Source organism: Eutrigla gurnardus (assembly GCF_963514095.1).
Source record: "Eutrigla gurnardus genome assembly, chromosome: 16".
Classification (NCBI taxonomy): domain Eukaryota; kingdom Metazoa; phylum Chordata; class Actinopteri; order Perciformes; family Triglidae; genus Eutrigla; species Eutrigla gurnardus.
Window position 1 is genome coordinate 10,218,159 of NC_139927.1, and position 117,949 is coordinate 10,336,107.

Below are 117,949 nucleotides of genomic sequence, written 5' to 3' on the forward strand. Positions count from 1 at the left end.
GTCATTCAGTTTGTAATCTCCGAAGCTTGATGCTAAAGCACTCAGCGTTCCAGCTAAGGGTCTGTTGAAAATAAGGCGTTCTCCTCATTCATCCCCTTACTTCCCCCTATTCACAAAGGTCTTATGACAAGTCAGCTGTTGGTGACATCACAGCTGCTGGATCATATGTCAGAAACCTACGCCGGCTGACTTACATCCCTTGTGGCTCACTAGCAACTGAGGCCACTTGAGGCCAAAAGAGCGGTGAGGGGCACCAGGGGGCGAGGGCGAGCATTAAGGCTGCCAACAGGCAGGGAGGGTAGGGGGGCACTCCTCAGGGCAGGAACATCTGACCCATGTGTGGATTCGATTGTGTCGGCGCTCAGAGTGCCCATCTTGCCATCAGCTTGAGAAGACATTTATCATTTGTGTTTGTTTCATGGATTTCTGTTTTTGAACAGCCTTCAGAGAGAGAGAGAGAGAGAGAGAGAGAGAGAGAGAGAGAGAGACAAGGCTGTTAAGTCTGCATGGGTAATATTAAATGTTTCAAGGATATACTACAATTTTGATGACAAGACAGTAGCGCCACCTCCAGTCAGCTTTTGACTATAACATTTAAGGTACAGCTCATAAACATATCAATTTATTTTCTTCAAATGTAAGAGTATCCATTTTTCCCCCTATGTGAGCATTAAAGCCGGCAATGCATTAATGTCTAATATTTGATTATACTTTTTCCCTACTTCAAACCTTGCAATCTAATATTGGGCCATTTTTATTGCTTGCAAATTAACACTATTTATAAACCAATTTTAATGCACTGTGCATCTATTATGCGCCTGTTTCCTTTGATTTTTGTTTTTCCTTGTTTGAGAAAAGTTGTGATTTTTGCAGACACTAAGGGCCTCTTGAAATCTTTTTTATTTATTTATTTATTTATTTTTACAGATATTTTGGTTTTTGAAATGGCATGGTTCCTTAAAAGTAGACTGGCAGTAGAAGTAGAGTGTGAAACAGTAGTGTAGTAATTGTGATAAAGTTAGTTGGAGTAGGTTCACAGTACGCTGTGTTAATGTGACTTCTAAGATTAATGGTCAACAAACAAAATAATTATGGAGAAAACAGACAATATAAGTCCAGTGCAGACAGTCCAAAAGGGCCTTGAGGTATACAATTTATAATATCCAACCAGAAGTTTGGAAACAGGATGCTGCCACTAGATGGCAGCAACAAGCCATATATGCTATATCTATGACCCAGACTAAGTGGTTTACTCTCTCTGGATTGCCACTACACTATTAACCTTTTAATCTATATATTGCTGTTTATTAGTAATAGCCCAAGATGTAATCAATGTGATGTTCTGTGTTGTTTTAAAAAGCATACTACATTTGCGTTTAAGATAGCCAAAAAAAGTTTTGACAGTAGAACGTTTGTAGATAAAACCCATCCTTGCACTAATATGCTGTATTAAAACCTGCGAGGGTCAGAGTCTGAGAGCACTGACACATAAAGAAAACAACATCTAATAATTACTTGCACATTAATTTGAAGTTTCGAGCTTACGAGGGGCCCCTGAAGGCAGCACCCGTCACTCTGGTGGCTTTGTCGCCATGGCAACGTTTAGACCGCTTGTGAAACAGGCTCACTTGTCGCTTTCTTCGTGGCCACAGTATTTAAGCGTTTCTAATAATAACTTTTACATAACATAGGCTGCTCTCAACATGGAAGACGTTGACGAAGCTGCAAAGGAGGCGTCTGAACCCTTTGTGTTGCTCCAAAGTCCAGATGCGACGAACATGTACGGGTCTGCTCGTTAGCTAGCTTAAAGTTACCGGAAATACTGTGAAATGTTTGCTTAGATATACCTAATATATGTATCAAGAAGAATAGACTATTTGCAATAACAATAGCTTAATAATACTGGTAACAACACACGGGTTCATACAGTTAGTCACTAGTTTCTATATTTTTATTATTATTTTGTTAAATCGTGTTTAGTTTTAGTTTTCGCTAACTGCTAATTGAAACTTCCGCTTCAGGGTCTCCGCACAGGAGGGCGAAGAAGAGCCTGATAAGGAGGCCGATGAGGAGTTCAATGAGGACCACTGGGAGAGCCAGAATAACGAGGAGGAGGAAAGTGAAAAGGTTCGTTTAGTTTCCAATGTCCCCCACACTATGAAATATACAAATGGTTATTTATGACATAACATCATACTATCCAAGACTAACACAACATGGGCAATAGGTAATATTAAGTTATGTATTATCATTGTGACCTACTATTTTAATTGACTGCAATTTCCTGATTTGTATTCAGAAAGAAACCTCTTTTATGTTTGCTGATCACTCCTCAGAGGATGATCAACCTGCAGAGACATTTGAAGACATTAGTGACCGACATCCAAACTGCAGCTGATGCCAAAGAGTCGACGCGAAGGACGGAGCTGGAGGAAGCTCGCAGAATTAGGTAATTAAAAAGGAAATCACCATTATCTCCTTTACGACTACCTTACCATTGTCCTAAACCAACACCCCAACCGTACAGATTACTTAAACAAAAAAGCAAACTAAGGAACAATTACTTCTACATCCTCCACACCACTCTTACCCTTTTGTCTTTCTTCCCTCCTATTAACCACGAAATGTGTCCTTCTTGGTCCAGATTTGAGCGGCTGGAGGATGATATAAAATCCAGCCAGGAACTATTAGAGGAGAATGCCCGAGGTTGGTCGATAGCCAAGGAAAAGGTGATCCCTCAGGATCTCCAGGAGGTCCTGAACAACCAGCAGCAGTTATGTGCTACTATCATAGAGGACAAGAAAAAACGAATTAATGACCTGCAACAGGTAAATCTACCTACCATCCATCCATCCATCATCCATCCATCCATCCATCCATCCATCCACCCATCCATTCAGCCTTTTCCGTTCATGTCATAACTTCCTGTGTGTTGTGTGAACAGGAGCTGAAAGTTGGCGATGACCGCTATGTTAAGGACTTAAGGAAGCACGCAGAGGAGCTGGACCTGATGATGGAGCGCATGGAGGAACAGATTAAAACCCTGGCAAAGGCCTACAGGGAGGAATTGGCCCAGATTGCGGTAGGACCTACATCACGATGAAAAAACAGCTTTTAATCATTTGCAGTCGTTTTAAATCTACAAAGGGGGATTCGACGGATAGGGCTTATTGCATCAGCAAGCATTAGGGAATGTATTTATTGTACTTGATTAAATTAACACCATTGTCTTAACTAAGGCTCTATTGGTGGCAGATAAAGAAAACGGAATGAAAGAATAGATGCCAGGACAGTATGGGAGAAATGCCTCGACAGTCACAGATACCGGATCTTTTTCTGTTTTTGTCAGTTTGTCATCTGAGTCATTGATTGCTGTCGGGATGTAATGAGTTTCCAAAAATATAACAAAAAATACCAGGCCTGCTGATGCCTGCTTAACGTCAACTTAGCATTGTGATCCTGTTGTCATTAGCAGCACCACGGTGCCACCATCATGGTTGTACGACTCTTTTTAGTCTTGTTTTGTCATCTCAATTAACAGTTACACCTGTGTTGTTCACAGAGAGTTTATCAGCAGGAAAATGAAGTCTTACTCACAGGAGACAAGACTGAATGGGAACGACGCATGAAGGAACTTTGGGATGAAGAGGTCAGGAAAACTGAAACAAATAACACACGTACAGCCACATACGGAGACTAAAACTTTCACCTTGACTCATCTCTCTAATCTTACATTCATCACCTCTGTATCTAATAATATCTAATGAACTTCTAGCTGAGGAGGCTGACGCAGAGGAAGAAGAAAGTGGAGGAGTATGAAGAGATAATTCACAATCTGATTTTAGAGACTACTGTCAGTCAGGCCCAGGCAGAACACAAGCCGGGGTTTCAGGTTTGTATGAATATCAATATGCCCCATACTGGTTTATCCTTTGACTTAAGCTTTTATGTTATGATCCCTATTGAATAAAAATTGCTCCTGATGAACCCATGATTTCCCTTTGGCGTTAATTTAAACTGGAATTAGCCGTAGCAACCAATAATATAGTAGGTGATTGTGATTATACTGCAAAGAATAAAGACAAATGTTTGACACAATTTGATGAGAGGCCTTAAATCCTGTTCTTGCCTCTGCAGGTTCTGGAGATAGAGCATCAGCGGAAAAAAGCCACCACCATGGTCACTAAGCTAAACCAAATAACGCAGCAGGGGGAGATAGCAGCCAGCAAATTCAGCCTGAGCCGTATTAAGAGCAGGAATGCCAGGTAGGACAGATTTTCTCACACACACAACCACACTGTTATACTGAATTAATTTTCTGTTTCTCTTTGTGTTTCAGTCTGCAGACTGAGATTAACAAAATACAAGATAAGACTTCCAGTCATGACAAACAGTTTACAAAGAAGGAGCAGTATTTGTCTAAGGACCACAAACGCAACCAACAGCAGTTTGAACACATGCAGAAGAAAATCAAGTGAGTCGTAATCCTTTCCTGGCAGTCTATTTTTCAATTTTTCAAATTTACATTTTTAATTTCCCACAATACAGACAATACAATCAAACATGGCAAACACAAATAAATACAATTAATGGAAAGAGGGGGGGTTGCAGAATGTCTCAGTCTGTAATACATTTTACATTATTGCTATTACTATTATTAACATTGTAATAATGCTGGAGGTATTTGTGACCTCTATTTACTAATTAGTTTGTTTTACAACCAGACTATAATAAAGACTAGAAAATAAAGTAATTTTAAAGTAACACTGAAAACTGTATCACTAAATCTTTTTCTTCTTCTTCACTTTTATCTACGCCTCCACCCCCCTTCACTTCACGCAGGCACTTTGCCGTCGCCGATGCCAGACAGTTTGAGGAGATGTGGCTTATGATCGATGAAGAGGTGAAGCAGCTAGTGGAGAGGGTTTTGCTCATCGACTGGCTGATCTGCAAGAGGCATCTTGGTCTACCCTGGGAGCAACCTCCTATGGACTTCATGGAGCTCTCTGGTCCCACGCAGCCTCAGAAACAGACCTGGAAGCCTCCCTGCGAGGCTGTCTGCCAGCTGTTTCACACCAGGCAGGCTTCACAGAGTGGTCAGAAGGTGACGGACCTCTCAAGTGTGCCGAGGCTGGAGACTGGCACTGAGAGTATGGACATGGAATGGTACAAGGAAGGGACAGCGGCGCAGAGTGACAGCGGTGCAGAGATGGAGGAGGGGAAGCTGACGAGTGAGACACTTAAAAAATTGATGGAGCTGCTGAGTGCTGAGGTGGTGAGTAACAAGTTCATTCTTTAATATCATAACAAACGGTATAAACAGTCCATATATGTCACTGTAATTTATTTGATATTTGATTATTATTATGATTTTACTGTTTTCAAACTTGGATTTGTGTATTGATAAGACAAACAAGATGTAAGGTATTAATTTCAGAGCTTATCAGGTGCTGTTTGGTGGGTTTTGTTACCTTTGGAGTCTTGATGGTAAGCTAACATAGTACATGTAGCTTCACATTTACCATACATGTGAAGTTTGTCTTCAAATAATAGGGGCCCATATGAATGTTAAAACAGTTAACGGTTGCTCTAATATTTCTATTCAATCATCTATGGCATTATGTGACAAGCTTTTCCAACCAAAAGTTTCCCTTCCTTCAACCCCAGGACTTCCTGATGGAGGATAAACTCCTGAACCTGCTGGCTCCCCTGGAGAAGGAAGAACAGACCGTTGTCAAGCTGGGCTCTCTCTTTAGTGTGAGTTCCTGTAGTGTAATACACCAGTGCACTGTTGGACAAAAATGAATTATGGAGCAAATACTGAACAACGAGCCCATATTGCTTTCTCTTCCAGTCTTTTGGCTTCGAAGAGGAGGATGTGCCCAAGTTGGCTGATTTCTTATTGAAATACAAACATGAGCAGAAAGAGCAGACGGAGGTGAGGAGATGAGGATCGCAGTGGATGGATGCTTGTGGCCTTCAAGATGACTGTGATTAGATTACTATTTGTGGTGGTCTGCCTGCAGGATGCTTGTGTTGAATCGGGTGAATCTAGTGACAAGGGAGAGGAAGTGGAGACCAAGTCTACGACCTCTGAACTCATCAATCCTAACTCTGTTTTGCCTGCTCTAAAAAGTTTCCTGGAGCAGCACAGGAGATCCCGGTAAGACCACATCAACAGTCATTTAAACCACATGTTCATGTCAACAGAGACTCTTTTATGATTGTTAATTGAGCTGTCTGTGAGAGTTGACCCAGTCTTTCACTATGGATTTGTGATGCTAATGTCTTTCTGGTGCTTTCAAAGGGAGCGCTCAGCCCGCCGACATCACAGTTTGGGTGTAGAAAAGCGGGATAGTTCTGAGGATAAAGCCTACTGGGAGAATATTGGCAATATTATCTCTGAGGACAGAGTGAAAGTCTGGGACGCTGCAGAGGACACACTAAATGAGCACCTGTGAGTAACACACACACACACACACACACACACACACACACACACACACACACAAAGCGAACACTGTCTGTCCTCAGATGTTTTGACTTTTTGTCTGTTTCCAGGGCAGTCCTAACAGAGATCTCTGAGCTCATCCCTGAGACTGAGAGTCTGAAGCAGCAGAATGCAGAGCTGCGGATGTTGCTGCAAACGTCCCTCAACTCGGGAGTATGGTTGTTTTTGTGTTCATGCATCTGGCATTTTATAGACCAAAAATTAAACAATAAGGAGAATAATATAAATAGGTCTGAAATGAATGTGCTTCTTCTCTGGGATCATCCTTCTGACATCTTTGATTCTCTGATAGGTCACCACGTAGCTGGAGATGCTGTAATACAAACGGGACTTGGAAGCAGCAGAGTCAGGACGGTGTGTGGAAAGTATTTGTGACAGGATTGATATTCACGTTAAAATAAAGCCTCTAATGAATCACTTTATGGTTGCAGTTTTTATTTTTTACAGACACATAGGTAGCATAACTAACTGCACCAGCTTGTGTGGTGATACAAAGTGACTGCAACATAGTAGAATCCAGAGGTTTTATCCAACGGTTTGAAACAGCGTGTGGCTGAGCTCTGAGGGGAACGAGTAGAAGAGCAGAGCCAGGAAGAGCAGAGCCAGTACAGCAGCCAGCAGCCCCACACAGCGCAGCCTGTAGTGCCTCCAGGCCAGGATACACGCCGTCCTCACCGGGCTCAGCAGCCACGACATGCTGGTACTGGGACGACTGCAGACAAGTTCAGAGATTAGACAGCAACGTCACCAAACATCACCAACCTGACTTTTAAATGACTTTTTTTCCACATGCTATACTATGCCTTTTTATGACTTAGTATAGTATGTCAAAGAAAGTAATAAAAGAAGTCATAGTATAGTATGTCGAAAAAAGTCGTAAAGTCATAGTATACTCTAGTATGTCGAAAAAAAGTAATAAAAATAGTCATAGTATAGCATGTCGTAAAAGTTCATAAAAAAGTGTAGTATCCTGCCGAAAAAATTATCATATAGCATGTCCAAAAAAATCAGCAAGCATGTCAAAAAATGAATTGAAAAAAAAAGTCATAATTTAAAAAAAAAAAAATACTGGTATATAATGTCAGAAAAATAATTAAAAAAAAGTCATAGTATGTCGAAAAAAGTCGTAAAAAATCATATTATAATGTCGAAAAAAGTTATTCATTGGCCGCTATACATGCTTCTGTAGGCTGCCATTGACCTGCGTGCTGAAACTTTCACCAAAGGAAGTTTTTTCAAACATAATTTTTCTGTTTTATAAGAGAAAATAATTAACGGATGAAGTCTAATTGGTCGGTATTACAAATGCATATCTGGTTAACCATGTTTTACAGTTGTGTAACTGAGTCAACAGTAAATTCATCATCAAGAGGGTTCACATACAACTAGTCGTGTGATCCTTTGTTAATAATATATTGATTATAGATGCTTTAACAATCTCAAACATGATTTCCATGGGTTTCAGTTTATTTCAAATTGCCAAAAGAGACAAAAAATAAATACTGCACACATTTCACCATGTATAAACACAAATTCATTGTAAAAACAGGCAAGTTCAGTGCAAACAATAACTCAACAAACAAACACTGCAACACAGACGAGGTCAGGCGCAGGCAAAATAGAAAACACTGCAAACAACATCATCTGGTATGCAGACAGAGCCAGACTTTAGAGAACCAACGGCAGACCCCCTGTTGCCACTCCACTCAAGTGCACTTAATTATTATTTCCCATGAAACCATCTTTACATGACCTGCAACGTTGACGATAGCGAGGTTGGTGATTTGGAGAGACAGTCATGCCGACTTACACGACCTCAGTTATCACAATGAACCATGCACATTGACAATACAAGTCTACAGTAATGACCTTGAAGTGTTGGAAGATGTTTCAATCAGACTTCGCTGAATGATATTTGCAAATAATTTGTTTTATTCTCCTATTCTCTCTTTTTTTAAATAATTATTTGCAAATACTGTTTGGCCCAAGTCTGCCTGGGTTGCTTTGAGTTCACTTTTTTAACATCGCAGTTGAACTGAACCCCGTAGAACGCTTATTCATTATTTCATTAATTTTGGAGTCATCTTGTTCTATGTCTCATTGGATTTCAATAGGAAAATAGACATCTATATATTTGTTTCTTCATTATTATTCGTGAAGTGTGCAAAGACTGCAAGAGCTATAATATAAAATGCTAATTGTTTGTTTTAATCCTCCCTACTCAGCTATATAAGCAGTATATAAACATTGAATAAATGGAATTCAAAGCATCTGTTGTTGTTTATTTATGTACCTGCCAACAACTATAACTCATCCTATGGGCACTCATAAGTGGAAGCTGGTGTTTAAACAAATAAAACACAATCATACAGTAAAATACAGGTGTAATAATATGCAACATGTCTTCACAGGAGAAGTTATAGCTGCTGAAAAATACTGTACATTAATAAACACTTAAAAGGTCCTTATTTGTGGTAAGAGTGTGTTATATGAACCCTTTATTAAATATTTATACAGTTATTAATGCTAAGGGTTCAGAGCAAAGTGTTTTCAAACATATTGTTCATTTGTTCCCTATTAATTGACTCAACAGCAGACACTGTAGCAGTAAAGGGAGGTATTAATATATAATGTCCATGCAGTCTGTCTGGACACTAACCCAACTCTCCAAATTAACTTCATAAATACATAAATACATAAATAAATAAAAAGAACAGTTGAGGAACATCAGGGGTTAAACTTGGTGGCAAAGGAATGTGTTTTAGTCAGTTCCAGGAGGAAGTCCAGATACTGATGATTAGATTTGTTAAGCTTGCTGCAGATTGGATGGAGGATTAGACCGTTAGTGTTTCATGACTTGAGGGTTAAGGTCAGTTTGTGTGGTTTCTGCCCGTCTCTGCAGGGCGAAGGTGGAAGGTGGCGAGCTGTTTGTGACAATCCGGATGAATTCGAGAGGAGAAAATAATGTAATCGTACTCCCAAAGCGCTTTCCCCTCCCCTCCCTTCCTGTGGGTGAGACTCCTCCAACCCTCCTTCTGGTTTGCGCTTCACGAGCCGGCATCTACCCCCCCCTGTACTCCCAGAAGCCCCTCAGGCCCCAAGCAGCTTCTTGACAAGGTAGCCCGGCATGCTGTAGAGGAAGAGGCCCAGCATGATGAGCAGCAGCATGGCCAGCACAATCTTGATGATCAGCCACTTGTAGCGGTTGCACACCAGGTAGCGGATGGCTTTCAGCGGGCTCAGGAACCACAGGAAGGTAGTGTCTGGCCGACTGGAGCGGGGTGGAGGGTTTAGGAAGAGGACAGTAAATGCAGATGGATGGAGGAATGAGTTAATGAAGGTGAGTGATGGGAGAGAGAGAGAGAGAGACAGAGAGAGAGAGTGAGGGGCATTAGTGGTTAGTAAGCCATGTTATTATTTCACTACAGCATGCTCACATTTCTATTAATGATGATTCAGAGGACCAACACGTCACATCACAGAGTAAAAGCCTACAGTACACTAAAAAACATAATGCACAATGAAAATGTGGATAAAAATGGATGACTGCCCAACAGCTACTAACAGATGTTTCTCCAGGGTAGTTTGTTTCTTTAACCAGTCAACCAGCGGTACCTCCGAGGGGACTGATGCATTCATCAATCATTTGATTGTATTTCAGTTTAATTTAACATTTAGTTTTATTCATATTCAGGATATTATAGTGGACACAAGGGTATTTATTCATATCCCTGTATGATTATTACATTATTACGTTTTTAGGGATGGGCAGTTGTCCTGACCATGATGTTTAATTAAATATTTGTTTATATGTTTAATTTGTAATGTTTCACTTACAATGCAAATTAATAAAGCAATTAAGTTATGTGACTTACAGTTCATTTTTTTAAATGTATGACGGTTTCCCACCTCCACCATCCAGCCTGTACGATGTGAATGATGCATTTGGTGGCTGCCTGGCTCTGATGCAGTAAAACAGCTACTTATAAGATGTGGAATGGCACTTTGTGGCAAAAGAGAAGATACAGCAACAAAAAAAAAAGAAAACAAAGAAACTGAGTTTTGGCGGGATAGGAGAGGAGGAGCTACATGTAGGACAGGAGAATCCAGGACGGAAAGGGGTTAAATAGAGAAGCAAGCGAGGAGGGGGCAGAGGCTACCAGCGCGTCAGGCCCCCAGCATCTTCTTGACCAGGTAGCCAGGGAGGGAGTAGAGGAAGACGCCCAGCATGAGCAGCAGCAGCAGCAGACCCAGGAGCTTGAGGATCAGCCAGCGGTAGTTGTGCCAGAGGAAGTAACGAATGGACTTCAGAGGGGTCAGAAACCACATAAGACTGGTGTCCGGGCGACTTGGCGGAAGGAGGGAGAGCGAAGGAGGGAAGGTGGAAGGAATGCAGATGGAGGCAAAAACAGGGAGAGAGGGTAAGGAGAAAGGGGGGAGTCACACGCACAAAGGAGGGGAGAGACAGAGGGAGACAGTTGAAGAGATGGTAGGAGGAGAAACGAGTGTGAAAGTGTAACAGTGGCCTTTAGACAGTGCAAAAAACAGTGCTCGGGGTCAAACAAGACTAAATCACATCGCTATGAAATGTTAAGTCCTGATTGGTGGTGACTATGGATTCACTGCTGTTTGCACTGCGAGAGAATGATGTAAGGGCCTTCACCACACAAGGATCCTAACATTGTGTGCGTGTGTGTGTGTTTGCGAGACATTTATTCTGAATAGACGTCAATATCTTACTTTGGTTTCTCTAGCGGATCGGGCTCATTTCGTCCCAGCCCCACAGGACTTTTCTCCGCCTCCTCTGCTGTCACCAGATGAAGCTCTGCTTCTACTTTACCCTGCAACGACAACATGACACATGTGACACATCCCCTCTCTCACTGAAAACTAGAGGTAACCAAGCTTTTTCTGTCACTGCTCCCATCCCACATGAAGTCCCGTCCCACCACTGACCATTTTAAATCAAGATTTAAGACTGATTGACTAACCGTTAGCTCCATCTCATCGTTCTCGTCGCGGGCTACAAACGGCCACCAGCCTTTGACCCTCTTCTGCTTGAAGATGGAAATGGTGGGCAGCTCGTGCTCATTTCGGATCATGTTGAGGGAACACTGCTTGGCCGTCTTGGCACCACGAGGGAACCGGTTGAGGTCCAACTCAATCGCACCTGCGAATGGTGATAATGAGATAATGAGAACGGTGTTACTTTGGATTGTTTGCTGTGGTGTGTTTGTTGCGGCCCTCACCCAGGAAGTCATCCGCAGAGAAGTGGTCGGCGTCCCAGACCTGCAGAGTGAGGCGAGGAGGGATCTTATATTCAGTCTCATCCCAGGAGAACATGGACTCTTTCTTAGAGATGACGATCTTCTCCTCGGCCATGAGGTAATCGAAGGGGAAGACGAAGCGCCAGTTGAAGTTGCCCTCACCGGTCAGGGAGTGGTAGTGCACATCTGTGTCCTGCTTGTCCTCCTGCTGCCCTTTCAGCCATCTGCAGCAATAACCATAGAGAGCAGCGTTAGGTTGACCTTTAGGACCATGCTTCGGATGAGTGGATAGGTTGTATTGTTTGATTTAGTCAGTCATGCACTTCTATGGGTGTAACACATAGGAAATCACAGTTGTCTGTCAGTTACTGAATGTTAATTTGGGTGATTTAAACAAGAGCATAGGACATGTTAAATGTACCAGGCTGCCAACAAGAGAGATGATGCTCATAGGTCAAAAGCAAAACACATAATGTGGCTCCCCAACAGAGAATCAGATCGATACATGTTTGTGAGAGGATACATAAAAATCAGATTTTATGTTGGAGCTTCACACCATTTTCAAAGCCATGCACACACAGAACTTGCAAAGATGCCATCAGATACATTTTTATCAACAAAACAACAAAAACAGGGTTCATCTTTAGTGTCTGGATGCAGAGAGCAGAGGGGCGAGGGCTATGAGGTGGGTCTGTGCCGACTGGAGCTCTTTCATTAGCAGCACAGGGATCCTGCTTCATTAGTGAGGAGGAGTGCCTGGGGAAGCTGTACTCTCAGTTCTCAAAACGCAACACTGAAAACATGAAAAAGGAAGCCGAGAAAGGATCGTCAGCCTAAGTGAATAGTGGAAAACTTTCGAGGAAATGTGCTATGAATTTTTACTGAGCTACACTGGCATGAATTAGGTGATGAAGCATTGGGTTTCCTTTTGGCTACAAGGGACACAAAGTAAGATGGATCTGAAACAACCCCGTCCTACTTTCATTACCGTCAATGCAGATCGTTGGATCAGGAGGTAAAATATTTTTAATTAACCTCCAATTATTGAGGGTTGTTTGAGGATGGCTGTATGATACAGTGCATCCCTGAGGTGACAGACACTTCATGTGACACCTAATGGAACCAGACTTGATTAATGTTGTTCGTTACAACAGTGCTATTTCTATCTCCAGTGCACGGTCACATGTCACGTCAAGCCTGTGTCACCTTTCACTTTAATTGGAGTTGATATGGTAAATTAATTCCCTGTTCAAATGATTTATTGGGGATTCATTGTGAGGCAACTTAATTGGACAGAAGGCTAATGTACAAAAGTCAAAATGTCTGCCACGAAAAAGGTCCAGTATTGGGACCAATCTGCAACGTGACAATGTGGCGACGTCTGTATCATACGGCCATGCATATTCTTTACTCATATGCATGCAAGAAACTCCAAATACCTTCAAATAGGAAGTACAATTATCTTTAAAGTCGTCATGTAAAGTGATTTCAAATAAAACTCTACAATACAGGACCAAACCACAAACCATATCTCAACAAATAGCCAATGTAAAGGTTTGCTCTTGACTTTGGAAATAGTAGATTGTGAAATAAAAAATAATAGTTTGACAAAATAAATAATGAAAATGGTAGTTTTAAAAAAATAAAAGGTTACTTTAGCTAAATAAAATATATATTTGACAAGAAAAAGTGGAAACAGTAGTTTGACGTTCAAAAACTATCTCTTTCTCTAAGCACGTGAATGAATTCATGTATTTGTTTATGGAAGATATTTCTGTGGCTTCCAAGGTAATGGACAAACTTTCAATCTCTCAATACACAATTATAAGAATGATTATTATTGTATTTTTCATTTGGTTGTAGTTTTCAGCGTGCTATTTGGAGAGTTCAAGTCAAGCGAGGTTACGTGCTGGATGGAGATCTGAGACAGGAAGTGCGGAAGGGGGGAGAAACAAATGAGCTTCGGGAGGAAGGAAAGGGAGGTAGTTGTACGAGCCATGCGATGGAATCGTGTGTTTACCCCCTGACATAGATGTCAGACATCTTCTCTCCTGTCATGAAAGCATCGTCCTCTAGAATTACGTCATCAGTGTTCCAAATAACAACACGAAGCTCAAAGCTAGACAGCAGCAGAGCATTGACCCAAAGAGAGAGAGAGGACGACAGACAGACAGACAGGAGACACACCACAAACACAAAAACGCACACAGAAAAGAAAAAATGGAAACAAAAACAAAAAAATAATGGTTAACTGCAACAAAAAAGAAAAGTCCACACACAGCTCACACCCACGGGACGAGGCTTGGCCACCGCGTCCCACTGTACCTACCCCCTGACAAATATGTCACTGGACTTTTCCCCAGTGAAGTAATCATCGTCCTCCAGTATTACTTCGTCTGTATTCCAAATAATCACCCTGAGCTCATATCTGGTAAGGGGGGGAGGAAGGAACACACAGTTGGACTTGTATTTGACAGTAAATGGAGTGCTAACTAGCCAAACACTCACCATAACTTAAGCTGGGGATAAAACTATGTATTCTGTTGGAAAAACCAAACACCAGAGACTTCAAATGCAATTAATAAGTATCTTTCCCGTGAAACCGGCATTGAATTGACAGTTTTTCAGAATCAGAAAAACATCTTGTTCATTGTGATGTTTGTCTTATCTGCTCCAGTCCCAGGGCTACCTCTTTGGTTTCCGTGGCGACGTGTCAAGCGCAGGTCCGGGAGCGGGCATGTCCATAGGAAACATATCCACCCACATCTCGATACGGCCCTTTGAACGGACAGGGGAAAAGGTTACGGTTTGATTGTGACTTCCGCAGTCATGACTCCAGACGAGCGGGGCTCCTTCCTACCTGTTCGATGCCGGGTTTGTCGGGGTTCAGCAGGGGTCTGGTCTCCACGTGTTCAGGGACGAGCTTACAGCCCATTCTCGGGATCTCCTCCCAGTGGTTCAGCACTGTCAGGGCCAAATGCTCCTCAGTCTGCTTCTTCAGACCTGGGATATCCACCCAAACAAAAGGGAAAACACTTGAATCGGAACACTTCACAGGAAACATATCATTCCTAGGATTAACAACATCTGATGACGTCACATCGTTTGTAGGATCAATACATCCTCAATAGTAGCAAAATCTAGAGCTTTATGCAGAGTTACAGCCTTTTCTAATCTACCGTGATTATAGCAGTGAGTCGGCCCTCAAGGGAAATTTGTTTGATAATGAAAGGGATATTTTTATTTTCTAGTACACAACAAGGAAGAAGAAAAGAAGAAGGATGGGGGAAGAGCATCAAAGTAGGAACAGAAAACAAGACAAATTACAGTAAATGTACTAATAATTTGGAAAATCACCATCACTACTATGAAATCAGATCCTACTAATCACTTGTATATGGTATCACATTAGTATTGCAATTAATTGGATGACTGAAGTAGTTGAATCCAATATTTTCACTTTGATATGATCTCACAGTTTTAGGAGAGAAATGCAGCTGTACCATTTTCATCTTCAATCTCTGTGGATCCCAGAAAGATTCGATTGGCCACCTTGACTTTGCCTCCCGGCCCATAATGAGGTCCATTGATCTTGCCGTCCTTACAGAGCTTCGCCAAGATCTGACTGGGCTTCATAGGATCCCGCCAAACATTGTATCCATGGCTGATATCAATAGATAAAGAGGTAATTAAACTTCTGAACTCTTATGGTGTGTGAGCCACTCAAGTTATTTAATGTAAGAGTGACTATTTTGGTTGACAGATGTTGTGTTTCATATGTTGCCACAGTGACTAAACCAATAACTACTATGATAAGGATGGAAAACACTTGGATGCTCACACAGAATAGTTGGATGAAATCCCACAGGTGGCTCTGTATTTGCTGTAGAAACGATTCTCCAAGTCGATCTTTGTCTCTCCGATCAGGTCGTCGGTGCCGACCAGGTCCCAGTCGTACACCGACACTGTTAGCATGGACTCCATGGGGAACGTGGCCTCGATGTCAAATGATCTGAGCACAGACAAGCGGAGGATGAACAGAACAATGTGAAAACAAGAATTAAGAATTAAAAGCAACTTGAGAATATCATTGCAGAAAAAATGGGAACTTGGGAACTACAGAAACTAAAGGAAGAGCGTCTTTCTCTCAACTTACTTTCCAAATACAGGATTGAGCTGTTTGGAGATGTAGTTCTCTTTGTCCTTGACCTCTGACTTGCCCAGCTTGATGACAACATACGGGTCAGCCTTCCCATTGATATCAGCAGGATGAAGCTCTGTGGCCTGAGGTTGAGGGAACAGAACAAGTTTGTTTCTGATTATTATCATGTTGTTTCTGATTATTATGATTATTATCATGAACTGAAATGATGAGGAGGTCACTCACTCTAACCACATAGACACGGACGAGAACGTTAATTGGATCGTTATGTGGGATGCTCTGGAACATGCCCATGTTAGGATCGAACCCCGCCTCTCTCGTGATTTCCTCAGACAGAGGTAGCTTGTACATACATAAGGAGCCCTGGGTCACAAAGAAAAATAACAAGTGTATTTTTGCTCTATAACTTATGTCAGTTAGTAGGCGTGACGTACTTGTTATTACTCAGTATTTCCCCCACCTTGAATCTGCCAACAATGCGGTCATCATCCAGAGCGTGTTCGTCGTCGTCCCCGGCCTTTCCTCTGTACAAGTTGAACGTGTGGAGCCAGTCTTCAAAGTTTCCGTACTCACTCTCCAGCTCCTTGTTGTACACCTGCACAGGTCAACACACACATTGGTTGTCTCTGCGTGTGCGCTTTTATGGTGTGCAGGTTATTGTTCCTCTGAGTGTGAATGACACGCTCACCATCAGCTCGTCCACTTTTGTTTTAAGCGGTCGTTTATCAGATCCATCCGCAACCTGACCCTTCTTCTTGTCCTTGGAGCTCTTCTTGTCTTTGCCCTTCTCCTTTGCTTTGGACCCTTTCAGAAGAAGGTCATCGGGTTTGATATCTGATTGGAAGGGTGAGTGGAGGTGGAGGTGGACAAGGTCGGAGTCATGAAGAGGGGTGGCAGGGTTGCACGCTACAGATGTCATCGAACATGAAAGCTGACAGATGTGCTTATCACGAGAGGAAGTTCCCTGAACTCTTAATCCAAATGTAGTCAACGGTTCTTGTGCTGTCAAAAGGCACTCGAAGAACCAAAAACAACACAAAATCTGTATAATCACAAATTCTCACCTTTCTGCAGAGATTTACAGGTGCAAAACAACGTACACTGATGATCATGCCAACTAAATCCATCAGCAACACTGAGAAACAATGTGTTCCTGTTATTAAAAGAAAGTACCACTATGTTACAAACAATTTCTCATTTTCTCAATTCTCTACAGTTTATATCAAAGCTTGATGGTAATTTTGGACAATATGTATTCTCATGCTACACCAAACACCTTTTGTTTATGCTGCAGGCATGGCAGTCTAATGGTAAACAATGTATGTAACTACGTGAGAAACATGTTCGTGTGAATGTAGTTTAATTCAGTGAGTCTGTATCAGCCAGCTTCCATGTGTGCAGCAGAGCTGGGATGTCATGCTGATGTAGGAAATGGTCATGAATATGATAATGTTCAACTCATGGATGAAGCGTGGATAAAGGATGAATCCGCAGGAGCAAAGACTGGAAGAGCATGAAGCACAAAATAATGCTTTTACGTGCTTTATGCTTGAAATAACATCTCAGAAAAAAGCTGTGGAAATCACTCAAGTGCACGATAGTGTCAAATTTGAAGGAATTCCCTGAAGGCGTTTTTGAGAATCTAATCCAAATATAAAATCCGTTCTTCCTTGAGTCCAGGTGGACAGGGAAAGTATGGTTCAAGCTAATTTCTCACCACCATCTCAGGCAGTGTAGTGGAGAAAACAGCATTTTCTTAATTCTGATGGCTTTCAATTAAAAACAAATAAACAACAGAGAATTCTTCTTAAATCCTCGACAAATATGTGAAAATAGTGTAGTCTACAATTATAGAATCTCAACTTTTAAAATAAATCAAAGCGTCAGTCATGTGAACGCTGGAAGGCAGCCTGGCTTGATGTGGCGTTCAATACCTGCTCCCTCTGCAGCTATCTCCAGGTCCTCCCTCTCCTCAGCCTCTGCCTGAGCCGCCTCCTGCGCTCTGAGGGTCTTGAAAACCAGCCAAGGAAATGTCGTCAGTCTATCATCACTTCACTTCTGAGGGCAACAACAAACACTTAGAGTAGATGAATATACTCGAATAGAATAGACAAACCTCCTTCAGTGTCTCTATTGAAGCAAAATATTTCGACCACCAGTCCAGCACTCTCTCATCCGTCTCATCCTCTTCCTCTGCTCCTCCCTTCTTTTTCTTCTTCTTCTTCTTCTTGTCTTTGTCACTCTCCTCCTCGGTCTGTTGAAAAAGTTAACTTAAAGCGATTCTCAGCAGCTGTTTTTGTTCACAACGACGCACCAGGTAACTTCATATAGTTTCACTTCTTTCTTTAGGAACGCTAACTTACCATGTCAACTTTTACAACAGCGTCAGACGTCTATGACAGGGGGCGTTACATAAAACAACACAAGGTTAATACACACAGTGGTGATGCAGGTAGGAAAAGCACATGTACAGACTTAAGCAGGAGATGACATAAAGCAGCGCATACATATAAACAACAACCTGGCATAATAGAACGAAGGAAGGAAAGAAAAGCTTACGGCATCTAACTTCACAACCGTGTCCATCTTTCGGACCGAAGTCTCTGCATCCATGTTGACGATGATGTCACCTGCGGGGCGAGACAGGGTGCGGGAGGAAAGGCTGGGTGAGGAGCGAGGCTGGGAGCCACCGTTGGTAAGGACCATGTAGCCATTCATGAGCTTAGCTGGAGTAAGGCCGAAGGGCAGTGACAGCAGGTGGCCGGAGGACAGGTCAGTCAAGGACATGCGAGAGAGGGAAAATAAAGATGACAGATGGAGGGAGGAGACGGGTGGGAAAAGAGGTCAGGCAGAAAGCAAGCGGAGAAATCAGCAAAGTTAATAAAGAATGAACGTTCATTCTTTAGTCACCAGAGAGAAGTATTTTAATGTAATTCTTAAGGTTTGTTTTAACCGTTCTTGATGTTTTAACCTAAAACTTCCAGGACCCTTGTCCAACAGGCATTTTAAAAAATGGTTAAAACAAAGTCTAAAAATGATTGGTTAACATTTCAGCACCTTTTCAAGAAATAAAGGAAACCCAGAAATGATAAATAAGTGAACAAAAGAATGTCCTCTACATGTTTCAAATGAATGTTCTCCTCATTGCTGTTTCTATTTGAAACATGTTAAGATTAGAACTGTAAAAATGTATGAAAGGAAATGAAACCTGACAATCACATCCCAAAGTCAATAGGCTGTTCTCCAAAAATAACTATGATTTTATATCACAGTAATAGAAACATAATCCTTCACTTGAGTGTTAGCACCTGCGGTGGCCCAGTTGTTGGAGGTCTTGTCTGGGGCGCTGTAGATGAAACGTCTGAGACTGGTTACAGCATGAGACCCCACCAGGATGTAACGGCCAAATGCCCGGCAGTCCACCACCCGGATGTTGAGAGGAGGGTGGAGGAGCTCGTTCTCCGGAAGGTCCTGTGGAGAAAATAAAGATGCTGAGGTGACATAAAGGGAAGAAGATACATTTCCATTGTTCCTACAATTAGTGACAATTGTAAGGATTTCAGTAAAGTGAACGCAACAAGACCAATTTAAAGTCAAGTTTCATGTTTACTGAAAGGAACTGGATTCAATATCCAAAGTCCAACTTTATAACTAAAGTCTAAAGTCTAAATATTGAATCCACAGCTGTACTCACCACCTCAAACCATTTAACCAGGGTGCTGAAGTTTGGGTTTTTCTTGTAGTTCTGGATGAGGACAGATTGCACACCTCTGCCTGCACACTCTATGTCCACACGGGGCCGATCCACCTGAGCCAGGTTTATCCTCTTCAGGTCCCTTAAGCCCCAGAACAAAACCTGAACCAGAGAAAAAACAGCATCAGGTCAGGGGAAAAAAGGATCTAAAAAAATAAATCTGATGGTTAAAATATCACCTCTATGCGGTAGCGACTCAGGATGGGTCGGATGCCCAACGGCACAGGCAGAATCGGTCCTCTCTCTGAGTCAGTCGGCCCTTCAAGGGGAGGAAGATCAGCCCTTCCTCCTTGGCCGATCTAATAAAGGAGGAGAGAGGGGAAGATACATGACAGTAACGGACATCAATACTGTGATTTCTGTATTCAGATACAGTATGAGCACCATACCAGATGTCTTTTGTACTGTCCTAATATTTGTATTAATTCTTTCTTTTCTTTGTGTGAAAACATTGAGGAAGTACAGAGCAGGCCAAAGTTAATGTCATGCTGGTAGGTATTGCCACATAAAGGCCAACACTGACAGAGAAACCAAAGAGTAAGACAGAGTGGGATGAAAGGAGAGAATGCAAGAGAAGAAAGAGCACCTTTATTTGAGGAACAGCAAAGTTATGGACAGCGATCAGAGCTCGCCTAATCGCCTCCACATCGAAAGGTATCTGCAGCGGCAGGAGGAGGCACAGGAAGGAGAAAGAGGCAAAATGGATATTTCCCAGGAGAAACAAATTAATATTTTAGTGGATGGGAGGGTGGTGACATAGTAGCAGAGGAAACAAGTGAGAGAATGGAGATACAGGAAAAGGGATAAAGGAGTAAAGGGTACGAAGTAATGTATAGTGAGTAGAAGTATGTTTTCTTGCATTATCACCTGAAAATAAGAATTGTTCTGTTTTAATTACCTTAGAATGAGCTATTTACATCTACATAGGAGCAGTTTCTTCCAGTAATGTTCAGGAATTTATCAGAAATGTACTAACCCTGTAACCCTAGAGGGTTAGAGGGCTACTGCTTAGTGTAAATTGTCGAGCATGCAGAGAAACATTTACCCTTTCTCTCTCAAGAAGGACGATTGCATGTAGAAGCATATATTAATGTGTGTTCTTGCAGACGTTACCTGAAGCAGCTCAAAGGCAGCCAGCAGTTCACCAGCAGTGCAGTTCCCTCTGTAAATCTGGTAGTACTCCAGCTGTGGTGGGAACCTCGGGGGGCCGTAGTGCTCGTCACACATCTTGATGGTTGGCTTCGCAAACGTCCGACCTATGAACTCTGCCTTGCCCTGAACACCAAATCGTGACAGCAGGCGGACGTGACAGTCAGGGGACAAGGGAGGGGAGTTAGACAGGAGGTGGGAGGTGCCATTACCAGGGCAGCCACTGGGTATCAGTATTGGTCAAAGTGGAGATAAGTTACAAAAATGTGGAATTTGAGAGGGAAAGCTTGTACAGCAAAAATCTCTGTGTTATATAACACAAACAAACACACCGACTACAGATTGCAGTGCAATAGAGGTGTGGTTGACAGCTACTGCTGTTAAAATACTGTGAGAGGGGAAAGAGAGGCCACCGGCAGCTATTATAACATCTAATTAAACACAGTCTGTACAGTACAAATGCTTTCACACTCTATTTAGCCAGCACAGCATGAGCAAGGCCACAGATCAGGGGGGAGACGGGGTGGAGTGAAACAAGGGTAAACAGACAGAAGCAGAGCACTTTTAGATTTCTTTCTCTAGCGCAAAATAAATGCTTTAAAATTGTTTTCCAGGCACTGACGTAATTATTAGTGCCTCGATGATGCATCCATTCATTCACACAGAGTAATATCCTACCACAGTATCCTGGTCATAGAGTTCAACTACAATAATTGGAGGGTCGTCTCTCAGCTCGCTGGCCTCCCCGAACAGCTCCACGTCGTCAAAGACCAGCAGCTGGTCCCACGTCGGGCAAAGAGTCTCGTTCAGGATCTGCAGCACACACACACATACACACACACACGTCACCCCATTTCACACGTAATGATGATGTATGTATGTTTGTATACACAGACATGAATTCATGGTCCTACCTCAGTAACCTGGCTGTGCGTGGAGAAGAAGACCCGAGCGAAGGGATCTGAAAGGCCACTGCTGTCAGCAGCAAACAGACTGCGGGCCTGGTACATGTGCGCTCTCAGCTGAAACACCTGCTTCACTGTTGGACGGACACACACACACACACACACACACATACACACACACACACAAACACACACACAAACACACACACAAACACACACACAAACACAAGAAAATCATTAGCTGACAAGCTGTTCCACTTATTAGCAATCTTATATAGAAGTTAGCAAAGTGATCGATGCATTTTGCCTCAGATTGATTTTAGATTTTAGAGTTTAAGCCTAATGTTTAATCAAGACCCTTCCAGTGAATGAAAAGTAAAAAAGGTCTGTATTCAAGAGCTTACTGTTGTAGACAAGGCTGACGGGGGGGACAGATTGAAGACCGGGGCCCATTTTAGCAGATTTGATCTCTTCGAAGCCATTAGGCAGGCCACTGAGAAAGTCCTTCTTCTGCTTGTTGAGGCCGAGCCACAAATACAACTCCAGCTTAGCCTGAACTGTCCAGCCTGCAGGACCGAACCCCTTCTTACCAGGCAGCTGTGAGGACGGATTACAACAACAGTGAAGTGAATAAACACAGGAAACTACATATTACACTCTCCCTTTGGTATCATTACAGCGAATCAATCATAAGCAGTGTGCAGACAACGTTGCAACATGACACAGTCCATAAATATTAAGCAGCCACCTCATTGATTTTCGACTTTTAATTTTAATAGCTGCCATGATTCTACCTTAAGGAAGACAGCTTTGACTTTGCCGCAGTCTTTTCCTGTTTCCTCGTCCACGATCGAGTAGAGAATGTCTTTGGAAGGAATCCGGGCATAGGCGACGCGCTTGTTGTTGCTCATCATCCAGATGAAAACATCTGGGATACTGTGCTGAGGCTGGACAAGATGAATAGAATCATTTGATAGGTGTTCATCCCTACTGTATAATGATTGCTGCATTAATAGTTCCACAGAGTTCACTAATAGTTGATCCCGTGTCAGTTCAGTACCTCGTCGGCGAGGAAGCGGAGCTTGTGCAGGAAGTTCTGCACCAGTTTGAGTTTGTCTCTGACCGTGTGTTTCTTCACCTGAGTTCGGATCTGCTTGGCCTGTTGGCCCATGCTGTCCTGCAGGAGGAGAGGGGATGAGTGACGATGACGCATACATAGCATTTCAAATTATATAACAGTTTCTGTTGCAAAAAACTATACAGAAATAACAGACACTAGCCCATCTTGATGATTTCTAATTGCTATATGATTGTTTCCCTCGCAGTAAGTACACAGGCACATTCCTATTCACACACTGGATTTCGTTCACAGCATAACCTCTGCAGTCACCGATAAAACCCTGCATGCAACGCTTATGTTTCCACAGAATTCTTTTCATTACGTTGCATTTCCTCTCAAAGCAAATCAAAAGTCTACTTGTAATCGAATACAAAGTTAAACTATAATACGTGACGGGTCGGTGCATATGCCAGTTTTGCAAATGCATGCAAATGTAGTCAAAGAATTATTGGAGGGAGTGAAAGTGTATCGCAAAAATGAATTTCACTGTGTGGCCTTTACAGGGACTGCATAATATTTACTCACTGAGGCGCTGGGATTAGAAACTGAACCGGCAGCCAAATTGATTAATCACAGCTTCATCATCTCCTCTATCACTCACGCCGCTGCTTTTGCTTCTCTATTTGAAAAACATAAATAATACCATCTCTCTCATGCAGGACTTCAGCCGCTCTCGATCCAGTTTGGTTCGGCCTGCCTGGTTCACGTCCTTGTTCGCCAGAGTCACAAACCGACTGGAAATAACCAGAAGACACAGAGGATGAAACATGAAAGGCTCGACTTTATACATATAATTCTTCTGTGATAGTCACCATGGCAATCTTAATTACTGTGGAGTAGAGATTTCTCAGTGCAGCGAGCTGCTGTCTTCAGTAGTTTCTGGGTCATTGATGAAGCGTCTAGTAGTCTTTAATGTGCAGAGGTTTTAGACATAATTAAATGAAGAACCAGCTAATGAGCACTATATAGTTGAAGCTCTTACAGTTGAGCTTTCAGCACTAGAAGAAACGCTGCGTATCTGTTCTGACCACTGAGTCACAATGGCAGTTTTAACACAAGGCCATGAAAAATGATTATCATTATGTATCTTGCCTGCAGCCGATGCTGAGCTCCTCGAGCACTCCCCTGAGTCTGCGCTCTGGAAAAGCCTTCTCTGTCTTAATGATCTCCTGGACATCATTCAAACCCTCTTCCTGTCGGGACACAAGCACAACGGGAGCTTAGGACAAAACAAGTTGTTAGTACTCATAGGTTTAAATACAATTGTCTTCTCTTTCTTTACAAATGCCCCGTATCTACATACACATAGTACTGCATTCTAGAGAGTACTTCCAATGATACTGATGATGTTAGCAACATAGTTCTGGTGATTACTATATAGGTCAGTCTGAAACATCTCAACAACCGTTTTTAGAGGTATTCATGGTCCCCAGATGATGCACTTAAATGATCCTTTGACTTTTCCTCTAGCGCCACCTATGTGAAATATCTCAACAGCCCAGATCAGCTCAATCAGGTGGATCGCCGTGCAATTTACATTTATATTGACTTTGGTTATTCCGTACATTCATATTGACTTTTCATTTAGCACCATCATTAGGAAATAATTAAGGGCTTAAGGGCTTAATGTAAGGGCTAATTAACACATGTTAGCATGCTAACATGCTAAACTTTACCTGCTAAGCCTCACGTAAGCATGTTGATGTTAGCATTTAGACCATTTAGCCTGAGTATTGCCTCACAAAGCTGCTACTTGAGCAAGACTACAGATGTTTTGTCATTAACTGACTGCTACTGAGCCGATCTGGCCGACCTCTGCACATTGGGAAGAAAGGTGTGTACTGACCAGCTTGTCAGCGATCTTGTCCATCATGTTGGAGTTGTAAAGTCGTCTTCTCTGATCCTGCCACCAGCTTTTGATGTAGACACAGGGCTTCTTTTCAAAGTAAGGGAGATGGAAGTAATTCCTATAAAGTACAAAAAATGACTTGGTCCACAATCTAAAGCCTTGAAATTGTTACATACTAAATGTTTAGTTCATAACCTGAATGTGTAATGGAATGTGCAGATACTCTCTAAATACATCTTTGCCAGCAGTTTGCTACCGGCGTCGCTGCTAATTGTAAAGCACTTTACAATCAATTCAAACACTTAAGTTAACAATCAGGCTAATCTTAGGTTTTATTACACCGACACTAATTCAGAAACATTTCAGAAACTGCTTTCTAAACATCCTTGATCTTCCCCCTGCGACCCTCAACCCCTGACCTGTCAGTGATGACTGGCTTCATTGGTGGAGTGGTGGAGACAGAGACCAGGTCCCCGTCTTCGTCCGCCTCGTCTTCACTGGAGTTCTGTATGAGCTCGCTCTCCTCTTCTTCATTCTCGCCATCTTTCTTCTTCTTCTTCACTGAGGAAGGCTTACTTACACCATCTATCTGGTTGCCATAGTTACCTGTTAGCGGGCAGAAAATTCTGCGTTGTTATGGATTGTGCTTACGGGAGATATTGGTTTTTGTATATTGTTTTATCTCTCTAATATGTGTGGGGGTAGGTCAATAGTAACAAGATGAAGAAAAGGTTTATTTATTTACCTATTGTGATTTCAAAACTTAGCGCTTTGTCACCGATCTTCCTATCGACCATGGTGGCCTCCAGGAAGGAACCGAAGAGGAAGAACTCATCTATTTTCCCAGTGGCGCTCTGATGGAGTGGGAAAGTGCAATAAACAAACAGGGATACATGTTACTGGACTGAAGGGCATTTATGTAGAATTGGTGGGTGTTAGCTCAGGAGGTAGAGCGGGTTGGCTGGCAACCGCAAGATTGCCGGTTCGATCCCCGGCTCCTCCTAGCTGAGTGCCTGGTGTCCCTGAGCAGGACACCTCACCCCAATTGCTCCTGACGAGCTGGCTGTCGCCCTGCGTGGTTGACTCTGCCGTCGGTGCGTGAATGTGTGAGTGAATGGGTGAATGTCAGTCATTACTGTAAAGCGCTTTGGAGAAAAGCACTATATAAATGGGGCCACAATAACTGCACCTGCCTGTGATGCCTTTAACTTATCATATGGTTGTTATTAAAAATAACTTCATAACAATGCTACTGTAAAGCTTGGCCCAGAGCAGCCTTAAACCAGCTCGAGCCAGTTTGACCGAGCATTGAATATTATCGGGGTTTTTTTACAATTAGAGCAAGTATTTACAAACATGAAAAAAGAAAAAGACTAAACAGAACTAAAACAAAACAGAAAAGGTTGGCATCTCCAGTATCCTTAGCCACCGTCTCACAATCTGGGGATGTACATCAAGCCACACTTACATAAATAAATAAACATACACTACTGTGAATGATCCATAACCATTGATGGACACAAAAACCGATCTCAAGTTTAATTCTTAGAGGTTAAATAAAGTAGTTAATTTACAGCATTTCTTTGATTAAATAAGTAATCTGTCTCTCCTTCAAAGCAAAGTACTTGACAACTGGAACAGACTCATGCTGGCTCCCAGGGGACACATTTACACCAACAGACAAGAGGTAAAATAGCTGGCAAGCCTTCTGCTGAGCAGAGTATTGAATGTTCCTGATTTCCCTGGTGAGCAGTTAACTGCACGTGTCAGTATGGTGGTGTATTGTAGCATTATACTCTTATTGTGGACCATGAGGTCAGGAGATGTCAAACATGTTGTTCTTACAGGTCAGGATAACTGTTTTTCTTCAACTGTTTTGTCAGAAAATGTTTTTTTCAGTGTTAAAGTTGGAGGGACATTTCTAGGTATCCTTATATATCGTACTAAAAGTTATTTTGTTACAAAGAATTTGATTATTTGGGTTATATACGACCAAACAGACTATCCAAAGACCACTCAGCTGTGTCTGCTGTCAGGTCCACTCACCTCTGAGATGTTGGAAACACTCTCCACCTGCACCTCAGTGGAGCTCATGAGCTCGGGTGAAGTGGTGTCTAGGATCTCCACGGCGATAGAGAGCAGGAGACGGGCCCTGAAGGACACTCCCTCTCCTAGACCCTCATTCAGGTCCTGGTGCTCGTCCATCAGCGTGTACTGACGAGTGGAACCGTACATGTTGGCCCAAGCTGGACCCAAGGTGGGCAGGAACCCTGGAGAAGGTAAAGAGAAAATAAAGAAGAGCACAATTATATTTAAGGTCTTACAGAGTATCTACACACAGATCATCAACACCTAGATATTCCCACCCCAGCCAAACAAAACAGAAACAGTCCCAAAAACAAAGAAATAAAAAGCTCAAGCTCTATGACAGTTTCAAGATCACTGGCATGTGGGGATTTCCCCCAGTAAATTCTTCATTATGGATCTTGAACTTTGATTTAATATATGCTAATGTATGTATTGATTGCAAGTCAATTTGAATGTCTTCCACTAAATTCCTACAGCCATTAGCAAAGGGTCAGGTGGTTCATGAGGTAGCACTGCTAATTACCACGTATAGTAAAGAATGACCTAATTAACACTGACTGATTGATGTACGCACAGCTCATCAATGCTTATGAGACGAAGGGTGCGAGTTAACCTACCTTTGTCACCATCGTTTGATATCTTGCGTAGGTCAACAAAGTGGGTTCCTATGGCGACATCGTTGACCTTGTCGGAGTCTCGTATCTGGACCTTCATGCGTTTGCAGAGTGGAGGGAAAAGCTCAGTGAAGACGACCTGCTCGTTCCAGATCGGCTCATAGCTGCTCTTCTGGACTGAAGTCTTCCCCTGGTGACACATGAAGGAGCAACACTCAAGTACAAGGTATAAAGCACATTAGTCCTTATGTTATAGTAGCCGCTAGTATTGTTTCAATACTATCATCTGACCGGAAACTTTTTTTTTAGGGTTAAATGCAAATTGCTTAAATTACAGGTTCAAATTACTGTAACTGCTCACAGTGGTACAAAAAGTGGGTTTGCACTATATGGGGCGCCCCTATGCGCCGCACCAAGGGGGGGCGCCAAAAGCAATGGTAAAAAATATATACTTTTGGTATTTTCTATATTAAGCAGCTGTTTCCATATCATTTCTGTACTCCCTTAATGTTACATAGACACCTCTGACACTGGGGAGTTGAGCCCCTGCCAAAGCGATGGTAAAAAAGAGTTGGAGGTATGGGGGACAGGGGTGCGCAACAGTGGCTGATATCCATTATCCAGACCCATTAAGACATAATGGGGGGGCTTTAGCTCAGGAGGTAGAGTGGGTTGGCTGGCAAGATTGCCGGTTCGATCCCTGGCTCCTCCTAGCTGAGTGCCTGGTGTCCCTGAGCAAGACACCTCACCCTAATTGCTCCTGACGAGCTGGCTGTCACCCTGCGTGGTTGAATCCGCCGTCGGTGTGTGAATGTGTGTATGAATGGTGAATGTCAGTCATTACTGTAAAGCGCTTTGGATATAAATGAGGCCATTTACATAAACATTTCATAATAAAAAGACTGTAAAACTTAATCAACACCTGATAAAAGCTGTCTGGAGGACATACACCTCAAACTTATTTCCTATCTTCTCTTTGATTTCCCCTTACATTTACATTTACATTGATTTCCCCTTGATATTGTAGGGGTTTTATGTAGGAGAGACGTAGGCTCATGTTAATGTTTGTATGTGTGATCATTGGATCCCTGAGAATGGCTGGATTGAATAAAGGTAGTTAAAACTTTGGATACCCAATGGCCATAAATATTTCAAGCAGGAATAAAATCTTAATGATTTCCTATCAAAATAAACTATACATGCTGCTCTCTTAATATCTACAGCTATTAGTTAAACTCAGTGCCTTTGAGCTTTGAAAACCCAACCGATAGATATATGGATTAATTACAAAGCCAAAGTGTCTTCTGGGGCAGCAAGAATGATGTGGGAGTTATAACCTCAGCTATAATAATGGATAGTAGGATGTGAAGGGAGTTACTTTCTGCCCAGCAAACTGCACTTGAACGTAGGGGTCCACCAGGTCTCTGTTCTCTCCTATGAAGGCCTTCTTCACATTCGCCATAATGCTGGTGTTCATTTTAGGAAGTCCCTCAGCACGGTAGATCTTCACATAAAACCTGGCCCACTGCCTCTCTGCCGGGATGCCCTCTGGGAGCAGGAGGTTCCTGAAAACAAATAGCAGCACAAAAACCCATTCAGAGGCAGGGTTGTGGAGTTACTGATTCCATTCAAGAGAAGTGCAGTTTGTGGAATAAGCTTTCTAAAGATGCTGGGTTAAACTGTACAACACAGTTTGGGTATAAACATATGCCTTTTTCACCACTGTGTATTTCAATATTTTCTTTTACCTTTGGCTTCTTATCCTGTCATGATACCCTGTTGTATGACTGTTATATGTGTATATGTAACCCTTATTATACCACTTTCTACTAAGATGAAACATATCAGTCATTATTACCCCTCTATGTCGTCTTCATCGGTCTCGTTGGCCTTGTGTGGGGTCTTGATGTTGTCACCCTTCCCAACCACGGCGATGTCACACTTTACATATCCTTTACAGCCCGCCGTTATGTCATCAGGATCAGACATGATGGCCCACTTGTGGTAAAACTGATGCTCTATGAGAGATGTCAATCAATTAGTCAATACATAACAGGATTTAGTAAATCCAGCTCCAATTCACAATGAACAAGACATAATGTATTTAAATGTTCTAGTGGACTGAGCATGTACTTTATGACCAGTTATTAGATTCATATCTGAGCGTGTGGTTTACCAGGCTGAGAGTAAACCGTCCCTACATCCATCTTGAACGTTCCCACCAATGTGCCGCTTCGTAGAAGATTTTTAGAGTGAATAACCTACGCAGACAGAATTGAAAATAAAACATTAACACAAAGAGCACTGTTGTATTGGAAATGTCGATGAATAATTAAAAAGTGTAGAGAGTGTTATAGGGAAACAAATGGCTAACATGGAGCTGCATAATGTCTCCACTGTTCGTTTACTCTCTCAGACCCTCAATTAACCAAATTAAGGCAGATTCAAATTCCTTCTTTACTGTCCTCTGTGGAAATAATTTGTTTACACAGTCCGTACACAGAAATAACACTAAAAACAAGGAATCAACAAAGCAAGAACATAATAACAACATGAGTCCATTACAGTGAGCCCAGGCTATTTTAAGCAGTTATGGCTGATGGCACAAACCGCCCCCTAAAGCGTGTTATTTTTGCAGATTGGTTGTATCGGCAGCCAGAGGGAAGGAGGGGAAGCATACGTTGATGGGGTTGGCAGGGGCAGTGAGAGGGGAGACCAATTAGTGGAAAATATTTTTTCTGGATTTTCAGGAACTTTTATTGTTATTGCTGAGGGTGAGCATGGGGGTGCAATAATCAGTAATATCTTTGCTTCTCTTCGCACTTATTTATACATTACAAAGGGCAGTAAAATCTATCCTTCTCTATACCTTTAAGTATTTCAATAACGTCACCCAGAAAATGACTATTTGTATATCAATTATTCACAGCATGAATTATTGAATGCACATACTCGTAGTGCACATGTGAAATTATTGAACGGAGGTGGCAGAAGAGTTTGAGAAAGTACAGTTTCACTGAAGATGCATGTTTGGGAAGTACTGAGAATGCTCCTGGATAAATGAGACTTTGATTATACTGCATGAGGTGTGTGAGAGTTTGTAAATGGATGGTTTGATACTGTTTTATTGCTGTAAGACTTGGCCTCAATTCATCCCGATTTTCCTCTGTTTTCAGATTATTAAATTAAGGTTTTCTTCAAGGTAATACACGGTGAGTAGGCTTAGGATGATGTATTCCGTTAAGGAGTTATATTATCTTCAAAACATTACATTTTTTGTCTTTAAACGCATCAAATATTTTTGTGTTATGTGCTTAAACCTCAAGGGTTAGGATGAAATAAATAATGTAATGTTCACCATCCATTTACTAAAACAAACACCAAAGTGGGAAAAACAGGTAACAGTTTGTTTATCTGTACTGCAGTGTGTAATTTTGGGGTATGGATTACTTACTGAGAGTTTGATGATCTTATCAAACATGACGTCAGGAGGCACATGGAAGTCAAAGACGAAATACTGCAGAGAGTAGATAATAAAAAAAGGTTTGCCCATTAAAAACCTTTCCTTTATACGACTGAATAACATTCTTTTTTTCAGATTTGCTCTGGGAGGAAAATGTGGCAGGTAACTTTGAAGTTCAGAGTGCAACAACGGAAGTGAGGGATTGAACAGAAACATTTTGTCAGCCTCGCAGGAGAGCAGCTCATATTGTAGCCACATCACAGCTCCATCCCCTCAAGCTTTAAGTTATTTACAGGCAAAGAACAGGGCTTGAAAAGAAATGTGTGATATAAAATTCCATATCAAAATTGTGTCGTAACTTTGCTGTCTTCAGATGTCAGTGTATTGGTACAGCTCTACTGCAGCCTATATGTGCAACTCTACTACAGGCAGGAGGTACTCTGGGTACTCAGGGCCCACAAGGACTTTTTTAACTTTATTCTGAGACAAAGAATGAGCCAATCCCCATCTTCCAATGTGGTATTTTGCAGGTTATTCTAAATGCATGTTGTAAAATCAGGATCCATATATTATGCTAAATAAAAAACTAGAGCGACGAGGAAAATGTGATGCAATTGGGTGACATTGTAGTTCTCATGATGATGTAATTTTTGCAATATCATCCATGAAGATGATTGTAGTTTTCAGTGTCAGCTAATTTTGGATGATTATTCTCGAGAGGTATGAAGCTATTTGAAACAGCACAGACTGAATAAACTGGAAGGTCTGGATACGAGGAGAGAAAGCGTGAAGGACTACTATCTGGAGCACTCAGTCTGTCGGTCCACAGGGGACCTTCAGACAAACAGAAGGAATCGATAGACAAACTGCCACTACCTCTCCCTGCAGGCGGCTGAGCTCTGCGTGACCCTCGCCACTACTGACACATTCCTACCAAGAGAGATTATCTGCTGTTCAGGAACACTCACAGCTGGCAAGAACTCTCGAGTTAAGAGCTTTACATGTCGTATTTTAAGTCAGAAAGAGAGACAGAGATCACTGACAGCATTACATGGCATTTGACATCGTGCACATCGAGGTTCCATGTTCCCAGAAATCTGTTTGGTTGTTGGAGAATGGGAAACATTTAACTGATGTCTTCACATTGAGAGAAAAACACAACTCTAATAATACCACTGTGATAAGACACATTCACTGTATTACACCAAATTATTATATAAACAATTGTCTTATTTAATGCAACTGAGGTTTTGCAATTTATTCAACATTATTCAAAGTATCATAATGCTAGTCAAGGCATGCAATAAATCTATTTTGATTACTGTGGGAGTAAAAACACAGTTCTTGTTTTATTGGCTTTAGGTAACATGCCTTGTAGTGTTGTTGCGTTTAGTTAATATACAGGAGAAACACTGTAGTAGTGTTTCTAGCTTTTTACAGTTACGTCAAATTTTACTGACACTATTTTGAATTTAATTTCAACCTGAAACAATAAATCTCTGCCCAACCTTAAAGGTTGTATCAGTGATTCTGGGCTGAAACATAAATCATCTGTTTTTACCTCACGATCCGCTAGCTGCCCGCCCCATAAGCAGGCCGTCAAAAAAACGCGTCTCTCTAGGCAGCCTAGGCTCCGAGATCGCACACAAAAACAAATGGTAATACCAACACCTCAAAAGAAAAATAAACAGTGTTCCAACCAATCACAGACAAGGGGTGGGTGGCACGTTCATGAAAATGCGCGTCCATGATCATTTTCAAAACACGGGAGGGAGGGGCTAGCTGGCTCTGTTTGTTTTGGATCTCGCAACGGAAGTGAGGGCAACCAGAATCGCTGATACAACCTTTAATGTTGGCCTGAATGAGATTTAAGCTACTTATGTCAACCTTAAAGCATGATTAGCATACCAAATGGATTCAAACTCAGAAATACAGTTGTTTGTATGAGGTAAAAAATACAGTTTATGTTTAGTTGAATTCTTGCAGTGTGGAATTTTAAAGCTTACAAAGTCTCACCTCATTGTAGTACGGACAGTTGGTGGACTCCTTCATAGACGTGTACTTCCTGTCATCGCCAATCTCCACGCACACCACAGGATCCATGTTGAGGCCTATCAGCTGCCGGGCCTCGATCACTGTGATGCTGATCTGATGATGGACATGAGCGAAAGATGCTGAAAGCTAAAACAAGCTGAATTTCCTCCACCAGCGCGTTAAGCAGCAGAGGTACTGTCGCCATAAATCATGCAACCATGCAGTAATTACCCTCTGGACAATGCAAAGGCAAATAAACAAACAAATTGCTCCTTCATGAACTAATGATTCTGATTCCAGGCAGTGAGGGCTTTTTTTCTCCCATGGTTTAAGTAGCACTGGGTGGACAAACTAAATCTGAGCTAAAGGTTTCTACAACCGAGTCAACCCACTGGTTTGGTTGTCGTTGGATAATGAAGTGGAACAAAGAGAGGAAGAGTCTGCTTCATCCTTCAAACAACCAGACACACATACGCACCTGATAATCTACTGGCCGTCCGGAGCTTGGCTCCATCTTGATATCTGGCTTTGACCTTAAAAAACACAACACAATCAGTGATTACACTCTCCTGTGCTCCCACAATGAAAACAGGGGTGGCACATCATTAAAAATTTAAAGTTTCAATCTTTAATTGTGAATACTCTAATTTTTTCATCTTGAACTAGTTAGAAATATATGTCATTAAATGAAATGTCAAATTAAATTAAATAAAATACCATCACTGTGCAACCTGCTTCAAATTATCCTGCAGCATCAGCAGTTTGCGTTGTGCAGTGCTGGCTGAGACCTTTGAGGGTGTGTGTGCATGTGAGTGGATTCCTCTAACGTGTGTGTGCGTGCATGCATCAGTGCGTGAACAACAATGAGACCTCTTATTAGAGACGTTGGTGGTGACGGCGGTGACAGAGGCCAGAGAGATTGTGTCAGGGTCCATTGCTCCGGCAAGACGCATCGCCTTCCTGTCCAGGTCCTCCATGTCCAGGACCGCCGGCTCATCTGAATGACAATATCACAAGCGTGGCATCACCATGACCAACAGAATATTTATTGTTGGAAGGACCACTGATGTCATGTCTGCTCTATTTTCTGTGAAAGTAAGGTGGAATTTGCATTTCGTCATTTTATCCTATCAGACTCAACTTCGAGTCCATTTGTACCAAATTTGAAGAAATTCCTTCCAGCCACAACTGTTGCCGGCAGGGAGATATTTCATAGGCTCATTCCAATACTTTTTATATCCTGTGTTTATATATTCCTACTACTATATTGTTTTTGTCGAGGACACATTTTCTCCGGAGGAGGGGGCTCTCCCTCTCCCTCTGGAGCTTAGTAATTCCTGGCTATGACCCTATAGGACAGGCCATTTCTAGGGTTGCTTGTTGTCTACATGTACTGCTGTATACATTTAATAACTTCATGGGCTTTAACATGTATTTTCATTCAAGCTAACTTAAAAGATAAAAAAAAATCCTGGGCTTTGTCTTGAGCGTTGTTTTACCTCCTTTCTTGTGATCCTCCTTAGAGCTCTTGATCTTGCCGAGCTTCATGGCTGAGAAAACTCCCTTCCCTGCTCTGGTGGAGGAGATGGAGAAAGAAAGGAGAGGGGAATTTACTCTGTATCATTTTTTCCATTCTTGTCTCATTAAGTTCACTCTCCATCAGTAGACTCCCACAGGAGAAATTGATCAGTACTCAACTTGACTTGAGCAGAAAACCCCACGGCCCACGCATGTACATAATCAAACTGCAACCCAACACCATAACGTATATCATGGACATCTTTGTAACTCGGCTAGACACTTAATTCCAGTTGATTCAATCCCCCACGCTCCCCACCACCAATTCTCCAAACCCTCAATCACAAGAGTATCCAGTGTCTCCACAATGATATTATCGGGATCACATGTCACCACAACAACAAAGGGCTGGTGATGTCATTAGCGGGACGACAAATGAGGGGCGTTAATAATTAAAAATGAGTGTGACCGTGCAATTTGCTGCGGATATGGATACATGTCTGAATAGGAAGGTTTTCCTTTTGTTTCCTCAAGCATTCAGAGTCGAGTGTATCAGAGTTCGATTTCTGCTTTGATCTTTCCCCCCCGTCCCGTTACTCAAAAGGCAACCTTCAACCTTCAAACTGGAATATGCACAGCTGGATGGCTTTACATCTTAGTTGATGGGTTTGTGGCCGAGTGCCAAGAGTGATTTGAAAGTAAAAGCCTGATGGTATGTGACTGGGAATTAAAAAATAAGGCAGAAGAATCGCTCAACAAAATAAAAGTTGAAAAGCTTTTCCAGGCAAATCAAATCAAGGCCAAACACACATGAAAATGTGTCCTTTGGTTCTCAGCCTGTGTCTGGTCTATAGTATAATGCACAGTGTGCTTCCAGCTGATGTGCAAGTTTATTGAATTATCAGTGCATGCATGAAAAACTTTGAAAATACCTTTAGATGTTAACTGAAATGGTTAGATAAGTAGTCAATCCACAGAAAGTTAAAGCAATTAAAAAGTCACAATGAACTCTTGAGATTTTATCGACAAGACAATTAAATCAACGTATTGGAAAACAACCAAGTTCAATTATTGTGAGTTGCAGCCCTGGTTAATTGCAAAAGCAGGTGTTCCCGTAATCCAGTCCATGTCGTTGCCTCAATCAATCTCTGATTAAAAAAAAAATAAGCTACCAAAATAAAAGACATACTCGCCAAAATGTGTAAAAAGAATTCATACATACCACATAAAAAACACCACTGATCCTACTCAACTCCACAAAGGGCACCATAAACCTGCACCAACAAAAAAAATCCTTCCAGAGATACCTTCTATTTCAACCTATATTTCCATATTCTTCACCTGTCAGGTGCAGATCCTCCAGACCAGCCAGGCAAAATAACAGTTGGCCAGATGAGTGGATGATGCAGGACGGAGGAGGGCAGGGAGAGGGAAAGAGGTGGAGGTGCTTGGCTGGAGATAGGAGGAGGAAGAGGATAGAGTGGGTTGGGCTCTACTCCAGCAAAGAAGATAAGTGAATCCGGGGTAACCAGCAAACTGGTGAATGTAATTTAATATTTAACACAGATAACCAAAACAGGGAGAGGAGATCAAATGTTTTACTCGCTTGTCTTTGCTCCCTTCACTCTCTTTTCCTTGCCTTTGCTGAGCCAAATTAAGAGTGAGTATGAGGACAAACACAAAGCGTGAATACAAGGACAAATATGAGACGTTCTACTTTAAAGAGATGTTGAACACCCCCCCCCCTTTCCCTTCATCCCACTATGGTGATTTAATGACAAAGTGTAACCTTCAAAGATGTCAGTGAAGAAGGCAAAGAAAGTTCACAAGTGGGGTTTCCAATTACAGTACTGGAAATGTGCAAATTCAAATTTTACCTAGAAGTTAGCAGGTAAATGTCACAAAATAACCTTTAAAAAAAACACAGAGTAAAGTAAAATTGTTGAGAAGTTAAAGTGATGGTTCGGAGTGAAATGCACCCGAGGTCATTTCCACCATGACATCCAGCCAAACACCCCCTCGGAAGCATTTTTAGCGATGGTCAGCATTGGTCAAGATAGCCGCTATCAGCCGAATGGCTTAGTACTAGCGCTACGGTACAGAGGGTATATCTCGTAAATTACCCCACTAATAATGCATGGGATGTTACCAAACCTCTGCAGTAGTACACATAGGGTCTGTACTCACAAAACGAGGTGTTTGAAAGTTTGTAAGTACACCAGGAGTTTATTTAAAAGAACACTTGCCTGATAGCTTCTATCCTCGGCTGCTATGCTACCGCAGCATAGACGCCACTTCCATGTTTACCCAGCCGAGTTTCACGTGAGAGTATGAAAAAGTTTCACTAAATGTTTATAAATGCTTGTCAACACTTGTTGACCTGATAATACAAGCATTTATAAAAATGTGTTGACCTGATAATACAAGCATTTATAAAAACTCAGCGAAACTTTTTCATACTCTCGCGTGAAACTCGCGTCACGGCATCGGCTGGGTAAACACGGAAGTAGCGTCTACGCTGCGGTAGCGTTAGTTAGCGTTAGTAGCCGAAAACAGGCAAGTGTTCTTTTAAATAAACTCCTGGTGTACTTACACACTTTCAAATGCCTCGTTTTGTGAGTACAGACCCTATGTGTACTACTGCAGAGGTTTGGTAACATCCCATGCATTATTAGTGGGTAATTTACGAGATATACCCCCTGTACCATAGCGCTAGTACTAAGCCATTCGGCTGATAGGGGCTATCTTGACCAATGCTGACCATCGCTAAAAATGCTTCCGAAGGGGTATTTGGCTGGATGTCATGGTGGAAATTACCTCGGGTGCATTTTACTCCGAACCATCACTTTAAAGAGGATGATATACCTCGTGAAACTGTTACATCCAAGTCCTTCAAAACAAACTGACACACAAATACCTTGAATGAAATCTCATTCAAGCTTTGTGCTGCAGATATAGAGGTAATAACATTACTATATGCAAAGCCAGCTATTGCATAATTTAAAAGCAGAGATCTCAGGCAACATATGCACATGTGTACTTAAAGCCGACAATGAACTGTACTGTATGTGTAGGGGTGAATGTGCGAGAATCAATAATGAATGAGAGCATGAATAAATTGCCTCATTACATGTGTAAATTGCGGTAAAATTTATGATCTAACTGAAGCAGATTTACTCCCAAGGTTATGCGCCTTGTACCTGGCAGCTTGATTTCCATCTCCTCCATAAAACAAGGGCTTCCAACTGTTCACGGTACATTTTCCCGACAGTTATGAATGCGTCTTTAATGTGTTGTTGTAACTCCAGATACATGGCTTTGAACTTGCTGCAAGCAGATGAACAAATATGGACACGTGTATATATATGTAAAGAAGTGGTGGATATGCACTTTTTGTGTTTCCATATTGGTTTTGCCAACGTTAGTTAGTTTCAGTTTAACATCATGTTGCTAGTAGCAACACCTGCCATTTAGCTGGCATGGTAACATCCACCATTTTTGTCGCTGCTGTATGAAAGAATGGGGAAACCTCCCGTTCTTCCGACTTTGGGATATTCCCTCATTATGCCATACAATTACCCCACTGCTTGCCTGGGAACCACAACATTTAATTAGCCGAAATGATTTACTTGAGCAGTTACGTATTTGGAGTGGTACATTAACAAGTGAACAAAAAGCAAAAAGCTCTTTAGATTTTTAATTAGCAGAATCGATTCTGTTAGTTAAAATGTGATTTTATTCAACTGCCAGTGAAGGTGGGCTTTCCCAATGGTTTGCTGACACTCCTGTAGTTTTCTTTCTCCAATAGTGACTTCAGGAATTCCAAATGTCTCAGACTCAGAACAACTCGGTGTACTCTGCATGATGCAATACTCTAGGTAAGCTTTTATTGTAGGCGTACACATTGTGCTCTTTTTTAACTCTCGTGGAAGGTGTATGTTCACTAAATTAATTAACGTGTTGTACTATCTTTGGAGAATTTATGTTGTTCTTTCACAGGTGATTCCTTGTTTCTTTTTAAGAGGTACAATACATCTCGGGGGTCTTGTTTCTTATACAACTGCTTGTCCCTTTGCAAGTTTGGAAGATAAAAAAACGATCAATAATTCATTGACCTATACGGTCTCTGCATTCTGCTCTGGGGGCTTTGCTGAATAGCCCACACACCTGTTCATTCTCTCTCACAGACATAGCCTGGATGCACATATTTCAGTGCATCCAGGATCTGCTGGACTGCAGCCTGACAAAGCAGTTGGAGGTTGAAAAACTCTCACTAAACCAGGACTCTCTGTTCCGAAACCTCATCCAATTCTGTGTAGTCCCTCTGTCTCTCTCAATACTCTCTTTTGTTGGCAGATTTCTTCCTCTGCTGCACAGGGCATCAAGGAATGCGTTTCCATCTTTCCACTTCGACTGCAGTGGGACCTCTACTTCTACGTGGCTACAAAAGACGAACTGGAGATTCATTACTTACGTTACCCTATTGTATTGGCATCTCTTCTCCAGAGCTTTTGTGCAGCTGCTTTATTTGCTTCCCAATGTTTGCTCATAACCAGCCCATTAGTCTTACATACTGTAGCTAGAAGCTAATGCAAGTTTAATGCTCTCACACCTTGAAAAGAGTGATGTGAGCCTTCACAGTAAAAATGTATATTTGAATGATTCTGTGAGCATTTATGTGTAGTATTATAAACCTATAAATGCTCATCTATGCAGACTAAGGGAGCAAGAACAAAAGAAAAGGATTGTGGAGGAAAAAGGGAGGAAGAACACTTGCCGTTTTTACTCTGTTATTGCATCAGCTGGGCTGCAAAGTACACGTTCTATGTTGTCATTATTCTCTGTGTCTGTGATGATTTTCTAAAGGTTTCCAAAGACATTTCTCTTTACGTAATCTTGTCAACATTCATTTTTAAGGAGAAGGTCAGCTTCTAGATCCTGACTCCTATCCAGGACTATCACACAGGTAATGCAGAAACTAGGCTCTACCGCAAGAGGCATGTCGTCATCGTCTGCTCTCACATCAGGACTTGAGAGAGAGAAAAATTACAGAGAGGAGCTATGCACTTGCATTCTGTGTTCAAATTTACACGGCGTACTATCACACGAGCTGAGAATAAGAACCGCTGCAAACCACAGCAAAACATGAGAGCAGAGCTGACTAACACGGAGCAGTCCCTCGAGAGAATGCAGCTACAGAAACAATGAATGTCAAAAATTCAAAAGGCAATCCAGCATCAGTCTCTGCACAAGGAAACGAGGAACAAGAACCGATGAATAATACATCCTTTGGATAATTCAAATTCTAGCATGAAGGATATATAATTTAATGGTATAGATAAAAAAAAATGAAAGTTTGCTTTTTTTCATTTTATGCCACATAAATCTTGAGCAGAAATGAACTCTATGAAGCCTAATCTGTGATTGCAGTGTCGACTGATCTGAAGATTTTTCATTAGCCGACAGGGGTTATACTGTACTGTACATTTGAAAGCCAAGGCAAAAAAAATCAATATCCATGCTGTTTAAGAATGGCTTGTTTCTGTATTAACAGAGACATCCTTTGTTATGAATGTTTCCACAGAAAGTCAGCGCTGCAGTGAGCAGACCCACTAAAATAAAGATAGAGAGAAAAGTAACATGTGGCAACATGTGTGTGACATGTGGCTTTATCAGCATGTGATGCCAAATGATCCTTTCAACAGAAGCTTTGCCAGGGCTCAATGTCTCCTTTGAGTTCTTACTTAATTGGTATGCAAATTAATCATGCATATTAAAATGGTTTGAATAAACACAAGCATTATTTACAACAATGTGTCTGTGTGAGAATATATTAAATCATTCATGAATTATTTTTACAAGAAAAGAAATCCTGTCAGCTCGTTGCACCAGTGTTAATGTATGATGTAACCCATCTCATTATTCGTCCCCCCCCCCCCCCCCCCCCCCAGTATTTGATGTCCACAGATCAAATGACAACTGGAGCCATAATAATATAATTCCATTCTCCGCGTCGGGCACGTGCTCTTCTGCATGCACTATTCAGCAGATCTGCTTCACTGACAGTACAAACCACATAGAGGGTGATTTATTTATTAGGAATAACAAAACCCCTGCAAAGCCAGCTCATTGTGGTGTTGCTGATAACACAAAATGGTTTATGGGCACCTCCATAAATCATCCTGCAGAACCAGACACGATGTATAATCTGCAGAAAGGAGAGGTGGAATCTATGGGATGGTCAACTTTTGGTGGAATTTCATTCAATTAAGTGGATGGAATAAAACCCTACACTCTCTTGCTGTCATACTTGTATAGTTTTAATGAAATTCAATTCCCACTGAAAACGGCATAGAGCACAAACTTGTGGAAGCAGAATGCATGACCTTCATGATGCAAGTAATATAACAGGAGTAGACAGCAGTTGTTGGAGCTCCATGAACTCAGAACAGTTCTGATCCTGCGTGGGAATATTTAATTATGGAGGAGTTTGTGTTTGCATGTCTCCAAAGAGTTGTTCAAATATGACTTCTGTTCTTTCAAAGTTTAAATTCAAAGACTTCTGACACCTGATGGAAACACTTTTAGAAGTTCTAAGACTGTGATAACACCTGGGAGGGACACATCATTCTCCAAGACGTTGTCAGATGTATTTGGCTTAAAGAATATTAAATAATAATAATGAGGGGAAGTATTGCATCTGCATGAAAGACGAGGTAAAAGGTGTGAAGGATTTAGATGATATAGCTTGAGACTTAACGGTTTATAACATTCTCCGTCTCTTTTTCCTCCTCCTCCTCCCCCAAGAGGAAAGAGAATCATACGTGGTTATCATCTCCTGCACATTAATACTTCATTACCAGAAGAGGAACTGTTAACATCGGCCGCAGAGTTCAGAATTCAGGACACAATGAAACATCTTCAGAAAGTGTAATTCTGAAAACGTCTGAACCAGAAATAATCTGATCTGCTGGTTATATCGGATATAAATTGGTTTGGATGAGAAGTGGCAAGGCTATTAAAATCTTCCCACAAGCCAATCAGTCTGGCCAACACAAGTGTGAGGTAGATTAGAGGTGGATTTGTTGGCAGGGCTGGAAGCTAGTTAGTATTTTACTCAGCAGCTCTCAACTCTTTTTCAGACTAAAGCTTTATTGAACCCTTTCACACCATTTCTCCACAGCTGTACTTCCACTTTTCTTTGGTGTTCAAACCCAAACACTGTATTTGTTATATAACACACGTGGTATGCTCTAAAACTTTTAGTCAAATCTTCCTCGGGGTGCTTAACATTGGCGGAGCGTGAACAATTTTTGCTGTTAGACAGTACAACTTTGCTGTTCAGAAAGCAAAAAAAAAACGTGCACCCGACAGCATTCAGTCAAATACACAACAGGTCTGGCTGTGCAGATACTCTCAGTGGAAATCAATACCACCCACGAATAATTTCACATTCTATTCAGCAAAAACACGACGAGCAAACTGCAGAGGAGGAAGACAAACAGTGCAGTGCAGCGCTGCGGGGCAGACCACCTTACAGTTTTTTATAATAAGGTTGCACTGCTTGGGATTACTTGTCTATTATTATGAATTATACTTATTAGAAAGTATATAATGAGACCATTTGACTTAAGCCACATTGTGTTTCCTTTTACATTTCAATTTGAATGTTGAAATAGTTGTAAGTGACGCACAGTGCCAGCAGAATCCATCTAAAACAAAACATTAGATTTGTTGAAATTCTCTTTACATCCCGACACCGATTTCGGTGTTGCAATCCTATATTATTACTATTATTTTTTGCAATGCAGGTACAGGTATATTGATCTTTCATTCCACACAATCTTGTTCCCTCTTTAAATCTGCTGCCTACAATACCCACAATGTAGCATTTCATTTATTTATTTTTGCAAATGTAATTAAATTGCATCTAAAACATCTTCTAGATCAAACACAATCTGTTTTATTCATAACTTGCAGCCTCCATTCCAACTGCACTGCACTGCTTACTTTTGACTCCAGCCACATCTGCATAATATACTAACTATGTTGACGGAATATACAGTGTCATTTTGATTCCACATTTTTTGGTATCAGTTTCCGGCCACTACATTCTTAGGTGGGTATTCCCATTGTAATTAAGCAAAAGGGCCCCTACATGTTCCCCCATAAAAGTGACAGATCTTAGATCAGCTGGATAACATGAAGCCTCATCAATATGAATGCTGGATCCATCTGTCAACATATTTTGTTACCCATGTGTGCTCCAGTGGTACTGTTACTGTTAATGACCTCTTAAAAACTACAGTACGTAATTAAAACCATACATCTTGTTCGCTGTTGTGGAGAGTCATCGCATATGCAGAGGCAAACCTGCAGCCCGACTCACTGTGAGGTAAGGTAATCCAGTTATCGTGGAGTCAGTTTGTGTGTTCGACTCACTTCCTGAAGGTCGGTATGGATCCCTGCAGGGATCGTCCAGGAGACGTCCCCGATCCGTGGCTTTGTCCTGACAGCAAGCTGTCGGTTTCAAAGGCGAACATCCCATCACGGTCGTCGGGAACATCTAGGAACTCCCCATCGTTCCACACTCCCACTGTGCCATCCATGGACTGGTATCTGAGCTCTATGGTAACGCTGGTCTGGAGACAAAATGACAGCAGACTGAAACATCCCAACAACATTTGGACTCTGGTGGTGCTCAGGGTAGAAGCACTAAACAATGTCTTTGTCATAAAATATCATCTGTTATAATAAACAATGATCTTTTCTTCATTCACTTGTTTCCTGATGGAACTTTGTTTTTAGCAGATGTTACCATGCTAACACGCAGAGATGGTAAACATTATACCCACTAAACATCAACATGCTGGCATTCTCATTGTGAGCATATTAGCATTCTGATGTTAGCATTTAGTTCAACTCTCAGTATAGACAACAAACTTGGACCTCTTATTTTCTCAGGGAATTAAGACTGACAACGAGTGTTTAATTCAGGCCAAAAACATCTGTCACACTGAAGTTTGTCTTGGCATTTTCTGGGGGGGTGTTTGGATATTATCCTCCTGACAATGACTGCATCTTTATTATGGCATGGCCAATTTATTCTCCTGACAAAGATGGATGAGGAGCTATCTTTACCTTTTCCTCTCCGAGTCGCTCTGCCTTTCTTACATGCTGGCAGGACAATCACCGTAGTCCAGGAGGAGTAGATTTGTCACTATGGCAACCACACCAATGGCATTGTAGGTAAATGTGTCTTCTCTCAGCTTACATTATTGAAATTCACTTGTGTGTATTCTTTGTTGTGTAATTTCAGATGAAACCCCTCACACAAGTGTCAGTGTGTGTGTGTGTGTGTGTGTGTGTGTGTGTGTGTGTGTGTGTGTGTGTGTGTGTGTGTGTGTGTGTGTGTGCGTGTGTGTAAGCCATAAAGCACTCCCATGCTGTTTTACATCATCTCAGAAACATCACACCAGCTTTGTCAGCCCCACTAACACAATTCCGCACCCAGGGGTGCTATCAAGTCATCCTCACACACACTTCTCCACCACTGAGCTGCTCCCAGTTTAGCGGTTCGAAACATGATTTCCAATCATTAGAGGATCTCTGGATTCATGTTAATGGCAATGTCCTATTGTGCTGACGCTGTTGCTAAGATACTGTTGTATTTCCATCAGATCCTTGTTGATGCGCCGGTCTGAAATGCCGGTGCCTTTACAGGCCAGAAGACAGCTGAAGTTACTTTGTTGTGTTGTGTTTTGTATATTCTTAGGTTGTTGTGTTTGATTTGATCATTTTAGGTGTGTAAAGGTTTTTCTAGAATCATGTAAAGCACTCTCTACATGGCAGTTGTAAACCAGCATTTAATTGATTTCTGTTTGCCCGCCAGCTCAACTCCCAAAAAGCTCTCCAGAAATGTTAAACATCCGTCGGGGGACCCCCTGTAGATTGCTGACACTCCAATGCGAGAGCATAGTTTAGCTTTACCTTTATTGACGTGTTGTTATCGTCGATAAGGGTGTCGGTCAGCTCTAGATGTCCCTCCAGAGCCACCTTCTGAAGTACCATACAGAAAGTTCCCACCAGTCTGCAAGGAAACACCAACAAAGAGTCACACATCATAAACAGAAATGAGTGAGATCAATACAAGACAATACATCAATACACGGTGTCCTTCGTTTCTCCTCTGCTGCCCATCCGTTTACCTCTGTTAAAATCTATAGTCTTTTTTAGCCATCGTTACACCGCTAGTTTATCAACCTGTTCAGTTACACTAATAAATTCCTACTAATAGTACAGTGTGCAGGTGAATGTGTGTCAGTGAGTCATGAAGAGACTGCTGTGTGGTGGAGAGTGATGGATATGTGCTGTGACAGACACTGAGAGCATTACTGTATGTCACTCCTCGGAGCAATTTGAAGGAAGTCAATAGCAGCTCAAATAGGCCTTGGGAAGAAAAGGGAATATGATCTACTATCATATCAGCACATAACATAATACACTGCTTATTATGGGGCAGGAAAATGTTTTCTTTAAATATTATGACTTGACTCATTATTTCACAACTTTTCCCTCAAAATATACATTTAATTTGAATGTGAAGAAAGTTTTGAACAAGAGTACAGTTTGGAGAAACACATTTGGGCTAATAAAACAGGGATTTATAAATTAATTAAAATGAATTCATGGATGAAGGACTAACTTGGTGCATAAAACCTACCAGAATGCAGGAAATTAAATCTTGGGCGGAGGGGAGGACACCTGCTAAAATAATGGTATTCCAACTGTTCTATTTAATAAAATCTGCAGCTTTGCATTTAATTACATGCATTTTTATTGATATAATAAACAACATCAATATTCAGAGGAAAGAATTAAGAATTAGCCTGTTTTTATTGATGGGGGCGGGGAAGCAACCTGTAAACGGAGAGAGGGGGTGCTGAACCACTGATTGAGACTGCAGCAACCTTCCTGTATAAAACCAAAGGCAGCTGCACCCAGAACAACAGATTGTGAAGTGTTGTTTGCCTCATAATACAATAAGCACCACATTTGGTGTAACACTTAACTAAATTGTTATTGTATCTAATTATCTTGATTTGTAGATGCCACCTATCTGGTAGCACTTTAAAGCAAATGCTAGAACACATATTTTATTCCAAAACCATCAACTGTGGGACTCGGGTGTGCAATGGTTTCGGACATCTAACTCTCCAAAGCTTTAAACACATTTCACCACCAGGCTTATCAACGCCCCCAAGGACAAGTTAATAAATCGATGAAGACTTGCACACCATTCATTCACCCAGCAGACCGAGTGAAACAGCTATCCTTTGCTTTTATTTTCCATGTGTAGAGTCCTTAGAGCCAACTCTATCACGTGCACCGCATTCCTGCATTCTACTGTCACATTAAAGGAAAACAACAAAATGTATTTCTGAAAAAGGTAAATGGACAGTCTAACCATGCATGCTATAGAGCATGTTTATGCATGCGAGTCCTCCCCACTGGCTAGCTCACAGTCGCTTCTCTACACTCCTGTCATGTGTTTGTAGCAGCTGATAACCCCGTCCCAACTGACAGCTACCTTCCAGTTCCCTTCAGGTAGCACATTTAGCTCTGTCAGCACTTTTGCCATCGGCTCGGTACTCCATTGAGAAGGGCCATTGAGAAGCAATCAAAATGCCAACAATCTCACATCGTGCACCTTTACTTCCCACATAACAAATTCTGCAATTGCGAAACATCAATGTTTGGGTTAAGATAAGGACTTTGGTTGATTGCTGTTATTACATATAAGACCATTAAGACCATTAGACCTATGCAGCCTTAAGGATGCTGGATCACAGAAAATAGTGGGGAGAAACCCAGCACAGTCCCCATTCAGCTAGCCAATTAGAGCTGGTTAATAATTTAAAGAGTTTCCCCCAAAACAGTGTGTCGTTTGCAGAGCAATCTGCCACACACAAAGAACATGCAGGGACAGCCATATGTCAACTCCACTAGCTCACACACACACACACACACACACACACACACACACACACACACACACACACACACACAATACATATGTAACAGCCAGGATAACAGATACAAAATCCTTTGTCTTGTGAATGAAACGTAGCATCAAGTGAGTCATTACTAAGATACACAATCACTAGGCTGGAAATGAGTCTGCAGGGACAGATGATATCATAAAACAAGGGCATACAATCAATAGTTTACCATTTGGCATGCGCCCACGTACACACACACACACACACACACACACACAAACAAACATCCACAGGGATGGCTGATAATGATGTGAGCCTCCCAACAGGATGATAGACATCGACAGTCAAACAACAGTGAATGAGCACAGGACACACAAACTGCACCTCAGTATGTAAAATGAACAAATACTATCGGATTAGATTTATAACCACAAGAACAAATTGTCAGAACATCATTATCAGTGGTCATCTGCTATTATTCAATCCCTCTCCCTGGATTAACTGTACAGAAAGGAAATGTCTTGCCACAACTTATTGGGGATTAATTTCTCCTCAGGAAAAAGTCAGATCACAGTGATCACAGTGTCGAGTGCCGGTCTCCTCATCAGAATCCTGCGTCAAGAGTCCACATTGCTCTGATGAATAAATTATTTTTCTGTGCAGTTGAAAGCGAGGCCACATTTGTCAGAATAGCTTTAAAACGTAATATTGCGGTACATTTGGAATTCAAGAATTTGACTTCACTTTGAATCCCAGCTACAAAAAAAAGAAAATAATACATGCTTCCCTCAAGGCGCTGGCAGATGCTTTCTCTGTGAAGGTTCTGCCAGGCTCCCCATTGAATCACACTGCAGTGCATGCTCGACTTTACAGGCTTGACATAAATCAAACAGAGAGCCTGTTTGGATATTAATGTTTTGTGCAACTTTTTCCGAGTAGAAACTTCTGCACCTCTGAGACGCATCACTGAAGATACTCACCCAACACAGTATATCCCTCTTTTTCCTTCCCTAGGCAATGGTGATCAATATGTCCAGCAAATGATCCGTCATTTCCTTTCAGCCATTGTCAAGCGCTGAATTATTGAACTGAGCAGGGCCTATCATGTTCTGGCTCACTTTTTAGCACTTCAAAAGGTGGCATTCATTATTGATTGAGGTTCTGCAAACAATTTACTTTCATCTGCTTTATAATTCAGCCCTCCCTTCCCTTTCAATTTGTATTATTTTGCGTTGTGTTTCCCCAGGTTTCTTCTGCAAATCGAAGCGTGACTATGACGAAATCGAGCTCAGGTGAACTCGAGGAGAGGAGAGCACAGCTTTGAAATGAAAAATACTTTCCCAGTCAAACAGCAAAGTTCCATTCCAATGCTTCAGGAATAAGATAGGCAAGATCAAATTCAGTAACAGGTTTATGTCTGTAAGCTTGCATTTCAAGACTAAGCAATACATTGTTGAGTCTCAGCATATACAGCATTGAAGGATACATTTTGAAGCCTGTTACAATTCTTCCATGTCCTTCGGCTATTGCTGAATGAAAAATATATTAACAGAAACTCAAGAAGGGAATAAATTGCATGCTTTGATTTATTGCTGAAATCTGGAGAAGAAAAAGACAGGGGAAGGTTAATGGTTGATCAAAGAGCACCCATGTGAACTGTGAACAGTCATATCTCCCTCCAGAGGAAACTGGTTGCTGTACAATTCACAGTCAATTTTAAAGATAAATTAGGGAAAATGTCAAAAGATCTAACATATTGAAATTGTAAACTCACGTAACACGACAAAGGAAGAAGTAGTGTTTTTGTGAATACAGAGCACACACACACACACACACACACACACACACACACACACACACACACACACACACACACACACACACACACACACATTATCAAATGCACAGGACCAAAGCAGTGTAGAGCTCTTAAAGCTCTGAAATATTCCATCTCACTGGGGAATACATCACAGAACAGAAGATAAAGATGCTCTAACTTCCATTTCAGTGGGACTTTAAGTCACTAAAGCACCGAAGGAGATAACACAATGGTGATCGAGCCAATGGCCCACTGAAGTATTGCAATATTTATACTTGCAGTATTACAAACTGGGTGCCAGTAGCGATATGCCCAGAAAAAAAACAGTTTTTCTCCATTGTATATACAGAAAAATTGATTTACCGGTATGCATACATTATTGAAAACAAGGAGGCCACTTGTTTATCTGTCACTGGGACAACTGCAAAGAAAATAGCAAATTGGTACACAGGGGCTTTGCTAATCATGCACTGAGCTTGCTGCACCACGTTTGATTGAAACAAATAACATTAAAAATCCAATTCTGATTCCAAGGACCACTTGATATTCCTCCACAGACCTGGGAAACCCTGGCATCAGGTTGAAGACCTTGAATATGCTAACTCCTCATTACTCAGTAACTCACTCACAACGTACTCCACAGACTGCAAAAATATAAAAGTATATCCTTTAACCACATGGGGAAACAGATCATAAAACATGGTCAATATGCCAATACAGCACAGAGTTCATCCTGCATCATCGCTTTCCCGATGTGTTGTGGTAATGTGATTGTTCTTATTGTCACACAGTGTGACAGACTGGCCTTATAGTGTATTGGTGCAGACAGTGATGAAGCAGATCGGTTACCGTGGTAATGATGCTGCTTGTGGACATATGGAGCAGGTGTAAGAACAACACGAGCTATGACTCATCTTGAATTATTTAACCACTTCAACGAGCGCCAGCCTGTGTTGTGCATGTGTATGTTTGTGCGGTAAATGTCTTTGCATTGTGTGTGGTGAATATTTTGCTTGTGTAAGTGCACGCGAAGATTGTTATCAAGCAGTGATTTATCATGTGTGACATAGTGACAGTTAAGTGCTGCCTTGACGTAGAACTGATACAACATCGGTCTGCACACCTGACACCAGCTTTTAGCGCTGAGAGAAATGTGAGACACATTGAGAAATGTGTCTCCACCTACAGTACACACACCCACACACAACTACATTCACACATGGACTAGGTAAACACACACACACACACACACACACAGTTCACAACCACCCGCACATACACAGACAACCATGCTAAGTTTTAATGACTGTGTGGGCAACATAATGTGTCCTCAGCCTGGACACATCAATCAGTCAGCCAGTTACTTAAATGCAGCAGCTGTAACGAGAGACAAGAGACGGACAGACATCCTGGCACAACCAGCCTACGTCTCATCTGATCTGGATACACCAGAGCAGAACACACTTCAATGGCAACTAAAATGAAGAAAAGGAGGAAGATGAGGAGGCGGAGTAAAGGGAAATACGCAATTTGTCAGTTTCCACCATTGCATGCACATGCACAGATGATTTCTGTGGGGCAATTGGGAGGGCTCTGCAGATCATCCGAAGTAGGTTTGAGTATCAGTGAACTACTCAAGAGCATTTTGGTGGTAAATGTAAGAACCAATGTTTCATAACCGTTCATATTTATGCAGCAATGTGCTTACGATTAAATTTTCAAAACATATTTAAAGCACCAAAAGTAAAAGTATACTCATTTTATGCTGAGTGGCCCATTTCAAATCATATATTCATGTGAGTGTACACCATTGGAATACAATTATTCATGCATTTACAGTAAGTGTTCATCACTTTAAAGTAGTACAATTATCTCAAAATTAGTGTAGTACCTGAGTAGCCTAAATGTACTTATAGTAACATTCCACCACAGCACAAAATTGTTTACAAGAGCACACAGTTCTTCATAGATCTAGCCTCTTAATTTTGCTCTCAAAGTGCACCAGATTGAAGCATTTCACTTTGAAAATTTCCTCTGGGGTAGCATAACCCTCGACCCCCCCTAGAGGGTCTAGGGTCCACCCACTATGGTCTCACAAAATCCGGTGGGAAACACTGAGACCTGTAAATGTCTCATAATTGGAACATATCCTACTCAGCTTTGGATTTTTTAGTAAAAGCATACAAACCGAATTTGCCTGAATTGCAAACATTCAATAAGCCAGTATTATATTAAAGACACAATGCAATTACAGCATAAGACACATTTAACACGTGAGCCCATTTCTACTAAATCTCCCTGTGTGTGTTTCATGATCTGATTGTTTAGAGTGTGTAACAAGTGACAAATGGGCCCATTACTGAGGAGCTAATGCAGCTTCATTCCCTCCTGATGTGAAACTCATTCATGGCCAGCTCTGTGGTTTGCAGTCCGTTACACACACAGTTGAGTCAATTTAAAACAAGCTCTCTGGGAATACAAGCTTGGTCTACTTCATCCCTGAAACATCCACCATGTGTCTGTCTAAATTGGTCATAGGTTGTGACAAGAAGATGGGAAGGGCACTGAAGTCACCAACTGTTTACTTTGAAATGGTGGTAAAAGTGATTTAAGGACAAGCCGGGAGAAGCAGTTCAACCTTACCTGTTGGAAAAGACTTTGCTGTAATTGTATACTTGGATCTCCAGCATCTCGTTTCCATCCAGCCTGCTGGCAATGGGCCATCGGAAAATCTGGGGGGAAGAAAAAAGGTGGGTTGAGAAGATGATAGGGCTGCAACTAAAAGGTTATATGTGTATTATAGATTAATCCATAAATTATCATCTAATTTAAAGGATTGGTAAGTCTGTAAACTGAAAGAAATACTGAAAATTGTTGTCCACCGTGACATTTTCAAATGATGTTTCCTCCGACCTACAGTCCAACACTAAAAGATGTTCAATTTAAAAAGATACATAACAGCCGTGTATATATATATATATATATATATATATATATATATACATATATATATATATATACAGACACACACACTTTTATTTATCACCATAAACATATCCAGGTTCTAACAGACCCTAGCTACAAGGTAAAATTGGGGGAATAGCAGCAAAACTGTGTGGTAATGAATGTCTTGAAAATGTCTTTGATAGCCCAGGTTGTGAGAAGTGTGAGAACAGCTTTGAAAGATAAAACCCTTTTTTTTTTTTACTTTAATTAGCTCTGAAATTACAGTTTAACGAGATTTCAGATGTCCCATTTCAATCTTTAGCTGAGAAAAATTGTTTTAAATCCATTTCACTACAAATCTCCTCAGTGATGTCTTTCCTAATTGGCTTTGTCAGGATACTCAGACACTCAGTATGGTCCTTGATTGCATTTTTCACACCAGTAAGCACGCAATACGTCTCTCTTGAATAGCCTGTCATGTAAAACTGACATGGACCCTGAAGGCTGTTCGTTAGCAGAGTTAGCACTTTCTTTCTTTACTACTTATTTACTTTCTTCATCAAGTGTGTATAACAGTAAAAAAACGACTTCAGATGGCAGGTTTAATCAGCCAGAACACATCACACAGGTTTTTCCATGGTCTCCTCTTTTTTGGTCTAGATTTCTGAGCGACCAATAGGATCCAACTTGAAGATTTGAGATCTGTTGTATTAGATAAACTCGGTATCTGCCGAAACCAACCCAGGCTTTGTGAGGGAATTGTAAATCGAATTGATCAAATATGTTCCTGTGAGAATCCTTGTATTATCTAATAGTTAATTACTTTGTCTGCATCATGAATAGATTAATATGTACGGTATAGTGGATTTGTGGAAAATCAAGAATGCTTTTATGTATGAAAATAACTAAATATTTTATACATTTCAGCTTCAATATTTCTGGAAATGTAAACAGTGAAGACGAAAATGAACACAAGCAGGAACAACCCTCTTAAATGTCGAATTAAAGCTCAAATTAGCAAGGACACGCATCCAGAACTCCCTTCAGGTTTGTTGCTGACATTGACAGACAGAATTATTCATATGCCAAAAAAGGAAAGCCTTTGGAATATGCTTCTGATATAGAAAATTCTGAAATATCAATCAGCTAATAAAGATATGTGATAGATGTCTAAAAAACATCAAAGCGATTCCTATAAACAAGTTCCACTACGGGCTACATACATAGCAGTGAAGTGCTAGGAATGTACTGTGATGTACTACTCAGCCCTCCTGGGTTCATGGACTTTGACAAAGCAGCAAAATTAAGCGTAGAATAAAAAAATTCATAGAAGGTAGAAGCATGATGAATTAAAATGTTGATTCACTTTCAGTAAAATATCCTCTGAGCCTTCTCCTCTGTACTTTAAAACTTTGGGAAAGAGGCTGAATGAGGGCAGTGGGGGTTGCACAGGTGATTTAAACCTCATTCAACCCCTGCTGGTGTTGGCCTCTCCTTCAGGAAAACACAGCGGGCTGTCAGGCAAGCGATTCATCAGGATTGTTCCATAACCAAATCCTGGGGTTCCCACCTGCTCTGAGCACATCTGCCTTCAAGGAACTGTGGACGTGTGTGTACGTGTGTGTAGGTGTGTGTGCGCGCACACTGCATTAATATAGTCTGAGCTGCCCCGGGGCCCTGCAGGATCTGGTGTGTCTCTTCCCAGGCTTCAACCAGGCATGACCAGTACTGCTGGTGCTTTCCTGAGCTGCGTTTCACCGGCAACATCCAACCTGCAAAGACCATCAAAGTGAAGGATGTTGGCTGAGACGATGGCTTACACAGCCACATCTCATTTACAACTAAATCTCCTCCAGTGGGTTTGAACAGCAACGAGAGGGATGAGAAAGAGGCCCCAGCATGGTGTTAATGTTGCACGGATGATAGCGCACACTGCAAATGGAGCAAAGGATGCAATGTACACATACCAGAGAATAAAACACTAAAATAATACACACACACACACACCACTGCAAACATGATTGTGATTTCAATCACTGCAACATTTAATTTCCCTAGAGTAAGAAAAACACAAATTTTAATCATTTCTGCGTCACCTGTTGGTGCAGGTACACATTTCCCGATTTTCTAGACGCACAAAACAGCAACTTTAAGGTTCCACTCACAGCCACGACGACTTCATTAGGCGTCTCTCAGCACTATGCTTGTCTTCATTCTCTACTAAACACATACAGGAGTACACAACATGGAGTAAGCTGTTTATGTTGCCTAATGGCTTCACCGCTACTATGACGGACAAAAGTGCTTGCACTGGTTTAAATACCCACACTCTGCAGACACAACATGAGAGCGGAGAATCCATTGAGGTGGGACTGTGGGAAGGCTAAGCGCGGTCAGCTGTGCACAAGTTAAAAACAATCAATTGGGATTTGACTACAGCACTCATTTTCAAAAAGACCCAGAAGAAAGCAATTTTAGATAGTGCTATGCAACATTAAGCTGCAAAATATTCACATTTGTCAAGCTATGTTCTCCAATACAATTTATTTTCTTACTTTATGAAAAGAGGTATCTAAAGATTTTTAAAAAATCACACTGTTCTGTTATTCTGAGAAAGATTTGATTGTTTTTATTGATTATTTCTTTTGATGATGGCAGTAATTTAGCCAAATGTCCTCTCTTAATCCGCTGTCCCTGAGCAATATTGCCACACTATATCAGTCTGCTGAATGGATGGAGCCACTTGAATAACACAGGGTGAAATTTATGGACAGTCATTTGATTCAGCGTTGCCATGGTTACCCCCAATAAACCTTTACAGGATAGCTTTATTGCTGGTCAGGACAATCATGGACAAATACATCTCTCAACAGGCTATGAGGATATTATCTCAGTATGTAAACATGAGTGCTCTCAATCACTTCAAGTCTTACTCAATACAGCATTTAGTAAATGATGGTCCCATTTAGAGTCAAATAGATAATAAATCAGGGAATGCTTTGGGGCGTGGCTAAATTGTGATTGACAGGTTGCTACCACAGCCTTGCTACCCTCTCTACCAATGCAATAAGCTACTAAGATTATCTCAACACTTAGCTGTAAAGTGTATCTGGAATAATGGAAGCTAACTTTGTTAACTGCTTCACATCAGAAGCCAGATGGAGTAAGTCTGCCACTTGGGGTGCCGCTCTGTCGCTTGTGTTCGTCAAGATCCAAATATACAAGGTGCTTCATGACATGAAGGCTGCAGACAAACACCAGCGAGGGTGTGCAGGGCTTTAAATAAAAAACACAAATATGTTGTGTTCTTGTTCTGGTTCGTACAGTTTGTAACTCTGCACAGATCAGACTTGAAGCAGTCAACACTGTGCCTCGAGCTTCGAGTGATGTAAAATTGCTGCAATGCGCTTACTGTGGTCTAACATTCAGTGTGGCTCGATTCATCAAAATGTGGATAAAGAAATGTGCAATAATCACCAACTCCACAGATATCAAAACAAACACAAAAACGCTGGTCTTATTTTAGATTCTCCTCTCTAGATTGTGAGCCTGCCTGAGAACCCTCTAACCCTCTGTGCTGTATGATACACAGACTAAATGGCGGAGTGAGATCGCTCATTAAAAGTGACAGGTATGATCTCGCTAACCGGAAGCCTTGAGGCAAGTGTGGCCAATCAGAGGGGCTAAATGCTCAACTGAAGAGAAGCCATTATGCCGAGATCCCACATTGGAGCACTGACTGGGCCGTTTCACCCGCTGTCTTTCCTTTGATGTCTCATAGCTGTTGCTATGGACACAGGGGACTTAACACATTGATGATGATAAATTATGAACAATATTGTCAATGTTTCATATTCACTCACAGCGAGGGAGAAATGCAGTCCACTGTACTGAGTTGACAGACTTGTTGTGATGGTATATGATGATGCAGGCTTCTACACTTTGGACTGCATTGGACTGTGCAGGCTTAGATGTATTCTTAAAGGATCAAAGAGATAAGGGTAGACTGCAGGAAGAGGGCGTATAAGCCATCTTTTCATTACAGCTGGCAGCACTCAGTGTGCTCTGCAATATTCAGGATAGTGAGAAAAGAGTGTCTCTGTATATCTAAATATGAAGTGATGTATGAAACAACAGTGAATCCATCTGTGTGACAGTAAATTATTGAATGCTGGAACTTCACTCACCTACATACAGTAACCTTTCAGTATTGTGCTTCTTTACAATCATATTTTATCTCTTTTTTGTATAGATTTTGTGCAACTTTTGTTCTTCTTTCTTCTTTTTTGTCGTCTCTTTGTACAGCATTCACATCCAGTAAGTCACTGGAGAATAACATTTTTAAAACATAACTTTGTGCATTGGCGTGATCCACCTCTGGAGATCATATTTCAGCTGACACTTTATTGACCACAAGTAAAAAGAAGAGGAGTAGCAGTTGCCTGTGGACAAGACACAAGCTGGAATACTGCTGCTGCTAAAAATAGTTTGTGAACTTCACCAGTTTTTAAGATTCAGGGTTGCTCCAGGGAGGTGATTTCCCATCTCTCAGTATGTTGAATAAATGATGATCCGAGCAGAATATTTTCTTTGCCCACTTAAGAGTTGGGGGGAAGCTGCAAGCTGAATTTAGAGCAACCCCAAATTAGCACGGTAGAATCTACAGTTGACATATTTAGTGTATAGAAACTCATTTAATGACATATTTGTGTTGTGGCTTCAGAATGTCAAACCAGCAGGATTAAAGAAGTGTTGGTATTCTTATAATGCCACTTTTACTTCCACCATGGCATCAATGTCTGAAAATCGGGATGAAACAGCATATCTAATAAGCTGAGAAACACTCTCTTGTCCAATTTACTGACATTTCTGCCTGCCCACCCCATCCTCCGCCCACCACCACCCCAACCCAGTCTCAATTTATTTTCTCCAATTGGACCGTCTGTCCCCGTTTTCATTTCCCATTCTGTTTCCTCGGGTGTCTTTATCTAGGCGACATGTTTTTGAATTCGTCTCAGTCTCATTTGTGTCACATAAAATGTCATAGGTGCAGAATAGGAGAGTCACAATTTTCATTAAATCGAAAATTGATGGAAATAAGTTTTGGACTTCGACCTTAGAAGTCAAAAGTTCACTGAATAAGTTTAAAAAGTACACACAACACACATTTTGTGTTGTTTTTTTGCTCCTTTTGTTGATATTATTACTATTGAGATGGCGGTAATGATAATAATTATATGAGTATAATAACTATTTAGCTAGTTAATTGAACTAACTCGTCAGTGTTATTATAATGACCATCTACTGTATACTACTCTCTCTCTCTCTCTCTCTCTCTCTCTCTCTCTCTATCTATACATGCATACATTATCATAAGCATATAAGCACATTTTTATTATCCTGAATGTGCATGTATGCTGCATTACTGATTATTATAGTAGCCAAATATGTCTCTATATAACACATAAATAAAGAGCAGAGAGATATGTGGTGATTGAGTGAATTGAGACAGCCCTCTCACTTTCTCTCTCGATCAACCACATATTCCGTTAGGCCAGGGCAGGCTTGCAATACACTGGCAGAAACCCTGACAGATATATTAAAAGGTAATACTTTAGATAATACTATTTGGAATTTCACGATGATTTATCGTGAAACCAATAACCATTACATCCTCTCTGACAACGTTTGGGAAACTACCACATAAAGTTGAATCCATAAAAAGGCGAGTTTTACTCTTATATAACAGCAGGGTAGCAGTTAAACCAAATGGTAGATGGATCAATTTGGAACTAAACTCCTCCTCTCTTGAAATTGAGAGGCAGTGCGAACAAGTACAAGACTTTTTATCCACTTAATTCAATGAAATCTCATTTTGGTTCAAGCTGGACTCGATAGTAAAACTGCAGTTTGTGCTGTGGAAGACCAGATGGTGCAGAGATGAAGAACAACACATTTGTCAAGTAAGCTGCTTCTCAACACCATGAAAATAGAAAACTATGAACAAAACTCTGTTTATCCTGTGCCTTGATGTTCAACTATGATGAAGTTACAGATGGCAAAGCAATAGCCCAAGCTGGGGGTGAATTTATTGTGTTTATTGATTATAAAGCATATATTTGTGGAGAACAAGAGCATCTTTGAACAAGGATGATAACAGAGACTGTTAAGGCTGAGCTGCCTTAAAGCAAAGCTTCTCACAAACTATTCAGAGTAGGAGTGTCCTCTTATCATACCGTAGGTCACAGGTTGGTTTACTTCGCTCTCTAGGTGAAATAATATGTATACATTTTCAACTCTATGTGGGGACCTTTCTATACCCTTCTGGCAGTGAGAGTCATTACAAAAACACTGTACGAGACATCACAAAGTCATTGAAAATGTCCTCAGATGTGATTTCAGGCCATTTTCATCAGGCATCCTCTCGGTCACTGTTGAAATCACTAATGAAACCATCCCATCGCCACATATCAATCATCGTTTCAAAACCTTACTTGGGCTTAACTCCAAGGATGTTATATAATGTGTTTAAACACGAAATAGGGGGGGAAATTAAATACAATTCCTCACCTGCTGCTCACAAAAAATGAGGCTATCACACTGTGTCCATATATAACATCCCATGGTCTCATGTATTTGAAGAATTGGACATCTAAATCTACCGTATGTTGATCCAGGCTGGTTTCTAACCAGGATGTTTCCAACTATCCATCCATCCATCGATCCATCCATCCACACAGTGTCACTCTTGAGAACGACTCATTAAGAACGGGGAGTTACAAGCTGATGCACATGGGTACACACAGAAACAGCCTTACATATTGTCTTATCCTACAGGCTTACATAACAAAGTAAAAATACAGCGTTCCCTACAGATATGTTTTAGTTATCTCTGTGTGCACAATAGCACACTTGTTTAATTCTGCTGTTTTGTCGTTCTAAATCCACAACGCTATTGCGTAACCCAGTCTAAAAACAGAAAGCCATTAAATGTGTATGGTTGTAGATGCTACTGTGTTCATTTTGGTCTTTGAATTTCGGCTTTCAGCTTCCCTCCAACTCTAAGCGGGCAAAGAAAATATTCTGCTCAGATCATCATTTATTTAGTTTACTCAGAGAGGGGAAAGCACCTCCCTGGAGCAGCCCCGAATCTTCAAAACAGGTGAAGTTCATCAAAAATAGTTTTAGCACCAACAAGCTTGTGTCTTATCCAGAGGCAACTGCTACTCCTCTTCTTGTTACTTGTGGAGAATGAAGTATCCACTGAAATATGACCTCCAGAGGTGGATCATCCTAATGCATTATGTTGTGTTTTTCCTAGTGGCTTACTGGATGTGAATCCTGTCCTACTGGGAATGCTCAATATTAGTTTAAAAACCTCACACTGGTGGTGGTATGTTCTCGTATAACAGACACACCCTGCTGGAGCCCAATAACTTCCTGTGCTACCTCACTGTGGTCTCTTCCTACTCTCTTTGGTCCGCCACAGAATGGCACCGAGTTCAGAGTCCTGATCAAGCTAATGATGTCTTGGGTGAAGTGTACTGCAAGAGCATTAGCAGCAACACAGCATCTCCTAAAGCAGCAACCCTAGATCCCCCAGAAAGTGGCTTTTATACACTATTAATCTTTTTTTGCAAATTAGGTTTAGTCAATTAATTGGCAATGTTACTTGGCAAGGAAATTCAACATTTCTGTACCTTGTGCAAGTCATATGGAGCCTGTTTGGAGTGGATGGTTAGTGGTTTCTAAATACACATAACATGTTATCACGTGTTTTATGAGCCAAGCAATTCATGAAATCCCTAAAACCTAATGGTCAGGAAGATGTGTTCACTAGTTCCCCTGTAGTAAGAGAAACCTCAGAAACATCCCCCATGTAATTGTATTTTCCTACCTCATTTATTAGGCTATAGGATTTCCCTCAAAAGCTGTCACCTTGCCAAATTCTGAGATCCATTCCTGGAATAATGGGCCTTCTACAGCTTTCCACTCTCTCATCTGTTTATGGTCGACGGGTTAACGTTTCCAGATAACTATACTATGTGCAACTTTTTTAAAAAAAAACAATGTTTGCCAAAAAACATTTCCTCATTATGGCAATAAGTCTGGGAATCCAGTGGCCCTGAGCTGCAAACATAATTTATAGGAGGTACACAATGGCATGAAAAAACAAAAGCTTAACTAAAAAAGTATAGTCATGTGATACATAAGTTGGCATTACGTAATCACAACTCTCATTAAAAAGTCAGACTATGCACTTAGTACACTATAGGGATGTAACAGCTGGAGGATAGTGGAGGAAGAATATTCCTGCCCTCATTATGTTTGCATAATAATTCCCCTTTCCTCGTATGCATTGTTCAAATCTCTTGCCATCTTGTTTGCAAACAAAACTACAGTCCTAATAAAAAAATCTTCATGTGCCCTGTTTCTCTTACACTCACACACACACACACACACACACACACACACACACACACACACACACACACACACACACACACAGTAGTTACATCTACAGGCCCATTCTGTATGAGCCCCGTGGTCACATACAGTACTTGCAGAGCTTTCTGTTCTTTGCTCCAGTTATGTCTAACGAGTGAGGGGGAAGCCCTGGTGTACTGCAGCTAAAAGCCAAGTCCCACCAAGGAATGAATAATGAATACAGAATCCCCATCCAGTCTATCCGCATCCTAGTTCAAAGGCGTTCTGCTAGTCCATGCATGAAGCAACAAGACACACAACTCTATGCTAATGGCCCTCAACTCCAGAGGCTGGACTGGGCTTACTGAGCCATGCAAACGCTCCAGTGCTGAGGATGAAGATGTCAGATGAGGAGGATGTGATAAGGAATTGCTCCGGAGTTTGTGAGGTGGGGCTCGGGGGGTGAAAACAGTACATGAATGTTCGGGCATGGGCAGCATGTAATACGCCCACGCATTCACGAACACACACACACACACACACACACGTCATCCCAAGGGAGGCCTGAGCGTTATTATTGATGCTGAGTGGTGCTAACGACCTCCCCAGCACTACAGGACCACGACAAGAGCATCGGTTGAGGCTGTCACAAGAGATCACACATCAGTGCCAGCCACCCAGTTCCATACCAGTTACTGTAGTCAGGCCTCAGGAATAAGACAATGCTCCACCAGAGATATTCTTGCTACATTTCTCCCTTTTGTCTACCGTGTGTGTGTGTGTGTGTGTCTGTGTGTGTGTGATTATGCAAGTTACCAAATATGTCCAGTCATTAAGCCATTTTCCTGATTAGACGGAAAACAAAAGCCCTGGTTATCAGCAAAGGAAGCAGCCTTCTGCCTGTGAGCCCATCAAAGGAAAAAAAAAAAAACATTCTCTGTAAAAGCAAGTTACTCAGAGAGAAAAACAACTTCCCTGGAAATGTATGCGCATGAGGCTCGATGACTTTTAATTCCCCCGACTCTATTCCCTACTTCTGTTCTGTCTCTGCTGCTTTCACTCTGTGAGGACTTCCTCCAGCGCTTCTCTCTTAATCCCCCCAAACCTCATCTCACATATGATTCTTTGCAATTCAGTCCATCACACCGCTGATTTCTCAGTGTGACAGGACCTTGCAGGAATCCCACTGGGAACGTTTCCCAGAATCTCACAAGAAGCATGAACCAGATGGGCTGCGGTGAATTGCTTAAGGTGCTGAAAGGCTTCCTCAGGTCTGTGTTCACATCCATTAAACTTTGCGTTAAGTTCTGGCAGAAGAGCCATTTAGGGAACCACTTCTTCCTCTATACAGTAGTAGAGTGTATGTTTTAATTACAACAGAGCAAGCGTTTAATTCTGCTTCGCCTCTCACACCCTGACAGTCCATCAGCGAAGGCCATCAGGAGACACTTGGAAGGCCACTGCCCATTCACAAGTGAGAATAGGTAGTAGGTTCCAACGTTAAGGTGATAAGACGAGATGCTTGGCTGGCTTATTGGTTGGCACTGTCCCCTGACACCAAGGTTTGTGTGGAGTTAATACTGTATGTTTCCTCCAGAGTCTACGTTCACACAGGCATTCTGGTCATTTCATCCATTTTGGAGGATTTTGCATGTCATTATTTATGTGCCAATGCAAATGTTAACTGCCAACGCAGGATATAGTGTGTCCTAGATGTAGCAAGCCAGAGGTTAAGAGAGTGGAAGTTAGGCTGGAGAACTAGCATGAGAAGCTTTGTAATATTGAAAATAAACATTTTTAGTTTGTTAAATATAGGTTTTCATGCTCCAACTTTCACCCCTTGCTACTGAATAACATAAAAGGAATTAAATGTTCATCTAAGTCGTAAAAACTATGTTATTACTATTAAAATTAATAACACAATGAAGGTAACAGAGGAGACTATAGAGACACCAAATTTAAAGAAGAATAGCAATTGGTCTTTCACTGTCAGTAGGCGTCAAATCTGATTTGACATTAATAATCCACATCTGATGTTCTTTATTCTTAATGTAAGAAGAACTGAAGCTTGGTGGAAATTTGTTAAGCAAACCCCAATCAAATTAACTGATTAGTCAATAGCAATCAAATTATGCAATCCTTCCTTTATAGCAGTTACAGTAATTGCATCCTGATTGTGTAGGTGTAAATGTCAAATGTTCCTGTTCTCACTTACCTCTAATGACACAGTTTGAATTGTATTAATGTCATCACTTACATCTAAGAACAGACATCCCTTTTAAACACTAGCCTGTGGAAATATGTTTGTATTTATAAATGATGATGCTGATGATGAAAAGTAAGTACGTTTTTACTACCATTCCAGAACACATTATGACCAAGTTCCCATGGATAATGATGCACCTGGGTGTATCCTCCTACTCTTTACTACAACTGTGGTGAAAGTGCTTCAACACAGCCACCAGGTGGGCATGAACACCAGGAAAAGTCCCGTAGGTAACTAAAATCAACCATTTTCAGTGATCGGAACATATGCCTTGGCGAAACACTTGACATATGTGTCGGTGCTCCATGCTCTGTAGCATGGAGGAAGACTGGGCGCCATTTATCTGCATGTAGCACCCGGTGCATGTGCTCCAGTGTGTTATCAGGATGTATGCTGCACTGTGCAAAAATGGGGAAAATTGCTGCATTCTACAATACACAGTTAGCCAAAATAAAATCAATTTTATTTTATTTTTTTTAGGGAAAATGTAATTATTTAGTTTAATTGAATAATCAGTAAAATAGTGGACAGACATATTGACTTGCCACCTGTTTTCTTAACCAGTGAAATCAGCTTATTGTTACCTGATGTGGAGCTTGGAAGTTTGTGGACGGTTTCCATTAAGTTTTGATATAATTGCTTATGAGTCATTATCGAGTCGGGTTAGTGTATGACAGGAAAAATGCAGACACTGACCTGATTGAAGTTGGCCAACTCCTCACAGTTCTCTGCCACGCGGCTGTAGACCGACAGATCTGTAAAGTGAGGAGGAGATAAATGGTTCAATAATAGCATTCCATTTATTATCCTTTCAGTTTGAGACAGCACACACAGCATGCAAAATGTATACAGAACAAGCAAAAACCATTAATCTTGGTTTATTTATTTTCTGTCTGCCTGCATTATGAGACCGTGTCAGGTAGGTTGTCCACCACAGTGGAATAAATAATATCAAGATTTTGCCGGAAAAACAGTTTTAAGGAAATTGTGCTTTAAGCAAGTATTTCCATTTGTGCTACCTGATTTAAATATTTATTCTGTGTCCCTTTTCCTACTGTTCTTTGTAAAAAAGTTGGATTTTGAATGCAGGATTATCACTTGTAATAAAAGTATTTTTACATTGTAGTGTTGGTACTTTTACTAAAGTAAAGGATCAATTTGCCGAGAGACATATCGACGCTACTGTCTAATATCTGTTTACATAAATCACCATTAAAGACCAGGGAAAAGAAAAATGAATGACTTAAGTACCTGATAAACACACAAATGAGACCGGCTGTGTGGAGCCACAGGAGACACAAAAGAAAAGCAGACAAATTAATGGCTAAAATACGACTCATTATGTGACAGAACAACAGCGTGAGGAGAGAAATTCAGAATAGAAAGAAGTGAGATAATTATCATGAAAACTATAGTCTTGGGGCGGTGTAGATTCAACGTTATACACATGGCAGAGAGCCATTGGATGTACAGTAACCTGACCCACTCATGCGTGCTGCTGCCTCTCCACCTGTCGCTTTGTGATGCTCGTGAATGGCGCCTGACTGTTGAGCGTATTCTGCTTTGTTGCAGTTGTTTGCTTTGTGTGGGTGTCGATATTTGTTTGGGTGCATGTGGACAGCTGATGCGTAATTATATACATATATCTACGCACAGTCCCTTTCCGGTTGTCTGTAATTATAAGTTTGAATAGAAATAAATAGATTCTGCCTGGCTCTGGAGTGTTATCGGAGATTATTATTAGTGCTGAATGTATCTTTTCACACATTCACAGAGCAAACAACCTCTGAGTTCACAAAGAGAAAAAGACACATTAATATTATGCTTCATGCAACCTCATTAGTATCGTTTTACCAATTCAATTTGCCAATTTTGAAACGAGATCAAAAAGCAAAAGTGTTACCAACACTCTCTTTTCCATCACTCCCCGCTCTCTTACAACCTTACAAATCAACATGCTTTGAAATATTTTTTGGGATAAAACAAACACCGCTAAGTCAGAGAGGGAAAGAGGCCATATTCCTCCTACATTATTCAAAACAGGGGCATTGCTGTTATACCGAGTCTTTTCATCTAACCGAAACGTGGGTTTAGAAAAGTAGATCATGTGAAGCTTACGTAAGGTGCTCCACACCAAACTAAAGCAGCATTCTGCTAATCAGGTTGTCTTTTGGCCTTGGTGGAGACGGTGGTAAATAGAAACAGTAGCACTGAGAGAACAGTGTGGCATTGCCTGTGGTGGAAGAGAGAAAAGAAATCGAGAGTATCTTTTCATTTTCCAGCAGACTGAGATGAAAAGAGTAAAGGGAGGAGGATGGAGGCTTTAGTTAATACAAAAGAAAGCTGCTCAGGGGTGCTTTTTGGCTTTTCTTCAGCCTTGGCTGGATGTATAGGGCGAAACAGAACAGAAACAGAAGTGAGTGGAGATTAGAAAAGGGGAAGGCATTTCATGTTTGGAAGGTAATGACTCTGATCACCCCATCTTTTTGGTTCCATACTGTGATTGGAGACGGTGTACATACTAAATATCACAAATCAAACTCAACACATAGCAAACATCTGCTGCAGCAGAGGTTTCAGTGTGCTATGGGGAAAAAGGGGAATTCAAACGGTGAGTGTAGGACACAACAGATTGCACAAAGCCGTCTCAACCCAGAAGATATTGAAGATTGAAAGTAAAGCTTGTCAAAGAAATCAGAGGGTTGGGCTGAAATAAGCCGGATATCTTTAGAGCGTAAATAATGCTTTACTTAAAATGATGAATTAACGGGTGTACAGTGTGTGTGTGTGTGTGTGTGTGTGTGTGTGTGTGTGTGTGTGTGTGTGTGTGTGTGTGTGTGTGATCCTGCAGGCTACTGTGTAGAGGCCCGGCCTATAAGAAGTGTCATTCTTTGATAAATCCAAGAGCTACAGATAACAGCGAGGATTCATCAAAGACTTAGAAAATCACTTAAGTTTTGATGAGCTTGTAGTCTTCTTCAAAGCTTCTCCCCTTTGAAGAAGACTACATTGCCCATGGTAACAGATATAAATGAACCAGTTTTAGCCTGACCGGACAGGGAAGCCTACACTCTTCTTTATTGCCTTTTTTTATATTACACCTATTTATGGCTTTCTCAAAATATTGATGTTGTTTTATCTTGTACTACGTGTGCACAGGTCTCTTTCCCCATGGAGGTCGGTCTTGCATAAATAACATCATACCACCAGCCTCTAAAGGGGTCATATGCAGTTTCCTTGGAGGGGGTGGGTAGGGGCTGGGTCTTCCTGCCAGACCCCTTCCTCACCAGACAGGAAGTTGTTTGACCTGAAAGCCTGCAGGAAGCACTACTGACAGGTCGCATGGAAAAGCATGACTCCAAAGCCAACAGATATTAAAGACGGATAAAATACTGTGAGTAGAAGAAGATCTGACAAACATGTATTAATCGGGATACAATATTTAAAACCATCTATTATGTCTTCAATATATGGATGACTTTAAATCCAACTGAGGGAAAAGGAAAAAGAGATGGAGAGAGAAGCAAGGGGTACATTTAAATTGTATTACAGGGTTGCCAACTCTCACGCTCCTGGCGTGACACTCACGCTTTTACCATCAATCTCACGCTGTCACACACATGAAGGAAATGGGAGTGTCAGGCCAGGAGCGTGATAGTTGGCAACCCTGGTATTAGTACATTTTGTAGCACAAATACTCAGCATTTATTCAATAAATAAATAAATCAGTATGCTTTTAAATGAAACTAATGGTATGGTGGGCGCCGTGGTGATTCAGTGTACGATGCGTTTGACCCCAGCTTGTATCTGTTGTGGCACTGCTCTCGCTCGCCCACCTTTCCTGTGATTCTCTGCTCTCGGTTATCTAATGACCCACAGTTGTCCAAATGAATGCCACACACTTTACATCCGGACACTCAGATGAAGTGATTTCTTTCTTTCTCTCTCTTTGATCCAATCGCATGCCCTCCATCAAAAGGTTTTTACCTACAGTCTCTGGTTAAATAATGAAGTGCTTCCGTTACGCCTGAAAATATGATGTTAACGTCGATATCACAGTCAGACTAACATGGAGCCCCTGCATTGCAGACGTGGACAGGGCAATGCCTAAAGATAACAAAGACAAAGCAGTAAAATGGTGTATGGATACAAAGATTTATGACACCCTATAGGAACCTGTGAGCCGAGGAGAGGGGCCCATGCTAGGAAAACAAAATAAGGACATACATGTGTGTATGACATGTAATAATGGGGCAGATGGAGTCAGATGGAGTGCTTTCAGGTAAATTAACATTAAGTGACTTAAAGAATGACGTTCCCCATATTGTCACATGCAGTATTTAACACCAATATGACAATGTGAAAGCTCATAGTGATGACACCTGAAGTTACAGAGAATCATAAATGCTGCCTGACTCTGCAGCTCCCCTCGGCTTTATGGAGCTTTGACAGTTCATTGTTGAGCTGTCCCGGTCTACCACATCACATCCATCTCTATAATATCGGCTCTAAAAACACACACTGTTGTCCCGAGGCTGGTTCAACTATTCCAAAGACTCTTCTAACCATTTTGAAAAGGATTCATTCAGCTGAATGAGGGGAAAAAACGTTTAACCCGTTTGACCGTTTATCAAAACAAAGATGGAGGCCCACCGGCATTACAGGAGAAACAAACAGGGAACTTGGGGAAATATTTTTTTGTATCAAAATATATATTTTTTTATCTGAGGGTCGTTGATGAAGCGGTAAGTGCTTTTAACTAAAACCTTCCGGTTCACTGTTACCTCTATGAACCGGATGTAACTTAATGTTAGCTAGTTAGTTATGCTAATACGCCAGAAAGTAGTAGCAACCAACTAGCTAACGTTACCTAGCGGTATCATTTGGTAGCTAAACAGCCAGATATTTCCCTCGGAAGTTGGTAGTTAAAAGACTAAAACAGCTAAAAAAAGAGAGATGTGACTTACATTCCTCCAAAATGAACGATAATGTAGCTCCATACGTGTCGGATGTGTAAACAAACAAGCGGCTGTTTGCTAACGCGATATGTCACCGTTGTTTCTGCTGCCCCCTACTGGCCAAAACCAGCAGCTACACCATATTCAGTGACCCATCAGATTCTGTCATCTGGTTGGGAATTTCAGCTATTTTTGCTACTTGTAACGATTTTATCATACTTTATTTCGATAGCTGCTGCCAAACAACGTTGATATAGTATTTAAACATGGTCACACATTCTGATAGCTGCTATTTCAGTGTTTCTGGAGGATGGACAAGACCAAAGTGTCTAAGCTATCAATGTTTATGACCCCGTCCTGTTTAATTAAACAGTGCAGCCAGTGAATCTAGTAGGTATTAACATGCATTTTATGGTAATTACTCTTTGCAAAGGAGATTACATTAGCCACTATGCAAGTGGAAATCAGTGAAGGCCATTTTTGGCTCATACCATGTAGGTTTTGAATTAACACTGACTGAAGACAGGCTACTGTAGGAGAGAAATGGGGTTAAAAAATGACACACACACACACACACATTGTTGCTTTGGCTAACAACTTAAACAGATGAACTGCAGCTACTGTGTTGACAGTTGGCCCGCGGGGAAAAGAGCCAGACGATCTAATCCTTGACTCGGATGACACGGTTCATGTAATATCAAGACCCTGGTGAGTTCCCTGCAGCGTAACACTGGAAGCCATTCTCTCTGCAGTTCACACACACACACACACACACACACGCACACGCACACACACACACACACACACACACACACACACACACACACACAGAGCAGTGGAGAGAGGAAAACGGGCTGGTGGTAAAATCCCTCTCAATGCTGATGCCGACAGCAGGAGTCTGATCAGAGATCAGGTGGTACTGAGCTCCTGTCATCTCCCAGAGAGCCGACTGATCGCTGTCCAAGGTGCTGAAACGTACACACGCCTCTCTCTTCCTGTCATGTTTCACTCTCACGCGCATGTATGATGTTGATGAACCTCTTCCAAATGTCCCTCTGATCCTACTGATCCCCGTTTCCTCTGGACAGCAGGAGGGGCAGAGCAGGCCAGGCGTTGGGATAATAACCCAGGAGCTATAGAACACCAAAAGACTAGTAGATTGGCAATTACCCCGAAGGTATGATAAAAAAAAAGACCCCCAGAAATCAATATCTTCAGCTTAGTCAATTAGAGCCTACAGTACCAGCTTCTCACCCCCTTGCTTTATGAGAAAAGTGACCCATCAAGTGAAAACACATTAGAAATCACTGTAATGTCACTAAGGGATGTGGCCAGTTACACGTTGCTCTTTTAGTGGGCTATCATGAATAATTCATACTCCCAAACAAGCTAAGAGAATTCCATGTCCTGAGAAATACTGGATATAACAGTTTATATGTACAGCGATGATGAAATAAACTCGCATTAGGAGTTGGATTTTTGTCGCATAGGATGTTTAGTTTTTCGGAGTGCATACTCTCTTTCTCTCTTTTATTTGAAGAATACTGGTCCAGTGTGCGCGTCTCCGATCCAGGAGGGGATTCCCCAACTTTTTTACGCAAAGGGACTAATTATCTCCCATCTCCCATCGCCTTGTCCGACATAAATCTCACCGGGGCGCAAACACAGGCTGATTTAAATTTCACAACGTGCAGGCTACGGCAGAGAAAACGTTGTCCTACCTCTGAATGTAACTTTGGCGATCCTGTCACCTTTCCCCCGGAGGTGAGCGACCGTCTTCAGGTGAACCATCAGAGCCATCATCGGTCCGCGCTGGTCAGGGGGAGTAGTTTTTTACTCCAAACGGGATAAAACTTGAACCGGTTTGGTGCAATCTGGTGTTAATGATCCTTTAGGCGAGCCTCTCCTTGCGTCTGGATACAACAGTCATTTTCCACACGGGCAGCATGAAGAATATTTAGGTTGGCTGTTTGTTTTGTTTTTTTAAAGCAAAAATTGTGAATGAATTATCGGCTCCGGTTAACATTTCCTCTCCGCGGCCGCTGGATGTGTCGCGCATCTCCGGGCTGGCACTTGGTTTTACGCTGCTCGTCGTGCAGGGAGGGCGGGGGGCGGGGGGTGGTCTCTCATTGTAAAACATCAACCCAGCTCTGGGAGTCGAGGGGAATTCACCGCGTGTGAAAATCTTCATGAGCCTATATTTCTATTCTTTATCAGTTATAAAGTCAAACATATTCAGATATGTGTGCAGTTTATTCATAAAGGACAGCTATTACAATAAGTCACAAGTGTGTAATGTTCATCTTCTTGTAGAATTGAGATTTAAATCTTATAACTTGTAGAGTTTGAATAGTAATGGAATTAGTGCTCCTCATAAATCACAGCATGCATGCTTTAATATTGTTATAATAACGTACAATTTACCCCGACCTTGAGAGAGGTTTCTAAAACTAACTGTATTGTAGGATTTAATCTTATTTCTTAGGACAGATGCTGAGTGAAATACAGTTGCCAGGCAACCCCCCCACCCCCCACTCCCCCCCCAAAAAACCCTTTACTCTGGATAATTTAAGGTCAGGGATCAAATGAGCATTTGCCAGTCGGTCCCTCTTTGATGCCGGGCAGCCATACTTCCTTCTGTTCAACAGAAACCATGTTTTACACCTGCTGACTGTACTCCATGTGTTGCAAGGAAAGACCAGCAGGTAAGCAGCTGTGAGGGGGTTCTACGGGAGGAACATGGAGAATAAGTCACCAGATGTCGGTACAAGTAGAAAAAACCATAACATAGCCTAATATAATGCATTAGCCTTTTTGAAACACCCAAAATGTTTAGCTCAAGAAAGAAAACAGCATGAAAATCCGCAGACAATACTGAATCCACCTCCTCACAGATAACAAGTAGATTAGGAGCACCGCAGTTGCACAAAATGATCATATAGTTGAATCAACACCTCTCAACAAAAACCTTTCATGAAGACGCACAGACTGATGTGTGGGACTGCATTCGTTTTAGCTGGGTTTACCAAATAAACTGGCAACATCAAAAGAGCGTTAAGCACCAGTGTTCCCTCGAAGCTCGGCGTTACTGAACCGCCCTATTTTTAGTTACTCTAAGAACGTTAATTGGATGTTTTTTTTTTCTCTTTCCCTCGACTCTCCCAGGAAATAAGAAAAACATTTTTAAAAAATGGAAATGAAAGCACTGGTTCAGTCATTCATCATCTCTGTATACTGTATATGAGATACCCCGAAGGAGCAGCGCCAACAGACGCAACACAAAGAAGAATAACTTGCATCATAAACATGGTTAGCTTAACAGCTTAATGTAATATAACAAAACCGCTGATAGCACTGGAATGTGGCATGAGCTCAGCTGGACATGCAGCCCAACCGGATATATCAGCAGAAATGGCCTATTTCATCACAATCATTCTGTCACCTCACTTGGGGGTAATGAAAGCAGGACCTGACACAAATAACCTCAGGCATACATATAAAAGAAATGGGACGCCTTGTGCTTAGTATACTGAGCTGGCTGCCTGAGGAGCAAACCAACCCTCTCTTCCTCTGTGTGTGTGTGTGTGTGTGTGTCCAGCGGAGGAGAGGGCAATCAAGAGACACTTGGAAGGCCACTGACCATTCACAAGTAAGAATAAGCCTGTGGGTTCCAACATTAAGGTGATAAAACAAGATGCTTGGCTGGCTTATTGGTTGGCACTGTCCCCTGACACCAAGGTTTGTGTGAAGATGCTTCCTCCAGTGTCTACGTGCAGACAGGTATTCTGGTCATTTCAACCATTTTGGAGGATTTTGCATGTCATTATTTATGTGCCAATGCAAATGTTAACTGCTGATGTTCTTTATTCTTAATGTAAGAAGAACTGAAGCTTGGTGGAAATTTTTAATGCAAGCCCTGATCAAATGAACTGATTGGTAATCAAATTATGCAATCCTTCCTTTATAGCAGTTACAGTAATTGCATCCTGATTGTGTAGGTGTAAATGTCAAATGTTCCTGTTCTCACTTACCTCTAATGACACTTATGTTTGAGTTGTATTAATGTCATCACTTACATCTAAGAACAGACATCCCTCTGAAGCACTAGCCTGTGGAAATAGTTTTGATTTTATAAATGATGATGGAAAGTAAGTACGTTTTTAGTGTGTGTGTGTGTGTGTGTGTGTGTGTGTGTGTGTGTGTCTGTCCATGCACCATTACAGGTTTGCTAGAGAGTGAGAGTGACAACTATATGCTTCAATAAGTTTATTTTTTCAGTTTAAAAATGTGTCCCATATTTGCTGATCCATGCATTATTGCAAACTGCTGCAGTAGTGTGTGTGTGTGTGTGTGTGTGTGTGTGTGTGTGTGTGTGTGTGTGTGAGGCACAAGAGAGGCTACAGGGGCCTCAATCAGCACTAGTAATCCATTTATGATGTTAAGGTTTTGAGGGCAGAGACCAAATAAAAAAGACAACACACTTACGTTACGGGCCCCTGGGGGCTACAAAGACAGAAACTGACACGTATTGATTTTGCGGCGGTCCTGGATCCTCTTTGTTTCCCCAGTAAAATATACTGAGTTGACCCCAATACTTTTAACAGAGCATCTACTGTGCGGTGAAAACCTAGTTTCTATATTTAAACCCTTATTTCCCATCTGACCCCTCAGACTCTGGCTTTGGAGCAAATGAAGAAGTGATGGTTCAAATGTTTTCATCAGGCTTTGGCCAACAGAGGGAGGTGTTGGTCTGGAGAAAAAACACCCATCAACAAAGCTCACCAACTCACCAACACTGATAGATCGTTGATCATGAAAAGACGATTGCTATCCACACAGAGAGATTATTAATTACCCCTAAACTATAAGACACCCTGAGAGAAGGTTCAGTAATTGCACTTCTGTCGGATTGCTGCTGGTCATTTGCTGTTATGACAAAAAGGTCAAGGTGTGACAGTGAAGTCCAGAGACTGTCTGGGAAACACGATGAGTTCTTGCATGCAGAGGCAGGAATCTCTCTGACTTTAGTGCGATAGTAGCCATGCAAAGGAGCATGGATAAATACTATGCATTACAACATTTGCACTTCATTAGAATTATAATGGATATAAAATCACCACCAGGAACCTTTATCATTAACAGAAACAGAACCTCGTGCTCACAATGTGTGAATAGCCTTACTTGAGCACAAAAACATTAATATAACCTTAACTGCATTTATACCGAGGAGATTTTAGATGAAGCTTCGCTGCTGCTGGGAAACATCGGTTCTAATCATCATCTTCTGCACACAGGCTACACTAGACTTTATATTAAAATGTGGCGTGTTGCGCCATCTAGTGGTTGAATGACTTCTGTGGAAAATGGATGTAATTGTTTACACATCATTTGTGGAAGTCTTGGCCCACGATCCTGCTCTGACACCTGGTGAAGTGATGGTGTCATGGAAAGGTGTGATGCTAAAGTGGTTCGGGTCTGCAAGAAAAGAAGCCTGGAAGAGAACCGGCACCCAACTGCTCATATAAAGGTTTTTAGATGAGCAAGGGAAATGAGGAAGAGAGTGTGGTGTGGTGTACGCTCCACGGGTATTCTGATCAAAACCTCAGATCTGGCAGTAATTACTGGCTTACACACTGCTGTCTTTTTCTTTCTCCGACCACCTGCTACCAGACTTCAGTTCTGGATGGAATCAGTGGCGTTCCCTGAAGAGGGAGACATTTGGTCAATTTTTATTCCATTATTTCATTTTAAATCAAAGACTGCTGTAGCCTACAGATATATGAGAAGATGACACGTGGTGAAGGAATACAAATGTATTAAATGCATCTAAATAATGAGAATGTGAGTCTCCCTATAGAGCCAGAACCCTTTTCAGGGTTTCTCATAGTGCATAATCACTTTTTTCATACCAGAATCGACTGCAGAGGTTTATGGATGTGATAACTATTATTGATTTTTGAAAGCTTTTTGCTGACAAAGAAGCTTAGAGTCGAGTCCCGTCTGAAGAGGGGAGGGGAGGGCAGGGCTGGAGCGTCCCAGCCCTCTGCATCCAGCTGGTGCGCCGCTCCGCAGCAGTAGCGCGCCACACTCGCCATGGCTTTAGCCGCAAGCAGGACGCTCTTGGCGCTATTCGTGACGTTTTCCGCACCGGGATTCGGATGGACAGGTAAAAGATGCGTTTACTTCCTTTCCTCAACAGGTGCACGGTTTTTGCACTGACGTGTTATTCAGTTTGATCATTGCTGGGTCTCTGTGGACTTTGATTGATGAGGCGGTGGCTCTTTGACTCTGACCTGGTTATTGCTGCAGGCTGTTTAGTGCATTGAAAGGTGATGATTTTTCTTTCATCAGAATATTGTTTATGGTATTCTGAAAGGGAAAAAAACACAAGAATGCTTAAGTGCGCGCGTGCATATCCGTGTTTGTGCGCGCGAGCACTTTCCTCAGTTGCAGATTTTTTTTTTCATGAAACGAAATGGATTAATTGTAGCCATTTAGAATAAATGCATTGGAATCTTTCATTCAGGTCGTACAGCTTGATCTATTATGCAGATGTGAAAAAACTTTGACCGACTTTGACAGTATTTTCACCGTCGCTCCTTTATGGGGGGAAAATATGATGGTGGCAGCTGGCCTCCTAGCAGCAGTCATGGAACAAGACCTTACCTCATGACTGGTAGGCACATACTGGAGCAGCAACAATTAGATATCAGGCTGCATCATTGGGCATTCTCCTGAAGGGAATTATGGCAAATTAGTGACTCATCTGTTTGAAATGTGACCTTCCTGTGAAATTCAAGTTCATTTGGTATTTTTTTTGTGTGTGTGAATTTATTAGGGTTTATTTTAAGTCCATGTCAGCATGTTGACGTATGGATGTGGCATTCTTGACAGGCAGAGACACCGCACATATGTTTTTAAATAAATCTTCAGGGAGGGAAGCCCACATCCTCCAGACAGTCAAAATATCTAAAGTGCCATAAAGTTTGATGAGTTTTGGAGGGCAGAAAGCCAACCCTTTTGACTGAGTAGAACGGCCACATTGCAGCCAGCCCTTATTTATTTTTTTCTCTCCACCTCAACATACTCACGGCCCTTATATTGTCAGTTATCTGTTTATATGCCCTCCCCAACTGTAAGCACTTACTGCATGAGGTCATCGCTTTCTCTGAATATAGACAACTGCTATTGTTGTTGTCTTTTCTCCGAGTCACTGTTATTTATTGCGTCTTTTAGGAAGTGTTTTCAGAGCGGTCATGCGGTTTCTGCAACACCCTGCTTCACATCCATCCACTCATATACTTTCACACCTGGGCGCTGCTTAATACAACCCCAGCTCCCTGCTGTGGGCCGCTCAGCAGCTCTAATGGAGAGGCTTGGAGTTAAGCTCCTTCCTCTCGGGCATCTTGACAGTAGTTGTTAAGGGAGAGGAGACTGTTCCTCATTAACTTTCTCCACTCGCATGTCATCGGTTTGTCAGTCTAGAATGCTTCAGGAAAGTGAATGAAATTGGGCACTTGAGAGAGTATCTAGACGGCGTGGCGAGAGCAGCGCAAATAGAGGGAACAGAAACATATTTGGATGATAAATAATGTCAACTTCTTCCATGCAGCCACGGTCCATCAACTCCTGGAAAGTGTAAATTATAGAAAGTCATTTGGATGGAGAGTGAGGGGGGAAAGAGGGAATCACGTCGTCGCAGGCCAGTGGAATTTAATTTCTACGCTCAACTTAACATGCGGAAATTCTGTGGCAGATCTCAATCAGGAAACTTTGCGTTGGAAAAATATGACACCGATTTGTAATGTTTTCCACGATATGGTATGTTTGATCACCTGACACGGGTTGACCCAGTACCTCCACACACCTGCAAGTTGGCTGCCTGTCAAACCTGCCTGCGACGGCCTGTCTCTCGTGTCATGATGATGTCATTTCTAGCGCCTTTCCAGTTGTTTTAACAAGTAGCACCTGGCCCACGAGCACAGCTGTCACAGCACAGTAGGTGTCAGCGTACTGAGTGTGTTACAGGAAGCTACAGCGTAAACTAACAGTGTAAGATGTCGGTCTCCATCGGTCTGTGGGTTTTCAATCGTGTTGGTCAGCTTCCTCATGTCACATGTCATAAGTGTCATGTATGCATGTAACCCTCCCAAGTTAAACAACTACTCACTTCAGGTTGTTGCTTTAGATTATGTTCTTATTCACAGTTCTCCCAATAATGAAATGGCAGCATCTAGTCCGACAGTCAGGTGATTGATGCGCCTGTTGTCCTGGTCTCAGTCTGCTGTGTCGGCTTTATGACACAGTTACCGGAGGTCAGAGGTCGGAGGAAGGTGCAGCCAAGAATTCTGTAGCCCCTGGCAAGCTCGGACCCCCCACCCCCATTAAATGATGTTCATAGAAGCAGCTCACATCATGTCATATTTATTTTCTTGGACCTTTTTTTTTTTACATTTTTGGAAAAATACTAAAAAGCTTTCTTGCCAAGAGTTTGATTAGAAAATCAGCAAGAAATAACAGTTTTCCAAAAAAGGCAAACTATTACTTTAAAATGACGGTTTACCAAAAATTGCCAAAAGACATATTTTCTCACTTAGCAGATATGTTTTTATCTTTGAACATGTTGACCCAAACCTATGCATTACGGTGAATGGTTTCTCTGTGGGGCTGAAAACACACAAAGAAGTACATTTAGAAAAAGCAACAGCAACATCTGTTTCCAGAAACAATGCCACAGTCACTTGTGATAATTTACAGAACATGTTGTCAACAGTTTTTATAGGGACTACTTCTTTCATAGAAAGTATTTCTACTGATAAATAAAAAATACTGAATTATCCAGACTGAAACTGTTACTGGAAAGGACACTTTGCCGTTGAATGTTTTCAGTGCAGTGAGCACAAGAAGAACCCGTTCAATCTTGCTTCATTTGGGAGGCATCACATTCCCAAAGACAAATATTTCAATCACTTCGGCAAATAAAACCAAAACTATGTGCATGACTAACCAGTGGTGAGTGAGAATTATGTTTTTGTTTATTTGGGCGAACCAGCCCTTTAAACCAATATCCATGACGCAATCTGACAACAATGTGATCAAAGACATAAGATAATTAGACGAATAAAATAAAGAATTTCTTTATCACTGGGGGGAAATGCATGCTATCCCTGTAGCATAATGCTAACAACAAACATAAAATCAAGAAACTCTGCAGACATCTTGGAGGTTTCACTCATGTCTGTCAAATGCTTGTTGTTGGAATGATTTAAATAAAATCTCAAAAGTAGATCAAGTGGAAACTGTAACAGCAACAGTGCTGAGAAAAGACACCTCCCACAGTGTGTGCATGCCTTCGTTACTGCCATGACAGCAAATTATTGTTCATTTCTAAACACTTACTGATGCGTGCGACTCAACTCCACCGGTGACCCTGTTTTAGGGGTTAATGGCAACCTCATCAGGGGTGAGCGGGGGTCAGAGTCTGTGGTTTTGTGTGCGAGGTGAGACGGTGCTGTTGTAAAAGTGAAGCACATTGCCTCATTGCACGAGTGCAAGAATTTTCTAGAACAGTTTTACAGGAGTTCTTTGACCTCTTGGTTTACTTGCATATGGTTCTTGTACCAAACTACACATGCACATACACGTGTGTGTCTGTCTGTCTCACCCTCTTTAACACACACACACACACACACACACTTTTATCCCCCCCCCAAAAAAAAGACCTGATTTAACGAACCTCAGGCCCTGCCCTCATTCTTCACATACTTAATACTTTCCATTGTCTAACTCAATCACACTCTGTCTGTCTGTCTCTTAATGTTATATTATTGCCTTGGTTTCCAGTGGCAACGCCCTGAAACCAAGCCTCCCTCTGTAAGATTATGATGTTACAGCCACTCAGTTGCTTAACTGCCTCCCAAATTGTTTATTCTTGGATGGCAATCACGCATCTGCTGCGCGCTCCAAGGAGCTTTAATCAGAAATATCTGGTTTGCCCTTGGATCATACGTTTTCAAAGAGGCCAAAATCACAGAATGATGTCTGAGGAGCAGATCCCTTCCTACGTAATATAAGGCCTTATTGAAAACAGGGCAGGGGTGATTGAAGTGCGTCCACACGCGTGTCAGTGGAGTCTGACACTAAAAACTGATGAAATTGACTCCACTGTAACCCTGCAATAATGAGTATATAATGTGGAGAGTGTGTTGTGTTTTGGGGAAAACACGTGCCTTCATGCACGATGTGATGCATGTCTCTCTCTACCTCTGGGTCTGTGCTAACTAGACAACCGTGAGACCATCTTTCAGCACTCACATGTGCTGTAGGCCCCCGAAGAGCTGCGACTCTCTGTAAACTGCAGCACACGAAGCCTGAACGGCGGCGATTCCTAAATGTGAAAAATGAAAGTGCAGCTCCAGCTGGACGCACACCTGCAGACAACAAGGATTCAAAGCGATGAAGTCATTCCGACGATGCTAAAGCGAACCGGCTGCTGTAAACATTTGGGGAGGACCAGCTGTTTGTGATGTGGACAGACAGTTCTGACGATGACACGTGACAGTGATGAACGACCAGCTTGGCAGTGAACCCTGCACTACACTCGTTCAAGCAGATCCTTACCATTAAGCCAATGCGTACTATTTTGATCTTGAGATTTAAAGCTGCTGTGATCGTGATCATTTTAGCATCTTGCTATATAATAAACTGCTATAAAAAAAAAGTTAAATCACACACACAATTTGCCAAAATAGTGCAACATAGCTGTTTAAGAGCCAGATATTCCCCCCCAGGAGACAGCGGAGAAAAACAAAGCTGAATGAAAGTGAATACTGGACATACCCTCATCAGATGGACAGCAACACGACTCCAAATGAATGCTGTCATTCCATGCTTGCTGGATGCGTTTTTGGCTATAGTTGGCCAACATGTTCTCTATAAATGAAGCACAGCATTAGTTCAGGAAGAGCAGTAAAATCTGTGTTGTACTGGCTGACTGTCGTTGACTCATTCACAGCCGCGTGGCTAGAAGCATCCAATCAGATTCATGCTGCTGTACAGATATTATAGTTCCTCACTTAATCAATGTTACTGTTATAACAACACTGTTCATCCACGTGGTATATGGCTGATTTAACGTTAATGTATGTTATTAATTATAGTTATCAATCAGTTCTTCCAGCAGAATCATCATCAGAATCTAACTATATAACCATCTGCTAAAATGGTCAATAGTTTGACATTAAAGAGAGAAAAAACAATGAAATTCCCTTATGGGTTTTATTAAAAGTATTACTAAGTGTTGCAAACAAGTATTAGGCACTTTTCTTCAGATTTTCTTTTTTTTTTTTAACAAATGTTGAGTCAGCTGAGGTCTCTGCAGGCCATTATTTTGCACATGATGAATCCAGTCAGCCATTTGAGACTTTCAAGTGGTGATTTATTAATTCCGGTGCATGTACACAGTGTCCTCTGGGGTCTATTAGCAGGTTTTTCATACGAGCAGACTGAATGATTTTATATTGGGCTGAAGTCACGCTCGGTACTGGCCTGTGGGGTAATTGTACTGTCAGCCCTCCATTGTATTAACATGCAGACCAAAAGAAGAATGAAGAGGCTGCTGCTGCTCCAAAACACAATGGTGGCTAGCCAAGAGGGAGACTGAAGGTTGATTATTGTCCTGAGCCTTTAGCCATCCAAGCAAATACTTGTGTATTTGACCAGCAAAGTTTGTATTTCCCTGGGTTGCTTCATAAGTTTATGCTTCATCAAAATCAGAGTTGCTTTAAATGCTAAATGTCATAAATCCAGACGAAATTACACTGGCACTGAATAAGAGGTTTATAAACAGAGCTTAAACATAGACAATGTATTGCTACAATGTGTTGGGCCTTAACGATAAGAAAAAATAGACTTTACACAGACACAATTTATCCTGAGCTCATTTGTTTTGCAGCAGAGAAGCCCTTGCGGTCACACAATGGGAAACAGACATCTGTGGATAAGGGCCTGAGGGAGAGCTGGGAGCCTTCAATTCATTTGGATGGAAGACCTGTGGACCGCTTCGTCATCAGCTCCAGCAAACCCACGAGATCTCACCGCTTCACTAAAGTGGGAAAGGACAGTCGCCCTCATCTACTGGAGGATGTAGGTAAGGCGGAAACACAGAGGGTGAGAGCAAGGATGTCAGATAAGTCTTTGATGATATCTGATAGTGTGACGTGAACCAATCAAGTGTGAGTGAATGAGTACTTAAACTATGGAGTCAGAGCCCAGAGTTCTGCACTCTTTCCACACAAGTGCCAAGAATGAGGAGAAGGATGAGCACGGCTGTGTACAAAGCAGAGGTGGTGTGCGTGACCGGCGATCATCATCTCGGCTCTGCAGACAGCAGCTATTTTTGGCTTTAGGAGGACATTACTTTAAGGGCTTAACTGCTCTTTAATTCCTAATCCTGCCTTGTAAAAAACATAAGACATGCCTTTATGTTTCTATATAGTTTGCTGTGTTGACACAGTCTAGCCTGCTTTTGTCATTATTCCATTTCCCCCTCTCCTTGGCATCTAAGAGGCGTATTTCATCAGCCAACCTCCTCTTTTCCACATCCAAACCCAGCCCAGCTCCTTTAACCCAATCCCCTGTGTTGTGGTCACTTATCCTGTGTATGCGTTCAGCATGTTTATGTTTGGTGGTTATTGTGGTCGAGGAATAGGCTAACTCAAAGTGTTGAATCGTGCAAAGTCTGGTATGGTGAGTCAGTGCATTCAAATACGCATCTAGATGTTTTGAGTTAATGTGAGTGAAGGAGAGAGTATGTGTGTTGGGGGGGGTGCACTCACTGTGTGCGCTGCATGGCCTTGTGGTCTCTCCAGCTCTGGTGCACTTTGCCTCAAGTCTCTGGCAACCAGGCAGCCTCGTCTCAGTGTTGCCTTTCCAGAAATTCCTTGCAGATCATGTGTTTTCCCTCAGCAGCATGAGAGCAGCATCAGTCATCATAAACAACACCATGCTGTTTTGCCTCCACATCATTAATGCGTCTGGCCAACCGCTCTCACAGCACAGAAACAAGAACGGAGATGACTTATCAGGAACAACAGGGGGCCGAGGTGGAGAAAGGGGTGTCTGCTTTTCTTGCTGATGAGGGGAAAATCAAACTACACACACCTAAAATTTTACCAGAAAAGAAGAAAACATTTACACACATTTCCTGCATGGTAGTTTTACAGCAGCACACAGAGGCACAGACAATTTGTCACAACTGCTAGTCCAATATAAGCCCTGGTGGAACAACCTTAAAATATTTGGAACCACTCACTTAATCTGAAACGTATTATATTGTAATTTGTTCCCATGCATGCATGCATGCATGCATGCATTAGCCAACAGCATGGAGCAAACAGCACATGTTAATGGATGTTACATTGACTTGCATTATGGTGTGTTAACGTTCTACTAAGTAAAACTGATAATAATGCTATCATCTTTTCATGCAAAAACTTGAATAAATACAGTTGTTTGAAGATGATTTAACAGCAATGTAAATTAGAGATATTAAAGAGGGGATTATGACCTTTTTAACTTCTTTATGCTAGCTCTTAGCAGCTTATAATACATCATTAAATCTAGTATTAAAACGAAAATAATATAATTTATTCCCTAATCATTTCAATTGTGTGTTTTTGTGCAAATAACCACTATAGATGACAATAATAAAGTAAATTTACTCTGATTTGGGACAGTGAGATTACTTTTCGGGACAGCGGGAATGTTGGTGACAGCCTTGCTGTCAATTATAGTTTGTAAAAAGGAAACTGGAACCAGCAGGTCAGACTTTTTCCAAGAAAATTGCCATCGGTGCATGTCTACATTTAACCTTTTTCTTTTTGCTTGGTTTCATTTTTTAGACCCTGAATGGGTTAACCTGGATGGCTTTGCTGTGTTGGGCGGTGCCCCTGTCAGCAACTCTTCAGCAGGTAAACTTGATCTCAAGGCATCTTCACCAACAACACATGGGAGTGGTGCGTCTCAGTTAACAGCCGTACATGTAAAACTATGTGGTTTCATCCATTGAAAGTGGTTTGCTGAAATGATCTGCTGTCATCGTGGATATAAAAGGAACCGCTCAATCTAATGTGATGATGACTCACAATGCAGTATCTCGAGGCTTACTTGTTCTGTCCAATAGGATCAGAAGTTGGCGTCTACTCAGCTAGGTGTGTTGTCTTGCTGGCGATCCCTTCTTCTTCCTTCAATCTTTAGAGGAAATGAAATGGTCTTCCTATTGAAGTCAAGGATTAATGAAGATTATCTACGCCTCAGACTAGATTTCTAGTCCATTTTCATTACCTCCTTATTATCTCTTCATTATGTCGGCGTTTTAAGGGGCATCTTGAGATTTAGGTATGAGTCACGTTACACTTACTAGTCTATCACAGGGTGAACACAAATACACACTCGTGTTCATACTGTTCCACATGGACAATTTAGTTTCCCCAAACCACTTGACTTGGCATGTCGTGGTGCTGTGGTGGGGAACATGGAGAAAACCCATTCAAATTCCAGACTGAAAGGATCAGGCCCAGCAACTGAACCCAGGACCTTCTTGCCGCGAGGCGACAGCGCCGACCACTGAACCACCGCGCTGCTCTGGAGTTTCAGTTGTATCCGTTTGAGGCAGAGCTGCTCTGGAGACACTGATCATGTTAAAAGTCTAACCTCAGGGAATGGAGCCAAAGAACCACTGTGTTGCTGGCAAAGTAATGCTAGAATAACGCCCAGTGAAAAAGAAGAAACACAATGTTATCGCTAGCACACTCACATTAGCATTGCATTAGCTACATTTATATAGCTAGCCTTGGCTAATGTTAATTAGCCCAGTTAACATTCCAAGTCATTATACTAGAGCAGGGTAAGCTGATGAATTACTGCAAAAAAAACACTTGAATGTACTGGCATTAGTGTTTTTTTTTATTTATATTTTGACTGTTTAGGCAGTCACAATTATTGGATTGGATCATTTCTGCAGCGATTAATATTTTTGAGCAGGCAAATAGTTATTTAACCCAACTTATGCAGTGAGCAGCTTCATATTTCTTAGACAACAATGTCAAATCTTGGAATATATGTAACTATGGGTTGAATGATTGGCCTGCATCAAACAAAGAAAATAACTCATTCTAATAATACATTCATGTTTCAGTTGGAGGTTTTTCTTGACATTCGTTTGTCAGCTAGCTAATTGTCTTTGTCAGTTGAGGCATATTTCTGACTTCAAGAAAAGCACTGCCACTGCAAATTGTTGCTATAAACTTTGGCCAAACTGAGCAATGTAACCAATCTTACTCATTTCTTTGCAATGTTTAGATTTGCTTTTGAAGTTGGTGGAATGTCATAGACTGTGGATAAAAACCTTGCTTTCCTCTGAGGTGGGTCTCCGCTGTAGCTGTGGTATGTCTGTCTGTTTGGAGGCCCGGCTCACAGCACCTCAGACCAACCAGGAAAAGACCGAAAGGATTTGGCAAGTGGCAGCATGGTGGAGTCGATGGTTTAGTGGTCCGCGGCATGGCGACCCAGGCCAAACTATTCACTGTGACAGCTTTCCAGAGAGAGAGAAGGAGGAAGGAAATAAGGAAAAGGAGATTTAGGCTGATTGAAACCAAATGTGTTTGTTTATGTCAGCTAGTACAAGAAGAGATTATCAGACAGGTAGAGTTGGTATGAGAAAGAGAATTGACTTGTATTTTTGTTATTCTTGACAATATTACCTCAAGAGCAGTCAAAAAAGTCTGAAATACACAGACGGTAAATAAAACCTAAGATACTGCACCATGTTCACTATATTACGGTTCAGTGGTTATTCAGTGCTGGCTTTCAAATGAATACATGTTTTCAAAATATTTTTAACTTCCATATCAATTTTAACATGGATACTTTGACAGATAATGAAAGAAACAACGTTTGCAATTTTCAAGGTCCTGAAACTTGAGTTCCTTTGGATTTTCATGGCCTTCCAAAATGAGTGGAAAGAAATGACAGTCTGGACATTTGAATTTTAAGAAACTAAGATTCAGAAGCAAGCATGCAAGCAAACTAAAGCAACTACTGAATGTAAGCCATGTGATTTGTTGTCAAATTTTAACTGGCTACCTTTATGATGGTAAATTGTTTTAATCGTTATTACAATTCTACCAAGCAAACAGTTTTAGTGAAGGTTTGCTGTCATTTTGGGAGACAGACGAGAGGTACATACAAAACACATTATCCACCAAACTTGTCCAGGTGCAGGAGAATCTTGGAGAGAAGGATTTGAAAACAGGAAAAGGAACATCAGAGAGAGATAGCTGTGCATTACTGAACAGCCAATTGTCTAGATCCAAATGGGAGAAATGCACTCAGCTGTGCTGGCAGTACAGAGAGGATACAGACATAAAAGACACTAATGGAGAGCTCCAACAAACCCACTCCTTCCTCCTGGAAGCTTTTCTAGTGTCCTTACACACTCCCCTCCACATCCTCTGTGTGTCCCCCACACACAAACCAGGATTAAAACTCTCCCTCTCTCCCTTTTTAAGCTCTTACAAAAGACAACCTTTTGGGTGTGGTAGCCTCTCTTGGAAAACTATTCTCAGTTGGCCCATCCTACCTGAAAGGGAAAGGGAAAATCCACATCACAGCATTTTGTTTCTCATTATAACCACTTTGAATTGTGTCAAAACCACCTTCCAACATCAGCTGACCTGTCAATACTAACCCAGTTGTGCATGCAACTATCCTGATGGGGGAACATGGTGGATCCTCTTCATCTGGCATTGATTATGAGAAACAGATGGATGAGGGATAGAGAGAGGGGAGGAAAGAAAGAAGAGTGTTTTGTTATATGCCAGTGCTATTGCTTACCACTGCAGCCCAATGAGGAGGATTGTCTGGCTGTCTAAGTCATTGTCTGAGTCGTTGTCCAGGATGGAGTCGCCATTAAGGTGGAATTGAAGGAAGAAGCAGGACACCAGAAGTTAGAGCGGATGGTGCGGTTTGACAGCATGTCCCTGGTGTGACAATTGGGCATTCTTAACTGACACTGTTGGATGAAAGTGAAAAGTAATTATGTGTTTATCACTGAGCGGGTGTGTCTTGACTGGAGCAATCATGCTCAATGGTTTTCCATGGCAATTTCACAGGCAAATCCAACACAGCACAGATTATGAATGAACAATGGGGAAATAAAGATCACATGAACTCTGGTGCACTCTGATTTCCCCCCTCTGTTATCATCCACCAACAGATCTAGCCAGGTCTCCACAAACTGCTGCCAGAAATCGTCCGTCAGTACAGCGGGCCACCAGGGTGGACAGAACAGCTCGCCCATTGGCCAAGACTAATACCAGGACACACAGGAGGGCCCCTCAGTCCTCCTCGGGACCTAGGCAGCCTGAGAGAGCTTTGGCAGGAGCTCCCCCACTGGAAAGGAGACGCCAACACCACACCAAACCTCAATCGGACCAGAGAAACCGAAATACACCCAAACTAAGTAAGAGGACACGCATATTATTAACCACCAGAATAAAAAGAGGCGGAGCATTCAGTTCAAGTAAAATATTCAAGCAGAAAAAACTGTCAGCCTCCAAAGTACATTCTGCAGATCCTGTGATTTATTTTTCTATGAAAATTAGCTAAATGTATACATTTTGTTTGTAATATCTTTAGTGTCCATAGTGTAAACCCTGGCCGTGCCTGGTATCCCTTTCTATTCATAGCATCTGAGTCCGTTCATGTGGTGTCACTGCAGGCAAAGAAAGCCCTGGGCCAGAGCGCATCCGCCAGTAGAGCAGTCGTTACCAAAACCACCACCCCAGGTACCTTCATGTTTATAGAGAATCACTGCATTCCTTGACACATGTATCTGTCTTTTTTGCATTATAAATATCTTAAAATATCTATGCAAGTGTGTGATTTGTTTGTCATGGTGGCCAAAATGTGAGAAAGCAGAAGCCCACTAATAACCAAACCTTAGAGGTGACTTTATTATTGATTTGGAGCTAGAAATTTTTGTCTCTACCTATTTTTCTGTGTCTGTCTGTGTTGTCCAGAGCCACCAGAGTATGAAGCCAAGGACATAAGTGTCAGAGTAATGTCTCCTCAGTCAGTCCTCATCTCCTGGGTTGACCCTGCTGTTGAGATGGGGAAGGTTGACCCTGGGGTTATCAGGTGGGATCTGTTTCACTCTTTTTTGTGTGAAAGAAAGTGACTGAAAGATTTACCGAGTAAGAGGGAATGCTAACCCATTCTGCTGGAATGAATCATTCCTATTTTCTGTTGACCCAGATCCTACACAGTTCGGTACAGGGAGAAGGGTGAGTCAGCACGCTGGGAGTACAAGGACAGCACCCAGAGGAGGATGATGATAGACACTCTGTCTGCTGACGGCATGTATGAGTTCTCCGTCAGAATCTCTCAGGGAGAAAATCAGGGAAAATGGAGCGTCTCCGTCTTTCAGAGGACCCCAGAGTCAGGTATGCACACTCAGCCACTGCCTGTTGAGAACTACTTATAATATAATTTTGTAGGTCAAAATGCAGCTTTGGAAAAGTGATATTTTTGTCAGTCAGGAGAAACAGCTATAGAGAGCCAAAGTCCAGCATTTTCCTTAGAATAGGAAGAGAATGTATTCTTGCATAACTCATTTTTTTTCTACTTATTTCCTCAAACCACACTTCATCGCGTTCGCTGCCTATTTGATATTTGATTCCAGCTTTGGCTGCAACTCTGTCATGATTGCAGCTTTTTTACCGTGTCATAGCAGCTCCTGAGCAGTGGTTCATTGGAATGTCGGCATTTACTGCCTGGCTCACAGCTTCGATATCAATCTGCAGCATGCGTAATCTCCAGGGAAGGTTCCTGACAACGTATGGCAGCAGTACTTCCTTCAGTTGAAGCCACCTGGCTCAAACTCGCCGTTTTTTAAGTAGCAATTTCCTCACCCTGTTCCCTTTATGCTGCTTCTGGTTTCTGTCCGGCTGCTCCTCCCTGTCTTTACATTCACTTGTATTTTCTTCACTTGCTAGCGCCATCTGGGCCACCGGAGAACTTCGAGGTTAAACCACTACGAGGGAAAGGAACGGCAGTCATAGCATCATGGGATCCACCTGAAGAACCCAATGGGAGGATAAGAGGTCAGGCCAGGATAAATTCATTATGAATTATTTGCTAAGAAATTAATAAACATACATCCTTGGTGTTTTATGTATTTTCTGTCATGATAGTGCTCCCCATATTAGTGTTTTCTGGGTGCTCATGCATCTTGGTTCCAATGGATACTGTCGAAACTGTAATTTGATGGGTACATATACAATGAAAATACTAACTAAATGTCTGGGTAATGTACAGAGAGCTGAGGTCACATGGCTACTTTGATGCATACCCATCGCGATGTAGTTTTGTTGGAAAGAATCCAAAACAATTCTTCTATGCACATTTTAATTCAGATTTTCAAAGGCCATAGCTATTAAATTCTCTCCTGAATGGTCACACTACCTCTTTTTACAACAGTTTATGTTCTACCTCTACACAGAGTACATTCTGTCTTATGCTCCTGCTATGAAGCCATTTGGAATGAAAAGTGTGACGCACCGTGGCAGCAGCAGTACAGCCACGATAGATGGGCTCACGCCAGGAGACCGGTACATCTTCAAGATTAGAGCCACCAACAGGAGGGGTCAGGGACCACAGAGCAAGGTCCTCAGTGTTGTCATGCCAGGATGTAAGCACTTTGGACATTATACATTGTCCCATATATGTTTCACAATTTGATGACTCTTAAATTCACAACAATTTTTGTCTACTGCCAGCCAGCAGCGCTGCCTCAAAAACCAAGGACAGCCGCAGGACAAGCCACACTCCTTCCAAACAGGATACAGACCATGCTGAAGCTGATCTCCAGTCAACGGAGGTTACAGAAGAACCAACCACACCCCCTCAGCCACGCCCTGCTGCACCTGTCAACAGGCGTGTACGGCCACTTTCCCAGTCACGCTCCTATCACAGCATCTTCTCCTCTGTAAGGGGCTCAGTCAGGAACACAGTGAACAGAGGGTCATCCAGAGGAAGAGCTGAAGATGAGGAAGAGGAAGAACAGAAAATACCCACAACGGTATCTCCAGTAGAAGAGACGACAACCATGGAAGTTTTACCAGAGACAAAAGAACCAGATAATGATGTTTCCCCTGAGGATGAAGTCGAATATCCTGAAGAACCTCTGACTACTGAGACCCCTAGCCTCAAAGTTGTGATGCCCTCCCCAACTAAACCTCAACCACCGAAGAGAAGGCCCATTAAGATCAGGGTCCATGAAAAAACACGATCCAAGGCTGTTTCCACCTCTTCATCCTCCTCATCTTCTGCCCCCTCCTCCACTTTATCACAACCATCCTTATCTTCTACTTCCCCCTCACGTATTCAAGAGTCAGCAGTCAGTAGAAAAGACTTTGTGACATCCACATACCCAGAGACCAAAGACACGAACAAAAAACCAAGCATAACGCATACAAAACCCTCCTCTACAGTTGTAAAAGAGACCAATTCACAGCAAAAAGAGGTTACATCTGTCGGTCAAGGTTCAGCTTCAGTGGGGCGCAACAAGGGGTCTGGTTTGGGCTCTAGATATGGTTATAGTCGAAGGCATCCTGGAATTTTGTTTAGAGGGAATTCAACTCGAATGATGAATGGTTACAAACCTAACGTCACCTCCCAGTCGAATTTGCCAAGCAGAACTCCGAACCAAGCAACTTCTAACACACGCAGCTCAGCAACATCGCAGTCGACTTTACCAGACAGGACATCACCGGAGCTAGACACTACAATCAGGGAGAGAAACCATGACAACAATTACAGACACACAGATGCTGAAGTAACCAAAGTTGAAGAGCCCACACCAAGCTCTAAACCACTACCCACAGAGGAAGAAAGAGGGGAGGAAGAGGGAAGGGAAGAGAGCAGTGATGACAAACCTGCAGTTGCTCGTACCAGAATTAGCCCCTCATTTTCTGAAAGGTTCCCCTGGCTATCTAGCCGTTATCCAGGGAGGTTTGGATCAGGCACGAGAGCTTCATCTTCCAGGCAAGATGGTAGGGCCTCCCTGACCAGGACATCATCCTCCATGGGTGCCAGCAGACCCATTTTGAGAGGGACACCCACTAGGGTTTCAGGAGCCACAGGGGCTGCAGGAGTATCCAGGATACAGGAGACTAGTGAAGATCTGAGGACTCATGACTCACTAAAGAATGGGGTGGGCATGGGTTCAGTAAAGCCTTCTTTGACCAATCTAAATACAGCATCTAGTGACACTAGAAACCCAACTACCTCAGCCTCTTCATCATCCTCCTCTTCAGCAGCCACTTCTCCAAACTCAGATTCCCATCGTTCCTCAGGTGGACACGAAGACCCAAGTGAGTCGGTACATAGAGCAAACTCTAATGACAATAATAACAATCATAATGAAGATTATATTGATGAAAGAAGTAGAGAAATCAGTGGAAAAAATGATAAAGTTGCAGACCCTACAGCAGCCCAGAAAAATCCTACTACAACTTCAGCTGATCCTAACAGACATGTAGAGGACAATGATAGTGGGGATACAAGGGAAACCTCATCCAGGATAAGACCTGGCTCACCGTCTGGAGGCACTCAATCTCATCGTCGTCCGGGTGTTGGGGTGAATGGGAGGGTACGCTCTCCTCTGCATGCTACCCGGCAGTTTGGTGGATCTAGGCTTCCCGTCAGACCACAGCCAGCACAGAACTCAAGGCTGGGGTCTTCAACTGATTCTTCTTCATCATCATCTGACTCCTCTTCTTCCTCAAATGTGCCCCAGCCTGTTTTGACCTCAGATCGTGACATTGGCAGTGGCACTAGTGTGACAAAGACAGGGGGATTAAGTGGAGGCAACTCTCAGTCTACATCATCATCCTCAGCAACTTCATCATCAGCGAGAGACAGCTATAGGGGCCAGGGGGGTCGGTCTCGCCTTGTCAACGCTAGAGGGAAATCAACCAATGGAGGACAACAGGTCAAGCCTGCAAATGGAAACGGTAAAGTGCATGTGATTGTAGTGCAGTTGCTGCCTACCACTGTATTACTCAAAAGTAGGGCATGGTGATGATTCAATATGATAATTTATCATCTTTCAATGGATTGTGAATTTGTGATTAAGACATATATTGCTATATTGTGATACACAATTACCTCGTTTCAAATTAATAGTAGAGTATTTATTTATGGAATTACTAGAACATACTAGATTATATTTACTGTTAGAGTATATTGAGTACAGTTACCTATATTGGAAGACTTTAGCCATATCCCCCAGCCCTACTCAAAAAGTGCAATCATTTTTAGAAGTATGATACCGATACTGTAATGAGTAATCTATTGATTGACAAAATGATTTTGCTTAAATCATATAACCATTAGGTAAAAATGGACGACCAAATCTGACAGCAAAAAGTGATAAAGAGTCCTCTTCCTCTCATGGAATCAGCAAGGCTGTGGGCCAAAGGTCTATCACAGGACCTGATGGAACCAAATGGGTAATTATGTTCAATGAAGTGATTGTAACCCATGTAATATTACTCTGTGAAGCAAATAATTCTTGAGTACTTTCTTCGGGAGTAACATGAATAAAGTGTTGAGTAAATTGGAGCATGACTTCACCAAATCTCACAGTCTGGATGAGGCAATAGTTCAGATTGTATCTATAAAAATTGCTCTATAAATTTGGCAAATATTTTTGTCTTTCCAGGTGGTAGACTTGGAGCAGGGAGTTCTTATGAACCAGGATGGTCAAGTTCTCCAGGATTCCCAAGGCAAACCTAAGAGAGTGGTGGTTGGAGAGGATGGACGCACGATTTTTGGTAATATGCTTCAGTCAATCTTGCATGACATTTATTAAAACAGTATACATCTTGAACTTTATAGAGCACTAGGGCTAAGTGGTACGGTTATATGGCCCTTCAAACTGAGGTTTTTCCAGGGGCACACTCCAAAGAGAGTGCTTTGAGTGCCGCACTTGTTACCTGGCAGGGTAGACAACATGTCAGGGTCTTGGAAGGTTGTCCTATTTCACAGGGGCACTTAAAAGCGACGATCAGGGGTAAAAATTAAATGGGATTGGTCAAAAGTCATGCATTTTCTGTTTTCCTTCCTCTTTGCCCATCCATTCCACTGTCCACCAGACCACATGGGCAGTCCCCTGGTAAACCAGGATGGTATGGCTCTGTTTGGCCATGGCAGAGATAGCCAGCCCGTGGTCAATCCCAAAGACAAGGTCCTCATGGTTGGAGGTAAACCTGTACTTGGCTTGGATCTTCCTCACCTCAGGACGACTACCACCACCACCACCACCACCACCACAGCTCCTACCACCACACCTGAACCCACCACAACTGACTGGATCATAGAGGAATCTACCACTGCACCACCGTACCCAACCTGTCCACCTGGTACCTTCTCCAAAACAGATGAATATGGGAATCCAGTGCTGGATTCAGAAGGAATATTAGACTGTTATCCAGAAGGTGAGACTTTGAGCAAGACGTTACCGAAACTCTTCATAACGCACTGCAGATGGCATTTTAAAAGATTTATCTGGATAGCGAATTAAGCTTTAGGGAATGAAAGGAAATACTGCAGTGCCCAACTTAAAATATTGCTTAGTAAATAACTTTCCGTCTAACTGAAGTCAAGTTTAGTGAAACATTTTAGAGCCAGAATAGTGACTTCTAGAGGAACTTTGCGCTCATTGTTTGTTGACTGTTTACTGCACTGTTTGTTTATCGTCTGTTTGCTCACCCTTCCCGTCTCTTCCTCTTTGCCATGCCTGTGGTCTTCACTTCATTTCTCTTCTTGTACGTTTGTTTGGCCTGATCTTGGTTCATGACTGGGGTTTGGGAAATTTTCCATTACGGGCTGCTTTAAATCACTTTTATTCCAAAAACTTGACCATGTGAACTCCATTACTAGGTTTAAGAGAATGCCCTGGCTTATGATTTAATGAAATGCGTTTGCTGTTCCGGATGTTGCTTTGTAATGTGAAAGATGAACCTCGGCTTGAAGCTGAAGCTACTGGCTGAATGGAAAACTGCAGCGATTGGTTGATGTGGGCCTTTATACTAATTTCACTACAGGGGTCTAATTCTCTCAAGAAATCTGTTGCATGTGAGCAGCATTTGATATTTTCTTTCTTATTTAGGTTTTGCAAGAGAAGACCGTTGAGCTTTACAATATTTTCTTGGCACGGCATTTCCCTGCATGGCTAAAAGCTGGTTGCATGTGTGTGGACAATGATGTAATGCCAAGGCGCACTGATGCGGCACAGGGGGAAAAAAGTGATGAAAGCATTAGGAACTAATTGGATGGCAGTTGCTTTTCAACCCCCCCGTCACATGGAAAATATATGTAATATATACATGGGTGTACGGGGAAAAGGGGTTATTTCAAAGTGAACTCATACACCTAAACATGATTAATTATATCAATCAATTTGATTTGTGTTATTACATAGATTGTAGTGCTTTTATGAAGGATATTATTGTCTTAGGATGTATTTAATATAAATCTATTTTAAATCAAAAGATCACTGACAAATATGTTGTTGCCAGATGAGTTTTTTGACCAGACCACCCTGCCACCGACCACCCTGCCACCAACAACAACCACAACCACAACCACCACCACCACCACAACCACAACGATAGAGATCCCAACTCCGGAGCCAGACACCAGACCATACAACCACGGCCCGTCATCAGAGTTCGACCTCAGTGGGAAAAAGCGATTCACAGGTACTCAAAGACAGAAATATGCATGTCTATCAACAAGTGTATGCTCATGTATATTTATTCTTTTACAAATGCCCTCCCCTCTTTCCCTGTTTGGTGGACAACTTAATGAGTTTAGTCTTGAGTTTGTTGTGCAGCTAAAACCTACATTTTAGCTTTAATATCACATTTCCATCTATTTTAAAAGGAACTTTAACACCCTCACACACATATACAGTAAGTCATATTTTCACCGAATGTGTGCAATAATCATACTTCTCTCAAGGAGCAAGACACTTTACTGTTGGTCTTCCAAAGTAAAGCATTGAATATGCATGAGGTTTTAGTTCAGATTTAATAGCACATTCTCATTAAGCATGATGGATCACTTTTTATGTTTGCTTTAACTTAACCCCCTCAAATATAAAATAGGTCATGCTTTTTCCTGAACCAGGAAGTAGGTGGATATACTAATATAATGCATCATTTGTATTTGTTCCTGTGAGTGTAGTTGACTGTAAATGCCAGAGAAAGACACATATCTTTACCAGACTGCGTATTAAATAGCATAGATCGCTTGCTGTGAATGTCGAAGAGCGTGACTGACACTGCATGTTTGGCTTGCTAGAGTATTTAAGGGTTGGGTTTTTTTTGCCCCTATTTTGAGTATATGTGTGTGTGTGTGTGTGTGTGTTGAATGTCTCTTTGTGCTATAAATAATGATAGTTCTGTTTTGTTTTGTGGGGGAGCAATACATTTGGACCACCTCTATCTTGCCTTTCTCAGCAATACTTCATAAATATATGACCCTCTTAGGCTTTATAGTAACCATCGGTCCAAAAAAGAAAACAGATCTAACATCTAAGTAAATATTTCCTAATGCAAATCATGATTTAGCTAATTGTAGCTACAGTAAAGCACTCAACTGCAGATTTGTGAAATATACTGTGTATATGAATATCCATATATCATGTTATAGAAAAGGGGAATAAATGTATATTTAACGAAGTTCACTGAGGACATGATCCCACTTTCCAGACATGATCCCACTAAACTTAAGCCCCTGCTTTCTTTTTACTGTTCCTTCCTATGTGCTTACTTTGGCCTTTAATACATGTCACCTCATCTGGTTGCACAAACAGACCACAGTATTCTCTTGACAGAAATAAATATCTACTCGACTCCAGCCTTCTAAAAATTACATGTCAGAGGTCGTTTCAATAATACTATGTTTAATGACTGTACTTTTTGTTAAGTTTCAGCTGTTGAAATAACAATTGTGATGAAACTGTGACCACAGACCTTGTAGTATTCACTGTATAGCTTTGGAAGTTACCGTGACTTTTAGTCAAGTTCCACAAATCCCATGAGGAGTAATTGGAATTTCACCTCTAAAAATGGTGGAGTGTTAAGTAAATGCACAGATTCTGACAAATCATTATAGAGGCCATTAGTTAGCAATGAGCCTGTTACAAGTATAACAAAGTGGATAAGACTTGAGTAATGCCTTCACTATCATTCATTGACAGATTAAATGCAGCATGTGCCTGTTATATTGATCTTTGTGAGAAACTTTTTATCGGGGAAGATTTATGGCTGAGTCTCTCCGAACTATCAGTATCATCTGCTACAGTGGCACAATGACATGGCTTTCTTTGGATATCATCCATCCATCCATTTTCTACCGCTTATCCTGTATTCAGGGTCACGGGGGGGCTGGAGCCGATCCCAGCTATCATTGGGCGAAGGCAGGGTACACCCTGGACAGGTCGCCAGTCTATCACAGGGCCGACATGTAGAGACAGACAACCATTCACGCTCACATTTCTTTGGATGTCATGATCTTTGTAAACAACAACTGCCCTGTGATCACCATGTGTGTGTGTCTGTGTGTGTGTGTGTATATATATATATATATAAATAAAAGCAGTGGAAATGATAAAAGTTAAGTGTGCTGACCTCAGCACAGCAAGAAAGCTTGGACTCAATGTGGAGCCATCTCTTTTCGATTTATTAGTTTAATAGATTTAAGGTTCACTTCAGCAGCCTGCCAGTCTGACATGCTTTGCATGAACTGTCTGACTCCCCCTTTATCTCTTTATCTGTCCAGGCATGGTTTGAATGAATCTAGCCAAGGGAAGATGTGGGGCAAAAAAAATATTAACCAACTCAGTAGAGTGCAGATCTCTGCCAGGTAGATCTGAAATGTATTGTGTGACTGCATGAACACAACCCACAATTAGCAGTGGCGATGCAGTCAGCATTGATAGCCAAACACACCATCCAAAACAATAAAAGTGGGCTTACCGTTTTACTCAGACATACAACCTATGGATTTGCCTTTGGTTGCAGAGCAACAGCCAGGGTTCAGTGATGCACTCAGCTGTGTTATCACTAGTGGCCCCTAGCAGCAAGGGGCCAGTTAAGAGTCGTGAGTGAGGAGTCAATGGCAAAATAAAACAGGCAATAAAATGTGTTTCGAGAAAATGTGAGCAACCGCAACCACGAGTGCATGTCACCATTACGGGCCACCCAGAGTGATGCAGTTTGCTGCAGCAGAATGCAAGGTTAGCCGTAGACAACACAGGGCATTTACACACACATGCACGCAAGCAATCACATCATTCTTCTGGCAAAGATAATAATTATTAGCAGTAGCATGAATATGGTTAACAGTATATGTGTATATACAATATATATAGCAATCATGGGATAGAAAATGCATACCAGGATGTGTGAGCTATTACAATGCTAATTTTTTGTGTTACTAGACTGGTATTAGTATTGACGTCATGTGAACTGTCCTGACACTGTTTCCCAGTGTGAATTGTTCCAAGTTTGGCTCACAAAAGGCAGTTGTTTGTCAGTGTTTTTGGATTTGACTTTTCATGAAGTATTAGAAGATAGACAGAACAACACGTGACCAGAGCAAAACATCTGGATCTGTGTGGATGAGCCTGGACTGATCCTGGAAATGTAGACGCTGTACAGACAGGCAGTCTTACAAGCAACCTGCATATAGACAGACACACAAATCTGCATGCAATGTATTTCAGTGTATGAATGTGTTATACACAAGCCATAGAATTATGTGTACATATACAGTAGGAGCTTGTGAAAGCCAAAACCCATACAGCCTCACAGACTGTGTGATGATGTGTAGATAGGCTACTGACACGTGTTAGACTCTTGGCATGCGCAAAGGGCCAATCATCTGGGGAGGTGGGAGTGACCCCAGACTCCCTCCAAATCTCAGTCAGATGAGAAATAGTCTGAAGTATTCAAAGCTGTAGGTCCAGCTGGCCTTTCTAGAGTTGCTGAAAACAAAAAAAGAGACAAAAAGTGGACGACTGGGGTCAAAAGAAAGATAGGGGGGAGTTCACATGAGCCAGGTGATACCCCCTTTTAAAAATGACTACAAACAAACATTTTTTTGTAAATAATTCAAGATACATTTTTGTATTCATGATAAATTGCCTATATGGGGAAACTATGTCAATAAAATGAATATCACATTTTCCTGTCGTCAGCTCCCTATGTGAACTACATCCGGAAGGACCAAGCGTCTCCTTGCTCCTTGACGGAGGCTCTCGAGTATCTTCAGATTGACGTCCTAGAAGACCTGTTGGAGAAGGACAGCCTAACAACCAATCAGAATCAGCCGCCCAAAAACAAGCCTCATAACCTTACCGTGGTCGCCATGGAGGGCTGCCACTCATTCATCATCCTGGACTGGGGTCGCCCACTGAAGGATGATATGGTGTCAGGTAAGAAATGTTACCTTAAAGTCCAGATAAAGTAAAATGTAAGATTTGTTTCCAAACACAGTATACATGTTAGGAAATAATTGCTGAAACGCTTGTTAACTATATAGTATGGAGTCAGAGTTTTTATACTGAACATTTTTGGGTGCCATCCTTAGCATAACCCCTTCACTACTAACACTATATAAAAACTACAGCACATACTGTAGCATCAGTCATTCTGCTGCACAATCACAAGTTACAACAACTGTGCCTTTAAACCATTATAGAAGAGTTCTTAAAACAATGAAAAACGTGAATAAATGTAACATGGCATTGATGTTTGTTTCACACAGTAATTGAAGGGATGCCAAAAATCGCTGGTTGGTTTTATCTGTAGTTTATTGTTGTCTCCATTTCATAAACTTTTCATCTGTTGATGTTAAGGATATAACATTAACATGTTACCAGCATCGCTCCTGACTCCGATTCAAAGGCAGGGCGAGTGAAGATAACAGCATTCTGTTTGAGACTTGTTGGATTATCAGAGTTAGCATTCTGGCCAGCTAGAGAGGCAGTATGTTTTCTTTGGCAGGAAAACACTCTTGGTCATGCTGTGGGCTTGTCCGTCCACCGATGTGTAAAACAGATAGCTGGTCTGTACTCTCACTGCTTTTCTTCCACTCTTTCTTTTCATCTGATCACACGCTAATCTCAACACGTTTGGTATTAGTTTATGCATTTTTGCAGTTAATATGTCTGGACATTTTTGCAGTTAATATGTCTGGACATTTTTGTACCTAATCACTGTTTTCTCCCATGTCAAATACTTTCTCTGTCAATTTGTTTAATCTGGCATACCGTGCTGCAATCCAGAAACTCAATGAATGTAACTGCTATATTGCTGATGTACTACCGTAACAATCAAAGATAAATTGGCCACAGCTATTTTGGTCATTATTTTTTAATGCAAGTTTCCTTATAAACTGTATTGTAGTATCGCAAAGACATTACAGATTGTAAATACAGTAGGCATTATCTGCAGGTACAGATCACACATTCAGATACAATCACAAGGTGCCGTTTTAGTTATTAGGGCATGTTTTCACAACCATGTCTTACAAGTTATAGGTCACAGCTTTCAAAACATGTGGATGGGAACAGCTGTTAGCAAGTAGACCCAAGAGATGATAGACATTGGGTTTATCCCAAACCCAACTTCTGGTTCCATTAACTCTGATGCATTGATGACCTTTTGCTTAAAGCTTTTGGGCAAAACATACTAATTATTCACCAAGTATTACAAGTGTTGCATTTGGCTCAAAAGGACCAACTCCTTGGGAAACACTTAATACATTTATACCTAAAGCAGAAAAAGTAGTCAAGAGTCTACAAACTACTTGATCAAACCTCAGTTTAACAGTGTAGAATGGTGAAGGAAAGAAAAGCCAAAAGAAGAAAAACAAAGTAGCTAGTATTTCCCTTCTCTCCGGTCAGCAGCCAGCTGTGCTGGTACGGCTCCAGTAAAAATAGAAACTCAGACTCAAAAGTCCAATAGAAACAGTTGGTAGTTTGATGATCCACAGAGCTGGCGTGGTCTCCAGTTTTAAAGTGAGTGATGGTGAGACACGTGAGCTGAGGTTGCTTACCGGATTCTAAGTATTAGTCTGTGTGACTGGGAAGTAGTAAGCAGACAGGCAGGTTGGAGAACCAGCATGACTTAAAGAGAACGCCAGGCCGAATGTTTTCTTCACTATATATGGGGGACCACCTACTCTGACAAGATAATAAAATCCATAAAACAAATATTCACACTTAAATAAAAACTGCTAGGGTTTGTTACCATTGGACAGAGCCAGATAAACGGTTTCCCCATTCCCAGTTTTTGGGCTAAACTATGCTAACATTTTGCTGGCTGCAGCTTCATATTTACCTTATAGAGAGGATCAGGGTCAAGTTACTGTTAGATTTTAGTTTTAATCTAACAACTTGTATTGTTCCTGGCAGGCTACATGGTCCACAGCGCTTCATACGACGACGTTCTGAACAATAGGTGGTCCTCTAGCTCCTCTAGCGGAACACACCTGGCTGTGGAAAATCTCAAGCCCAACTCCAGGTAACACATAACCCTCCTGGTGTGTTAGAGCATATCTAATGTATGCACAATGATGTACACAGAGAGGTTGATGTGAGCATGTGTACACTTTCAGACTCAGTGATTTACAGTATCATCTCTATATTAAATATCTGGCTCCATACTCAGCTGTGCATTAAGCACAATTTGCTTGAAAATTGTGTGTGTAAATAATGCATGTTTTAAATGCTCAAGCTTTTCAAATTAATTCCTTGATCAATGTTTTGTGTGTCTGTATATTTATCATATAGGCAATGTTGATGCAAGTAACAATTGTCATCCAACATTCACTTAATACTTAGCTCTATGTCACACAAGAATCTGGTGTTAAAACCGTTTCAGATGTGTAAGTTGATCAGGGATAGAAATATCCTCTTACCCAGTGGAGGCACGAGTTTGCTTGAGGTGTTATGATAGGTGTCTCATCTTGGACCTTAGGAAACCAAACACCTGCTGCTGAGCAAAAACAGAGCAGTGTGCAATGGATAACGTTCTCCAAGACTTTGCAAAGAGGGATTCCCTCCCTGGCAAGGAGTTTGTAGTCACGATACTGCCTCTTGCATGACTATAGCTGATCCTGGGATGGTTTATGCTACAGTGTTGGCATTTCCCATGCTGCAGGCACCTTCTGGTTGCCAGGACAGCTGAGCTCCTAAGTCCTATTCACATGTGAACACATTTCCTTCAATCAACAAGTTTTCTTGCTCATAAAAAAATGATAAATGGAGTGAATTACAAAGGACTTTAAAACATGAACATCTCATCCCATTGGATGCTCTTAAACGTTGAACCTTTGCCTGTTTTAAGAAATAGATTAGTCGTGCCACATTTCTAGCTAACTGAAGAATAATTAATGATTCCTGCATGCTTGAGAATTTGCTACTTTTCTTTGTTTTATTGTATATTGGTTGGCTGAATTTGGCCTACAGTGTAAGTGGAGTTGCCACATAGATTTACATTTGAAGAGAAGACAAGATCAATGCTCTAAACGAATGGGAGAGCTCTCTGTATTGGACGTTTCAAATGGCTAGCTTGGCTTGAATTTTGTGGTCCTTTCTGTGTTTTTATATTCTGACTCACATTTTCTCTTTTCTTTTTTCTTTTCTTCTACCATCTCCAATTTCTTTTTTCATTACATCATCTCACTGCAGCTGCCTTGCTGTCTTCTCTCTCTCCCCCTCTCTTTGGTGATGTATATTTGGTCACTGTTGTGATGTGGCCGCGGTGATTGGATCCAGGCCCCGGGGCTGTACGTGGTGAAAGTTTTTTGCTAGGAACTGACAGACCGTGAACTTACTGTATGTGACCTTGCACAGTGAAAGTGAGCACATGCTGCATAAATGGGTTACACACACGTGCACAAACCCCACTATCAACCAGCTATGGTGGAAAAGTTTGCAAACCATCAAATTGTCACTGGCGGTGTTGTTTATAATCTGATAGGATTTAATAATTCCTCCACTACCCAAAGACAAAGCGAGCTCGCTGCCGCATCAAAACTCTCTGTGAAAATGTCTCTTTTTGAGGATTTACTCTCTTTAAGAATAAATCCATCCATGTGCTTTACTTTTTCCACATCCCTCCCTTTTCCTGTCTTTGATTCTTATCCTCTTTTAATCTCAATTTGTCTAGATGGCTCTTTTTCTCCTCACTGCCCTTTGCTCTACTCTCCTTCCCGCTTCCTGCCTTCAACACAAGCCAAATAGCCATTTTATTGTGCTGCGCTCACTTTGAATTCATATGAATATAAAACAGACGACTCTTAAATCAGCCTGACTGAAGCATGCCCAGTCATCTGCTATGGTCATTAAAATTTTCCTCACCTTCACAGTCACACAACAGGCAGAATGATAGTTTCAATACCAAATATCTCATGTAAATCCTTATGTTATGGTTTGTTTTTCCATTCAGGTACTACTTCAAAGTGCAGGCCAAGAATGTGTTTGGTTTGGGGCCCGTCAGCGATACACTCACCTATGTCACGGAATCAGGTGTGTAGCCTTTCAACGCCTGCAAAGATAAACTTTGAGATGCCTTATTGACTGCAGTGCAACCCACGCTCAAACTGGCTTTGGATTTCCTGCTGTACTGCAGCACGCAGTGGAAATACCACAGTGACGTATAGTGTATTGCAATACAGGATATTCAAATATAAAACCATCCTTGCAGTTAAAGCAGACTACCAGATGGACTCTGCATCACGTGTATTTCATTCTCACTATCAGGTGAATGCATTAAACCTACAGTGCTGCCTCTGTGCTTTTCCTCCCTTGTGAAATGATCACATTTTTTCTTTCAGACGATCCTCTTCTCATTGAACGACCACCTGGTAAGTCCATACACACACTGTGCACCTCTAGTTTAAGGTCAACAAGCCATGTCCTACGGAAGCTGCAGGTTTTAAAGAGGTTAGGGTTTTCACTCCTCAACCATTTCCTTTTGTCACCAGTTGCAAATGTCGAGCTGTTCAGACAGGATGCACTTGGATGTGTCCAGAATTATGTAAAAAATATGACATTTGACCTCTGCATGTAACCCATCCTGAGTATTTAGGACCCACTGAGCTAGAGTGGTTTAGAGAGTCTTTAAAAAATAAAAAATGAATGATCTAATATGGAACCATAAGAGTAACCTGTTTTTGATCAAGTTTGATATACTATCAAATATAATTGTTATTTTAAAGCTTTACAGGCTAAATGTATTTTATTCCCTCCATCCTCTCACCCTCCTCAGTGTAAACATGTCTATCCATAGGATGTATATTTTATGACAACAAAATGATGCACCTCCTCCTCTGCTCCTCAGGTGGAGAACCAATCTGGGTCCCCTTTACCTTCAAGTATAACTCAGCCCACAGCAGCTGTAAGGGTAGCCAGTACGTCAAGCGGACATGGTACAGGAAGTTTGTGGGTGTGGTCTTGTGCAACTCTCTGCGATACAAGATCTTCATGGGAGATGGTCTTAGAGGTAATAGATGACTTCACCTCTATTTAAAACCAATTATAATCAGTATGTTTCAAAAAAACAATAATTATGATACCCATTTCCTTTCCCCCCACAGAGCCCTTTTACAGTATAGGGGATACATTTGGCCAGGGAGAGGACCATTGCCAGTTTGTGGACTCCTACAGAGACGGAAGGACAGGTCCAGCTTACCTTTCAAATAATCTGCCCTCAGCACAAGGTAAAGAAGTTGCACAATTACAGCCTTGTTTCTTTGTTTGACATCTAAGAAAAGACCAAATTATATATTTCATATCTTGGTCAATCATTGCCATTTGGGTTTGATTTTCCATTAACATAACTTGTGAATGAAATACTTTTTGGAAACTGACTTGCAATGTTTTAGACACACTGTGAGTTGGCTTGTATTTAAAATTAAGGCTGGCCCAATTCTAGATTTTTCTTATTATCAACAAAGCCAATGAAAACACTAAAACTAACTATGCATCAGCTCATCTGCCAATGCTTTCTGACTTTCCGACTGCGTTTGTGGCATTCAATATCAAGCCTTTATGAATGGGCCACAAATATATATCCACATATGCTCCCGTTTCATTACTCCTGATGCATTTCAGTAAACGGCCACGAACAGCATTATCATTTCGTTTTTTGCAGGATTTTATCGCGCCTACAGACAGGAGCCAGTTACATTTGGAGTCATTGGCCGACGCACGCCCCATCCCTTTGTGGGCTGGTATGAATGCGGGGTGCCCATCCCTGGAAAGTGGTAACACAGGAGGAGTAGGAGTATTGTTACCGTGGGCAACCTTTCTGCATTCTGTTGAAGGCTCTTTCCTTCACTCATCCTGCCCTTAAACACAGACTTTTACCTGCCACAATGAAATGACACCACTACGAATTTATTACAGCTTCACAGAAAGAGAATATAGTACTTTAACAACTCAATGTATATCATTACAATGCACTTTTTTATATAAAGCAGTCTGTATATGAGGGGAAAAAAGAAGCATGTGTGCTCTTGCTTAACTTGTCTTAAAAGTGTCCTTGTACTATTCCCAACTATCCCAGAGACAGGTCCTCACCCAGTGTTATTTATCTCATCAATAAGACACACACACGGTCAAACCAGTGACATTGGACCAAAGCATAAGCTGCAAAGCAAACGGTAAGAATGGACACTTAATAAGGTGTGTATAGGTGTGTTAATTTTAAATTGTGAGATTTGTATTACATAATGTAACAGCTTCGGACAGCTACTTTTTGTTTATTTGCGTTCTTACACATCATACTGTTTTGTATTTTTACACCCTTTTGGTATTCACCAGAATTTATTAAAAGTTACTGTGTAAGTTTTGTATACAAAGAATAAAACTGAATAAATATTTGCTCAGGAATTGTGAGAGATTGAATAAAAGGTGTTATGGAAACCACAGCAATCCAAAAACATGAATCATATCATAATTCTACCAATGCCACATTCTTTGAGCAAAGTTTCCACACGTGATCCAAATCAACCTTATGGAAGATTTTAGTAACAGAGAAAGTTTGGTAGACCAATGAAATGTCAAAAACAATATATTGTGGACAGAAGATGGCGAGAGGGGAAGAGATACTATACATTTGGCTACTAAACTTGAGTATTTCCACTTCCTCAAACTCTTAGTATCAAAAGGTTGAAGCTGCAGTCCCTTATCTGAGGAACACAGGCACTAGTTTGTTGAGGTTGGCTCCGATGTGCTATGGCAGTCAGATTTAAAAGACATGAAACAGTGACTGACTTCTGTGAGGGCAGAAAATATTTCCTCTGGGCAGTGATAGAAATGATGGTTGTTTTTGGAATGATAACTGACCAATTTGTCAACACTGTGGTGGATGGTTGTCAGATTTGAAACATATTCTCCAAGTATGCTGTGTGTGGATGAAAGCCTCATCCGTCATGCGTTTTCAGTGAGTGATGATGAGCCTCTCTTTGCCACAAAATATTTTTATTGGCAGCATTGTAGTTCCATTTGAACCGAGCAGAGAATAAAGTCATTTAGAACAACGCATACTTCACACGCATAAGTTGGGATCTATAAAAATAAACTTGACGGGAGAATGTGTGCACCTGTATGGAAACACCAAACCATGCAAACACATTTCAGAAACATGGGAAATTGGCGACGCAGGTGGCGAGTTGGTGAATTTCAGCTAGATTGAGTGAGTTGACTTATATGCCATTACTACAAAACAATGCTAATAGAAACAATCATAATTACAAATTATCATAAAAAATGAGATAAACAATAAGATAGCCAAAACATTAAAATACACAAAACATAAGATCATCATCATTATCATTGCAATGTGCACAAGGTAAGCCACGCCAGGGAGTTAGCATCTATTACTACATTTACACTGCAACCCTTAGTGTTTATTTATTGCCCAGATCAGATTTTTACGATTTTTGTTTTGTTTGGTCCTGATCTGACCAGCATGCGTCATATGAAAGTAAACATGGAGGCCACTGAAGTCAGCGTATACATTTACATGAGTTCACATTTTGATTTGCAGTGGAAGCCAGTGAACTTGTGAGCAGATGATAAGTCGGCGCCAGACAATGACGTAAAAGTTGCAGGAATTCCAATGACTCAAACTGAGGTCGCATAAAAATAAATTTGAAAAGAAAACCTGTATCTGATGTCGGACAACATGAAAGTGACCCAAATCAGAATTGAACAGATGAGATTCCATGAGAATTGTGCTGACTTCACTGTTATGAAAAAAAGATCAAAACAGATCGCATATGGCACAAAAAAAACCCTAATGTTATTAATTACACCAGTGCTTTTCCTGCTATGACTAGTGAAAATGTCTGCTGTAAAAACAGCCCATAATGAACAGCAGACATTTGGACCATTAGCCCAGCTTACAGCTGCCTGGAAGGATCTGTACCCGCCAGTAGCAACATTTGTAAATGACACCTGCCAATGGTAAGTGATATCGGTCAATGAATTTAGCAGCATGTCAGTTGAGTGTTGACTGTTACTTTAGAATAATGACAGCCACCGTGAAGCCACCGAAACAACTATGAGTTATGTTATGTTGAGGCAGGAATTACTGTCATCCAAAGATGCATGTAAATGTCTTGAGAAGGGTGTTATGGGTAACAGTGAGGTTTACTCAGGTTATTTAAGTAGACTAATTTATTGATCCAACTCCTCTCTAGGGGTAAAAAAGAAATAACTCAACTTATATAATCAAAACCAAATTACATCCGACGCATTTGCCTACCAGTACATTTACATTTAGTGCATTTAGCAGACAATTTTGTCCAAAGCGACTTACAATAAGTACATTTGTCAAAAGAAAGAAACCACCACATATCATTGCCGATAAAGTAAGAGCGAAAAAATAGAAACAAGTGTTAGGTCCTCGTCTGAGTAAAGTAGTAGCTGCTCAGCAAACATACCTTAAGAACAACAGTAACAGTGCTATGATCAAAGTGCTACAGGTAAGAACATAGAAGTGCTTTTTGTTTTTTTCTGGGGGTAGACGGGTGCCGTTCCATTGAAGGCCAGTGCCATCGTCTTGAATTGGATGCGTGCTGCAACAGGAAGCCAGTGGAGGTCACGGAGAGGGGTCACATGGGAGAATTTGGGTAGATTGAAGACAAGATGTGCTGCAGTGTTCTGGATACGCTACAATGGTTTAGTCGCCGAGGCTGGGAGTCCGGCCAGGAGAGAGTTGCAGTAGTCAAGGCAGGAGATGACCAGTGCTTGGACCAGGAGTTGCTTTGCGTCCTTTGTGAGGAAAGTCCGAATCCTGCGGATATTGTAGAGGGCAAATCTGCAGGATCGGGCCACAGCAGTGATGTTGGGGGTGCAGGATAGTTGGTCATTGAGGATTACACCCAGGTTCCTCGCAGTTGCTCAGTAGCTCTGAGAATCATGTAGAAAAGCTTGAGCGCCATTCTAGTTGGTTTTGTTTTTTTATTCACAGCTGCAAATAATAATGAAATGGATTTAATTTGTCCTCACATTTAAAATGCTCCTCATGAATAGTTGATCATAACTTGATTATGAATTTTTGCAGCAGAACTCTACTCCCCAGTGAATCTCATAGTGATCAAAGCCTATAAAAAAAAAACACAATTACATCATGTATACAATCTTTTAGGCGAGTGTGTGTTCTAGACAGGGTGGTCTGGATGGGAAAAAAGCTTCACATAACAAGACGGTGTTTGGCTGATCAAATGTTGGATCACTTGACTCACAATTGTTGTAAGTTTCTCTTCTCATTCAAGAATTGGCTGTCATTCTTGAGCGTCACACTTTGGATTAAGAGTTGGATTGCGATTTGTTGCATCTGCTTTGATCTTTGATCTTTTGAAGCCAAAATCAGAAGTAAGAAAGGTGAAACGGTAACCGGCATCAAAATAATTTACATATAAACACACGCAAATGATTCCCTTTAAATTTGTCCAAAGATGTTGTAATTCTGCTTATTTTCAGCCAAGCTAACACCACGACATCCATCCATAATGATGCAGCACTAAAACATCACATGTGAGCTCTTTTCTATGTGTCAGATCCTCTGTCAAGGTCTGTGCACGCAGCATACTGCAGATCCTTTATTTATTCATATATATATATATATATATATATATATATATATATATATATATATATATATATATAAATAAAAGGGCAAAAGGCCATGCTTACTTGATTGAGTCCAGGCCCAGCTGACGTGGTTTTTATATTATAAATTCAGTTACTTTTCAAACTGGCTGCTCAGTGCCAGTAAGCTACTCAGCTACCCAGTCAATTTTGAAAAATCTAATTTCCATACATTTCAATAAACCACAAAATTGCTTAATTGCAGGAACATTAAAAAAATCACAGGAAAAAATGTGTGGTTGTGAAAGAATGCAGGTCACATGCTGCTTTTTTTTGTTTCTTTTTGATAGAAATGGGTCACATGCTGTTTGGACTGGAAAAAATTAGACTTCATTCTAGAGAGCTGATTTCATCGCCAGAAGAATCAGTTGAAGGTTGAAGAGAGAAAAGCAAAAAAGGTTGTGGTGTTGGTATTATTCATAATCAAGAATTTCACAAGAAATCTCATGTTATTTGTTATTTATGTGCATAAATATTATGATTTGATAAAGCATAGAAATGATTTCTTGTTCAAAGAGTTCAATTTCTAAACTTGAGCTGCTTTATTTTTGTTATGGCCCTGTCACTGTTTCGGTTGAAGCAAATACTACTACGTTACAGTTCTGTAAGGATATATTCAAAATGTTGCATGCAATGGGAGAGGAACCAAACTGGCAGGAGAGGGGATATGCACAGAATCCGGGGGAATATCGAGTATCCTCTGCAGTATCAGCAGGAAGGATGGGAGCCATCAACGTGGAGAGAGAGAACTTTTTCTCTCTGAACAAGCTTTTCACAATGAAAAATGAACTAAAGATCTGGGATTTCACAATTGCTCAGAGACATAATATTTACTGAACACCAAAATGACATAACAGGCAGGCTGCCGTTAGAGAATTTGTTGTTTTGCTTTCAGATCACTGTTCTTTTAAGGGTTTTGGATCAAAGTTGGGGCTCTTATTTGTTCACGACTCTGAGGTCATTGTAAAATCAGCCTGCGAGCCTTGCAATTATATCATTCTTTTGGCACGTGGATAAGTCACGCAGAAAGAAGAGAAGTGTCAAAAAACATTATCTTATCAGATTATCGCTGCTTAGACTTTTGTTATTCCTTAAAAAGGTGAAGGTTACACAGACGAAGTGACAGTCTGAAATATAAACCTCAGCCTCATTTCCTATAAAAGACACAATACGGTGACAGGCAGCTGAAATTAGAGATACTATTCATGTCATGGAATACTGTGGAAGTCTTTAAACTCAGCTCCTGCTGCCGAGGAGATGTTGCCAACAATGCTTCAACCTTAAAAAGTAAACAGTCTATTATGAGAGACCTGTTGGCTTCGGTTTCAGGCTCGCACAATGCATACCGCAATGAAAGGCAGTGAAATAAGGATGGTCATTTATTTTAACGCAAACGAATTTCAACAACAGCTAAACTAATTTCATGACCCATGTCTAAAATAACAATATTGTGATGGAAACAAACTTACAAAAAAACAAAGATTTTAGGCATGGTTAACTCTGGGATGAGGGTGTTTACTTACACTCAAGCATTGACGTTGATTGCTACCAACCTTCCTGTGAGACTTTGTGTGAGGTCTGAGGTGCATTTAACATGTCCAACGAGTCATTATATGCAACGACACATACCGACAGCTCATGTGCTCCTCATAAACAACCGCACTTGTGTCAATACATAAGCACACATGCAAACCTTCATGACACTTCAGTTCACTCAATTATTATGAGCAAATCCTTCCTCATCCAGCAGCTCCATGATAATATTCTCTTTTATTGGCCCATAAAACCCAAAGATAGGGTTCAGGATTATGGGATGTTGCCATGGCTTTTCTTGGCCAACTAAAACACTATGTCATCGTATCTTACACGATAGGCTAGTGAAAGAGCTTGACTGAGTTGTGGTGTCTTTACAGTCCCTGTTAAACCCCTAATGAAGTCAATGCTAGACACTGTGATAGATTAATGAGGCTCCAAACCTCCTCACTCCCAGGGGGAGGGGGGGTTAAGATACTGTAGTTTCTTCTGTCTCCGACTCTTTATGCATTTTATACACAGGATTTGAAGAGAGCTTGAGGTGACGTATTGAGAAGATCGAATTTGAGGAAGGAAACATGAAATTTAATTTATGCCGGTTGCCACTGGACAGTTGTTGGTCGACAAAATAAAAAACAGAACTTCAGGGAAATGTAACTTATCTTGTTTTCACAATCATGTCCATCATTTGGAACTTACGGACTATTTACTGAGATCTGGGCATGTGGCATCATAAGAAGTGGCAAAAAACAGTCAGAAGATAATAAAGTTGGAAACAATAATAATGTTAGCCAAACATATGTGGTGAATAGTGAAATTCTTATCCAAACTGTCTTGACCGACCATACTATGCTTGGTTGTATCACCAAGTTTTATTGTGCCATAAAAGATTATTACCCACTTTTCTGGGGTGCAGATCCTTCTCAGCAGTTGCAATGTTATCATAACCGATAAAAATGACAGACGAAACTACAAACATAAGCCCCATAATCTCTTATGCTCTGAATTTGGAATTTAGCACCTGAGAGCAGTAACAGTCTTCTGAGCTCACTGTTGGCAAGATATAAAATTACCGTATTTGTCTAAAGATTTTGGAAACATATTCCTGACTAATAAAACGAATCAGAACACTACACTAGGGATGACCGCGAGTGGGTGAATATTCAATCTAAGAAGCCTAATTCCACTGCCAGTCTCACAGTCGAATCTTCGCAGTGTAAGGGAAATTTGGTAATGAACTAAAGCATCATTCGTCATTTCTAAAACAGGCCATTTCAAAATTAAAGAGAAGACCTACATTTATTAATCAGGGCAGAGTGTAGCACTAACAGAGCACTACATCTATTTTGTAATTACGAACAAAAGTCGCTGAAAATGGCTCGGGGAGGCTATTTACAACCACAAAAAGTTAGTAAAAGACAGTATAAAAACATAAACTCCCCCTCCATCCCGACCTCCTTCCTACAAGGACTTTGATTGGAAATGTATTTATGATACATTCAAATATAATCTGGGAGAAAATATGTTTCCGACATTTTTAGGAAACAATGCTTGATAAACATGTCCTTAAATGTACTTACAACTACATTAGTCTGTTATAAACCATTTATTAAATATTTGTATAGTGTTTAGAAATTCTAAATAGGGGTACTTAAAGTAGAGAAGGGGAGAACCTGTATTTAGACTGCATTGCTTGGTGATTGACAGCTTAGCTGACATTAAAATATAGCCAGCTATCTAATAGTGAGCTCATATCATCTGAAAGTATTCCAGACCGTGGGCATATCTACAAACCTTCACATAACCTCCACTGTTCTTGTAAAGTTGCTCAAATTTTCTATTACATCATTATTATTATTCAATTCTGCAGCAGATAGAAATACGTCATCGGAAAAGTCTGTGCCAGTGGAGACGAAGGCCAGGAACAGCTTTTCTTGATAATCAAAACACAACTCTGGCAGGGCTATCTACCTTTGACTAGCTTGTTTTGAACGTCATTTTTCTCCATGTTAACTTTCCAAAACAGTGGTGCCTACTGTTCAAAAGATATGATTTCATCATAATTAGTATGGGTAGTTTAATATTATACTGCTCCAATAGGACTTTTATTACATCAAAACACTCAAAACATTCCATTGTAATTGTGTGCTAAAAGTAGCGTCAACACAAGTGCAAATATGGCAGCGAATGTTGTTGTCTATGTTGCAGCTGAATCGGATTAGTTGCTCTCAATGTGTTCTTCAACTTATCAGCAATAGTGCACACTTAGTAATTCAGTTAATTTTGTGAAATCTCCAAATTGCGTTCCTGCCAGAGTGAGATGAGACGATGAATAGCACTCTCATATTTGTCATCATGCTGTTTATTATATTAAATATGAACCAGGCGAGTCTAGCTCAGCCTAGCTTAAAGTCTGAAAGCAGAGACAAAACAGCTTACTGCTTTGTCAAAGCAAAACTGTCAACACAAGGCCTTGGTTTATGTTTCATATTGATTATTTGTCCCGAAGCATCAAAAGCATTCAGATATTTATTATGCTACAACTGGTCTCGGGAACATATCGCCCACCAATGGGCTGAACCAAATAATCATTTGTCTTAATGTGAATTCCTTATTATGCAACTCAAAGCTGGAGGTGAATGGTGCAAACAGCAAGGTAATTATTTGCCTCCTTGTTTCTCCTCTGGTGGAGAATATGAGACATGATCGTAAGAAGCTCCCCCTTTCCTGCTCTTTTCACTGTTTCTTCCAATGAGGAGATAAAACACAAAGCAGAAAATTCTGTTTGAAAGCTTATCAGATGCCAAGACACTGCACAGTGATCTATACCGCTTTGAAGCAGAATTTTGCATTTCTGGAAAGTTATCAAGACAGAAATCCTTTTCTCCTCCGCCTGGAGACCAACTCAGAGTCTTAATGAAATGAATGAGGAGGTTGCCTTTTTTTCTGATGCAACAATAATGACTCATGTCTGAGCTCAAGACTGTAATACACTGTTAAACTGGTGTTAAAACTGATGATCCACAAAAATATTGTGCATACAGTAAAACAGTGTTACGTCAACAGAAAAGTTTACATTGTAAACAACAAAAGAAGGCAGCTGCATAATGTAAAGCAGACACGTCTCGGAATGCGAGCGTGGTATGGAAACTGTTTTGGTTTATTATGTCTCTCTCGCAGCTCATTTATTGACCTGAGAAAATCTGACAAGTTGACTTATTCCTCTTTGCCATGTGTGAGATGAAGGTGGAATATGTGCGTTGGAATTCATCCCCATATGTCTCTAGGCTATTGAATAGTGCTTCTCCACTGCTGTGATCCCCAGAGTGAATCAGCCCTGGCCCAACGGTTGTTGTAAATAATTATTAGCATTTGTTTAAACCGAAGTGCCACACAGGTAGACCAGGAACACTTCCCAAAGGGATGCGTAACAGACTCACTCATGGCACTTTAAAATGTTGCACTCTTTCTTTGAGACTCCCCTCAATTTCCTGGAGTCCTTTAAACTCCACCCTGTCTGACTTTTTGGGAGCGCAAATGCTGCACCCTTGCCAGTGTGGAAACAGACAGACAGAGAGAGCGAGCTACAGCAACACACTAAGAATCTGGATTTACAGGCAGTTGCTTTTCAGCAAAGACGTAGCCAGTCTAGTCCTTGTGCCCATGATAGATGTTGTTACTTATCATTTAACTGCCACTGGAACGCACTTTAGGGACATGACTTATTTATACAAAGAGGAACGCTAACAGATGTGGAATAAATAGAAATACAAGTGTTTGCAGGCATACGGTGCAAACAGATGAAACACAAACAGAATAGACACGAAAGCAACGCATAAGCACATACTAACATCATTACACTCTACTCAATGAACGGCAGTGATGCTTGATCCAATCATCATCACGACCTCTAAATCTGAAACTAGGGATTGAAGATATGTATTGCTCTACTCCCTTCTTGCCTAATGGATCACATTACTCAATCTGGATTTTTAAAAGAAGAAGAAAAACATCACATCTTGAAAAGCCATCTCAAAAAAAAAGGGAAGCCATACATGGAAAATTTAGAATGCAATCTCCCAAAGAGGCTTCCAAGGCAATATTTTACTTAGTGTATTATGAATCACTCTGCATTAAAAAACATCCTCGACGGTGAAGCCAAGAGATGTTGTCAAAGAACAGGCCCTGCTCTTCTCAGGCTGATTGGCCGAGTCCCACAACTCTGGATGGAAAAGTCACATCACAACAGGAGCTGCCTGGGCCGGCGGAGGCAAGGCGACGGCCAACAAACCCAACCTCGCAGGAGGGACGAAAGGGGGTTTAAGGAGTCTGCGACTTTACAATGACACGGTTCATCCCTCAACAGTGGGGAGGTCATCATTAATAATGTGAGTGACGATTAATTTAAAGCTGCATGTCTTTTAAATTAACAATGGCTCAAATGTGTAATATGAAAGGGGTTGCCTATAATGAATACTATGCAATTGCCGGCAGACTTCATGCACATACTGCATGCGATACAGTAACGCAGTCTTCAAAAGTATTTGATCAGTGTTGATCATAAGCCCTGCAGAATGCTGAGGCCCTTCATAATGTCCTGGTTTGTAAAACACTGTGGCAGATGTGTAAGGATGAGGTCACTCACATGCTGCTTTAAAGACTTACACTGATGCTGAATCCTCTCACATGGACAGAGAGCAGTAGCAGGAGGGAGGGAAGGAATAGTGAAGAACAGACCTGCTAGTAGGAAAGGCGCGAGAATGAATTACAACAAATCTGTGTTGCATTAATAAAAGAAGTGGATTTCAGATCGCTGGAATTAACATCTCTTTGATACCGACATTAATCAGTATGTTTATTTTGAAATGGCCGACTGGGGAGACGAAGCTTAATCCAGAAAAGAAAAAAGTGAAAGAATGAGAAGGAGATCAGGCCGAGACTGGGAGTACAATCATACGGTGGGAGTAAAATGAACAGTGTAGTCGAGATTTGTATTAAAAGCAGGAATGGCAGTGAGAACGTGTGAAATTAGCTGGGACAACTGAAGGAATGAGAGCTTATTTTTTCTTTCAACCCCACTTCTCCTCTGACTGCCAATACGGCATCTGTTTTTGAATACAGCAGTGACTATGGAAAATCCCCTGGCAGGGAGAATCTCCATCACGCACGCACACAAACGCACACTCACTCATATACAGTAGATGCCCACAAATATACATTAAACATGCAGCTCTACCTTCACCATATATCTACAGTTTGATGTCTTATATGACCAACTCTAACTCAACAGTTAGTCCTTTTTAAAGTCACCATTTCAAAACAGGATTTCGACCCTTGAAGGCCACATGAAACAAGACAAGAGAAGGATATATTACATTTGAAAAATCTGCCACTGTGACATTTGAAGTAGCTGACCTCAAGTCTTTTTTTTCCCCTTCTCTTTTCAAAATACCTTCTGTCGTGACCTAGTCATTCTTTCCATTCTGGTTTCTGCTCCTAGTTTTCCATGTGGAGATGTGTTTAGACAGACAATGAAATATAACAGGCCAGAATGATGAATGGATTCTGATAGATTCTTTCAAAAATACAGACAAATGTCTCTTCTCACCAGCATGACTTCATTATGCATTTCATATGAAGTCAGCTGAGAGCAGATTTCAGATTTAAATAGCTAGCTTTGATTGTTGAATCTCACTATACATCAATGAGCTGACAGTTCATTGTTCTCTATATGATGACTTGCACTCTGAACGAGGCCCATGCAGGCACCAAACTGTCAGGGGGCCCCCCTGGCATTCACCTGTAAAATATCACTAAAAGAGAGACATACTGATGGTGAATTCACACTAGGCAGAGTGGATGATGCAGTGAAAGTGAGGTAAATATGCAAAATTCTGGTCATTCTGGTTCATATTTCAAAACGAGCGAGAAATTCACGTGACGCTGCGTGAGATACAGTTGGATGAGATCAAAACATAATGTGCGTATTTTCATGTAAACAAAATTGAAGATAAATGTCACACATATGCTTATACTTAATAACAACGTAACAGGTGGTCGCACCTTACTGCATTACATACACTATTCTAGTCTTTGGGTATCATCCAGATATTCTTCATTTCTTTTCAGTCTCTTCCCCTCTGAAATCCTGAGCATCCGGCCAAGGAGGATGTGCTGAGTGATGACTTTCAGCAAAGGATGAGACAAGACTTAACCGCTCTCTTGATTGAATTCAAGGGACTTACTGAATCCAAATTCAACAGGCTTACTTGACAATATGAGTGATACAGCTATGGAGACAGCAGCTGCAACATTTTTGGATATGGAATGAGATAATAGCAGGGGAAATAATTCCCAAACAACAAACAAGGTGTCCGTGTTATAAAGCGTTTCATTTTTAAGCTTAAAAGCTAAATTTCCAGTTTCACTAATTTGTAAGCCTATGAAACAATCCAGAAGTGAGGCATACAAGTATAAATATGTGCAATTATTGTTATATTTTATTTCCATCCTTTTATGAGCTACATTTTGCAGCATGGAGTGCATTTCAGTTTTTTCTTTTAAAGCCAGTGATCTCCATGTGGATTTGTCACGCTTGGATCAACCCCAAATAAACCTAAATGACCCCAGGCCTGCAGTGATTTGCTGCCTAAATGGTGTCCAGAATCCTTTAGACCTCACTGGTGCAAGTGACTCTTATATAACGGAGAAGAATTAACCAGACACAGTCACGCCCTCTTACTAAAACAATCTTTTCTTCTCTTTTCTTTACGGCAAAGACTTTCTTAGTAGGGATGAAAACGCTTCCTTGAGAAAATCCAGTGACTCAATTACTGGTGTAAAAAAGACACTCTGGAGTCTTGAAACCCAGAATGTAATATGGCACTTCAATACATTAAGGGGGTTTAGTTTTGACAGATATTAATGTATGCAATTCAAGCAATAACATGTTTTATTTGTCATGAAAGGAAGCTAATTAGTTATTCCATCTTATAAGTATTTTTATCCATTTCATATTTAGAATTTAGAATACTCAAATACTCAAATAATCAACAGCAGCAGCCCCATATGTCAGAGATATTTTCCAGTATAGCAATGTTAACTGATAGAGGCATAACATTCCAAGTCACAGAGCTTAAGAAATACACTATATACACCTGTATATTTTATTCTAGCAAGTGAGGATGATTTTCTGTCTGCCTGGTCTTTTCAGTCGCCATGACAAATCAATCACCCTGTCAGGTTGAGGTATCAAACATTTTCCACAAAACTGCTGCCTCAGACCAACTGAAATATCTGGCTCTTGGCTCGAAGCACCAGGTGGAGACTTCCCTCTTTAAAGCACTCAGACTCCGGCTCGGACCCAAACGGGTGCCCCGAATTTAGCTCCCACTCTGCCAGGAACAACGGACAGCGAATGCTGGAAAGTTTTACCTCCTTAATGTTGACACTTGGCTTTCCTGACAATGACAGCTTGTGTAGAGCAAACAGCTCAAACGGTTCACATCAGGGAACAACGGGTTCCCTGATGTGAACTGGTGCAAGGGTTGGGGAGGCAAAGATCGAAAGAGACATTTGACAAGTTTACATAACTTGGATATCAGATTTAAACAGGATATTATTGAACTTCATTGATAATACAAAAGTGAATGTATTACAGTAAACTTTCATTGATCAGTTTTATGACAACTACTTGAAGCTGGACCTTTCAACCAGTTATCCTTAATATCTAGCTATTTTAATTGTTTGTCCATTATATTTAGCTAACCAGCTATTTCAACCATTACTTTAAGCAACATTTACCTAATTATTTGAACTGTTGCCAAAGACTGGGTCAGGATTTGATTACAGACAGTGACCAAATACATTTGTAGTATTAGATTAGACTAATTTAAAATAAATAATAACTGTTGAAATAATATTATACAAAATTACCTCTATTAAATTATCAAATCAATGAATTGCAAGAAAACATTTTCAGACCATGTTTGTGGCCAGAGATGATGGAAATGACCTGTTTCATAGCCATTGAATAAAGGCTGGGACAGTATTAGAAATAAAGGGATGGTGCTCTTTAGGTGTGCTCGGCGTGACGGGACTTTTTGGTTACACTCAAATGGATGGCGGTCAACATTAAACAGAACGTTTTGGAATGGAAAGTCTTTGTGTATGGACTTATAAAATAATTTCAATTGTTGCAGAAAGTAAATTCTCATGTATCCCATACAGCAGGCTACTATGACGCCCTCCCTGAGGACGACTCAATGACATAAATCAATCCTCATGTTCTATGATCAGCTGCCAGCTACTGAGCCTTTTGGTAAATAGAGACCAAATTTTATTGGGCGTGTGTTGTACCACAATGATATGACGCAATGTGAGCTGACAGCTCATCTCGTAACCCTCCTGGAACCATGTGAGGAAGGCCTTAAAACGTGGTCTCCAGAGAGTCTTTATCAATTAAAACACTGTTAATAGGGCACTGACTATATTAAAGTAATGCATCATAATTGATGATGAATTTTATGTGTACGACTATAAAAACTTAAAAAATGGTATGTTACGAACAGGCAACACTGTACCACAAAGCGTTAACTAGAGTCAACAGACAAAACAGGACACATGCACTCACAAACCTAACATTTTAAAAAGTTGCAGGCCCGGCCATTGCTCATTGTCCTTATTATCAGCAAAGCACAAAAAAACAGTCTAACTCACAGTTCAGGGTCAGTCGTGGAGAAACTGTTGTTGGTCCGAAAGACGAAACCAGATGGTAGTTTCCGGTAAGCAATGGCGGCCTTGTAGCATCTGTATGGCCCAACAACAAGCGTCTTCATCAGAGGACCCGAACGACTTTCCCGGTCACCGTGGGGTCGGCCTGGCCTTGAATCAAGCCCCTGTTCCAAGCTCCTGATAGTTATTATATACATTAGTCACACAAAGCCGTATTGGTAGCCAACACTACCAATTTGTGTTAAGCTAGCTAATTAGCGGCCTATTAGCTGAGCAGTTTGCTAGCTTAGCGGCTCGCTGCTAACGTTACGATTGCGGTTTCTCACACGCAAACACTAATGTTCCCATTAGTCAAGATTAAATAGAGGAAAGTGCGTGTCGGTGTCTTAACACCAACTGCAACTATTATACCTCAATTTATTCGACTTAGCTCACCTTCGCTGCTAGCATCTCTTCCGTGTTTTCTTCTTCCTCCCGCCTTCTTCCTGACCTAGGACCAATTACCACAGTGGCACTGAGTGATACCTACAGTAGCCAATCAAACAAAATAGCCGAAACTAAAGGCACAACCTGTATTTTTTTTTAATGTGTATTTACTTTACCCTTTTATTTGCCTTGTTTGCCATTGTTTACAAATATTTATTTTTCCTTTTTAATTGTTTAGTTTACTATTTATTTATCTACTGTCTTTATTAAACTAAATCACATTTAGTTGAATTTAATTTATTGAATTATTTTCATTCAACTTTATTAGGATTTTTGTTTTATTTTAATACTTTTATTTTGCATCAGGGCTACCTGCCTAGTTTCTAAATTTTATTTCCAAATTAGTCGAGCTATTCTACAATCTATGTATGCTTAGGTACCGCCTGAGGTACAAGTACTCCTGGATGGTAATCAGTTACTACCTCCATCCAACCATCTATGCAGCCATCTGTCGGCACTTTTACACGGTTTCTGATTTTAAAAATCCAACAAAAAACTAGTGAGGCATAGATATTGGACCCAAGTGTGAATTAATAACATGCTGTTTTTTATTTTATTTCTATTTTTCTTTTTTCCTCTTGCCTCCAATATTTCCCTTTGGAATGTGGGCAAACATTAACAGTGTTGGGCAAGAAGAAAATAAAAGACTGCGTGGTACTGCAGGCCATGATTTGAATCAGTAAGAAGCTCAGTATGTGATGGACACACACTTTCACCACGTATTCCCTGACAACGAAAAAAAGGAAACAAAGCCACATGCAAGTCTCATTGCATACTTGTTGTGCACCCACTGAGAAACCGCACCGCCAGAGGAACTTGTGTTTCCCAAAGTGTGTGTATCTGTGTGTGTTTGAAGAAAGCCAAACAAAAACCAGCCATCTTTGTTCCAACTGAAGGTTCATTCTAACACGGATCAATATGTGTTTAAAAAAGAAAGGTAAGAAGGTACTATTGAATGGACATTCCTTAAAGCCTGATGGAGACTGAAAATGGGATAAGCAACAAAACTGAATGTGTTTCAATTTCAGATTTTTGCATGAAAATATTTTTTTAGGAACGTTCACAAGAAAGAATGAAAGGGGAGAAAGAAAAGAAGACCAATTTTTGTTTAACTCAGTCCCCACATTTTCCTTTCTTAACTTCCAGAGGTTAAAGAAACTTTATCCTGAATGAATTCCATCTCTTTTTTTACGAGTTGTGGAAGAGGGAAATAATTTTTTGGCACGCCACAACTTTTGCAGAGCAAAAGTAGGTCACATTAAGACAAACCAACATCTTATAAATGAAGACTTCTGTCTTGAAAGGCTGGCAATATTGCTGCTCTGATCAATTTAAAGCAATTCTTTGTCATTTATTCCAAAAGTCAGTTGTCCTTAGTCTGTCTGGGTTCCCACAGGCTTTCTGCTGCAGCTGGATTCTGCCACATCAGCAGTATTTTGAGTCCCAAAAAAGTCCATAGGTCAGATTTAAGAATTGTTATCCATGTAACAAAAGAGAAAAACAATATGTAATAATTTACACATTTGCAAAGTGCAAATCAAAACTGTATTGATCAGTAACTTAATTGAGTCAAACAATCCCAACTAAAATTATACATAATTAATTACAACCACAATGGTGCCGATTCTAGTTTCACAACCGGAGCCTGGTCACCATGTGCTTGAACTCACGGTGTCCACTGAAAACCAGTTCACATCTACATCATGACACCATCTCCAGGAAAAGGGGAGAGATCTCTGGAATGTGAAATTCCCAACTGGCAAACTGGTCAGTCCTAATCACTAACAGGGAGAGCGAAATCACTTGGATGACAGAAGATGAAGCAGCTGGAAACTATTTGTACTGTTAAAGTAAAGTCCTTGATATTGTTGTGAAGGAGAACTACTTTTTTTTTTAAGTCAGTGTACTGCAAAAACCCTTTAAAATCTACAGTCTGTTGTATGGATGAACAGGTGATGATCTTTTAAAAATGTCTGCCTGAGCCAATGCCATGAATATGTAACTCCCACCGATTCATCATTTAAATGCACTTGATTATAA

General features: G+C 41.2%; 3 protein-coding genes across 7 annotated transcripts; 2 read left to right on the top strand and 1 right to left on the bottom strand.

The window, feature by feature from the left end:
• Positions 1-1,606: 1,606 nt before the first annotated feature.
• On the top strand, positions 1,607-6,939 carry drc1 (dynein regulatory complex subunit 1 homolog (Chlamydomonas)). The gene is made up of 16 exons (XM_084029995.1): positions 1,607-1,780; positions 2,022-2,127; positions 2,337-2,449; positions 2,645-2,828; positions 2,945-3,082; positions 3,563-3,649; positions 3,776-3,892; positions 4,138-4,265; positions 4,340-4,474; positions 4,843-5,275; positions 5,668-5,757; positions 5,855-5,938; positions 6,027-6,163; positions 6,308-6,457; positions 6,562-6,664; positions 6,804-6,939. The coding sequence occupies exons 1-16, from the start codon at positions 1,704-1,706 to the stop codon at positions 6,813-6,815; spliced, it is 2,094 nt and encodes a 697-aa protein (XP_083886121.1). The 5' UTR covers positions 1,607-1,703; the 3' UTR covers positions 6,816-6,939.
• A 26-nt stretch (positions 6,940-6,965) lies between these two features.
• On the bottom strand, positions 6,966-68,878 carry otofa (otoferlin a). 5 transcript variants are annotated; one of them, XM_084029978.1, is made up of 48 exons: positions 68,574-68,877; positions 62,591-62,649; positions 50,899-50,987; positions 44,425-44,524; positions 42,877-43,076; positions 34,416-34,489; positions 33,787-33,913; positions 33,395-33,449; positions 32,899-33,030; positions 30,874-30,936; positions 29,596-29,680; positions 29,278-29,437; positions 28,798-28,984; positions 27,423-27,609; positions 26,764-26,987; positions 25,463-25,571; positions 25,137-25,323; positions 24,715-24,835; positions 23,961-24,061; positions 23,512-23,602; positions 22,809-22,925; positions 22,543-22,695; positions 22,153-22,345; positions 21,758-21,882; positions 21,522-21,656; positions 20,808-20,969; positions 20,281-20,352; positions 19,874-19,993; positions 19,635-19,796; positions 19,249-19,411; positions 18,500-18,666; positions 18,304-18,333; positions 18,057-18,194; positions 17,875-17,950; positions 16,629-16,744; positions 16,401-16,535; positions 16,166-16,303; positions 15,935-16,062; positions 15,620-15,790; positions 15,282-15,442; positions 14,639-14,781; positions 14,468-14,556; positions 14,108-14,206; positions 11,761-12,002; positions 11,503-11,681; positions 11,252-11,352; positions 10,672-10,859; positions 9,642-9,782 (listed from the first exon to the last, which is right to left on the bottom strand). In XM_084029978.1, exons 1-47 carry the CDS (start codon positions 68,653-68,655, stop codon positions 10,679-10,681), a joined length of 6,129 nt encoding a protein of 2,042 aa, XP_083886104.1. In that variant the 5' UTR covers positions 68,656-68,877; the 3' UTR covers positions 9,642-9,782; positions 10,672-10,678. The 5 variants fall into 5 exon arrangements, with proteins under 5 accessions (XP_083886101.1, XP_083886103.1, XP_083886105.1 ...); XM_084029975.1 differs by lacking the exons at positions 9,642-9,782; positions 10,672-10,859 and adding an exon at positions 6,966-7,223 and having other exon boundaries at positions 16,629-16,774; positions 68,574-68,878; XM_084029977.1 differs by lacking the exons at positions 9,642-9,782; positions 10,672-10,859; positions 14,108-14,206 and adding exons at positions 6,966-7,223; positions 13,799-13,897.
• Positions 68,879-72,882: 4,004 nt separating this feature from the next.
• Positions 72,883-101,890, top strand: fndc1 (fibronectin type III domain containing 1). Its single transcript, XM_084029981.1, has 21 exons — positions 72,883-73,018; positions 78,806-79,000; positions 80,754-80,822; positions 84,128-84,373; positions 84,600-84,698; positions 84,933-85,050; positions 85,168-85,355; positions 85,908-86,015; positions 86,414-86,602; positions 86,691-88,928; positions 89,311-89,426; positions 89,639-89,750; positions 90,072-90,413; positions 91,497-91,679; positions 95,186-95,422; positions 97,406-97,514; positions 99,444-99,523; positions 99,832-99,861; positions 100,338-100,499; positions 100,594-100,716; positions 101,151-101,890. Exons 1-21 carry the CDS (start codon positions 72,946-72,948, stop codon positions 101,264-101,266), a joined length of 5,133 nt encoding a protein of 1,710 aa, XP_083886107.1. The 5' UTR covers positions 72,883-72,945; the 3' UTR covers positions 101,267-101,890.
• Positions 101,891-117,949: the final 16,059 nt, after the last annotated feature.

Bases quoted from the DNA above. Each gene is read 5' to 3' on its own strand.
- fndc1 (XM_084029981.1), top strand. From the start codon at position 72,946: ATGGCTTTAGCCGCAAGCAGGACGCTCTTGGCGCTATTCGTGACGTTT. The intron at 79,001-80,753 runs GTAAGGCGGAAA...TTCATTTTTTAG, and splicing joins TCATCTACTGGAGGATGTAG to ACCCTGAATGGGTTAACCTG. The intron at 99,524-99,831 runs GTGTGTAGCCTT...TTTTTCTTTCAG, and splicing joins CACCTATGTCACGGAATCAG to ACGATCCTCTTCTCATTGAA.
- drc1 (XM_084029995.1), top strand. From the start codon at position 1,704: ATGGAAGACGTTGACGAAGCTGCAAAGGAGGCGTCTGAACCCTTTGTG. The intron at 3,893-4,137 runs GTTTGTATGAAT...TTGCCTCTGCAG, and splicing joins AACACAAGCCGGGGTTTCAG to GTTCTGGAGATAGAGCATCA. The intron at 6,164-6,307 runs GTAAGACCACAT...GTGCTTTCAAAG, and splicing joins GAGCAGCACAGGAGATCCCG to GGAGCGCTCAGCCCGCCGAC.
- otofa (XM_084029975.1), bottom strand. From the start codon at position 68,655: ATGATGGCTCTGATGGTTCACCTGAAGACGGTCGCTCACCTCCGGGGG. The intron at 33,031-33,394 runs GTGCGTATGTGT...GTCCATCATCAG, and splicing joins GACGGCCAGTAGATTATCAG to ATCAGCATCACAGTGATCGA. The intron at 14,782-15,281 runs GTACAGCTGCAT...TGGATATCCCAG, and splicing joins AGAGATTGAAGATGAAAATG to GTCTGAAGAAGCAGACTGAG.